At 39.3% G+C, this 144,179-nt stretch overlaps 1 protein-coding gene, 2 non-coding genes and 1 pseudogene across 10 annotated transcripts; 3 read left to right on the forward strand and 1 right to left on the reverse strand.

Moving 5' to 3' along the window:
* The first annotated feature begins 17,319 nt into the window (after window positions 1–17,319).
* Window positions 17,320–17,426, forward strand: LOC132620586 (small nucleolar RNA R71). Its single transcript, XR_009575030.1, has one exon. It is a non-coding gene; the product is annotated as a small nucleolar RNA R71 (small nucleolar RNA).
* Window positions 17,427–37,990: 20,564 nt separating this feature from the next.
* Window positions 37,991–102,563, forward strand: LOC132618594 (uncharacterized). 8 transcript variants are annotated; one of them, XM_060333626.1, is made up of 33 exons: window positions 38,000–38,222; window positions 38,308–38,391; window positions 42,496–42,583; window positions 46,739–46,847; window positions 53,930–54,028; window positions 54,908–54,950; window positions 68,418–68,489; window positions 68,619–68,714; window positions 68,884–69,129; window positions 75,406–75,589; window positions 77,327–77,438; window positions 77,513–77,599; window positions 77,725–77,863; window positions 79,466–79,562; window positions 79,648–79,710; window positions 79,896–80,005; window positions 80,747–80,851; window positions 81,418–81,491; window positions 84,541–84,616; window positions 86,385–86,603; window positions 88,510–88,581; window positions 89,058–89,129; window positions 96,298–96,362; window positions 96,471–96,573; window positions 96,644–96,775; window positions 97,578–97,721; window positions 100,650–100,757; window positions 100,851–100,901; window positions 101,011–101,088; window positions 101,172–101,282; window positions 101,506–101,702; window positions 101,888–101,957; window positions 102,064–102,563. In XM_060333626.1, exons 2-33 carry the CDS (start codon window positions 38,308–38,310, stop codon window positions 102,250–102,252), a joined length of 3,495 nt encoding a protein of 1,164 aa, XP_060189609.1. In that variant the 5' UTR covers window positions 38,000–38,222; the 3' UTR covers window positions 102,253–102,563. The 8 variants fall into 8 exon arrangements, 3 of the variants coding, with proteins under 3 accessions (XP_060189611.1, XP_060189609.1, XP_060189610.1); XM_060333627.1 differs by having other exon boundaries at window positions 68,884–69,078; XR_009574200.1 differs by lacking the exons at window positions 100,650–100,757; window positions 100,851–100,901; window positions 101,011–101,088; ... (2 more) ...; window positions 101,888–101,957; window positions 102,064–102,563 and having other exon boundaries at window positions 37,997–38,222; window positions 96,649–96,775; window positions 97,578–97,717.
* LOC132617352 (uncharacterized) lies at window positions 60,424–61,163 on the reverse strand (annotated as a pseudogene).
* A 29,424-nt stretch (window positions 102,564–131,987) lies between the features above and the next one.
* On the forward strand, window positions 131,988–132,094 carry LOC132620555 (small nucleolar RNA R71). The gene has a single exon (XR_009574998.1). It is a non-coding gene; the product is annotated as a small nucleolar RNA R71 (small nucleolar RNA).
* The last annotated feature ends 12,085 nt before the right edge of the window (window positions 132,095–144,179 follow it).

The raw sequence follows: 144,179 nt of genomic DNA on the forward strand, positions 1-144,179 counted from the left end.
GTGTGGCACGCAACACACCCATAACCAAGACTCTACTAGACACGGCTCGTAGACACACCCTAGGACTGAACTACTCTGATACCACTTTTGTCACGACCCGTCTAGAGGGCCGCGACGAGCGCCCGGTGCTAGCCCACCCGGGCACCCCTTATTATACATTAACTCTTAAGTCTAGGTGAGCCACATGATTAACATACATTTCTATTCATCAACCATCCTAGTCCCATCGGACGATAATGCCTTTATATCATCATTGGCGTTTATGCCACATCAATGTACACGAGCCGACAAGGCTATTAAAAATGATATACAAAAATGTAGGCCGACAAGGCCAGACATAGCTAACCGTATACACGTGACTACGAGCCTCTAAGGAGAGTATGACATATCACATAAGCGGGACAGGACCCCGCTATGCCCATAATTATGTACACAAAAGAATTAATACCCAAAAGCTATGGCTCCGGATGAAATGGAGATCTGCTGTGTAATCTCTGAGAAAGCAGCTATGGATCAAGTCTGTCTCCCTAAGCACTTGCGGGCATGACGCAGCGTCCACAAACAAAAGGACATCAGTACGGAGAATGTACTGAGTATGTAAAGCATGATCAATATCGATATAGAAGCATAATGAACAATCATGGGAATTAGCACAAGATGGGAAACAGTAATATCATCGTCACAGGCACTTACTAACCTTACATAGGAACTTTTCATTTCTAATGCGTGTTTGTGTACATAGCTCCATATCCATACCCGAAACCATTTACATATCCTTACTCACATTCGCATCGTTTACATCTCATATAAATAACATATTCGTACTCATATAGATGTCGTATACATAGCATATATATATATATATATATATATATATACAAATATAGCATGCCCGACCACGAGGGTTTGGTGTTTCATACATACTTGGCCAACCAAGGCTCAAGGTCATACAGACCTAGCCCTACCAAGGCATCAAGGTTATCCGTACCTTCTGCAGAATTGCGCGCGTGTTTCGTAATCATATACATACTCTGTACATGTTCATATACATATATTCTACCCGGCATCATAAGCTCGGGGTCTTATTATAGCCCTTCATAGGCACACGTACATACAACAGCCCGTGGGCACCTTTAACATCATATTATTCTCATCATCATTACTATCATTGTCACTATCTTCGTTATTATCATTACATCTATCTTATAGGCCTACTCGTCATATGAGGAACTTGGTACAATCGTAACATATCAAGCATCGTGAGCTTACTAGCTCGGAAGATCAAATCATTTGAAGAATATCATAGTCTCATAGAAGATTTAGACGTTTGGCCAAAGAACCATGCCTTATGAAAGAAGGGTTAGCCTTACATACCTTTTCCGTTCAATTATTCTACACTTGCGCGCTCTCCTCCAATGCTAGCGTTTCTACCTTCATTGAAGTCATACTATTATTAGAATCAATAGCTGGCATATACCAGTAAATCTAGAGAAAATCGGACAGCATCTCCTTTATTTATACAACATTCCTCCATATCGTAATTCAACTCCCAAACGTTAACAATACATTCACAATACCATAACCATGGCCATTAATCATTTACATTAACCACATTATCTAAATTTCTCAATTCGCTCACAATTCACCCATATTCATGGTCATATCACCCGACTTCATCCATTCCTATAAAATGCCCATTTTCATGATCTTAACATCATTTATAACACATTCATATCACAACACAACAAGAATCATGGTTCAATTCAAACTATCCCTCAAAATGTCACTATTCATCATTCATGACCCATTTTTCTATACTCATCTAATGTCCAAGCATTTTAACTCTCAAATACCTTAAACAACATATAAATACCATAAATCTTACCTTAGATGTTGTAGGAACGAGCCTTGCTCGAAATACTCCACTTGAGCAAAAACCCTAGTTTTCCTTCAATGAGATTTCTTGCCTTGAATGATCTTAATGGGTTTCCTTACACTTGATTCACTTGGTTTGTGTTGTTGATGACTAATAATCCTTGAGATCTTGTGTAATAAATGTAGAGAGATGTTTTAGAAAGAAGGGGGTGTCATGTGGAAATGAAATAATAAACTTGGTCCCTTATTTAATAACCCAAAATCGTATCTTAAGTGAACAGCACAGTGGTCGTAAACTTGGTTTACGGTCCGTATTCCAGTTTACGGACCGTACTTCGTGGTCGTATTTAATCATAACAGAACCAGAAACTCAGGCTGAGACATGGTGATTTACGATCACGGTTTACGGGCCGTAAACCACTTTACGGTCCGTATTTCAGGTCGTATTTAACCATTTGATCATTTGGCTGAAAGTTGAAGTTTTGGAAGCCAAAATACGACATGGCAGTTTACGGCTGCCGTATACCACTTTACGGTCCGTATTTCATTTTACGTGCAACTGGCCAAAATGTAGATCTGCAGCTTTCCACATTTTCAGAACCTATAATTATTCATTATGAAGCATAACCTATCTCTTATTGCACTTACCTTAGGAATCTTACTTAGGGTCGTCAAATGTTATTTCTTACTCATGAAAATATCGGATACTCGTACTCCTCGCGGGTCCATTCACTTGGGCTACAATGGAGGATTTTTCCGAGGTGTAACATTCTCCCCCCCTTAAGAACATTCGTCCTCGAATGTTAAGGTCTTCGGGAATTCTATAAAAATTTTGCCAGAGTCTCCCCTATAATATGGCACTACCATCCTGTCACAACAACCCACAATAACAATGCCTCACAGGGCCACAACATAATAGCAATAAAATTTGGCCACACACGACCAAAAAGCATAAAAGGAAACATACATACCTTGTGGTCTTGATGTCTCATCTTGGATCTCTTCCAAGGGCTGAAATAACTGTGGGTATTTGGATCGCATACTTTCTTCCTCTTCCCATGTCATTTCCTCTCGTTTACTGCTTCTCCATAGAACCTTAACTGAGGCCACCTCTTTGTTTCTAAGCCTCCGTACTTGCCTATCTAGTATGGCAATGGGTACCCTTTCATAAGTCAACTTTTCCGTCACTTGCACATCATTTACTGGAACGATCCTAGTAGGATCTCCAACGCATTTTCGAAGCATCGAGACATGGAAAACTGGATAGACTGACTCCAAATCCGAAGGTAAATCTAATTCATTGGCCACTTTTCCCACTTTGCGCACAATCTCATAAGGCCCAATATACCGGGGACTAAGCTTCCCCTTTTTTCCAAACCGCATAACGCCCTTCACTGGTGACACATTTAAGAATACCCAATCCTTAACTTGAAACTCTAAGTCCCTTCGATGGTTATCCGCATAGGACTTCTGACGACTTTGAGCCGCTAATAACCGATCTTGTATGAGCTTAACCTTCTCTATGGCTTGCTGGACCAAGTCTGGTCCTATCAATTTAGTCTCGCCTACCTCAAACCACCCAATTGGGGATCTACACTTTCGCCCATATAAAGCCTCATACGGTGCCATTTGAATGCTAGAATGGTAACTATTATTGTAAGCAAATTCAATGTGTGGCAAATGATCATCCCAATTACCTCCAAAATCTATCATACATGCCCGTAACATATCTTCAAGAGTCTGAATAGTATGTTCAGCTTGTCCATCGGTCTGTGGATGAAATGCCGTGCTAAGGCCCACTTGGGTCCCTAAACCCTCTTGGAAAGACTCCCAAAATTTAGCTGTAAACTGAGTTCCTCTGTCTGAGATAATAGATACTGGAACACCATGGAGTCTCACTATCTCTTTAACATAGAGCCTTGCATAATCTTCTGCCACATAGGTCGTTCTGACCGGTAAGAAATGAGCTGACTTAGTGAGTCTATCCACAATCACCCATATGGAATCATACTTACGTCGAGAACGGGGTAAGCCTGAAATGAAAACCATGTTAATCACTTCCCATTTCCAAGTTGGAATTTCTATAGCTTGCAAGAGTCCACCCGGCTTTTGGTGCTCGATTTTCACTTATTGACAGTTGGGACATTGAGCTACAAATTCTGCTATATCTTTCTTCATTCCATTCCACCAATATATAGACTTAAGATCATGATACATTTTCGTCGCTCCGGGGTGGATAGAATAACGGGAACAATGAGCTTCTCTCAAAATCTGGTGGCGTAGACCTGCCACATCGGGAACACATAATCTGCCTCGACATTGGAGAACTCCGTCTGCTGAAATATCAAATGATGACTCCCCTTTCTGTGGGAGTGAATCTCTGTACTGCATTAGCATGGAATCTTCGTATTGCCGCTCTTTCACTTCTGCTACTAGAGACGAGGTCGCTGTATTCTGAATAGTAGTTCCCCTGCTACCTGAGTCCACTACTCGAACTCCTAGGCTAGCTAACTGCTGGATCTCACGAGCCATTTCTTTCTTCTCTGGTCGTACATCACATAAACTTCCCATAGATCTGCGGCTAAGAGCATCAGCTACAACATTTTCCTTTCCAGGGTGATACAAGATATCAACATCATAATCTTTTAGCAATTCTAGCCATCGTCGTTGCCGCAAATTCAACTCTTTCTGCTTGAAGATGTACTGAACACTCTTATGATCTGTATAAATATCCACATGGACACCATATAAACAATGTCTCCATATCTTTAACGCATGAATTACTGCGGCCAATTCTAGATCGTGGGTTGGATAATTCTGCTCATGTTTCCGTAATTGCCTTAAAGAATATGCAATCACTTTACCATGTTGCATCAATACACAGCCTAGCCCAACACCTGAAGCATCACAATAGACAACATATCCTTCCAATCCCTCTTGAAGTGTCAAAACTGGGGCAGAAGTCAATCTACCTTTCAACTATTGGAAGCTACGTTCACAAGCATCTGTCCATTGAAACCTTACCGATTTCTGGGTCAACTTTGTGAGTAGTGCAGAAATAGAGGAAAAAACCTCAACAAATCTCCAGTAATACCCTGCTAAGCCCAGAAAGCTACGGACCTCCGTAGGAGTCGTGGGCCTTGGCCAAGTCTTCACGGCCTCAATCTTTTGACTATCCACTCGAATACCATCGGCTGCAACAATATGCCCGAGGAATGCCACTGAGTCAGTCAAAACTCACATTTGGAGAATTTTGCAAACAACTCTCGAGTCCGAAGAACTCCAAGGATACTGCGTAAATAATCCGCATGTTCTGCCTCGGATCTAGAATATACCAAGATATCATCGATAAATACAATCACAAATAAATCCAGGAAGGTCCTGAACACATCGTTCATCAAATCCATAAACACCGCTGGTGCATTAGTTAGCCCAAATGACATTACCCGGAACTCAAAATGACCATATCTTGTCCTGAAGGTTGTCTTAGGGATGTCTTTCTCCCTAACTCTCACTTGGTGATACCCGAACCTAAAATCTATCTTTGAAAACCATTTGGCACCTTGTAATTGATCAAATAAGTCATCAATCCTCGGAAGAGGATATTTGTTCTTAATCGTCACCTTATTCAATTGCCGATAGTCAATGCACATTCTCAAGGAGCCATCTTTCTTTCAGACGAACAATACGGGTGCTCCCCACGGGGATGAACTAGGCCTAATAAAGCCTTTTTCAAGCAAGTCTTTCAATTGCTCCTTCAACTATTTCAATTCTGCGGGTGCCATTCTATAAGGAGGGATAGATATAGGCTTAGTGTCTGGCAACACATCAATAGCAAAATCAATCTCCCGCTCGGGAGGAAGGCCTGGAAGTTCCTCCGGGAACACATCCGGAAATTCATTTACTACGGGAACTGACTGAAGAGTTGGCGATTCAGCTTCTCCATCTTGAACTCGCACTAGGTGATAAATACATCCTTTTGTGATCATCTTCCTTGCCTTTAGATAGGAAATAAACCTACCTTTTGGTGACGCCGTATTTCCTTTCCATTCTAAAACTGGTTCTCCCGGAATTTAGAAACGAACCATTTTCATTCTACAATCAACATTGGCATAACAAGAAGCCAACCAATTCATGCCCATAATGACATCAAAATCTACCATCTTTAGTTCATGCAAGTCAACTATAGTACGGCGGTCCCATATCACAACTACACAATCTCTATATATTCGGCTAGCTATTACCGATTCACCCACGGGTGTAGACACCTCAAAAGGTTTGATCGACTCCGGCTCGACTCTAAATCGACCCGCAATCTATGCAGTAACATATGACAACGTGGAGCCCGGATCAATCAAAGCATATACATCATGAGAGAATACCGATAATATACCTGTGACCACGTCAGGAGAAGACTCAAGATCTTGGCGTCCAGCCAAAGCATAAATACGATGCTGAGGACCGCTAGAAGTGGGAGCTCTCCCTCTACCTCTACCATGGCCGACTGGCGCCTGTGAACCTGGCCCCATAGGGTGCATAGAAGATGAATATTCAGCTACTGACCATAAAGGCTGGGTCCTACCTCTACCATGTACTGAGGGGTAGTCACGCATGATATGGCTTGGTCGACCACATGAATAGCAAACATCTGAACCTGATCGGCATTGACCCCAATGCAACTTCCCACACTAGGAAAATTGGGGTACGGGCGGCCTCGCCTGACCCGAATCACCTCTAAACTGGGGCCCTGAAAAGCTCGGACTCGGCCCTGAACGAGCAGATCTATCGAATCTCTGGCCTGACAACCGTGGAGGTGCACTGGTCATAGAATAGCCTGAATGCCTGGGAAACTACTGCCTATGCCCACCTCTAAACTCGCCCATCGGACCCGAAGAGCTAGCTCTCTTGCTATGTCCCCTATCTTGCTCACGTTCACTTCTTTGCTGTTACAAGCTTTCTTCTAAGTTCTGAGCATGGGCCTGAATGTGTGCAATACCCATATTGTCCTGAAGGGACGCAGTCAAAGATCTATCCATCAAATGTGGCCCTAGGCCCTTCACAAATCGGTGTACCCGGTCACCCATATCCGCTACCATGGATGAAGCATACCTAGCCAAGGAATTAAACCGGAGACTATACTCTAGAGCACCCATACTACCTTGCTTCAAATTTAAGAACTTATCGGCTCTAGATCGCCGAACTTCCGGAGGAATATAGTGTCGGAGAAAAGCATCAACAAACTTTTGCCATACCGGGGGAGGTGCATTAGCTCCCCGTGAAGCCATCCAAACCGTATACCACAGGATCGAGGCATCTCTCAATCTATATGACGCTAGTTCCACCGACTCGGTGTCTGAAGCATGTATCAATCGAAGCGTCCTCAACATACCATCAATGAAATCCTAAGGGTCCTCCTCCGGCTTTGACCCAAAGAATTCCGGAGGGTTCAAAGTAATGATGTCACGGGCCCTTGCACTAACAGCCCTGTCACCTTGCCCTGTACTTTGCCGCTGAGTCTAAGCAGCAACTAACTGAGTAAGGAAATGTATGGCCTTTTTTACATCTTGGCCTGAGGCATCCGGTGGAGGAGCTGGAGGTGCTGGAGCTAGGGCTGAGGCTCCTTCACGCTCCTCAGTAATAGGCACTTCTGGGAGGACTGAGATTGATCCGCACTCTGGGACTCACTTTCCTCTACTACCAGTGGCGGTGCTCTTTCAGCCCGCTTTTCTGCCACCGTCTTGCCCTTTTGGGCTTCTGTAGCCTTTCTCTTTATAGGCATTTCTGAAATACACAACACACGATTAAGGAAAAAGAATTTCTTACATCATAGCTCTATCGCACGATTCTTATGAAGAAAGAAGGTCATTCATTCCTAAAATGTCCGCAGCTTCTTGTTTATAAGTGTGGCGCGCAACACACCCATAACCAAGACTCTACTAGACACAGCTCGTAGACACACCGTAGGACTGAACTGCTCTGATACCACTTTTGTCACGACCCGTCTAGAGGGCCGCGATGAGCGCCCGGTGCTAGCCCACTCGGGCACCCCTTATTATACATTAACTCTTATGTCTAGGTGAGCCACATTATTAACATACATTTCTATTCATCAACCACACTAGTCCCATCGGACGATAATGCCTTTATATCATCATTGGCGTTTATGCCACATCAATGTACACGAGCCGACAAGGCTATCAAAACTGATATACAAAAATATAGGCCGACAAGGCCAGACATAGCTAACCGTATACACGTGACTACGAGCCTCTAAGGAGAGTATGACATATCACATAAGTGGGACAGGACCTCGCTATGCCCATAATTATGTACACAAAAGAATTAATACCCAAAAGCTATGGCTCCGGATGAAATGGAGCTCTGCTGTGTAATCTCTGAGAAAGCAGCTACGGATCAAGTATGTCTCCCTATGCACCTGCGGGCATGACGCAGCGTCCACAAACAAAAGGACATCAGTACGGAGAATGTACTGAGTATGTAAAGCATGATCAATATCGATATAGAAGCATAATGAACAATCATGAGAATTAGCACAAGATGGGAAACAGTAATATCATCGTCACAGGCACTTACTTACCTTACATAGGAACTTTTCATTTCTAATGCGTGTTTGTGTACATTGCTCCATATCCATACTCGTAACCATATACATATCCTTACTCACATTCGCATCGTTTACATCTCATATACATAACATATTCGTACTCATATAGATGTCGTATACATAGCATATATATATATATATACAAATATAGCATGCCCGACCACGAGGGTTAGGTGTTTCATACATACTTGGCCAACCAAGGCTCAAGGTCATACATACCTGGCCCTACCAAGGCATCAGGGTTATCCGTACCTTCTGCAAAATTGCGCGCGTGTTTCGTAATCATATACATACTCTGTACATATTCATATACATATATTCTACCCGGCATCATAAGCTCGGGGTCTTATAATAGCCCTTCATAGGCACACGTACATACAACAGCCCGTGGGCACCTTTAACATCATATTATTCTCATCATCATTACTATCATTGTCACTATCTTCGTTATTATCATTACATCTATCTTATAGGCCTACTCGTCATATGAGGACTTGGTACAATCGTAACATATCAAGCATCGTGAGCTTACTAGCTCGGAAGATCAAATCATTTGAAGAATATCATAGTCTCATAGAAGATTTAGACGTTTGGCCAACGAACCATGCCTTATGAAAGAAGGGTTAGCCTTACATACCTTTTCCATTCAATTATTCTACACTTGCGCGCTCTCCTCCAATGCTAGCGTTTCTACCTTCATTGAAGTCACACTATTATTAGAATCGATAGCTGGCATGTACTATTAAAGCTAGAGAAAATCGGACAGCATCTCCTTTATTTATACAACATTCCTCCATATCGTAATTCAACTCCCAAACGTCAACAATACATTCACAATACCATAACCATGGCCATTAATCATTTACATTAACCACATTATCTAGATTTCTCAATTCGCTCACAATTCACCCATATTCATGGTCATATCACCCGACTTCGTCCATTCCTATAAAATGCCCATTTTCATGATCTTAACATCATTTATAACACATTTATATCACAACACAACAAGAATCATGGTTCAATTCAAACTATCCCTCAAAATGTCACTATTCATCATTCATGACCCATTTTTCTATACTCATCTAATGTCCAAGCATTTTAACTCTCAAATACCATAAATCTTACCTTAGATGTTGTAGGAATGAGCCTTTCCTTACACTTGATTCACTTGGTTTGTGTTGTTGATGACTAATAATCCTTGAGATCTTGTGGAATAAATGTAGAGAGATGTTTTAGAGAGAAGGGGGTGTCATGTGGAAATGAAATAATAAACTTGGTCCCTTATTTAATAACCCAAAATCTTATCTTAAGTGAACAGAACAGTGGTCGTAAACTTGGTTTACGGTCCGTATTCCAGTTTACGGACCGTCCTTCGTGGTCGTATTTAATCATAACAGAACCAGAAACTCAGGCTGAGACATGGTGATTTACGATCACGGTTTACGGGCCGTAAACCACTTTACGGTCCGTATTTCAGGTCGTATTTAACCATTTGATCATTTGGCAGAAAGTTGAAGTTTTGGAAGCCAAAATACGACATGGCAGTTTACGGGCCATATACCACTTTACGGTCCGTATTTCATTTTACGTGCAACTGGCCAAAATGCAAATCTGCAACTTTCCACATTTTCAGAACCTATAATTATTCATTATGGAGCATAACCTATCTCTTATTGCAATTACCTTCAGAATCTTACTTAGGGTCGTCAAATGTTATTTTTTACTCATGAAAATATCGGATATTCGTACACCTCGTGGGTCCATTCACTTGGGCTACAATGGAGGATTTTTCCAAGGTGTAACAGTGAGGGATGAAAGTAGAAGATGGAACTCAAATATAGATTTAATGATATTTTGAGTAGTAAATTAACTTGAGTTATGATTCTTAGAATGCTATGAGTATAATATTGTTGTGGGTGGTACTAATGATGTTGCGGAAGTATTGTATGTAAGTGAATATGGTGTTGTGTGTAGCTATTGTTATGGATGACCTTGAAAAGGAGTTTTGAGGATTGGATGATGCTTAACTTGAATGAAGCCTCTTGATTATGGTAATGTTGATAATGTCATTGTTGTTTGGGAGTTGTTTTGGAATTGGTAGGAGTGGATGAAATAGGAGAAATGCTGCCAAATTTTCGCTAGCTCATGAATTATTCTAGTTTGAACTTAAGAGTGTCTTTAAGACTTAACCTTGGCATGAATCCTTTTAAATGTAGATTTCTCAAGCTTTGGAGGTGAACGTTAAGTAGTTAAGAAGACATAAAGGTATGTAAGGCTAACCTTTCTTTCTTAAGGCATGATTCTATTATCGTATACACATATGTAAAATCCATAATGTCTTCCATGACGCCTCCATTTCTAGAAATGCTAAAGCTCACAAGTCTTGACACTCTCATGATATCGTTGATCTCATCCTACGATAGTTGACCCTCTAAAGAAGGATATATTGATGATGATGATGTTAACGCTACTTATGTACTCCTATGTGTATAAGTATGTATATATGTATGGCCATCATGTAACACCGAGCTTGTATGCCCGGGTATGATATTCATTGCGCGCACACCACTGCAGTTGGGTATGGAAAACACCGAGCCTTATAATGGCTAGGTATGTGTGACACCGAACCTCTATGGTCGGGTATGGTACTACTATATATGCATGTGTATGTAATGGAAGGTTTCCATTAGAAAAAGGGTAAGTAAGTATAATGAACGTCGCTAGAAGTATATATGGCTCTACTATCTCATGACTCTTCCATCTCATGTTATCCTTCATGCTATTATTATGTAATTGCTTATGTCTTACATACTCAGTACATTGTTCGTACTGACGTCTTTTTGGTTGTGGATGCTATGTCATGCCCGCAGGTGGATAGGGAGATAGACATGATCCTTAGGCTGCTTATTCAGAGACTGCTTAGAGGAGCTCCAGTTGATTCGGAGTTGCCACTGTTGGTATTATTCTTTTGTGCATATACATATGGGCATGGCGGGGCCCTGTCCTGTCTTTATGATGTTGCATACTCTTTTTTTTTAGGCTCGTAGACAGTTGTGTATAGCTAGATGTCTCTTAGTCTTGTCGGCTCATATTTTGTACATCATTTTGTTAGCCTCGTCAGCTTGTGTATATGTATATGGGCATGATTGATGATGTTGATATAAAAGTGAACTTGCCGATAAGATTTGTATTATTGACGCACAAGAATTACGAGTAGGCCATGTGGCTCATATAGTTATGATTGTGGAAGTATGATGAGAGGTGCCCGGTGATTTAGCTCCGGGTACCCGTCATGGCCCTCTGATTGGGTCGTGACAGGCCCGTACATAAATGTACAGTCCGTATCACTAAATACGTACCTGGGGTCATTAATGACGTGGCAATTGGAAAGTACGGGTCGTATAACTCACCATACAATTAAGTATGGCCCATACATACCTGGCATATCTGGATGCCAAAACCAGCGATCAAATTTTCTTCACTTCTTGGTACGGTGCAAACAACAGTCCGAACAATTAAGTACGGCCCGTATTTTCCCTAGCGTATCTGGATGTCAAAATCCAATGAGCAGCTTTTTCTTTCCCTCTTGATACGGTACAAAGTACGGTTCGTACATCATTTGTGTGGTGGGCATACATCCCGTACTTTTACCGTTGAACTGTGCAGTTTACCTATTTCGCTCCCTGTCACTCTCTTTTCCTAGAATATTGGAGTCCAAACACACAAACAAACATCAAAACACAAAAACAAATAAAACAACTAAAATTACACAACGAAGAAAAATATAAAACCTCAGGTTGGCTCCCAAGCAGCGCTTGATTAACGTCGTAGCACGACGGCATTACCACTTTACTCAGGTTCAAGAGTGTAACCGTGCATCAAACAGTGCCTATCAACAATTATGTCACCATCGATACAGCCAAGACAATGCTTCACCCTTTGGCCATTCACTTTAAAAGTTCGAGTCCCATCTTCGGACTCAATTCAATTGTGCCATTGGGTGAAATACTTACCAGTTGGAAAATCCCAGACCATTTGGATTTCAGTTTTCCTGGTAAAAGCTTCAATTTTCTCGGTAAAAGCTTCAATCGTGAGTTGTACAGCAGGACATCATAATGAGCCTGGAAGTCCCGCTTTAGGATCTTCTTATGTTGGTAATGCTTCATCCTTTCCTTATATAGGGTTGCACTCTCATATGCTTGGCACCAGAATTCATCCATTTCATTAAGTTGAAACAACCGAAGCTTGGTTGCCTCCTCCAAGTGCATAATAAGCTTCTTCAATGCCTACATGGCCTTGTGTTCAAGTTTAACTGGAAAATGGCACGCCTTTCCAAACACCATCCTGTAAGGGGAAGTTCCAATAAGAGATTTGAATGTCGTTCTGTAAGCCCAAAGAGCATCATCAAGCTTCTGGGACCAGTCAGTCCTATTCACATTAACCGTCTTGGCCAAAATGCTATTCATCTCCGGATTAGAGACTTCCACCTGGCTACTTGTTTGAGGGTGATATGGGGTAGCCACCCTATGCTTGAAACCATATTTTTTTAGCAGTCCCACGAAGGCCTTGTTACAAAAATGAGAACCACTGTCACTAATGATTGCCCTCGGGGTGCCAAAACGGGTGAAAATGTTCTTCTTCTGAAAGCTTGTGACACTTTTCGCCTCATTCTTAGGTAAAGCCACTGCTTCAACCCATTTGGAGATGTAGTCAATGACCACCATGATGTACCTCATTCCAGATGAACTCACAAAGAGCCCCATGAAATCAATGCCCCAAACATCAAATAGCTTCACCTCCAACACAAAGTTCATAGGCATCCCGTGCCTTTTAGCAATTGATCCTTAGCGTTGGAATTGGTCGCAAGACCTTGCCATCATGTTTTCATCATGATAGAGAGTTGTCCAATAATACCAGCACTCGAGCACCTTAGCTGTTGTTTGATTTCCACCATGATGACTGCTAAGCGGAGAGTCATGACACGCCTTTAAGATATCCATAACTTCAGATTCGGGAACACAACGCCGAATGATATTGTCAGCGCATGTTCGAAACAAGTAGGGTTCATCCCAATAGCATTGCCAACAATCCCTCAAGAACTTATTTTTCTAGTAAGCCTTGATCACATCGAGTATGAGGCCGGTAACCAAGAAATTTGCTATATCGGCATACCATAGTACTATATCACATGACACGACTAGAAGCCTCTCCTCCAGGAGAGCATTATTGATTTCAAGTTTTCCCATTGGTCTGCCAGCTTTCTCAAACCTTGATAGATGATCTGCAACATGGTTCTCTGACCCTTTACGATCTCTGACTTCAAAATCGAATTCCTGCTATAAGAGAACCTAGCGTGTCAGTCTCAGCTTGGCATCTTTCTTCGCCATCAAGTACCTCAGTGCAGCATGGTCTGTATACACCACCACTTGGGACCCCAACAAATAGGCCCTGAACTTCTCAAAAGCATATACAATAGCAAGTAATTCTTGATCGGTCACTGTGTAATTCATCTGAGCACCACTCAATGTTTTGCTAGCATAATATATCGGGTGCATAATCTTGTTGTGCCTTTGACCAAGCACTATTCCAATAGCAAATCCACTAGCATCACATATAAGTTCAAAGGGAAGAGACCTATCAGGTGATACAATAACGGGGGCTGAAGTAAGTCGCTCCTTCAATTCCTCAAATGCCTTGCGGCACTTTTCATCGAACTCGAACTTAGCCTCTTCTTCAAGAAGCTTGCACATAGGATTGGCTATCTTCGAGAAGTCCCTAATGAAACGCTAATAGAATCTAGCATGTCCTAAGAAGCTACGAACTCCTTTGACAGAGATGAGTGGAGGAAGCTTTGCAATAACATCATCTTGGCTTGATTAACCTCAATTCCCTTTTCAGAGATTTTGTGACCAAGAACAATCCCTTCCTTTACCATGAAGTGGCATTTTTCCTAGTTTAGACAAGGTTCCTCTTCAACAATCGACCTAAATGGTCATAACAATCATCGAATGAGTCACCGACCATAAAGAAGTCATCCATGAAGACCTCCAAGAAATCCTCAACCATATCAGTCCCAGAAGGACAAGTGAATGCGGTCTTCTCTTGATCCTCTAAGGTAATATTTATCTAGTTGTAGCCGGAATATCTATCCAAAAAGTAATAATATGACCTTTACTCTAGCCGATCAAGCATTTGATCAATAAAAGGCATAGGGAAATGGTCCTTGCATGTAGCATAGTTGAGTTTTCGATAATCCATGCACACTCTCCACCCGGTAACTGTTCTTGCTGAAATAGGCTCATTCTTTGAATTTGACACAACTGCGATGCCACCCTTCTTTGGAACACATTGCACCGAGCTAACCCATATGCTATCCGCAATAGGGTACACAACTCCGGTGTCCAACCACTTAATAATCTCCTTCTTGACCATCTTTTGCATAGGTAGGTTCGGTCTTCTCTGATGTTCAACACTTGGCGAACTATCTTCCTCAAGTTGAACTTTATGCTCACAGATGTGGAGGGAATCCCCCGATTATCTGCAATAGTGCACACTATAACTCACTGATATTCTCGAAAGCTTTCAAGTAACCTCTTCGTCTGCTCATCATCCAGCAATGCAGACACAATAACTGACAATGTATTATCTGGACTGAGAAACTCATACCTGAGATGTGATGGGAGCTGCATGAGCTCAAGCTTTAGCGGCTCAACAATAGATGTCTTAATAACTGGCAATGTATTATTTGGACCGAGAAACTCATACCTCAGATGTGATAGAAGCTACTTGAACTCAAGCTTTAGCGGCTCAATAATAGATGTCTTGGCTGGAGAAGTAAGCCGATTCTCGAGATCAAGAGATAATTTCTTCGGTTGATAAGAATAATACCCTAATTCTTCAAGCAAATTCACCGTCTCCACATATCCCTCTATATCATCAGCATCAAAATTAACCAAGATAGCCGCTAAGGTTTCCCCAAGGTAATCTTCCTCTATCTTGAATTCAGCGGCCTCATCTACCAAATTTATTGTGTCAATCACCGAAATTCTTTCATAAGTACTTGGTAATTTCATCCTTTTGCTGTCCTGAAAGGTTACCTCTTTATCGTTCACTCAAAACTTGATTTCATTCCTCTCCTAATTCATGAGAGCCCTTCCGGTAGCAAGGAAAGATCATCCCAAGATGATAGGAATATCTTTATCTACTACACAATCAATAATCACAAAATCTGCCGGGAGAAGAAATTTACCAACTCGAACAAGCACATCGTCAACAACCCCAACTGGCCTCTTTATCGATCTATCAGCCATCTGCAACCGCATGCTAGTTGGTCTAGGCATTTCCAACCTGATTGCTTGTAGATAGCAAGAGACATTAGGTTAATGCTAGCCCCATTATCATAAGGAGCACATGCAAAATCATGATGACCAATAGTTCAAGGAATAGTAAAGGCCCCTGGATCCTCTTTCTTCTGAACTTTGGTTGTGAAGATGACAGAGCTGACACGTTGAGTGACATTCATTGTATCATGTTTGATTGGCCGCTTTTTCGTCAATAAATCTTTCAAATACTTAGCAAAACCCAGAATCTCTTGGAAAGCATCAAGGAATGGAATATTCATCGATAGCTGCTTCAGTTGATCGTAAAATCGTTGGCACTTAGCATCCTCAGTCTTCTTCACCAACCTTTGAGGAAAGGGAGATGAAGATTTTATCAATTGAGTTAAAGGCCTGAGTGCCCCCGTCACCTTACCTTTTCCCTTGTCATTGCTCATATCTTGAGCCTTTGGAATCTCCGGCACATGATCAACTTCAACCATACTAGTAGTTTCATCTTGCAATTCCTCAATCGCACTTGGCACCTCAAATGGCGCCTATGCACCTTCTTCTTCTATAGGACCCTTCTCAACTGCTTTCACTCCCACACTTTGAAGTAGTTTCCCACTCCGTGTAGTGATGGTATGGCATTTGGCAATTGTATCACCACTACCACCTTTTGGATTTGGAATTGTAACACTCGGGAGTGCTCCTCTTTGTGGAGGGTATTGCTCTCTCGAAATATCTATCATCTGTGACTCAAGCTTTTGGATGGAAGTAGTGTGAGAGGCCACAACTTTGGTCAACCCCTTTAAGGTCTTATCGTACTTCTCTTGGTTGGCTATCACCCTTTCGAGTATACTCTCCAGCTTAGAACTCCCTTGATCATTTGATTGACCCTTTGGCGGAACACAGGGATTGGAACTCCTATTCTCGAAGTTGTTGTTGTAGTTCCCTTGGTTCGAACCACCATAATCATTTCGCCCATATTGATAATCTTGCCCTTGTTGTTAAGGTTTCCACTGATTCTGATTCTGATATTCGGATCCTTGATAATTCTGCCTTTGATAACCCCCTTGAGAGTTGTTAACACAATTGGCATCTTCATATTGCATTGGTGGTCCCTCTTGATATGGAATCTCTGGATCTTGGTACATCCCTTTTGGCAAAGTCTGCACATCTTCAACGACATTCACTTTCTTTGTCTCTTTTTCATTAAACCTCTTGGTCAGCAAAGTAATATTGGTTGCAAGTTGAGCCAGAGTTTGATCCCTCTCTTGGTTTTCTTTCACAATGTTATTGATTAATAGAACTCCATATGCTACACCATCAGTACCACCCAAGTGTCATGCTTGATTATGTGTAGTCAATCTGCCAAGCAATTGAGTGATTAGAGCATAAGTATTGTCCATGAAACACCCACCGGCTGCATTATCGGCCACTGACTGCGTCATCGGATCTAACCTTGTGTAGAACTTCTCCCTTAATATATGCTCTGGAAAACCATGATTCAGAGACCGCATCAAGTACTGCTTGAACCTCTCCCAAGCTTCATATAATTGTTCCCCTGGGAGTTGCTTGAACTCAAAAAATTTGTCTCGGAGTTCGGCCTTCTTGCTTGGAGAAAACCCCTTCTTGAGAAAGACACTTACCAGCTCACCCTAAGTATGAATAGAATTGTGGGACAACATCTCCAACTAATCTCTTGCTTCGCCGACAAAAGAGTATTTGAAAACTCCCAACCGGATTGCATCAGGAGTAACAACATTCTGGGTATGTGTCTGGAACACACCAATGAAATTCTTCAAGTGTTGATGAGGGTCATTATCGATAGAGTTCCGAATACCCGTCGAGCTTGAGCAATTGGTAGATAGAACTATCAATTTTGCAACTTGCGGCACCGACCCTTGGTGGAACAATAACAAATGCATATTCCACCTGTTGCATGTAATGCGCAAACACATTCTCCACCTCATCAACTTCCTGTGGTGGGGGTACTACATTCACACCCCTACCACCATTTAGTCCACGTCCTCTTCCTCTTCCGGCCATAATCACCTGGTTCACAGAAAACAGCAAACAAGGTGTGATGGAATAGAAAAAGAGTTGAAGTAAAGCACACACTATTTAGAAACTTCAAACCGTATTCCCCAGCAACGGCGCCAAAATTTGATACGCTTAAATTACACCTAATAAACGCGTAAAGAGAACGTTGTCAAATATAGTAACCCAACTAGGTTGGGGTCGAATCCTACAGGGAATAGAGAGTGAAAAGTTTACTATTGCAGTGTGGTACTTAACTTTCGTATTCCGGTAAGTGTGTATGCCAACTAGGTTGGGGTCGAATCCCACAGGGAATAACTTTCTCTCTTTCAGGCATCTTCAATTATCTTGCCTTCAATGTACGGTGCGAAGTACGGCCCGTACATCATAAATGTACAATCCATACAAAGTCACCGTATCAAGTATCTTCAAAAGTTGAGCATTCTGTTTCTTCCCATCCAGATCCGGTTGAAATTTACGGCCCGTACAAATATGTACGTTCCGTACTTCTCAGAATTTGTGGACTTTTGGTGAAATTTCCTTATTTTTGCCTTTTGGTCATCAATTACCTGAAACACAACAAAAACATATCAAAACGACACAAACTTGCTCAAAAACAAGTAAAACTTGTCGTCTAAAGGCATCAAAAGTGTCGTAATTTTACAACACATCAGTTTACATAATTATCATTGAATTAGGGAGTTAATTCCTTAAAAGGTCACCCATATTTTTAGAAATGCCTCCTAATATCACTTTATTTTTTTATTTTAGTACTATAATATCACTCAACTATCACTATTTTTCCTCAAAAAATACTAAAAACATAAAACATTCCTTCTCTCCTGCTGTCACATTAAAATTATATGTTTTTAAGAATTAATTTATTTAACTCATCCAACTCATTTAATCCAACCTAACGCAACCCATGTCTTACACCCATTTAGATTCGGTTAAAAAATATCAAAGAAGTTAAAATACACTTTTGATGATATTGCAAGTTAAAATATACCAATATCTTTTTAAAATTTAATAATTATCACATATATATTTATATTCGGTTGTCAAAAATATCTTGCGTAAATGCTCCATCCGCCACGAAAAGCACCTGAAAATGAAGTGAAAAATGAATAACTCATACATGCAAAACAGTCCCGTCCCACTCGGCACCTTAGGGGTCACATTTATTACACAGAATCAATCATATAATCATAAACCTTGTTCCATACTATAGAGTCTATCATAAAGTTTTGGTAACCTCTGAATAATTTGTGGAAAACAAACTAGGTTCATACCCACAAATGATCAATAGTGACGTGATTCATTTTCTTTCTTCCAAAGTTGTTGATATACATAACTGATGACTCCAATTGCTTCGATTATTTTACCTATATAATGTTAAGAGTTTAAATTCTCTACGCGGACATATATGTGTGATACGAATTAATTAGATAACCTAATAAAAAAGGATAATGGGTTGATTTGGTTTTGGGTTGAGTTAAATGGATTTGATGAGTTAAATAAATTTATCCTTAAAAACTAGAATTCTTATGTGACATGGCATGTCAATGGAGAGAAGGAGGATTTTGTTTATTTAGTATTTTTTGAGAAAAATAATGACAATTAAGTGATATTGTAGTCCTAAAAGAAACAAAAGTGATATTAGAAGATAATTCTTAAAACATGAGTGACCTTTTAAGGAATTAACTCTTCAATTAGGAATGTGCCAAGGGAAAATTGTTTTGGATCGGAGGGAGCAGTATTTCATCCAAACAAATGACGCAACAACCAGCAAGATAACCACCATTGACCATGGTCACTTGCGAAGAGTGTATATTTTTCAAATCAACACAGTCATTTCAAGTGAGTATATCTATTGCCTACAATACAAATTATGGACTAATAAACTGCATAGTCAACGACAAAGATATTATACATATTGGTAATAGATTCTACATATAGATGAAGATATGATGTGGAAAACAATAGTATGGATAGATAAACTCACAGTCGCAGCACTCCAAAAGGCATAAACCAGATCAATTGTAATCAATTAATTAGTCGGTCATATTTTAAGGATAAAAAGTTGGAGAATGTGAGAATCAAAAGACAGAATAAGGGGGCTTGGTAAATATGCTCTGCTATTGTTGTGAAACATCATTGTTTGTCCTTATTTACCCTCTGAAAATCATCTTTGATTTAGATATGTGTGTGATAGTATATGTTTTCTTTTCCCAAATTGTGTAAAGTTATTCATAAACGTGGTGTCAGTTCGTTTTGGTGTTGCTATCCGTTGGTTTTTTATTTTTTGAAGTAGGATATTTAAATTTTAGAAGGTAATTTACGTAATTTAACTTTTAAGTTTAGGAGTTCCTGCTTTTAATAAATATAGATATAGATGTTCAGACTCATAGAGCAGGGTTTGCTCGGTCAAGTTAAGGCACCGAGTGCCGGTCTGCCTCACTAAGATTTTGGGGCGTGACATATACTCATGTCTCATTTGTTTGCAATTAATGTTACGGCACTAAGTGCATTTATTTACAGTAAGAATTAAGCACTTATTGGTTTAAACATGTTTTAATCATTAAGATCTTGAATAGAGTCTTAATATCATTAAGAGGTATTTTGTGTTGATTATTTTTTACCACCACTATGTCCACCTCCACAAGCCACTACCGCAAACCGTCTCTGTCATCACAACAATTATCACCACTATCAACCACCATAACCGTTGCCAACCACCAACCACCTCTGCCATCACAACTAACACAGACAACCACCACCGCTGACTATTACTGTCAATCGCTACTACACCTGTCACCTCCACCGTTCTAATTATATTCACTCCCACAATCTCCACCACCCCCGTCACTGGCCCCGCCACCTCTGCCACCACTACAACAAATCCCTACGAACCACCACCAAAATCACAACTAGCACTGCTGCCAACTGCCACCAACACCATCGTCAACCACTACACATTTTTCAACAACCACCGCCACCACCGCTAACTACTAGGGTCAACCACCCCACCATTACAACTACCACCAACTCTGCCAACTACTAACATCAACCAACTCCCCCATCACAACCACCACCGCCACTACCAACCGCCACCATCTCTCCAGTCACTACAACCCAACCACGTCCACCATCACAACTATCACCACCACCATATTTAGCCACTAGCACCAACCATCACCACCACATCATTGCAAACCATCTCCGCTCTCACTAGTGAACATAAATATATTTTTTTAATTAAATAATAAATTTTTATTGAACTTATATTATAATATATTTAATTACTTTTTTATTTGAATTATATATTCATTATATTTAAAAATAAATAAATTATGCACATTCACACGTTGAAAAACAAACAGTCTTAGAGTCTTTTTGGTATGATGGAAAATGTTTTCCTATTTTCCCTTGTTTGGTTGTACTAAATATCTTGGAAAATATTTTCCTCAAAATAGGAGAAAATGGAAGAAAACGTTTTCCTTTAAAATTTGTGGGAAAACATTTTTCATATCAATAAACACACCAACGCGTCCCCAACACCCACCTACCACCCACCTACCCCCTCCACCACCTACTCCACCGTGCCAACCCTCCTCCCCCTCCCCTCTTACTCCCTACTCCCCACCATCAGCAGAAGTTGCACTCCGAATGCAAAACCTTATGGTGTTTTGCTTTGAATATATGCAAATCCTTTTCAAATGACATTTTTTAATTTGCATACCACATACCAAACATAAGAAAATCAGTGGAAATATCACTTATTTTTCGAGAAAATATTTTTGTCCGTGAAAAATATTTTTCGTTATACCAAGCACATCCTTAATCATTCAGTATTCAGATCTAGAGACAATCTATCTATATAGAATACAACAACAACAACAACAACCCAGTGAAATCCCACAACGTGGGGTCTGGGGAGGGTAGAGTGTACGCAGACCTTACTCCTACCAAGGTAGGACGGCTGTTTCCGAAAGACCCTTGGCTCAATAAAAAACATAAAAAGAGGTCAGATAAGGCTAAGAGATTCAAAGCGATATGGAAATGAAGTAACGCAAGCGACACAGATAACATAGAATAATCAAAGCACAGGAAATAACAGATAAAAGCATAAATCAGAGCACAAGAAATTATACTACGATAATGCGACTACTAATAAGACAGGATAATGAGACTATCTACTAGCCTTCTACCCTAATGTGGGTCCTCCAAACCGTCCTATCTAAGGTCATGTCCTCGGTAAGCTGTAACTGCGTCATGTCGTGTCTAATTACCTCTCCCCAATACTTCTTCGGCCTATCCCTACCTCGTCTGAAACCATCCATGGCCAACCTCTCACACCTCCGCACTGAGGCATCTGTGTCTCTCCTCTTCACATGCCCAAACCATCTCAATCTCGCTTCTCGCTTCTCGCATCTTGTCTTCCACCGAGGCCACTCCCACTTTGTCCCGAATATCCTCATTCCTAATCCTGTCACTCCTGGTGTGGCCACACATCCATCTCAACATTCTCATCTCGGCAACTTTCATCTTTTTGAACGTGAGAGGTCTTAACTGGCCAACACTTCACCCTATACAACATAGTCGGTCTAACCACCACTTTGTAGAACTTGCCCTTAAGTTGTGGTGGCACCTTCTTGTCACATAGCACTCCGGAAGCAAGCCTCCATTTCATCCACCCTGCCCCAATACGATGTGTGACATCATCGTCAATCTCCCCGCTGCCTTGCATAATAGAGACAAAAGCATGATGTGATGTAAGTGTCTTCACCAGAAAATTCGTATTTAATAAATAAAATAAAATCATAAAGACAACAAAAAATGATAAGAAAAACAAAAACATAAAAAAAAAAAAAAAAAAAAAAACTGCAAACTTACCGATACTACTAAAAATTAAATCACGTTTTTTTAACTCCTTTGTAGAAACTACTCCTTTTTTATAGCAATTTTCGGTTAACTTTTGTCAACTACGGTGGTTCAAATTTTTCTTAAAAATTTAAACATTCCAATTTAAAATACTAAATAAGAAAATAAAATTTCAAACTTACGTGTACTACTAAAAAATGAATCATGTTTTTTTTTTTTAATTTCCTTCTTTATAGCAACTACTCCTTATGTATAGCAATTTTTGGGACATTAAAAAAAATAGAAAAATGGGACAGTTTTAACTAAACGCTCCCGGACAGTTTTTTTTTTTTTTTTTTTGAATCTATATATAATATAAAGCTAGGCATAGACAATCCTATGTGGCACCTCTCTATGGCCACTATTCCTATTTATCTTTTATTTCCTTTTTTTGGCTTTTTATCCCTTTTATTTGAATTTATGTGATAATTTAAGTACTCCAAAAATCACCTCATTAATTCACTACATAGTGGCAATGGCAAATTTATGTTTTCTATTATTGTGATAAAAGGAAACCTCAACAGTTGCTCACTCAAGGGATGTATCCGGTGTATAAATAATGAGTAATGGCTGATATCCATACTAATAATGACACCTTAAAGAGATTAGACATTGAATAAAAATGAATAACGAAATATCAAGTTTCAGTTTCAAAGACCCCTCATTTTCAATACCTTTTCATTTTCAGTTTAGGATACTATATATATATATATATATATTATGAAAATGTGAAGAATTTTGTAATGTCGATGGAGAAACAAATGGTTTGTATTGTGAAGACGAAGTTGCAGTGTTGACGGACCGCTTGCCACCACCGGCATCACCAATATAATAGGCAATAAATATGATATAACATCTATGTTTCTTTCAAGAACATTTGATCCTCTGTAATATTTGGCTCGTGATTGCTTCCATCATACTTCGTTGTAACACTCACAATATATTAGACACGAGAATACAATGGTCCACAACTGTACAACTCTAGGTAGTGTTTAAGGAGAAAACTATTTAGTTTTTTGGTAGATTTACTTTTTTTTTCCCCCTGCTGTAGTGATTAACTGTGGTAGAATTAATTATGTGGTTATATACTGACAATTGTGAGACATGGTTTTTATTTTGCTTGCTGCAAGAACTATAATTGCTTTGTTTTCTAAAGTTACTTTGTTAATGTTTTCCTAACAACGATAAAATATGCTTTGTTGTTCTGGTCTGGGTTTAATTTAGTTGGCGAAGGATGCATAATATATCTAAAAGTCAGGAAGTCGGTTTGATGGACAAAAAGCTCTTATTATGAGTTAGTATTAGTACTCAATTTTCTTCCAACACAAAATAGTGGTGTCAGAATAACCTCGTACTGGTTCCCGGTGAGTTTGTTGGTCCTCTTTAGTTTTTAAAGATGAAAACAAACATATAGGAGTACAAAATATTGAAGACATTACGCTCCTCCTTACCTAACTACTTTGAGACGAATAACATACAAGAAAATCAAATAATTATCCTGCATTAAATGTCACTAAAAAAATATAAAAGCAGCAACTTATATGTTAAAATCTACATATTTTTAATTTTCTCTTGAAAATAAAAATAAACTTCATTTTAAATTGTGGTCCTTTTTAATTTTCAATTTTCACAAGTAAAACCTATTACAAATGAAATTAAGAGTAAATGTAATATTTAATAATAAAATTAAATAACGAGGATAAAAAAGATGTTTACACCTTTGATATATAGTAAAATGGTGAAAGATTAGATTAGTTTAAATTCGAACCGATAACATTAATCGTCTCTTCGGATATTCTCTTTAATTATCTCCAACTCAAGAACAAATTGCTTAAGAATAATATATCAATTGTCAAAAATATATGTTCGGGACATGGAATAAGAGGGTGGCAAAATGTGTTGTTCTACCGTAAAATTCTTTATTAAAGGGAGAGTTTTGAATTTCACTCGACGAGGGATATTCCATGACTCCGACCGATTATTGAAAAAAGTCTAAATGACTCAATTGTTACTGGAGGTTAGTCTTCTAGGATCACCTTGCTTCAAAGTGCCCATTAATTATTTGTTAATTTCAGGAATGATCCTATCAGTGATTATGTACTAGGCTTATCTAAAGAATTGAGTCTTCCAAGAAAGGTTTCTAATGAATCTACTAATTGAGGTTCTAGATTCGTTCAAAAGGCAGAAAGGAATAGGCTAAGGGCGGACTTCTCCTGCTCTTTATTAAGAGTTTAAGACGGAAAAAAAAAAAAACATTTTCTAAGATCTCTGATCTAGGGACTTTTAAATATCTCTTATAACTTCATATTCTTTTTAGTTGTTCTTCACCTTTTTCCATATGATGCCATTTAAAATAAATTAATATCTTTTAGCCTTTACAATAATTTATTTTTCATTATTTTAATATTTAGGTATTTATTTATAAAAATTATTTCGTAAAGTTAATAGTCTCTTTTATAATCGCGCGAAGCGCGATCAAGTTATCTAGTGTGTATTAAATCAAAAACAGAGAAGAAGACTTCTCCTACTTCCAGTTTTAAATACACGCTCTTGGAAGCTTTGTGGTATGTTTAAAATATTAAATCTGTATAATTTGAATTTTAAAAACTAGTACCAACCACTCCCACTTCCTCCATTCCCCCTCCTCACGATTTATTTTATTTGCAGATAGTTTATTGTTTTATTTACGGACAATTAATTTCACTTTCTACCAACATAGGAGTTGGTTTAAATTGTGAACGTGTATTTCAATCATTATTTTCCTTCCTCATTATCTATATTTTTCGTCTTTCATAATACAATTTCAAATGTCTTGTTTCAATATCTTTCTATGCCTTCTCAACAATCTCAACAGATACAAGAAAACGTTCCATTTTTATCTCTAACTTCTTCAATTGTTAAGCCTAAAATTTACATTGTCACTTCTTCTTCAATTATTTTTATACGTTTCATAGCGTAAATGGTAATAATATATTGTATATAGCTGTTGTACTTTTAATCTCTTTTCACTGTGAATCACAAGATGATTCTACACATAGTATAAATGGTAATAATATATTGTATTTAGTTGTCGTACTTTTAATCTCTTTTCACTGTGAATCACAAGATGATTATACATAGATAATCATCTAGAGAATCAAGTTGAGCAGAAGATGTATTATATACAAATGGATTACATTATGGATATCAAGTTTATCTTTTTAACCTATTATTCTACCCTTTTCTACGGTTATTTTCTAAAAATGTCTTTATGTACCATGTTAATCAATTATTTTTTTACTTTAACGAAGCGTATTTCGTTACATAGTCAATCTTCTTAGCTTTCGTTTGCAATCAGGGTAAATTTATTCTTGAGTTTCCATGCATCTCTTTTGAAGTAAAACGTCATGGTTAAAGTGCTTATCATTACTGACTTTTAACTTGAATTATAGATAGTTTGTAATATATTGAAGACATATTCATTTTTTGAAGCCTTAAAACTTAAAATAGGAGAGCCTATTTTCTTCATAAAGATGGAACATAAAATACCATGGTAGATGTCTCTAATTGTTGGTTTTATTGAATTTGACCTTTGTAATTATTGATTTTATCGAGTTTGACCAATATAGTATTGGTTTAATTGGTAAAATTTCTAGGTTTTGAATGTTGATAACATAGTAAACCCAATCTTTTGGATCCATGTTGAGATAGGTAAGATGCTAGGATCGTGGAAGGAAATGTTGGCGAGGAATTTGCAAGGAAGCAGAAAGTTTAAAGCTTAGCCGTGGTTATGGGAACCAAGGTATGTAGCTATTCAAAGCTCTCTCTTTCTCTATAATGCTAGGGAAGTATATGTAATTTCACTGAACTTACTAAGTTTGATGAATTTACTCTGAAGTAGTGTTCATCCAAAGAGTGCTAATTGGTGTTTAACAGCGGTATAAACTGTATTAGGTTCTTCCTTCATAGCGTTGTTCTTATAAACAGGTTCTAATATTATCAATGTAAATGCTTTCTTGATTTTATTTTGTGTTGTTTCATATATTCAGCGTTTAAGTATATTGACTGCACTACAAGCATAAATAAGATCTTTATGCCTAAGCTCATTTAGGAGGAGAAAAAAATACTTTGAATGAAGTATAGCATTTTAATCCTTTGTTATAAACAAATACATGTTCTTCAATTGTCTGGGGAATCTAGAGGTCTTTGTACGAAGTTGAGAGCTGGAAAGGACCTAGACAAAAAAATGATAAGTATTTTTGTTGGATCGCCGTTAATGTACTGCACACCGCAAGAACTTATTATTTTATTGTAGGACTCGGCGATGCTCAAATTTTGATGGTGTTTAGGATTTTTAAGAAATTGGTTGTAATCTTTGTGTCAAGTGATAACAACACGATTCACACTATGATTACAGTCAAGTGATAAAAAGATGCTGCTCTTACAAGATTTCTTTTTATGTGTTTATAATATATTTATCCATGTTCATGTATTTACTTTCAAAATTATAATGTTAATAAGATGTTGCTTCTACTGCTTAGTGGTTACGAAAAAAACTTTTATAATTACAAAGTTGAATGTTATGAGATTTTCTTAGGAGAACAGACTATTGTATAGAGCAAGTCCATTCAACTATATACATCAACTTTAATGTTGAGAATCATTAATTAAGGACGGCTTGGTAGCTCTTTCTTCTAATACAATTTAATGCTTTGAAAATATGCCAATCCTTTGGCTGGGAAAAATACCATTGGATAATATAATCTTAATAGTGTTAATTATCCTATTGTCACAATTTCACCAGGAGTGAAACTTGGCAAGGAATTTGTAACTGGACAAGAATGTTACCCCCCATGCAAAAATGAACTAATTTATATTATGATCTTACAGGCTATCCTAAAAATATCATGAGGATATGTAAAATTAAGTTGTTCAATAACGGATCATGTAAAGTTCTACAATGAGTAGTGTACCAGGAGTCCATATTTTGATGAAAAAGAACATTTACAGTAACACACTTGTAGATAGTTCTATTATATCAAAGTCAACATTGAATGCTAATGTATGCTTCAATGAGTACATTGGACACGGAGAGAGAGGAATCACATGTTTTCCAGTCTCCAACAACATATAGTTGTGACAATATTATTGGTCAATGTGGTGCTTATGGCAATTGCAAGATAGTGCTTTCTCTTGTTCGTAGTTTCTTAGACAAGTTTTGGTCTAAAGACCCAACAAATTAAACAATGACAAATTGAATAAACAGGGTGTTACGCCTCGGAAAATTTTTCGTTGATGCACAGTGAATAGACTAACCAAGGGCACGAAGTATACGATGTTTCAATGAGTAAGAAATAGCATTTGATGATCCTAATTGAGATTTCAAAGACATTCGAGGCAAGAGGAGAAAGTTTGCCAAGAAAGGAAACGTATACGTTATGTATCGGAAAAGATTTACGAGTAACAAGTTAATGATGACTTAATAATGTCTTGGAGAAGAGTTATAACATCCCTTAGATTGTTAATGAGGTGTTAAACAAGTGTTAAGAAGGTTCCATAAGGATTGGAGATCAAACGAGTCGACGAGAACGAATTTCGGAAAGCTAGGCATTATACGGTCCAACATACGGACCATATAAAGTATGTTAGGCCGTATGTTCTGCCCAGAATGGGGACTTCCACTGGACCAAAGATACGGTCAGACATACGGTCCATATAAAAGATACGGACCGTATGTTGGTCCGTAGAACCGAGTCGGGACAGGTTTTAAAATTAATATAAGGACCCAACCTCATTAAATTCATTTCATTTTTTCACTCCACACTTCAAGAACTCTCTAGAAAGCTCTCCACACTTCTTCCACAAGAACTCAAGAGAAATTTGTGATCAACTTCATCAAACCAAGAGAATCAAGTGTAAGAAAATCATTAGGGTTCATCCAAGGCAAGAAATCCCATTGGAAGAGAACTAGGGTTTTGGCTCAAGTGAAGTATTTCCACTCAAAGCTCATTCCCACATCATCTAAGGTAAGTTTTATGATCATTCCATGTTGTTTAAGGTATTGGGGGGTTGAAAGACTTGGATTATGAAAGGAGATAGAAAATGGGTTACAAAGATGAGAATAATGAGATTTTGAATAGTAGCTTTGAATGAGTCATGGTTCTTGATATGTTGTGATTATAAAAATGTTATAAATGACATTAAGAACATGGAAAAAACATTATATGTGAGTAAACGTAGTAGTGTACTATGACCATGATTATGGATGAATTGAAGTGAAATTGGGAAATATGGATAATGTAGGTGAATGAAGATTGATGGTTATAATATTGTGAATGTTATTATAGACGTTTGGGAGTTGATATATGATATGAGGAAAGTTGTATAAACAAAGGTAATGTTGTCCAATTTTCTCTAGCTTTAGTTGAGCATGTTCATGTGATCGATTAGCTAATGTTAATACGAACTCTTTTGAAGGTAGAAGCGTGAGCATTGAAGGAGAACAATCAAGCGATAGAATAGATAAACGAAAAGGTATGTAAGGCTAGTCCCCTCCTTCTAAGGCATGACTCCCATGGCATGAATTCCCCTATTTTCCCATGACTTTCTTACATTCCGGCAATTATGAGCCTATGATTATAAGGAGCTTAACATCAGATATAGAAACGAGATATGTCATGAGCATAATAGTGATGATGATGAGTTAAGTCTAAAGATCCTAAAGCCAATGATCCTAAATATGATCCGTTGATGTTGTTTATTGTATACACTCACCTTATGTGTCAATTCCTTCAAGGTGGGGCAGAATGCTTATGAACATTCCATAATGGAATCGGGGGTTCACGACCTTATGTCACCCCGATAAAGTATAGTTGTCTTTGATTTTCTATGCATGCATTATGATGAGTACATGATGATGATATTATACCGCGCCTATATGGTCGGGCAGACACCGCTAAGGTGGGCAGCGTATACACCATGTCTAGATGGCATGGGCAGACACCACTAATGGGCGGCATGAGATGGTGACCCCGGACGCGAGAGGCCTGGACGCGGGCTAATGATGATCACACCATACCTATATGGTCGGGAAACTTATATAGATATACGTACATGATATGATGATGTTTATGAAGTGAGTTAGCATGCTTTATTTCTATCAAATTGACAGTCAGTTACAGGTTGTCCTTCACTTGATGACTCTTTATTTCATTGATGTATTGTTGTTTTTTTATGCCTTACATACTAAGTACAATGCTCGTACTGAAGTCCTTTTCTTTGGACGTTGTGTTCATGCCCACAGGTAGATAGGGAGGTGATCCAGATTCGTAGGAGCTATCAGCAGACTTTGAGAGCACTCCATTGTTCCGGAGGTGCCATTGCTTACTATTTTGTGTATATATATTTTGGGCACGACGGGATCCTGTCCCGTCCATATGTCTAGTACTCTAGTAGAGGCTCGTAGATACGCATGTGTGGGTAGTATGGTCTCACGATATCCCTATTGTATGAATACTATTTTGATAGCCGAAGGGCTTATATATATGAAGGTAAATATGTTTCAAGTGAAAATGGTTCTCCTATGATTATAAGCATGAGAATAATGAATGAATGCAGGATGAGTACGATGAGTAATAGAATGAGTGGTGCTCGGCGGTTAGCCCCGGGTACCCGTCATGGCCCCTAGTCGGGTCGTGACAAAAGTGGTATCAGAGCAGTTCAGTCCTAGGAAGTGTCTACGAGCCGTGTCCAGTGGAGTCTTATTTATGGTGTGTTGCGCGCCACACTTATAAACAGGAGGCTACAGGACATTTAGGAAAAATGACCGTTCTTCTTCTTATGAAATCGTGCGATAGAGCCGTGTTATAAGATTTTCTCCTCCCTAATTGTGCGTTGTGATTTCAGAGATGCCGCCAAAGAGAAAGGCTACAGCCGCCCAGAAGGGCAAGACTACGATAGAAAGGTGGGTAGAAAGGGAGCTGCCAATGAATATAGAAGAGGGTGAATCATATAACGAGGCTCCATCTAATACTTCTCCCACTCCGCCTGTTTTAGAGGAGCAAGAGGGGGCTTCGGTTACAGCTCATATGCCTACAGTTCCTCTATCGGCTGCTTCGGGTCAACAAATGACCGAAGCTATCCATTTATTGACACAGTTGGTTGCCGCCCAGGCACAACGGCAGAGTTCGGGTCCAAGCGACAGGGCAGTTAGTACTAGAGCCCGTGATTTTATGAGTTTAAATCCTCCGGAGTTCTTCGGGTCAAAGCCGGATGAAGACCCGCAAGGTTTTATTGATGAAATGTTGAGAACATTGAAGATTATTCATGCCTCCGAGACTAAATCTGTGGAGTTGGCATCTTATAGACTCCGAGGTGTGGCGGTACTTTGGTATAATAATTGGATATCTTCAAGAAAAGAGAATGCGCCTCCTTCAGTTTGGCAAGAATTTGGAGATGCCTTCATCCGCCACTATTTGCCACCCGAGGTTCGTCGAGCTAGAGCGGATAGATTCTTAAAGCTGAAGCAAGGAAATATGAGTGCCCGGTAGTATAGCCTCCAGTTTAATTCATTGGCTAGATATGCTCCGCCTATGGTGGCCGACATGGGAGATAGAGTGCATAGATCTGTGAGTGGCTGATACGCTCAAATTACACCTATGAGTGGCGTAAAGCGGTCGTTGTCAAATATAATAACCCAAACAAGGTTGGGGTCGAGAGTGAAGTTGGTGCTTTAAATGTTAATACAATGTGGAATGAGAGTGAAGTTGGTGCTTTAAATGCTCCAACCACTTCACAAATATCCAAGGCTTAAAGTTAATGCTCCCAAAAGATCAGAATAAATGTTAAAAACCTAAGTTTAAGTATTTATAGGGCCAAAAATCGGGCCAAAGTTCTGGACAAAAACACCCTTTCGCGGCATCGTTATGGATCGTAACACAGGTTACGGTCCGTCCTTCGGTTCCGTCCTTTGTCAGCTTGATATAGGTCAACCGTTATGGCTTCTTGCGACGGACCGTAACACAGGTTACGGTCCGTATCTTCCAGCGGATCATGGCTTCAGTGTTCAGTGGCCAATGCGTTACGCCATGATGTTACGCCCCGTAACCTGCGTTACGGACCGTCCTTCTGGGCGTAACATGTGACACTACTTAGGCTTCTTACTGGAATTTTTTTTCAGATTACGGTCACGTTACGGCCCGTAACATGAGTTACGGACCGTCCTTTATAGCGGCACGTATCTGGATCTTCCTCTCTGGGTACGGATCACGTTACGGTCCGTAACTCGAGTTACGGACAGTCCTTTTGCTCCAAGTTGTCCGTTTTTCAGCATTTCTTATCATTTCCGTTCCTTAGTCAACCGACCCTAAAAAACACCAAAATAACATAAGAAACGATGTAAAAACACTTAAAAACAAGCAACACTTCTAGTGAAAAAGACATAAAATGTGCCGAAATTCACGGCACATCAGTGGCTTAGGGCCACATTTGTTCAAGGCTGCTTGACAACTTCATTGCAAGATGGGATGGATATTTCCCGCATTCAGGCCCATTCCCAGAACTTAGAAGAGCAACAACATCCACAAAGGGGTGAGCGTGATATTGATAGAGGGCAAAGCAAGAGGGCTAGATCTATGGGTGCAGGTAGCGACTATAGAGGGGGATCGAGGCAGTCATTTCCTAGACACTTAGGCTAGTCGGTGACTAGTGCACCTCCACGATTTGCAGGTAGGAGATTTGACCGCTCAATTCATTCAGGGCAGGGTCAGAGCTCGAGAGCTTCAGGTTCCCAGTTTGGGGGTGATTATAGCCAGAGGAGACCACCAGTCCCACGATGTAGTCAGTGCGGTAGATTACATTTCGGACAGTGTCTTTGAGGTTCAGATGCTTGCTATGACTATATGGTCAGGCAGCTTATATAGATAAGCATACATGATATGATGATGTTTATAAAGTGAGTTAGCATGCTTTATTTCTATCAAATTGACAGTCAGTTACAGGTTGTCCTTCACTTGATGTCTCCTTATTTCATTGATGTATTGTTGTTTTTTTATGCCTTACATACTCAGTACAATGCTCGTACTGACGTCCTTTTCTTTGGACGCTGTGTTCATGCCCACAGGTAGACAGGGAGGTGATCCAGATTCGTAGGAGCTATCAACAGACTTTGAGAGCACCCCATTGTTCCGGAGGTGCCATTGCTTACCATTTTGTGTATATATATTATGGGCACGATGGGGTCCTGTCCCGTCCATATGTCTAGTACTCTAGTAGAGGCTCGTAGATTCGCATGTGTGGGTAGTATGGTCTCACGATGTCCCTATTGTATTGTTACGTCCGACATTTTTGCTTATTTGAAAAATGCAAGATAAATTGGCTTGTAATGAATAAGGCCATATTTGGACCTTGCTTGATATGAATGGGTAGGTTATGAGTACGTTGGTGTGAAATTACGAAAGGAGGCCAAGGGCAAAAATCAAAATTTTGGAAACTTGTCCCATGAATTACAATAAATAGCCAAATTGGGCTCAACAAAAAAAAAAAAAAAATGAGGCCCAAATGGGAAGGCCCAACCGGCCAAGCAAGGGTCCAAGCCCTTGGATTAATTAATTTTCATGTGGAATTATATAATCATATTTATCCTAAGAAGGTTCAAGAGAAACCAAGAACAAAACACAAGCAAAAAAGAGAGAGAGAGTTTCGGGTGGAAGACGAAAGAAAAGAAAAAGAAAGAATTTTTTTTTGGAGCCAAATCCTTAATTCAAAAATCCAATTCTTGTGAAATTATTACCAAGCGCAAGACCCTCTACAAGATGGTGTAAGTATTTTGGCAAGAAAGTGATTTTGTAGCAAGTGGAAAACTTGAAGAAAAGGTGAGAAACAATTCATTTTCTTATGTTATTAAGTTTGGTTTATGTTGTAATATGTAGAATTGAGTAGAGTGTATGGAAATATGGAAGTTTGTAAAGTGGGTATGTTGTTTGAAAGTTGGTCGTGTGTATGCATGAATTGCATGTCCATAATGACTTGAATTTTTGTTGAAATCTAGTGTAGTTATGGTAGAAATTGTATTAGAAATGAAAGTGGAATGAATCAGTGAAAGTTGGAGAATATAGTATGTGGCCGTGTGGTGTGTGTGGATGATGGAGTGTGAATTTAATCTTGTTAGTATGTTAAGTGTGTTATGGTGAAATGAATGGAAAGATAATAATCTTTATTGTCATGGAAAAATGGTTATTAAGTTGTTGTAGGAAAACATGCAACTTTGTTATGGTTTATGTAAAAATGGAAATGAAAGTATCAAGAGGCAAATTATGATTAATGTTGATGAATTTGGAAGATGGAAATGTAATATGAACTTGTAAGTTGAAGGTTAGGAGAATTGGATAAATTGTGGCTTTGATGGAAAGTTTGTATGTTTGTATATCTTATGTATATCTTGTGAGAATGGTATGGTATGCCTCTGCATCGTGTTATAATGACCTTGATGGGTGATGAATATCAAAATAATAAGTTTGGTTTGGAAATGTAAGGTTGAAACGAAAGATGTTTCGTTATGCCTGAAAGATGGTTAGTGATGCCATATTGTGTGTTGTAATGCATGTTGTTGTTATTGATGTGGTTTCTGGGTTGTTGTGTTAATGAATTGAGCCGAGCTAAGTCTTGGGGTCGTCATATATACAGAGGAAATGCTGCCGAAATTTCGGTAGGGAAGTATGTGTTAAGTTGGGCTATTGAAAAAGTTTGAAACTAACAATTGGTAAACTTGACCATTTCTAGATTTTGGACGAAATTGGAGTGGAAGCCAAGCGAGTGTAAGGCGCAATCGAGGTATGTAAAGCCTTCCCCTTTATCCTTAGGCATGTTCTGGATGTGATAGGCTCGGCCGCGAGCCTTAATTACGACTCCGTTCCTCGGAATTCGAGACGGAAAACCGCTCCAATTCCTTTAGTACAATTGAAACCATTTCCTTACAAATTTCCTTTAAAGTGAACTTTTGTACGAAACTTCCCTAAACGGAGTCGGAACACTTCCAAATGATTATGGATGACCTCATAAGGTCTATTATCAGTAATTCACTTATGTCGCCTCGAGTTGGTCCGAGGCGGGCCCACAAGGCCCGATATCTTCTGCATAACCTTAATGACTCCGGTTTTGTCCGATTTTTTTTCCAGAAAACCTCTGGATTATTATTTTGATCATGATATGACTATTTTTATGCAAATCTTACAAAATGACCTCTGGACATCGAAGAATCTGATTCTGATAATAATCGGTCATGCCTTCCCAAGTAGGATATAGACGCGTATTATGCATACCATCTGGATACTCTGATTTGGCTCGCCGTTTGGCACCCTTCAGTCTGATTGAGTCTGTATGTATGTGGTTTCTCATTAATCTGTTCGTGGCTGTCTCAATGCATTCCTTCACTGCGTCCCGGGCCAGGTTCTGTTATCGTGCACATTCCTCTGCATTGTTCACCGCGTCCCTCGACGTGCAGGCCAGGATCTGTTATATCTGTATGATTATGATATTATGATCTGTGTATGGGGATGGCGGCCAGGATGGCATATGATCTGATCTGATTCTGTCTGTCCACCGCGTCCCGTACAAAGAGGGTCGGGTTCTGTTACCGCGCCCCCAGACAGGGCCGGGATCTGTATGTATGTATGTATGTATGTGCCATCAGTATTTATATAAGCACATGCCTCGGTATGATTCTGTATGACTCTGTACTACTCGGCATGCATAAATCTGTCTGGCATACTTCTGTCTGTCCGTCTGAATTACGACTATGTCTGTATGTCCGTATGGATTCTGATTCTGTACGTCCGTATGGATTCTGATTCTGTATGTCCGTATGGATTCTGATTCTGTCCGTCTGTCTGGACCATGATTCTGTCCGTCTGTCTGGACCATGAATTCTGTCTGTCTGTCTGGATTATGACTCTGACCGGTACACTTCCGTCTGTCCGTTCGGCTTATGATTCTGCCTATCATATTTCTGTGTTGTTGGTCCAGATTATGATTATGTCTGTTATGTTTCTGCTTTACATACTCGGTACATTCTTCGTACTGACCCCCGTTCTTCGGGGGCTGCGCTACATGCCCGCAGGTACAGACGCACCAGGTGATACGCCGCCAGTGTAGGGTTCTGATTCTGCTGTTTTGAAGAGCTCCCTTGATCCGGAGCGTATACTTTTGGTATATATCTTCTGTCTTCTGTATACTCTGTATGTATGGAAATTCTGGGTACGGCGGGGCCCTGTCCCGTCATATGATTCTGTATGTCTGTTAGAGGCCTGTAGATAGATATGTGGGTTACAGGTTTCATCTGTTTAGGTAAGTACGAACGATTTTGTGACTCCGTCTGTATGTTAACCTCATCGGCTTGTCTGTAAATTTCTGTATGTTCAGGTATGTATATGTTCGCGCGCGCCGCATCTGTATCGGCCTGATTCTGTACACATCTGTTTGGAAAAAAAAATCTGTATGGTACGAAATTCTGTTAAGTAGGTACGTATGGGTATCCAGTTAGGATACCAGTCGCGGCCCACGGGGTTGGGTCGTGACATGTATGTATACTATTTTGATAGCCGAAGGGCTTATGTATATGAAGGTAAATATGTTTCAAGTGAAAATGGTTTTCCTATGATTATAAGCATGAGAATAATGAATGCACGCAGGATGAGTACGATGAGAAATAGAATGAGTGTTGCTCGGTGGTTAGCCCCGGGTACCCGTCATGGCCCTTAGTTGGGTCGTGACACAGGGGGTGTAGTAGAAACGACAATATTGAAATATAGCGTTGATTCAATATTTGATTGAAGTTGAATTAAATATATCTGAAATCGAAATTGAAAAAATATGTATTCGACATTTAAATTATCAACAAGCATAAAAAATATGTATTCGAAAGTTAAATTATCAACAAGCATAGAAACTAAGTAGTTTTTGAAGGAAAAACAAAGCATGAAGTTTGAAGGAAGGATCACAAACTAGGGAACTTTAAGCTTACTCGATATGATATGAATGAGGGATGAATATGTTGTAAGAAGAGATTACACATCAATGAGTAAAATGGTAGTAAAAGGATGACCATTTTTATAATAAGAAATCTCATATGTATGATTAAAAATATCAGTCGAGTCATATGTTTTTAAAGAAATATCAATCTTTAACTAGAAACAAAATGAAAAACAAAATGAAATTAGAATACAAGTTTTTCTTAAAAAGTCCTTTGAGAGTAGGGGACAAGAATATTATGGCAAGTGACAAGCTATGGCAAGTCATATTAACTATGACTCTATGTTTCCTTTAACTTTTATAGAGATTTTATTATTAGGTATATTGCATTAACAAACAAGATTAAAGTTGAAATATTGTTCAACTAAATATTATCTAATAAGCTCAAACAAGAAAATTATATTTGACATGGTTAACATTCTTTAATATTACGCCAAACACAATTTATATTGCTCATTTTACGTAACTATATAATACTAAATGATATAATGTAATAAAGACAAAAAATATCATAAAAGTTATTATCCCAAACTACAAGTTACTAAGAAGTGATGTTAGAAATGTAACTATATATAACTATATGAGGCAAAGTGTAATAATGAAAAACAAGGATCATAAAAGGTATTTAGTGATTATATGATTCGTTTCCTCTAATCTAATAAAGATTTGTTATTTGGTTGCATTGCATTGAGAATCAAGATGCTAATTGAAATTTTGTCAAAAAATATAATCTAACCATGTGCTCAAACATGTTGTAATTTGACCATTCACATGATAAATACTTTTTGAATATTCTCCGCGCATAGCCCGGGTAAAAATACTAGTATTATAATAATTCAGATGTGTATTCAAATTTAAATATCTTAATCTTAATAAAAATAAATGTGGCATTAGTTGTAGTCTCGTAGATATACCTGGGTGTAACTTTTAAAGTGTAAGACTTATTTATATAATAAAATAATGTAAAAAGTTTACCTATTTGATGTTAAGGGTACTTAAGTAAGTATAATTAATTGAAGATTGCAATAAGGAAGTCTTTTTTTTTTTATTAAGCACCGGGTGTCGGGGTCTCTTTGACCCCGATTAATCCCGGGATGCACAGGCCCTAGGCAAAGAGTTTCTCGCAAGTGCACCACAAATAATTTAAAATTTTACCCCAATTCAATGGCCCTAAAAAATTATTTGCACCCATTAAATTTCAAACTTACGCCTTGAAAGGGAGCACCGAAGGCTGAAGCCAATTACCAAATTTTCTCTGCTGAGGGTTATAAGGAAGTCATCTTTTGTATCGCCCGTTTCCAAAATCTTCCTTCCTTTGTAGAATTTTGTAAATCATCAGGATTTGTTAAAGTGCGCCTCCAAAACCCCCACTGACCCTTCTCACTCTTTCCAGCGGTTTCCCATCTCTCTCTCTTTTGCAGACATTCATCACGGTATGCCCAAGTTTCGCATCTATGTTGTACTGTTTTCTATGTATATCGACACACTCATTTCTATATTAGTGTTGTTTGATTTCAGATGCATCAAGGCTATCAGAATGCCGATTTGGCTCAGCTTCAAGCAACCATGCAAGCAATCGAATTCGCCTGTAGTTCTATTCAGGTCTAATTCCATCTCATTTGATTGATTGCCTAGATAAAACTATAATTAACTAGTTTTTGTTCATCTGCTCCACTTCTCCTTTTGTTTTGCTTTGTGAGAATTGAGAAATAGAAAATACTAATAGTATTAAACAAGTGGATACTACTTCCTCTGTCCATTTTTACTTGTCCACGGGCAGAGCCAAAAGGGTGCAAGCGGGTTCAATTGAACCCCTTTCGCTGTAAAATTATACTACATGGATACAGTAAAAATGATTTTTTTTGTTTTTATACATAAGTTGTTGAATCCCCTTTGGCATAAGAACTATTTTTTGAATTCCTGGCTGTGCCATTGGACTTGGCATACCCCTTAAGGAGCCATAACTAGAATGACAATTTTACTATATCACCCCTAATTATTACTAAGTCATCTACTAGCTGAAATCAATCAAACATACTTTAAAAGCTGTGCAACTAATAACAATTCCTTGAAGTATCCAACCCAATAATTAATAATAAGGGTAAAATAAGTATGAAATGGTAATTATCTCTTGGTTTTCCAAACTAGACAAGTAAAAGTGGACATCTATTTTTAGTATACTGGACAAGTAAAAACGGACGGAGGGAGTAATAGGTTCTAATGTGCTTGCAAAAGAAAGAAAAATACCCAAAAAGAAAAGTATTGATGTGCAAGTATATATATTGGTATTGCAAAAAGATTAGTAGCTTCCAGATTCTTGCAAGCTAAGAGAATGGTGGTATTCCCATATCTGAAATCAATTCAACTGCTATGGCATTTTTCATGCTTACATTTTGATATGCTCAAATTACACCCTTTAGGAAATGTAGTGACTCGCAAGTGGCAGTTTGAGCATTAGACTTTATTGTGTGTGGAACTAGCAAACTTAGTTTATCCCCTTAAATATGTTCAAATGTATTAAAACTACTAACTTAAGACTAATGACAATTAATCAAATACTTAAGAGTGCGGAAAATTAAAGCATGTTGTATTCGAATGATGAGAAAACCTAGGATTATATACCTAACCTAGATGTAAATCTAGTGGATATTTTTGGCCAAGCTTGCTTAGTTGATGTGGATGCTATGACTACCAATTCTCAATTACCCACTCAATATTGAGTGGCCTAGTCCAAGTTTTAACTCTCTTGAGTCAAGAGGATTGCTTTAAGATCAACTGGTTAAATTGCCCAAGTGGGATAGTCCTGTCTCTAGTTCAATCCCTTTCATTAGAACTAATTGACCTTTCAATTAGCCTAATTCCTTGTTAGTTAATATAATCAATCCTAATTTCTCTTCGTCAAGTGAGAATCAAGACATTTAGGGCATAATTTAATGTTTGCAACCACTATTATATAATATAAGCAAAAAATTAGCTAGATGATATTGAACACAATCATAAACGAGCTTGTATATATTAATGCATCAAGTTCACAACCTAGAGGTGGTTTACAACCCCAGTTTTAAAATGCTTAGCTACCCGTAATAGAAAGAGAAATTACAAAAAATAAAATAATAATAATAATAATAATAATAATAAAGCTTAAGAAGGTAAGAAAAGTCAAACACAATAATATTGATCCTCCAAATCCTTCCAAAGTATGCAAAGCCGCTTTATTCTACTCCCGAGGTTTCTAGATAATAATAAAAAATGACCTACATTACTATTTATAGGAGCTGAAACTATTGGACAAAATTACCCCTGCTGAGCTTAAACGTGGAGACGATTGGACACTGGCTCCACGTTTGGTCCTTGGTCTTCAGGTTCAGGTAGAAATCCTGGAGTGAAACTGCTCCACTATTGTAATTCATGGAGCTGGGCAGACTCTAACAGACTTTGGCCATCACCTGGGTTCTTCCAATCGTGGAGACAATTCCCAATCTCTTCACGTTTTGCTTTATTAGTTTAGTTGTCATGCTTCAGCATTTAGCCAATTTTCAGCATTTTTGAGTTCCCAGAATCAGCTCCACAATTCATTCCCAATCGTCTGTACGATTGGTCTGCAATCCTCAACCTTCTGCCACTTCACATCTTTGCTCCAGATTTCATCTCTTCTCAGCTATTTTGATTCATTTCTTCCTTTGAGCTCAAACACAGAAAACAACCAAATTAAGTTAGTTTTGGGCTATTAAATTGTACTTAAAGAAGCTTAAAATTGAACAAAAAATATGAATAAGTTGAAAAAGTGCGAACTTATCACCATGTTCTACTGCAACTGTAAAGTCAAGATGTATAGGCACGTACTGTTGTAGGTATGTACTGCTTTTAGCAACCAGGAGTTGATCCTGAGGAACAAAGTGATTTTCCGAACAATATCCGAGTAACTTCTTTTTACCAAATCAAATGCTCCAATACACATGCTGCAAGGTTCAACTTCTAGAAAAGGGACTTCTGGATGGCATGTTCTGAGTGAGTGCTAAAAATTTGGTTTGTGCCACCTTTAGTTGAGAACTATTAAATTTAGTTTAGTTGTATTTATCTGAAGAATTTATAGTTGTGGTATGGATGATGTATAATTCTGATGCCTAATAAAATTGAATTTAGAGCTTAGTTCAACACACTATAACCTGCAATGGAAGCAGTTTTACTTGTTCATTATGATTTGGAAGGGTTTCACTGCAATAGCCATTTAATTTAATCCCAATTTGATGGTATGGATGACCTGGAAGATCTTTGTTGTTGCTCCTGCTGCCTCTGTTGAGTGGTTCAATTGTTAACTATTTGGCCTTCTGCTGATAATCCATAGGGCTCCCGTCCCATTCTATTCGCTTTTGTTGCTGATAGGTTCCAGAAATGATTCTTGGTGCCATGTAATTTACCTGATAATTGTTCTGATAATCATATTTATATTTAGATCAAATCACAATTGCGGACATCTGGAATTTGTTTCAGCATTGGCAAGTATTTTAACCTCAATGCATCACAAGTTGAAAAACACTAATTTCATGCTATCTGTGGTTGGAACTTGCAAAGTCCATACTGCAGTTTTCTAGTTATAAATTTTATTAGATGGTAGTCTTTATTGGATATGTATGTAGAATGTGGCAGAGCTAGCAGCTGAATTCTCTCATAAGCAGGCTTTTTAATAAACTGGCTTTCTTTAGTGTCTTTATTTCTGCTTCAGTTTTTCCTGTCTTGCAAGCACATCAGATCAGATTTTTTCTACTGCTAATCTGGTTCTGTTAAGTCTTTCCCCTGTTCTTTGCGTGCTAGTGGCTATTAAGATTTGTTACATTTTGTTGTACGAAGGAGCATTGAGCTTATTCTGCAGTATCTTGCATAAAGAAGCACTTTCTTCCTCCTTTTAGCATATAATTTTGTTCGTGTTAATACTTTTAAGGATCTTAGAAGTGAAGTGAGACTTAACTGAAAAATTGGTTTACCTTCTTACTCATCATGTGGTGTTGAGCTTTTGTTCTAACAAGTGTCCTGGACAGTTATGTAAATAATACTCTCCTTCTCCCTGTTTATATGGCACTCTTTCCATTTTTGGGACGTCCAGAACATCATCCTGTTAATAATATTATTCTATATATATGACTTTCACAGCTTTCTAGAATTCAGATTCATTTGAGTATTCAGGTATCAAACTACAACATTGATGTGATATTTTCTATATTGATTAACTTTCAACCATTACTTTAATATTTCTTCCACTACTACTACTTTGATATAAGTCAAGTTAATATCTTAAAGTCCGTGTCAAGTCAAACAACAATTTATAAAGTAGGACGGATGGAATAACTCTTTTTGTCCCTTTTTTTTTTAATCGTAGTGGTTATATTCCATATACTACATTAAAGGTATCCCTTTACATATGCACAGAATTATGTGTCGGCACGTGGGTATCTTGAAACCCTTGTGTTAAAAGTATTAATTATCAGAAATATTTATGTGTGGACCATATAGAGAGTTTGGTTCCTCAAAACATTATGGAACTGTAGGGGTTATTTATCTAGCTCATAACAATTACTGTAGGACTTGACTGTACGATTTTCCTGTGGATACATGCCTTCTACATTTTTTCTGTAACTTCTTTTTTAGTGGCCATTTTGCTTGGATTTTAAGTTTTAAAGAACAACTTAGAACTCTATTTCCTTTTGGCAGATGCATATGAATCCAGCAGCAGCTGAGCAAACCATTTTGTCACTTAACCAGTCTCCTCGGCCATACCAGGCATGCAAATATATTCTGGGTAGGTCTTTGTAATCACCCTCTTCATAGCTGTCTACAAGTTTCAAAGTTCAGGCTCACTCTATCACCGTTGCATTGTTTCAAGAAACATTAAAAGGCAAGCATATGAAATGATAACCATTTTTCTAGAGGAGTAAAATTTCCTATCTTGTATAGTCATGTTTTTGCCTTGATGGATGAGGAAGTTCGCTTTCCTTGTGTCTATCAGAAACAAAGTTGCTAAATTCGATGAGCTTCCATATCTATAGAGCAAGCTATATGATTTCTTAATGTCAGTTACGTCTTCGTTGTAGAGTGGTTGAGTGACTTGTTTACTAGTTAATGGCTTGTCACCAATAACAGGGATACTGAGAGATATTTTGTCATTTAGATGCATCTTGATGGAATGAACGTCAAACTTTTTTGGCTTAGTGAGTATAGTAAATTTCCATAACTAACGATAATGTTATTCGAAGCTTCCTTGGCTAAGGTGGAAACGTAATGTGACGCAAAACAACTGTGCTCTTGTTTCCTCCTAACAATTCGTTGGGCTGCAATCACGTGCAATGCTGTAAAGTCACGAGGAAGTTGCGAAATAAGGGGTTAAGGACTTGAAGGCTTTTTTTTTTTTTTTTTTTTGAACAGTTAACATTTCTATTTTCTATTGTGAACAGAGATACACCAATAGTGTCCTTCAGTAGTAATTACAAGTAGTCACAAAAGCAAAACCTACCACTTATTCCTTCATAAGCTATCTAAAATCTTAGCTATGTCCTCTCTCTCCTGAGGGAGTTCATGAATACACCAAAAATAGAAAAACACTAGACAGTTCATTTTTAACTTCTGGAAAGTGATACTTTTATTTTCAAAACATCTCTGATTCCTCTCCTTCCATATTGTCCACCAGATGCAGGCCGGGACAATCTTCCATCTCTCCCTGTGTCCTGACAGATTCACATCTCTGTTCCAGCAAGCTAGAACTTCAATTCAACTGTACTCCTTGGCATTGTCCATTTTAGACCCTTCAAATTAAGAAAAATCTGCCAAAGTTGTTCTGCCACTTTACAGTGTAAGAAAAGGTGATTAATAGTCTCTGCTTCAGTTTCACAAAAAAAAAACACCTGGAACATAGTTGACGACCCCTCTTCTGGAAAGGACTTGAAGGCTTTTAACAAAGCACTTTTGGGTAAATGGTTGTGGAGATTTGGGGTAGATGGAGATTCTTTATGGAGAGGGGTGATTGTAGATAAATATGGCGTAATGGAAGGGGGATAGAGAACAAATGTGATCACAATGCGTTTCGGGTGTGGTGTGTGGAGGAATATAATGAAGGGGTGGAATGATTTTATGGATACCATTTATTTTTAAGGTTTGGGATGGGAGTACAGTTAGATTTTTGGGGCAAAAGTGGTGTTGAGATTTGTGCTCAAGGATGAGTTCCCAGTTTTACATAGGGTTTCTTGCCAAAGGGAGTTGTTCGTTCAACAAGTTAGGGGGACACAAAGGGACGGGTCTTATTGAGATTTGAGGTTTAGGAGGAATTTTCAGGATTGGGAGGTGACCGAGCTTCAAAGATTGCTAGATTTACCTCCAAAAGCATTGTGTGCCAAGTGACGGACCTGATGCTTTGAGCTGGGTAATAATAATTCGTTCTCAGTTAAGTCATTCTATGAGAAGCTCTTGGTTAGGACAGAGGTTAGTTCCCACATGCCTCGGTCTGGATCGCTGAGGTGCCAAGGAAGGTGTGCTTCTTTGCGTGGCTAGCTACTAGAGAGGTGATTTTGACGGCAGAGAACCTTAGGAAATGCAAGGTTGTTTGCATGAGCTGGTCTTTCCTTTGTAAGGAGACAAATGAGATGTGGACCATATTCTATTACATTGCAAATTAGCCAGACGAATACGAATTAGTAGGGCTGCCCCCAATAGCTTTTTTGAATGGACATCTGAGAGAGCATCAAGCCGAGCACAAAAGAGAGAGGTTATGGAAGGATATCTTTTGGTGGTTTGGCGTCTTTTGGGTAATGCCTAGCTTGAAAGAGTCGATGTTTGGCTGGAAGAGTGAAGCTTGGAGAAGAAGGCACAAGACTTGGAATGTCACTCTTCTTGCTTTAATGTGGGTCATTTGGAAAGAAAGAAATAAGAGAGCTTTTGAAAGGGTGGAGATGAGCTTTGCTCAATTGAGGAGTAGCCTCTGATCCCTTATTTTCTTTTGGTGCACCCATGTAGTTCCTGTTTATATAGAGGATTGGGTGTCTTTTTGAGAGAGCTATATTTTGTAGGTTTCTCCTTTTTTTGGTATACCATTTGTACACGGCCATGCTGGCCTTGTTATTATAAATGAAAAATTTACCTGATAAAAAAAACCGAGAAGTGAATGTAGATCGATTGAGTGAAATCTTACAATACAAAAGTAGGCATGTGGTGTTAGGGGGATTGCCGATAAAAGAGATTCTTGTTTGCTTGATGACTTCGACTACTTTTATGTTTGGGAAAAAAAACCAAACAGAAGCTGTAGCAGTAAATTAAAAAGATGGCTAAAGACGCTCAATAGGAAAAAAAAGCTATTTACAATGAAATGACCCTAAGACCCAGGGCAAGTACTTCGAGTAACTTGTAGTGGCAAGGTGGAACAATTCGGATTAAGTGGCTCTTAGTAAGGTTGTGGCCTTATTATGGGGCATCTGAGGACTCATGTGGCATTGGCTACGTTGACGCTGTTTGCGTGTGGGCACTATGGGCCTTGTTTGCTTGCGACGGGTATTGGCACCTAAGTTGCTCGGATTCGTGCGTGTATCTGATACGAGTGGGATCTAAAGGTCAGATTCTTCATCACATAAATTTTAGGATTTGAGAGTATGGATCCGAGTGCTAGTATGATGTATATTACGATATATAAAGGATATATCTCTGATTAATTAAAGCTATTGAACTAAAACTAATAAAATATAATTTTTATAAGCACCTAATATTTTATTCATAAGATATCTTGTGTAATTACAAAACATTCTCATACTATATATATACCCAAAAATCAAACCAATAGCCAATCAATATATAATTCTCGGTCATAGATGTAGTCAAAGCATCCAACATAAGTTATGAAATCTGATCAGTGTTGTCAAAGGTGCGCTTAAAGCACGCTTAAGCCCTGAAGTGAGGCGCAAAACATGTTGAGCGCTTTGCCTCATTCAATGTGCGCTTCACTGTCGTCATCAAGGCTCGGAGACGTACTTTCTCTTGCAAAATGCAAATGAGCCTCTCCTGAAGAGGCGACACTAAACAATATTTCACTTTATCATATTTGTTTTTACAATTTCTTTGTCCCATATACATGTTATTCCTGCTTATTCTAATTAGTCTTGGATTATATATATATATATATATATATGTGTGTGTGTGTGCGTGTGTGTGTGTGTGTGTTTTCTCAATTTGCGCCTTTTTCCATCAAAGCCCGCTTTATTTGCACTTTGCGTTTAAAGCCCTAAAGGACCTTAAAGCTTTTTTGTGCTTTTGATAACATTGAATCTGGTATGGTCCCATACCTACACCCAAACCCATGTTGTGTTGACACGGGTGCGGCAAGGATTTTGAAGAGTCTGAGCAACATAGATTGACACAAGGCACTAAGAGAGAGACCAACAAATTAAGGGGCTTGGGTGGAAAGTAGCTCATGACGTAAATCTTGACAACCAAAAAGAGAATACAAAAGGAGAACATTGGGATAAATTTTAGCTTGCCAATGATTTGTTAAATATGTATAGTCACCCATTCACACATTATATTCTTGAGCTAAATGATTTGTTAAATATGTATAGTCACCCATTCACACATTATATTCGTTCTCTTTGTTGACTAGCAAAGATAGTCTAAATGTTCAAAAATATTCTGTGGAGCTACTTATAAAAATTTCTAAAATTCCTTGGGGGCTATATCTATGTTGCTTTTGTCTATTTTTGTATTTCTGTTTTGCTGTTATAGAAATACCAGAGTTTGCGACTTTTCTAACCACATACACTACAATATATTTTCTTTATTAAGAATGAAAAATCACCATATAGAATATACATGATTTTCAGAAGTTAATTAGAAACTTTGGCCTCCCGATAGCTAAAAATACAGAATAATGTCTTGTAATTATTCTTCTATTTATTGATTAATGCTACTTTTATTTTACCAGAAAATTCTCAGTTGGCAAATGCTAGGTTCCAGGCTGCTGGAGCAATTCGAGATGCAGCTTTAAGGGAATGGGTATTCCTTGAGGTTGCTGACAAGAGAGGGTTGATAAGGTATGCTGTTGTTTAGATAAAGTGTGTTGAGAGTATTGTGTATATTAGCTAGAATCAATTAGGGAGATATTGCAATTACGTATTCTTGATTTCTTTCCTAGTTTAGAATAGTTTTATGTGCTCTTTAATCACCCAATAGCTTGAGAGAATAACCAAGACATTCATTCTTCACTTTTTTCTTCCGTGTTTATTTTTTCACATGGTATTAGAGTTAGGTTAGGGAAGTTGCTGGACAATTACTAACGATTTTTGGGAGAAAGAAAGATCACTGCCTTGCAATTTTCCGGTGATTGTGAGTCTATTTCGATAATCTTCTATTTTTGTGAGTGTTATGCATAAACCCCAATCATCCCCACTGAAAAAGGAGCTGTCATGCTTGATAGAAGAAAAAATCTCCAGCGAGATCTGTCTCACTCGTCGGGCACATGGCTGTGTTCCGGCCAACTTCTTACAAAGAACTTTGGTCGTTGAGCCCATCTTAATTTTGATGATTCTGATCACCTGCTAGGGTTTCAGTGAGCTTCACTCTACTTCGTCCAACCATCTCTCACTTTCTAGAAATTTCCCAAAGCTGATCACTATCCTGTGTTGGTCACCTAACCTTTCCGACACGAGATCAATGTTTTGTGTGATTGCAGTCGCTGGAACAGTGTTTCCAGCAATAATTATTACTTTCTGGTATGTTTTTCACTATTTCTAGTCTAGTAGCAGTTCTACTCCTTCAGAGTTATTCTAGACCAAATTTGGGACTTCAAGACAGTGAAGATGCCAGAAGAATGGAGGTGGAGTATAATGATTCCCGTGTACAAGAACAAGGGAGACATTCAAAGCTGCAACAACTATAGAGGTATCAAGCTGCTAAGTCACACTATGAAAGTGTGGGAAAGGGTGGTGGAAATGAGGGTGAGGAGAGGTGTGTCTATTTCAGAGAACCAGTTTGGATTCATGCCGGGGCGCTCGACTACAGATGCCGTTCATATTGTAAGGAGGTTGGTGGAACAGTATAGGGAGCGAAAGAGGGACTTGCACATGGTATTCATTGACCTAGAAAAAGCCTACGACAAAGTGCCAAGAGAGGTTCTATGGAGATGCTTGGAGGCTAAGGCGTACCTGTGGTGTACATTAGAGCGATAAAAGACATGTATGATGGAGCTAAGACCAGGGTAAGGACGGTAGGAGGAGACTCGGAGCACTTCCCTGTTATGATGGGGTTGCATCAGGGATCAGCTCTTAGCCCGTTTCTATTCGCCCTGGTGATGGATGAATTGACGCGACAAATACAAGGTGAGGTGCCTTGGTGTATGTTGTTCGCGGATGACATAGTCCTGATTGACGAGACTCGCAACAGAGTTAACGACAAGCTGGAGGGCCGGAGACAGACGTTGGAGTCTAAAGGATTTAAATTGAGTAGGACTAAGACAGAATACTTGGAGTGCAAGTTCAGTGGCCTACCGAGTGAGGCTGATGAGGAAGTGAGGCTTGGTACCCAGGCCATTCAAAAGAAAGGAAGTTTCAAGTATTTTGGGTGTATTATACAGGGAGATGGGGATATCGACGACGATGTTTCACATCATATTGGTGCAGGGTGGATGAAATGGAGGCTCGCCTCCGGAGTGCTGTGTGATAAGAAAGTGCCACCAAAACTTAAAGGCGAGTTCTACAAAGTGGTGGTTAGACCGACCTTATTGTACGGGGCGGAGTGTTGGCCAGTCAAGAAATTCACGTTCGGAAGATGGAAGTCGCGGAAATGCGAATGCTGCGGTGGATGTGTGGGCACACTAGGAGGGATAGAATTAGGAATGAAGATATCCGAGACAAGGTGGGAGTGGCATCGGTGGACGACAAGATGCGGGAAGCGAGGCTGAGATGTTTTGGGCATGTGAAGAGGAGAGACACAGATGCTCCAGTGCGGAGGTGTGAGAGGTTGGCTATGGACGGTTTCAGGAAAGGCAAAGGGAGGCCAAAGAAGTATTGGGGAGAGGTGATTAGACAGGATATGGCACAGTTTCAGCTCACCGAGGACATGACCTTAGATAGGAGGTTGTGGAGGACTCAGATTAGGATAGAAGGCTAGGTGGCTAATCCTTTCACCATAGTAGTTGTAGTTTTGCTCATTTGTTTATTGCTATTTGATTTCTGCATTTGATTGCTGCTTATATTTGTTGGGCCGTTGTACTTTGGTTATCTTAGTTATCTATAATAGTTAATGCTCCTTTCTTTCCGGGCTGTTCTACCATGACTTTCTCGCTTTTGTTATTCCTTGCTTTCATATTGTTTTCGATATGCTTGGTCCTATCTAACCTTTTGTCTTGTTTTTCCTCTCTTGTTTCTCCTCTCTTGCTCTCTTCTTGAGCCGAGGGTCTTTCGGAAACAGCCGCCCTACCTTTCAAGGTGGGGGTTAGGTCTGCGTACACTCTACCCTCCCCAGACCCCACATGGTGGGATTATACTGGGTTTGTTGTTGTTGGTTTTTTGGCAAATTTATTTCCGACATCAACAATATATTTTGAAAATTGGTTTGGGTGATGCAAGAATCGGATGATTTCCTTGTCTGATTATACTTAAGTACAAAGAGGCACCTTTTGATCAGGTAAAATTATTTTATTCATAAAAAAAGTCAAATAACTGATCGTATACAAGGTGCATACCAAAAGGTAAATAATCTACAAAAGGACATGATTCTCTACAAACTCCACCCATTCTTCTATACAATAAGGAACTTAATGGGTGCACCAAAAGAAAATAAGTGACCGGAGACTACTCCTAAGCTTAGTGAAACTCGACTCTATCCCTTCAAAAGCTCTTCTATTTGTCTCTCTCCAAACAACCCCCATCAACGCAAGAGGGACCACGTTCCATGCTATATGGCTTCTCTTCCTTCTCCCGCTCCTCCAACAAAACATCAAATCTTTCACCATTTTTGGCATTACCCAAGAAGTTTTGAACCACCTAAACATATCCCACCATAAACTCATAGTAAAATCACAACGTAGAAGTAGATGATCGACGTCCTCTAGTGCAAAGAGGCACTTAGAGCCCGTTTGGATTGGCTTATAAGTTGCTTATAAGTTGCTTATAAGCTGTTTTCAGCTTTTTTGAGTGTTTGGCTGGCCAGCTTAAAGTCATTTTGTGCTTAAAATAAGCTCAAAAAAATAATTGGGCCCATTTGACTTAGTTTATCTAAAGCAGCTTATAAGCTGAAAACAGCTTATAAGCCAAAAAACATAAGTTAGACTACCCTAACTTATTTTTTTTAGCTTATAAGCTGCAAACAGCTTATAGGCATAAGCCCATCCAAACAGGCTCTTAGTAGACATCTTCACAAATTCTAGCTGCACCTCTCCTGCTCAAACAATATGCACCTCCCCTGCTCCTCAATATTCTTGCCAATACTACCTTCTGGATCCTATTAGAACCCCTTTGTCAACACCACCACCTTTTAGTTCTTCCCCTTCATCTTCTACACCAGCTCCTCCAGTTACACCTTTTTTTGACTTATCATCATCGCAAGCTCTCTACATCAGGTCCAGATGATTCACGCCCTACATCAGATCCTTCATCTGCTGCAGGCTTGTCTCTTCCTAGTCCTTCGCTTGCTCTTCGAAAAGGTATTCACTCCACTCTTAACCCTTGTCCCAATTATGTTGGTCTTAGTTATCATCTCCTATCATTACACCATTATGCGTTCGTGTCATTTGTGTCTTTTGTTAGTATCCCTAAGTCTACAAGTAAAACCCTCTCTTATTCAGGATGGCGACATGCTATGATTGGGATGTTTGCTTTACACTACGGTGGTACTTGGGAACTTGCTCTCTTCCCCAGGGTAAATCTACTGTGGGTTTTTGGTAGGTTTATATAGTCAAAGTTGTCCCGAATAGTAAAGTTGTTCGACTTAAGGCACGTCTAGTGGCCAAAGGTTATACTCAAATTGTTGGGCTTGATTGTAATGATACATTTTCTCCGGTGGATAAACATTCATGTTAGTTTTTTCTGTCCATGGCTGTTGTTCGCTGTAGGCCTCTTTATCTGATAGACATCAAGAATGCTTTTCTCCGCGGTGATCTTGAAGATGAAGTTTATATAGAGCAACCACCTGATTTTACAACCACCTGATTTTATTACTAAGGGGGAGTTTAGTGGTCTTGTATACCTGTTGCACCAATCCTTATATGGTCTGAAACAATCTCCTCGAGCATGTTTGGCTATGTTGCTCGGATTTTCAAAAATATCGACGGGTGCGTGTCGGACACTCCAAAAGTAGTGCATTTTTGGAGAATCCAACACGGGTGTGGCAACAAAAGTGAAGAGTCCGCGCAACTTAGATGTTTGGTAAGTTTAGCACAAGAGTCCGGGATGACTCGCAGTCAGGCTGGTTGTTCTTTATTCTATCGACATGTTGCTCCAAATCTGTGCATTTATTTGGTAGTTTATGTTGATATAGTCATCATAGCAATGATCAAGATGGTATATCTAAACCTAAGCAACATCTCTTTCAGCACTTTCAAACTAAGACCTCTTGGCAGATTGAAGTATTTCCTAGGCATTGAGGTCACTCAGTCCAAATTAGAAATTGTTTCACAGTAAGTATGCTTAGACACTCTTGAGGAGATAAGAATGAAAGATTGTAGGCCTATTGATAGTCTCGTGGATTTGAATGCTAAGCTTCTCTCAGGTCTTGGGAACCCTTAAATAATACCTGAAGGTATAGACGGTTGGTTGGTAAGTGGAACCACCTCACAGTGACTATATTGCCTTTCTGGTTCAGTTTGTGGACTCCTTGTGTGACAGTAATTGAAATGGAATTATCTGTATTCTTCGATACATAAAATTATCCCTGGGAAAGGATGAGTCGTCGAGGATTTCGCCATGATCAGTTTGTTGGAATACACATGTACATTAGGCATGATCACTTTCTGATAGGCCTACTTCTAGACATTGTATTCTCGTTTGAGGTAATTTAGTGTTTGTTGAGGTGTATGACCATCCCATCTAAAAGCATACTTATTAGAAAGAGCACACTTTTAATATTTAATTATATCTCAACACGCTCCCTCATGTGTGGGCATGATTCTTTTTTCATGGATCAAGCAACAACAACAACATATCCAGTATAATCCCACAAGTGAGGTCTGGTGAGGCTAGAGTGTACGCACCTGACCCCTACTTCGTGGAGATAGAGAGGTTGTTTCCGATAGACGCTCGGCACAAGTAAAGCATTTCAAAATAGTTTGAAAGGAAATATGGCAGTGAAGAAGACATGACAACTAATAGGAAAACATTACATTGCATTCAGAAAACAAAAGGAACAGTAACAACAACGAAATATTGCCATAACCGAAGCACAAGAAACAACAGGTGGTAACAAGAAATCAAAAAAACAAGAAGCTACAAGAATAATGTTAAAACAACTGTTATGAAAGGAGAAACAGAAACGACAGCTACGGTGCACCAAATCAGGAAAGCAAGACAACATGCAACTACCTACTAACCTTCTACCCTAATCCGAGACCTCATTCCCTCATAGCTAAGGTCATATCCTCGATAAGTTGAAGATGCACATGTCTAGACACCTCTCCCTAATACTTCTTTGGCTTGCCTCTACCTCTCCTTAAACCCACCATGGCCAACCTCTCACATCCTCACTGGGCATCTGTGCATCTCCCCTTCACATGCCTAACACATAGAAAGCGATTGTCACTTTGTCGTGGAAAAGATACTCTCAGGGGACATGGGACATTGTAACAAAGTCTGAAGTCAGATTATCAACTTGCAGATATCTTACTGGTCTCAAATTTGTTACATTTGTAACAAGCTTGGTACACACTTGTATGGACCAGCTTGAGGGGGAGTATTGAGAATATTGTGTATACTAGTTAGAATCGATATATAGGGAAAGTTTTACAAAGTGGTGGTTAAACCGACTATGTTGTATGGGGCGGAGTGTTGGCCAGTTAAGATTTCTCACGTTCAAAAGATGAAAGTTGCTGAGATGAGAATGTTGAGATGGATGTGTGGCCACACCAGGAGTGACATGATTAGGAATGAGGATATTCGGGACAAGGTGGGAGTGGCCTCGGTGGAAGACAAGATGCGAGAAGCGAGATTGAGATGGTTTGGGCATGTGAAGAGGAGAGACACGGATGCCCAGTGCGGAGGTGTGAGAGGTTGGCCATGGATGGTTTCAGACGAGGTAGGGGTAGGCCAAAGAAGTATTGGGGAGAGGTAATTAGACACGACATGGCGCAGTTACAGCTTACCGAGGACATGACCTTAGATAGGAGGGTTTGGAGGACCCACATTAGGGTAGAAGGCTAGTAGATAGTCTCATTACCCTGCCTTATTAGTAGTCGCATTATCGTAGTATAATTTCTTGTGCTCTAATTTATGCTATTATGCTATTATCTGTTATTTCCTGTGCTTTGATTATTCTATGTTATCTGTGTCGCTTGCGTTACTTCATTTCCATATCGCTTTGAATCTCTTAGCCGTATCTGACCTCTTTTTATGTTTTTATTGAGCCGAGGGTCTCTCGGAAACAGCTGTCCTACCTTGGTAGGAGTAAGGTCTGCGTACACTCTACCCTCCCCAGACCCCACGTTGTGGGATTTCACTGGGTTGTTGTTGTTGTTAGTTAGAATCGATATAGGAGATATTGTAATTTTGCATTCCTGATTTTTTCCCTAGTTTTGAATAGGTGTATGTACTATTTAAACGCCCAATAGCTTGCTAGAATAATCAAGACATTCATTCTTCATTTCTTTCTTGCGTGTTAGATTTCTCAGAAAGTGAAACATTGTAGCTGCATTGACACTAAATAAATTACTTTCTTCTATTATTCTGAGATGTGTATAAATGAGAAAAAGTTTGAAATATTATCTCCTTAAATACAGAATCGTTGTGCTTATAGCTTAGGCGTTCTTTTATTTCTATAGGTCTTTCTCATCAACACCAAATCTATAAGATATAACTTCCCCACCCTTGTCAAGAATTGCCCACCACCGCTCCCCCCCAAAAAGGGAAAAGAATGATACGATACATCTTTCTACTCTGGTGTTCTTCTAATATTTAGTCTTTTACTGCAGCTTTTGTTTTCACTCTGCTATACAACATGCTAGTTCACCTGAGGGCTATGTTCAAGCAAAAGTTGCATCTGTAGCTGCCCAGTTGATAAAAAGGGGCTGGTAAGTGGCTCTATATTGGAATTTTGCAGTCAAGCAGATCGTAATTCACAAGTCATATATATGTACTGCTAATGCGACAGTCGTGTGATCCCAAAAGTAGATTTTTTATGCTCTTGAACTTGCTGAATTCTGTATACACATATCTGCGAACACACAAACACATGTATGTATTATATTTATTTGATGCACTGTGATTTTTGTGATTAAATATATTTGATGTACTGCGGTTTTCTGATTAAATATTTAATGAGGAGATTGCCACTTGAGGCTTGGTCTAGTGGTAAGAGCATAGCGCCCCGTGATGTGTGTGTTGGGTGCACGCGGGTTCGAACCCGACCGCTGCTAAAAGGCTGGTATTTAAGTAGGAGAAGGTAGAGGGGTGGGCCCATTATCCACCGAGTTTTGAACCATGCGCCACTGGCCCTCGCGGATTTTTCGGTTGCAAAAACTGCATACGGATGATAGTGGAATACCTCAGCAAGGGAAATGAATATGTTCTTGTGGTTGTGATTGCTGACTTAGAATTATAAAATATACGTAAACAGGGAAATAACTGGGGGAATCTTTGTAACTTGGAGACTTTGCAAGATAAGTTAAAACATACGAGGACACCTTGTTTTCAGATTTAATGGGTGCAAGGGACTTTTCAATTGCTTCAAGATGATAAAGTTTATTTTATGGCATCTTTAATCTTCTAATTCTAGCGTGTGCTAGCGTGCTATTATTATCACTTCCTTTGGTTAGCATTCATGTGCTTAGCCAACACAAGTATTATCTTTGATATGTGCAGTTCTTCAATTTAGCTTTTGTGTACATGATATCATAAATATCCAAGCAATAGGTACTTGTTCATGTCTGGTTCTTGTGTCCCATGTGTAGGATAGAATTCAGTGCTGCTCAGAAGGAGGCATTTTTCCTCGAGGTCTGTCACATTCTTTTTTCAAATTTATAATTTCAGCATTTAATGGATATTTCTGATCCAGGTACATGCTTTTCTTGCATTATCCATCACTGTTGTCTGAATACTCTTTTTCTTTGGTAATATGTCAATATTCCCCAGTGTTGTCAAAAGCGAAAAGTGCAAAAAAGCGCTAAAGCCCTGTTGGAGCTTTAAGCGCAAAGCGCACTTAAACCGTGGGCTTCACTGAAAAAAAGTGCACTATGAAGATTTAAAAAATAAAATAAAATATATATATATATATATATATATATATGTAATATTTAGAGAACATAATAGACATAAATGATAAATATATATTGATTATAATTAAGTATAAGTTCATCAAATCATCAACTTAAGTCGTAATATGGAAAAATAAACCCATTCTTGATTCTACTTCTAATCACTAAAATAATCTTCCTCCATATAATCTTCCTCAATAGGGTGATCCTCATTGGTATCACCAGAACTATAGCCTCCAATCTCTTCTTACCCTGACTCATCAGAAATAATCTCATCTTCTCTGTCAAGAGACTCAACACGTGGAGCTCGGGAGCTTGAGGCATTAGTTGTCGTAACTCCTGAATCTCTTTTGTCGCCTTGTGTATGTCAAGACGTCCTGACTACCCTACGCTCTTGCAACATCACCACAAGTCAAGCTATCATCACCAAACATCAACTCATCTTCTGCTTCCACGTTAACGCCCATCTTCCCAACCAACCACTCATTACTATGATAAATGTTATCCAATGATATAGGATCAATAACAATCCGCAAGTCATAACGGGCTTTTAAAGCTCGATTGTACTTAACGTACGCTAGATCATTCAATGATGCTCCAGTCTGTTTCTTTTTTTGGTATGGATCTGTTGCATGGATTATTTTAATGTTATTAATTTAGTCTAATTGATTTACTATGCAAAGAAAATGAATAAATAAGAAGTATACCACGAGTACTTACATGCTCAAATACGCTCCAATTACGCTCGCACCCAGCAGCACTAACCGTTAAACCCAAAATTCTAATGGCTAATTTTTGGAGATGCGGAGCTGAATTACCATATAAAGTCCACCATTCAACTGTAAAAAGTGGTATGTTTACAATCATTATTTCTAAGTTAATGTAAGTATGTAACTATTAAGTAAAATTTTAAACATAAACTAATACAACAACAACAACAAGCCCAGTATAATCCCACCATATGGGGTCTGGGGAGGGTAGAGTGTACGCAGACCTAACCCCCACCTTGAAAGGTAGGGCGGCTGTTTCCGAAAGACCCTCGGCTCAAGAGAGGAGAACAAGATAGGAAAAATAATACAAAAGGTTAGATAGGACCAAGCATATCGAAAACAATAAGAAAGCAAGGAATAACAAAAGCGAGAAAGTCATGGTAGAACAGTTCGGAAAGAAAGGAGCATTAACTACTATAGATAACTAAGATAACCAAAGTACAATAGCCCAACAAATATAAGCAGCAATCCAATGCAGAAATCAAATGACAATAAACAAATGAGCAAAACTACAACTACTATGGTGAAAGGATTAGCCACCTAGCCTTCTATCCTAATCTGAGTCTCCACAACCTCCTATCTAAGGTCATGTCCTCGGTGAGCTAAAACTGTGCCATATCCTGTCTAATCACCTCTCCTCAATACTTCTTCGGCCTCCCTTTGCCTCTCCTGAAACCGTCCATAGCCAACCTCTCACACCTCCGCACTGGGGCATCTGTGTCTCTCCTCTTCACATGCCCAAACCATCTCAGCCTCGCTTCCCGCATCTTGTCTTCCACCGATGCCACTCCCACGTTGTCTCGGATATCTTCATTCCTAATTCTATCCCTCCTAGTGTGCCTACACATCCACCGCAGCATTCACATTTCCGCGACTTTCATCTTCTGAACGTGAGATTTCTTGACTGGCCAGCACTCCGTCCCGTACAGTAAGGTCGGTCTAACCACCACTTTGTAGAACTTGCCTTTAAGTTTTGGTGGCACTTTCTTATCACACAGCACTCCGGAGGCGAGCCTCCATTTCATCCACCCTGCACCAATACGATGTGAAACATCGTCGTCGATATCCCCATCTCCCTATATAATAGACCCAAGATACTTGAAACTTCCTTTCTTTTGAATGGCCTGGGTACCAAGCCTCACTACCTCGTCAGCCTCACGCTGTAGGCCACTAAACTTGCACTCCAAGTATTCTGTCTTGGTCCTACTCAATCTAAATCCTTTAGACTCCAACGTCTGTCTCCAGCCCTCCAGCTTATCGTTAACTCCGTTGCGAGTCTCGTCAATCAGGACTATGTCATCCGCGAACAACATACACCAAGGCACCTCACCTTGTATTTGTCGCGTCAATTCATCCATCACCAGGGCGAATAGAAACGGGCTAAGAGCTGATCCCTGATGCAACCCCATCATAACAGGGAAGTGCTCCGAGTCTCCTCCTACCGTCCTTACCCTGGTCTTAGCTCCATCATACATGTCCTTTATCGCTCTAATGTACACCACAGGTACACCTTTAGCCTCCAAGCATCTCCATAGGACCTCTCTTGGCACTTTGTCGTAGGCCTTTTCTAGGTCAATGAATACCATGTGCAAGTCCCTCTTCCGCTCCCTATACTGCTCCACCAATCTCCTTACAATATGAATGGCTTCTGTAGTCGAGCGCCCCGGCATGAATCCAAACTGGTTCTCTGAAATAGACACACCTCTCCTCACCCTCATTTCCACCACCCTTTCCCACACTTTCATAGTGTGACTTAGCAGCTTGATACCTCTATAGTTGTTGCAGCTTTGAATGTCACCCTTGTTCTTGTACACGGGAATCATTGTACTCCACCTCCATTCTTCCGGCATCTTCGCTGTCTTGAAAATGACATTAAACAACCCAGTCAGCCACTCCAAGCCTACCCTGCCTGCATTCTTCCAAAATTCCCCAGGAATCTCGTCAGGTCCGGTCGCTCTTCCCCTGCGCATCCTACGAACAGGTCCCTTAACCTCCTCAACCTTTATATTCCTACAATATCCAAAATTGCGACGCCTATCCGAGTGCTCCAAGTCTCCCAACCCAATGTCTCTGTCCCCTCCTTCGTTCAAGAGTTCATGAAAGTATGACTGCCATCTCTGTCTAATGCGAGATTCCTGTACCAACACTTGGCCATCCTCGTCCTTGATGCACTTCACTTGATCCAAGTCGCGTGCCTTTCTCTCTCGCCTTGGCGAGCTTGAATAGCTTCTTATCCCCACCTCTGTCCTCTAGTTCTGCATAAAGGCGTTCAAAGGCAGCCGTTTTAGCCGCCGAAACTGCCAACTTCGCCTCCTTTCTCGCCATCTTATACTTTTCCCTGTTCTTCCGCTTCTCTTCATCATCCTTGCTATCCACCAACTTCACATATGCCTGCTTCTTTGCTTCTACCTTCCCTTGGACTTCTCCATTCCACCACCAATCCCCTCGGTGCCCACCACGGCGGCCTCCTGAGACCCCCAATACCTCTCTAGCTGCTTCCCTAATGCAACTGGCCGTCCTATCCCACATACTGCTCGCATCCCCCCTGCTATCCCACGTTCCCATAGCCATCAACTTCTCCCCCATCTCTAGGGCACTAGACGGAGTCAAACTTCCCCACATAATCCTTGGTCGGTCATCCACGACCCTCTTCTTCTTCTTCCTTCTTATCTCCAAATCCATCACCAATAGCTTATGTTGGGTCGTAAGATTCTCACTCGGTATGACCTTGCAGTCCTTACAGAGGCCTTTATCATCTTTTCTAAGAAGCAGAAAGTCTATTTGCGTCGCAGCCACCGAGCTACGGAAGGTTACCAAGTGCTCCTCCTTCTTCGGAAAACTCGAGTTGGCTACCACCAATCCAAAAGCTTTTGCGAAATCTAGGAGTGAGACTCCTCCACCATTCCTGTCCCCGAAGCCGAATGTGCCCATTGAAATCTCCTCCTATGAATAACTTCTCAGTAGGCGGTATACTTACCACCACTTCGTCCAAGTCCTCCCAAAAGCGCCTTTTTACCTCCTCGTCCAAACCCACTTGTGGCGCGTAGGCACTAATAATGTTCAAGGTGAACCCTCCAACGACTAACTTAATCGCCATCATCCTGTCATTGATCCTCCTAACCTCTACCACCTGATCTCTAAGCTCACTATCTACTAAGATCCCTACCCCATTCCTATACCTCGACTTGCCCGAGAACCAAAGCTTGTACCCGTCCACCTCCTTAGCTTTAGGTCCTACCCATTTAGTCTCTTGGACGCAAGCTATATTAATCCTCCTCTTCTTAAGAATCTTAACTAACTCTATGGACTTTCCCGATAAAGTCCCTATATTCCAAGACCCTACTCTCAACCTAGAAGCTCCCTCAACCCCCTTAGCCCCCCCAACCCTGGCCACCGATCCCAACCAAGAACATGACCCTAGTCAACCATCCCTCACCAAAGCCAGTAAAACAAATATATGCTAGTGAAAGGTTAATCTAAGACAAACGAAGGGTCAATACTAAAGCACAAGTTAGCAATAGTCTATAAGTAGTGAAATATGCGGAGCAGGCAAAATTTATACGACTAAAAGACCGGAAATGGGCTATTGGAGGTACCAACTCCAAGTAAATAAAACCTGTTCACCATCGAGAAACCTCTGTTCTCCGCCGGAAAACACTGTTCACTGGCCGGAATCACTGTTCACCTACCTGTGCAGAAACTGCCCGGAAACCTACTGGTGGAGGTTTTCCGGTCGCAGGGTAGAAGAGAGAGGAAAAGAGGAAAGAAAAAAAAAAAGGAGAAGGAAAGAGAAGAGAGAGAGCTGGCCGGCCGGTGGTCGTCGTCACCGGTCGCCGGTGACCGCTTGGGGTGGCTGGTTTGGGGGTGGGTGGGGTGGGGGTTGGGGGGGAAGGGGGGAGGAGGAGGAACTTACCGTTGTTGAGGAGAGGAGAGAGAAGAGAGAAAATGCCGCTTGGGGTGGCTGCCAAACATGACCACTAAATATTCAATCTGAAATGTTAATATTTAAACATAAACTAATACTTAGGAATTTAAAAGTTAATATTTTCACTTACCAGGAGATCTTGTTGTTCTAGATCTTTTTTGCAATCGGAAGGCCAAATTGTTGTTCAGCTTTAGTGTACTGTACAGTGGTATCTCTGACATAATCTTGTCTTGTACTTCAGTGCTTGGAACCAATTTTTCAATACAAGCATACAACCCATCTGTTACTTCTCTACAATTTTCAGTAGCTGGATTTTGATAGAAGAACTCTGGATTTAGATAATGTCCAGCTGCATGTAATGGATGATGCAATTGGCATTGCCATATTTCATCAATAATCTTAAAGATATCTTTGTACTCTGCAATATTCCCTTCAAATTCCTTTGCAATAGCCTCCTTAGCTCGATCCATGGCTTCATAATTGTACCCCATTGCGGGTTTTTTCTCATTATCAGCTAATCACAACACTTTAACTAGAGGCCCCATTATTTTCAAAATATACAGAACCTGGTTCCAGAATGTTGTCATCAAGACGGTATGAGTTACACTTTTTCCCTTTGGTAACTTAGACCATCTACTAATCACCCATTTGTCTGATGTAAACATTGCTAGCAAATTAGTTTTTTGACAATGCAACCGTTGCAAAGTCAGAAAACTTGTCGCAAATCGAGTAATCCAACATTTGACCAACTCTTTATTTTTTGTGAAATCTCTCATCATATTTAAGACTCCTGAGTGCCCGTAAATGAAACCGACAAGGGCGATTGCTCTTTGAAGGGTCTTCTTAATGTTTAGAATCTTCCCTATGTCTTCCAACATAAGATCTATACAATGGGCTGCACACGGCGTCCATTATATGTGTCTTCTTTTTCTCTGTAAGAGCTGACCTATAGAAATAAAAGTAAATTGAATGTTAAAAATTAGAAATCAGAACTTTGATCGATATTAGAAAGTAAAACATAAAACTTAAACATTTAAAGCAATAAATTCTTACCAGCCAACACAAAGTTGCTACCATTATCACTTATAACCTGAACCACATTCTGCTCTCCAACGTGCTCCCCGTATCTATCAAGCAATTCACATAATTTCTCTCCGGTCTTAACAAATGAGGAAGCATCTATCGACTCCATAAACACTGTTCCATACAGAGAATTCACCAAAAAGTTTATCAAAGTTCTTTGTTTTCTATCTGACATTCTGACCATCCATCCGCCATAATGGAACATCCATACTTCAGCTATTCTTCTCTATGTTTGTTTATAATCTCATTGGTCAACTCAACCTCCTTCCTAAGTAACGAAACCCTTAATTCGTGGTAACTTGGAGGCTTCAAGTTTGGACCATACCTTTCTACAGCCTCAATTGCTTCCTTTAAACTTTTTGAGCGAGCAACATTGAATGGGATCCCATTATCGTAAAAGAAGCGAGCAACTTTTCGAATTGTCATTGCTCTTGCTTCTTTATCACATGAATCTTTGATATTTGTTTGCCTAAGTGTTCCTTGCTTGTGTAGAAACACATCCATGGGTCCCTTTCCTTTGGCCAATTTCTTACTAGAGCTACTGGGAAAGCTTTCTCCACCTCTTTTCTTATGAAGGATCTCTTGGACTTCATCTTCTCCACCAAGATCGTCTTGATAATCAAACTCATTAAGTCCAGAAAATTCATTAGAATAGACTTCCTTTCTTAATTGTTTCTCCTCCATGTAATTTCTCAATTCATCTCTAACCTCCTGTGGGCATTTTAAACACTTTGCTGCATTCCTAAAGTTCCCAATCAAATGTTGTTTTGCCCTATTAATTCCACCCTTGGTTGTTTTGCCACCACAATTGCATGTGACTCTTGTAGTGTCATTAGGATCCTTCAAATGACTATATTTCCAGCCAGGATCCCTTCGATCGCCTTTGGACAAGTCCTCTGCCATCTCTAATTTTGAAAAAAATAATAATATATATAATGCATCTTGCAATTAATTATAATTTGTAAATAATAATACATAACAAGAACATAAAGCAGGACAGTCCTTTGTCATTTTTAATTCTGAAATAAAATTTACAAGTCACATGCAATGCATTTTGCATGCAATTATAATTTTTAAATAATAATATACAACAAAAATGTAAGGTAGACAGATCCTCTAACATTTGAATTTTGAAATAAAATAAAAAATAATATATGACATTTTGCATGTAATTATAATTGTTAAATAATTATATGCAACAAGAATATAAAGTGAACACCACTGGGGTCCACCATTATGACATGACTTCTAAGAAAATGCTGTATCTTTATCCTCTCTTAAGTCTCTTTACTGGTGGTGTTACATATATAGCATGAATCATCAAACAAGGACAAGTGTCCCATTTAATTCTACAAATTTTCTACAAAGGCAAAAAGATTAAATAAAGAAATTAAGCACCAAATCCATTTCTTTCCACCATACCAGTGATCCACCTTACCCGAAAAAAAATAGCAAAAAACCAAATAAAAAAGGTCAACTCAGTAAAATACACATATTTTAATGGAGATTTTTTTTGTCTATATATCTCTTATTAGTAAGAACGAATAAAAAGAATAAAAGAATGAGTAGAATAGAGAGAGGCATACATAAAGGAGAAGAGACAAAGAAACAGAGAAGAGTAGAACCTGTGATGGAGGCTTGTACCGTTTTAGTTGTCCAAGGGTTGATCGATTTTGTCTTATCCTGTTGTGCTTCAACTCCTCTGCCTTCTTATAATTCCATCCTTTTTTTTTTTGGGAACTCTAATTTACTGCCTCTCTACCCGTAAAGGTTGAGGTAAGGTTTGCGTACACTCTACCCTGCCCAGACCCCATCCGGTGGGATTATATTGGGCATGTTGTTGTCTAATTTAATCCCTTAGGGAACTTATTATAATTTAAAAAAAGAAATTTTAAAGGGCCTCTCACATGCGCCTCGCTTGAGGTCACGCGGAGAGCCAAAATGTTTGTGCGCCTCGCTTTTGCGCTTAGGTAAAGTCAATCAATCATAGCAAGTATAAGTCAAATATGGCTATCATAGCCCACATAAGCAACAACAATACCAACCTAAGTGAATTTATCACCATAACCAATGCCCGAAGGCTCAACATACTTTCATCGCAGTCACTAAGGTGGGACCCCATCACGCCCAATACCCCTTCAGAATTTATAAACTATATGCGTCCTCCAATCGGAGTCTAAAGAGTAAACCGTAACCTACCTCAAAGCCGAACAGGAGGCACAGATCCTCAAGCAGGAGCCTTTCCGTAGATACACTTCCGAACGATCAAAGTCCATCCAATGAAGATTCTACGTTAAAACACAAATTCGTAGATACACTGCTATCCTTCTAATCGGAACCCAAAAGGAACCCAAAATAGTCAAACCCGAGTCCCAAGGGCAAAACTGGAACTTTTGTTTAGAAATAGATTACCCATAGCCTAATTAGTCTAAATCCAAAAAGTCGTGCAAAACTAATCATGGATTCACCACCACTACCACCACCACCACCAACAACAACCCAGTGAAATCCCACAACGTGGGATCTGGGGAGGGTAGAGTGTACGCAGACCTTACTCGTACCAAGGTAGGACGGCTGTTTCCGAAAGACCCTCGGCTCAATAAAAAGCATAAAAAGAGGTCAGATAAGGCTAAGAGATTCAAAGCGATATGGAAATGAAATAACGCAAGCGACACACATAACATAGGATAATCAAAGCACAGGAAGTAACAGATAATAGCAGAAATCAGAGCACAAGAAATTACACTGCGATAATGCGACTACTAATAAGAAAGGATAACGAGACTATCTACTAGCCTTCTACCTTAATCTGGGTCCTCCAAACCCTCCTATCTAAGGTCATGTCCTCGGTAAGCTGTAACTGCGCCATGTCGTGTCTAATTACCTCTCCCCAATACTTCTTCGGCCTACCCCTACCTCGTCTGAAACCATCCATGGCCAACCTCTCACACCTCCGCACTGGGGCATCTGTGTCTCTCCTCTTCACATGCCCAAACCATCTCAATCTCGCTTCTTGCATCTTGTCTTCCACCGAGGCCACTCCCACCTTGTCCCGAATATCCTCATTCCTAATTCTGTCACTCCTGGTGTGGCCACACATCCATCTCAACATTCTCATCTCGACAACTTTCATCTTTTGAACGTGAGAGATCTTAACTGGCCAACACTCCGCCCCATACAACATAGTCGGTCTAACTACCACTTTGTAGAACTTGCCCTTAAGTTGTGGTGGCACCTTCTTGTCACATAGCACTCCGGAAGCAAGCCTCCATTTCATCCACCCTGTCCCAATACGATGTGTGACATCATCGTCAATCTCCCCGCTGCCTTGCATAATAGACCCAAGATACTTGAAACTACTTTTCTTCTGGATGCCTGGGTACCAAGCCTCACTTCCAAGCCAGCCTCCTGAGGTGCCTCACTGAACTTACACTCTAAGTACTCTGTCTTGGTCCTACTCAGCGTAAACCCTTTAGACTTTAGAGTATGTCTCCAACCCTCCAGCTTAGTGTTAACTCCGCTATGAGTCTCGTCGATCAGGACCATGTCATCCGCGGAAAGCATACACCATGGCACCTCACTTTGAATTTGCCGCGTCAATCCATCCATTACCAAGGCAAATAAAAACGGACTAAGATCTGATCCTTGATGCAACCCCATCACAACTGGAAAGTGCTCTGAGTCTCCTCTTACTGTCCTTACCCTGGTTTTGGCTCTCTCATACATGTCCTGATCACCCTAATGTACGCCACAGGTACACCTTGAGCCTCCGGGCATCTCCATAGGATCTCTCTTGGAACTTTGTCATAAGCCTTTTCTAGGTCGATGAATACCATGTGTAAGTCCCTCTTTCTCTCCCTATACTGCTCCACCAGTCTCCTCACAAGATGGATGGCTTCTGTAGTTGAGCGTCCCGGCATGAATCCGAACTGGTTCTCTGAAATAGACACGCTTCTCCTCACCCTCATCTCCACCACCCTTTCCCACACTTTCATAGTATGGCTTAGCAGCTTGATACCTCTATAGTTGTTGCAACTCGGGATATCTCCCTTGTTCTTATATAGAGGGATCATTACACTCGACCTCCATTCTTCGGGCATCATTGCCGTCTTAAAGATGACATTAAACAACCTAGTCAGCCACTCCAAAACTGCCGGGCTCGCGCTCTTCCAAAATTCCCCAGGAATCTCGTTAGGTCCTGTCGCTCTTCCCCTGCGCATCCTACGAACAACACCTTTAACCCCCTCAACCTTAATACTCCTTCAATACCCAAAATCGTGACGCCTTCCTGTATGTTCTAAATCTCCCAACGCAATGTCTCTGTCCCTTTCTTCATTCAAGAGTTTGTAGAAGTATGACTGTCATCTCCGTCTAATGAGATTCTCCTCTACCAATACTTTGCCATGCTCGTCCTTGATGCACTTCACTTGATTCACATCACGTGCTTTTCTCTCCCTCACCTTGGCTAGCCTGAACAATTTATGATCCCCTCCTTTCTCTTCTAGTTCAGCATAAAGGCGTTCAAAAGCTGCCGTTTTTGCCGTCGAAACTGCCAACTTCGCCTCCTTCCTCGCCATCTTATAAAGTTCGCTATTCGTCCACTTCTCCACCTCATCCTTGCTTTCTATCAACTTCGCATACGCCATCTTCTGTGCTTCCACCTTCCCTTGAACTTCTCCATTCCACCACCCGTCCCCTCGATGCTGACCACGACTACCTGTCGAGACCCCCAACACTTCCCTTGCTACCACCCTAATCCAACTAGCCGTCCTATCCCACATACTGGTCGCATCCCCACTACTATCCCAGGCCCTCATATCCTTCAATTTCTCTCTCATCTCCAGGGCACTAGTCGTGGACAAACTCCCCCATCTGATCCTAGGTCGGTCATCCATGACCCTCTTCTTCCTCGTCATCTTGATCCCTAAATCCATCATCAAGAGCTTATGTCGGGTTGTAAGATAGTCGCTCGGAATGACCTTATAGTCTTTGCACAGACCTTTATCATCCTTCCTAAGGAGTAAAAAGTCTATCTGAGTCTTAGCCACCGAACTATGGAAGGTTACCAAGTGCTCCTCCTTCTTTGTGAAACTCGAATTGGCTATCACCAACCCAAAAGCTCTTGCAAAATCCAAAAAGGAGACTCCTTCTCCATTCCTGTCCCCGAAGCCAAAGCCTCCATGCACATCATCATAACCTCTTGAAATAGGCCCGATGTGCCCATTGAAATCACCTCCCACGAATAGCTTCTCAGTAGGGGTATGCCTCCCACTGACAGGTCCAAATCCTCCCAAAAACGCCTCTTCTCCTCCTCGCCTAAGCTCGCTTGCGGCGCATATGCACTAATAATGTTCAAAGTGAGCCCTTCAACGACCACCTTAATCGACATCATCCTATCAGTGGCTCTCCTAACCTCTACCACCTGATCCCTAAATTCACTATCTACTAAAATGCCCACCCCATTTCTATACTTCGACCTACCAGAGAACCACAACTTATACCCGTCTACCTCCTTAGCTTTAGGACCTACCCATTTGGTCTCTTGGACACAAGCTATATTAATCTTCCTCTTCTTAAGAATCTTAACTAGCTCTATGGACTTCCCCGTTAACGTCCCAATGTTCCAAGAACCTACTCTCAACCTAGACGCTCCTTTAACCCACTTACCCCTCCTAACCCTCGCTCCCGTCCCCGAACGAGAACATGACCCTAGTCCACCATCACTAACCAAAGCCACGAAAACGAGTATGAACTAATAAATTATTCAAAGGTCTAAAGTCAGCAAAATGTAACTACAAGTGTATGGACAAATAATGGATATGGCAACCGGAGGTACCAACTCCAGTTGAACTGAACTTGGCCGCCGCCGGAAAACACTCTTCAACGTCCGAGTTACTGTTCACTGCCGGAATAATGTTCACAAAGACCTGAAAGGGAGAGGAGAAGAGAAGAGGGGGGAAAAAGAAAAAAAGAACAAGAAAAGAAAAAAGAAAAAAAAAGGAGAGAGAAAGAGAGGGCTGGCCGGAAAAAGTCGCCGGCGATGGCGCAGCGGTATTCTGGCAGCGCTAGAAGCAGATAAAAAAAAGGGGAAAAAAGGAGAAGAGAAGAAGAAGAGGAGAAGAAGAAAAGGGAAAAGAGAAAAAGGTAAATCTGGCCGGAAAAGTGGCCGGCATTACCTGGTTGCCGGCGTCACCTGAACAGTGATGAGGTATGGTCGCCGGACGGGGTGGCGGGTGGGGGGGGGGGAGGGAGGGAGCAGATCTTACCGTTGGGAGAGCAGAAGAGAGAGAAAGCAGAGGAGAGAACTTAAAAGTCCATGGATTGACCACCAATTTATCAAAAATTCCCAATCTCAAGCTGGGGCTAAAACCCCCAATTTTCCCATCTCAAATCATGGTTTAACTACTAATTAATGGTAGGAGCTAAGAGATATTATCAAAGTAATGATTACATTCTTACCCCAACCTTAGACGAGCAAATCCCACTTGAAATCTCTCCAAACCGAGCTCTAGGACTTGAAATATGGAAATGGGGAAATGTTTTCGAGGTTGGGGACTTAAATCACTTTTTGCCCGACCCTTCTTCGCGAACGCGAGCCAAGCCTTGCGATCACGGCCCTGACCCGGCCCAACCATCGCGAAATTGACAAGGGCATCAATGCCCTTGTCTCGACCCGACCCAGTCCCATTCCCCTTCGTGAACGTGACAGAGGGCTTGCGATCGCATTGACCACCCTGGTCAACTCCCGCGATCGCGGCCCCTCCTTTGCAAACGCAAAGAAGGAAACCAACAACTGAATTCTGGTGTTCCCCGATCTTGGTTTCGAAACCCGACCCCCCCCCCCCCCCCCCCCCCCCCGGGGGACACAAACCAAATATGCATTCCAGTCATAAAACATGGTACGAATCTGCTCGCGAACTCAAATTTCCCAACAGAGGTCGTCTAGACCCAGTGTTGACCGAGGTCAACTCTTAATCTTAACTAGTTTTCAAGTAGTGACCCAAATCTCACCCGAACACCTCGAGACTTGAACCAACTATTTGACTAAGTCAAAAATCACATTCTGGACCTAACGGAACTATTGGAATTTGATTCTGGATATGTTTACCCAAAAGTCATTGGTCAAAGTTTTTCACAAAACCGAAACCTAAGAACTCAAAACTAGGATTTCCTCCTCCGATACTAATCCGATCGCCTCGATCACCGCGCAACCCATCCCCGCAAGTCAAATACGCCAAAATAAAGCTAATGGAAGGGTCGTTTGGGCAAAAATGAGTAAAATCTTCAAAATGACCTAATGGGTCGTTACAACTTTTAGTCACAGCTGCGTCTTGTGATGCTACAGTAGAATGAGTAACAAAATTTTCTTAAGTTGAATGTGCTAAATCATCTTTTGATGCATGGGATCTTTATTATTGTTTTACTACAGGTGAGACAGGCGATAGTTGGAAGCCATGGTCTTGATGTGCAGTTCATTGGATTGAACTTTCTGGAATCTTTGGTACATTACACATGCGATATCTTATAACTTTCACAAGAAAGCCATTACTACAATTTTACATTTACTGTCAATTTATTGGGTAAAATCAAATTCAATGTTCAGTTGAAATTTGTTCTGCATCTCTTTCAGGTATCTGAATTTTCACCATCTACTTCAACTGCTATGGCTCTTCCTAGGGAGTTTCATGAGCAGTGCCGAGTGTCTTTTGAGTTAGAATATCTAAAGGTTAGTCAGTCGCCATCTGCACTGATGTTTTTTTCTTACTTCCATACAGCTTGGATCAGCCTCCCCTCCCTCCCACACCTCAGTTTGCAGTTTCTTCATTTTCACTAATTTAATATGGTTCAAAAGGGTTCTTTGTTCCTTGTTTTTCTTGGCTATTTCCAATGTGCAGTTGTTTTACTGCTGGGCACAAGATGCTGCTGTTAGTGTCTCCAATAAAATAGCTGAATCTGATTCTGCCATTCCTGAAGTTAAAGTTTGTACAACAGCATTGCGTCTGATGCTTCAGATCCTCAACTGGGACTTTAAATGTGTTGCAAATGTGCCCGACAATGCAAAACGAGCCATCGACATTTTCTCTGCTGGGGTAAGGGATGATCTAAGCTCTCCTAAGAGGACTGAGTGTAACCTAGTGCAGGTAATAAACTAACTTTGCACCAGTGACTTTTTTGTATGAATGAAATAGAAAGAACAAAGAGTCATTCATCTTCTTGTTGTTTCCACAAACTGCAGTTTTGTTGGTGTTGTAGCGGAGAGTGACTAAACACTTTCACAAGTGCAGCGTAAACAAAAGGACAAAAAATAGAAGTAGTCTAATGCAGGCAGCCTGGTTAACTTGGACCCCCAGACCTTCACATGTAAACTTCGATCTTATACCCAGTGCGTTCTCAGCCTAGAAAAAGCGTCTATCCGGCACCTTCTATTTGTCAAGCAAAATATCCATTGAAATTAATGTATTTTCTCGGTCCTTGTTACATGAGATGCTTCCTTTGAAAATTATGCATGTACTTGGAGTTGGTTGATCCTAATTACATGAGAGGCTTAGTACGACTACCAGCTTGGTTGAGAAAATGTTATATATCCATGTCCTTGATTCGTTACATTATATATAGGAAGAACAATGGAGCTGACTCATTTGTTTCTGCGCTGTCATTTGTATGATGAGTCTTGTGGCAGGGATGTTCAGAACATAGAATCTTTTGAGGAAACTTTCTTAGCTCCATCTTTGTTTGGTTAGACTAGTCATCAATTTGATGCAGAAACCTATGTTGCTCGGACTCTTCACTTTCGGTGCGGCACCCGTGTTGATACGACATGGATGTGGGTGTGGGATCCGTACTGGATTTGGTCAACCAATTTGGGTACTTTGACCAAAATCGAGGGAGAAACTCCGGACATATTCAATGATTTATGTAATCAAAACAAAAGCTATGGTGAGATTGAAGAAAATGGAATACCTTGTATATAGAAATTTCTATGTTGCTCCTTTTCCTTTTATCTCCTCCCGAGATTCTCCTCTTGATCAATATTTTCTCCTCAAGTTTTCCACATAATATCTCATAATTTAAGTTTTATAACTTATTTTTAGATATTTGAATTATTTTAGTCAAATCCCCGCACCCGTATCCATACCTGGATCTTTATCCCCGAATCTTAAAATTTAGATCGTGAAGGATCCGACCTCTAGATCCGCATCCGTATCGGACACCCGCACCCGAGTCTGAGTAACTTAGGCAGAAACACAAGATCAAGTCTTGAAACCCCCAAATTGAGTATAATCAGTTCAGGAACACAAGAACAAGAATCAAGAACTGGAACAATGAAGCAATAAAGGGTAGGAGTTGTACACATATCCAAGTAATTGAAACTTAGACCCTAGCCTAAACAGGAAAACGCATACTAAATCATTGGTTTGGAAAGAAACGAAGAACTAATCTGGCACAAAGAACAAAGATTAAACCTAAGTTTAAGGAAGATGTCATGAAGACCATGGAAAATTTTCATTCAAGGGAATATTTTGAAAAGAATTTCAATGCAACATACCGTATCTCTATTCTAATGAAGAATGGGGCAAAGGCGCTGTGGGACTTCAAACCTATCAAAGGTTTGGTAGGTAGTTTGTATATGATAATCTCCAAAGTGGAGATTATCATACACAAGCTACCTACCAATAAATATGGGGAAATGGACAACTAGAGATGTCACTGTGCCTTTTGGGTGCGGATTGTGGAGGAATATATTGAAGGAATGGGATGATTTTAGTGCAAATATCTCATTCAAGGTAGGAAATGGAAGGGGGGTAAATTTTTGGGGTCATAAGTGGTGCGGGGATAACTTACTGAATATTGATTTTTAGAGCTTGTTCAATATATCATGTCAAGGAGACTTGTTGGTCCAAAAAATTAGAGGGATACAAGGTGGAGAGAATTTTTGGGATTTGAGAGTTAGAAGGGACTTCCGCGATTGGGAGGTGACTGAGTTTCAAAGATTGTTGGCCCTTCTACATAGGCAAGTCAATCCATTTGATGAGCCTAATGCTTTGTGGTGGGGTTTGGGGAATAATGGTGTTTTCTCTGTTAAATCTTTCTAAGAGAAACTTTTGGTTAGGGAGGAGGATGTGTTTCCATGTGATGCAATATTGGATACCACAGGTGCTTGGGAAGGTGTGTTTTTTTCTCTTGGCTAGGTGCTGGAGAGGTGATCTTGATGGTGAAAAATCTTAGGAAGCGGAAGGTTCTGTGTTAGCTGGTGTTACATGTGCAAGGAGACAGGCGAGGACTTGAATCATCTTCCTCTACATTGTGGTTTTACCATGAGGTTATGGTGAGATATGCTTCGGTGGTTCGGAACTTGTTGGGCTATGCCAAGAACGGGGAAAGATTTGATGTTTTGTTGGAGCAGGAGGAGCAGGAGGAGCAGGAGAAGACGTAAGGCATGTAATGTGGTTCCTCTTGCAATGTGTGTGGTTTGGAGAGAGAGAAATAAGAGAGCTTTCAATGAAGTAGAGTCGAGTTTTAGTCAGTTGCGGAGTAGCCTTCGGTCTTATATTTTCTTTTGGTGCACCCATAAAGTTCCTAGTTGTATAGAAGAATGGGTGGATTTATTTAGAGAATCATATTTTGTAGATTCTTTACCTTTTGGTATAATCCTTGTATACAGTCTATTTTGTGGCCATGTAAATAAATAAATACCTTTACCTGATCAAAAAAAGATAAATCTCCAAAGTGCTAACAGAGAAATCTAAAATAGTGGTTCACCAGCTGGTGTATAGACATCAAATGGTATTCATCAAAGGAAGGCAGATAGTTGATGCCTCTTTGATTGCAAATGAATGTGTGGACTCCAGATTATAGGGAAAACATGGATTCTACGCAAGCTTGATAGGCCGGACTCATGATTAAAGGAAAAAATAGGGATTCTATGAAGCTTGATAGACCAGGAATTTCCTTATTAACATTCTGAAGGGCATGTGTTTTGGAGAGAGATGGGTTAACTAGATGAAATTTTGTATTAGCACAGTAAGATTCTCCTTCTTGATCAATGGGTCACCTGTAGGATTTTTTCTTTCACATAGAGGGCTGAGTCGACGAGATTCTTTGTCTCTCTCTCTTAAAATTATTGCAATGGAAAGCCAAACAAAAAGGTTGGTTGCCAGGTTTCAAGGTTGCAAAGAGGAGAGGGGAAGGGCTGAAAATCAGGCATCTGCTATATGCTAGGCATCTGCTATATGCTGATGATACTCTAGTTTTCTGTAATGCTCAACTTAGGAATTTAAGACTCATTTTGACACTTTTTGAAGCCATATCTAGTATCTGTGTAAGAGTTCTATCTGTTAGTAAGTGAAGTGTCTGATATGCATATCTAACAACACTTGGGGGCTCTGAAGTACCCTACCTACTAAGTTCCTGGGTATGCCACTGGGAGGAAAGAGCAAATTTCTGGAGATATGGAATAAGGTGTTGAAAAAATGTGAAAAAATTAGCAAGATGGAAAGTCATTCTTTGGGTGGTAGGATCGTCAGTGGCAATAGTATTCTTGATGCACTTCCTGCATATAGCCAAGTAGGCCTTGTTATTATCAATGAAACCTTTTACTTGATAAAAAAAGATATAGTACTGATTGATGAGCGAGTATCTGTTGGTTCATAATGGCTTATTTACCTTAATTGTTTTCATTTTCATAGTTATTTATAGCAGTTAATTCTCCTTTTACCATGACTTTCTTGCTTTGTTATTCCTTGCTTTCATATTGTTTTCGATACGCTTGATCATATCTAACCTTTTGTCTTGTCTTGTCTTTCTTTCTCTCCTCTCTTGAGCCGAGGGTCTTTCGGAAACAGCCGCCCTACCTTTCAAGGTGGGGGTTAGGTCTGCGTACACTCTACCCTCCCCAGACCGCACATAGTGGGATTATACTGGGCTTGTTGTTGTTGTTGTTGTACTGATTGATGAGATGAGACGCAAGGCTGGAGGTTTGGAGACAGACCCTAGAGGTAAAAGGTTTCAAGTTGAGCAGGACCAAAACTGAATACTAGGAGTGCAAGTTCAGTGACATGGCTCATGAGCCGGACGTGGAAGTGAGGCTTGACACACAGGTCATCTCGAAGAGATGGAGTTTCAACTATCTGGGGGCAGTAATCCAAGGGAATGGGGAGATTAACGAGGATGTCACACATCGTATTGGGGTGGGGTGGATGAAATGGAGGCTCGCATCCGGTGTTCTGTGTGATAAGAATATGCCACCAAGACTTAAAAGGTAAGTTCTACAGAGTGGTGGTTAGACCGACTATGTTATATGGGGTGGAGTATTGGCCAGTCAAGAACTCTTATGTCTAGAAGATGAGAGTGGCGGAGATGAGCATGTTGAGATGGATGTGTGGGAATACCAGGAGAGATAAGATTAGGAATGAAAATATTCGGGATAAGGTGGGAGTGGCTCTCGTGGAGGACAAGATGTGAAAAGCAAGACTGAGATGGTTCGGGCATGTGAGGAGGAGATGTGCAGATGCCCCGATAAGGAGATGTGAGAGGTTGGCCATAGTGGGCTTGAGGAGGGGTAGAGGTAGGTCGTAGAAGTATTGGTGTGAGGTGAATAGGCAGGACATGATTCTACTTCAGCTCACCGAGAACATGACCCTTGATATGATAGTGTGGAGGTCGAGGATTAGGGTAGAAGGTTAGTAGGTAGTCGAGCGTAGTTCTTTCCCATTCTCTGAGTACAAATTTTATTCTTGTGTTTTCTTATTTGTAGATTACTATTTTTGCCTTTTGTTTCTTTAGCCTCGGTTATCTCATTGTCTTGTTATTGTTTCTGCTTGTTGCAACTGCCTCTTTTGCACTGTTCTTTGAGTGGAGGGTCTATCGGAAACAGTCTCTCTTCCTTCGCAAGGTAGGGGTAAGGCCTGCGTACACACTACCCTTCCCAGACCCCACTTGTGGGATTACACTGGGTTTGTTGCTGTTGTTGTTGTAAATTGGTCATGCCTAAGACGTTTGGAGATTTACTAGCTTGTTGGAATTTCAGTGGAGGAGTTGTAAATAAGGATAGTTGGTGGGAAATCATACCTGGGTGCATATGATGCACTATTTGGAAGGAAAGAAACTCATATTTTGAAGGAGTTAACACCCCAATTCAGAAATTCAAGATGAACAACCTACTTTATTTTTCTTTTGGTGCCAAGGAATTTTGTAAGTGACATAGAAAATCTCTGGTAGGCATTATAGAATCTTTGTAAGTAGAACAAAGACATATTTTTGGGGTTTTGGCTGGCTTTTGTAAGTTGTAAAGATGACTCTTAACATAGTCTTTGTGCTAAATATTTGTATTAAATAAATTGTTACCTTTCTCAAAAATAAGTCTACATCAAGGAAGCATTAAAGGGCAAGAGTTGAATGCAAATCCAACTATCCGAAGCTTAGACCTTTGCCCATACAAGGAAAATGCCAATTAGAGCCAATGTTTGGGAAAAAACGAACTTAATCAATCACAAACAACGATTCAAAAAAAGAAAAAAAGAATGTTCTTAATCTATCAAATAGTAAACACGGCACACGACAAGGAAACACACCTTGATATTGCAAGTTCCAAGAGAACTCAAGGAATATAGTCTTCTCAATAATGAGTAGCAATCTATTGATAATGATGACAAGTGTAAAGGTTTTTTACACCTACACAAGAGTGTTTGTACTAGAAAAGAAACCCTAAGGCCCTTCTAAATCGGCCCACCTGCTAATAATGACCTCAAGATAAGCTAATAGAGAAAACTTAAACTTGTGACAAACATATCTCTTATAATTATAAATTCCTTTGGTTTAACTAATAGAACTTGTCCCAATTCTACTGAAGTTAGCAATTGATGAGTGTTTTTCCTCACAAGCCCAAACCGAATTGACCAATCGTGAGTCTTCTGGTCTCCTTGAAACCCATATTTGGTCCAAGGAGCTCCTCGACCAATCCATTCATGGCTTTAGCCCTTGTAATTGGGACCACTTGGCACTTGGATCTCTTTGCTTGCAACTTGATCTAGCTGGCTCGTATCAATCAAATAGTGGGGTTCTGGTCGTACAAGCACTGGGAGGTTTCTTTACAGAGGGCTTAGTTAGCTGTACCATTGTGTGTTTAGTTAGGGGTGCAATATAGCGAGATCAGTTTCTTTTAATACAATAAGAGGGATGGAAGGCTTACATATGGTGCTAACTCATTGAGCTACTTCATAATATCTGCTAGACTGATCTTCACCACCACTGGAAAGCTCTACATCCTTAATTATTTTGTTTTGCTCTAGGATAAAATGTCCATTCTTTTAAATACCTATTGATTCTATTTTTCCTGTCAGATGTTGGATTGTTCCCACTAGACATTCTAGCTACTAATCTTTTTAATGATTTATGTTTGCTCTCTTCATTATTTATAGCCTGGATCCTCCTGGCGGGGTATACTTGTGTCAAGTGGCCACATCCGGTGGCTGTTGAGCTTTTATGAGGCACTGAGGCAGAAGTTTTCATGTGAAGGATACTGGATTGATTGTCCTCTTGCAGTCTCTGCTCGAAAGCTTATAGTGCAATTCTACTCCTTGTCAGGAACAGTATTTCCATCTGGTACTCATACTAGTTTGCCATCAAGTTTGTGGTTACTTTTCTGTTTATTACATTATTCTTGACTCATGTGATAGATGTGATACATCTTTGATTGAAATTGAGGATGTTTGTTCTTCATGATTGTTAACTTGTTTATTAACGCTAATCGAGTATTGATCATGTTGATAGTACCCTAAAAGTGTGAATGCTATTGCGAATATGGAACTTTTCCAGCCTAATATATTATGTTATGCTGGATCTGCACTCCAACTCCCACTCTTATTTCATGCCTGATAAATCTCGGACTCACTCATTTTGGTACAAAGAATTATATCGTCAGCCTTTTGCCATTTGTTTCATCTTTTTGTTCGATTGCTGTGGCTTAACTTCATATAATTTGTTTCAGTAATCTCTTAGGTAAAGTTGGAAACTTTTAATAATTTCCTGAAGTTTGTAATTTTGAAACCCCAATCAAATTCTTTTCTTGTATTAAAAAGATGAGACTTCTCAAAGGTTTTTGTGAAAAGCTGTAGAACTTTAAACTATGCTTATAACTTTCTCCTACTCTACCTCTTATACTTATCACGAGTAGTGGCGGATCTATGTGGTGGGCATGGGTTCACGTGCACCCATGCTTTCTTTCTCCGACCATGTATAGTAATATTGTAGCTCTTCAAAGGTACTTAAATATAAATGTGTGCGCTCAAACTGAAACAGTATAATGTGTGCGCCCAAACTCAAACAGTCATATGGTGGCAAGGGTTATTGAGTGCACTTCTATAAGTGAGGCTTCTTATTGGTTTTTTTTCCCTTTCTTTGCTAGAATTTGGTCCACCAATGGGGATGGGTATGTCTGACGTCCCTTTTTGTGTTTTAATTAAGTATTCTTTTTCCTTTTTCTTTCTTTTTATTTGTTTGGCTTATTCTTTAAAATTCCCATGTCCGACACATTTAAATTCCTGTTCTCCCTTTGTCACTGTAAAGAAGGGGAGCATTGGCGTAACTAGTAAAGTTACTGCCATGTGACAATGAAATTACGGGTTCAAGCCGTGGAATAACCTCTTGTAGTAATGCAGGGTAAGGTTGTGTACAATAGATTCTTGTGGTCCGGCCCTTCCCCGGACCCTGCGCATAGCGGGAGCTTAGTGCACTGGGTTGCCCTTTTTTTTCCTTTGCCACTGTAAATTTTTTATAAAATTAAATGTCTATATTAAAACTAGTTGCAGTGGAATATGTAGCATATAGTCAATGGATTCAATTGATCCCATCATTTTCGACATTGAGTATAGATATATATGTTTAAAAGATACTAAAATTTCAATAAATAATAGTTTTGAACCTTTAATTTCAAACATGTAATGGATTCAATAGTAAGAACCTAAAGGTTGAACCCATCAAATTTAAATCCTGGATCCGCCTCTTTACAATAGTGCACCCATCATCTTCAAATCTTGTATCTCCCCTGATCACGAGGAAGGAAGTATCTCAGGAAGTAATCAATTATGAACCTATGATCTAGTTTAAGTGCCATTATTATCTTTTTAGTGCCTTTTCTTCTCATTTTTCACCTCTTACTGTACACTTATTTTGACACTTGGAGGATTGTGAGAACTTGATATATGAATTTCTGAAGAAAAAAAAAAATCATCTTACTGCTTTTATGTTAATAGTGAGTGGCAGCTATGTCTTGATTATTGCTTCTTTCCTTCTTTTCCTGTTTTCCCGCTCTTACGTTAATACCTCTTTACATGGATGCAGATGATGGTAATACTCAAAAACAGCACCTTCTGCATCTCTTATCTGGAATTATACCATGGATAGATCCGCCTGATGTCGTTTCAAAAGCAATAGAGAATGGCAAAAGTGAAAGGTTAGCATTGGCACCAATGCCCGCTTATTTTCTATTAATGTGCTACACTTGACCTAGTTTTCAATTTTGTCCAGTGAATTCCTTGACGGATGCCGAGCCCTACTATACATGGCAACTGTAACCACCCTGCCAGTATTTGATGAACTGCTGAAGTCTCTAAGGTCATTTATATATATTATATTGTAACCATCAACACTCATGCTTTGTTGCAGTTTATTGGTTATCCTTCTGTTTTTCTCTGGTGAGAATATTTGATTATGTTAATCACTTCTGCTTTAATGCTCAGGCCTTATGGCACTCTTAGTTTGTTGTCCGCCTTGATGTGTGAAGTCATTAAAGACCTTATGGCAAACCACACTGAAGAGGAGACGTGGAGCTGGGTAGCACGTGATATCTTGTTGGATATTTGGACTACACTTCTGATGGTATTTCTTTATACAGCTTCCACTGATGTTACTGGAAAAATTATGGGTTTATGATGTTATTCAGCATGCTTGATGTGCATTTAAGCACTGAAGTTAGTTGCAGTGTCGATTGGGTGCTTCGTCTCGCTATGCAACATTTCAGTGCTAGCACCAGAACACTACTGTGTGTGCACCCATGCGACCAAGGGCTCCCTCTTGAAGAGAGAGGCACTAAATGTTAATTGTTGCTCGTGAAGCGATTTTTTAATTGATAAGATGTATGGATGAATATGCTAGTTTTAGCAATAAGAATTTATAATTAAGTATAAGAAACTCATTGCTAAAAGTGAAAGTTGAAGCTGCATATTTACTTTTTAATTTAAATTTTTATATGGTCATTAAATTTCAATCACATATTACATTTCATTGTAGTTATTTCCCATTCTGTTGTCCATATAGTTGGTGTTTGTTTTATTGTGTGTTCTCTTATGCTCCCTCCGTTCCAGTTTATGTGGTAACATTTCCTTTCCTGCTGTTCCAAAAAGAATTGCACCTTTCTAAATTTTGAAAAGATTAACTTAACTTTTCGATTTTACCCTTAATGAGAAGCTTTATAGCTACAAAATGTTATGGAATGTTTAAGACCACAAGTTTCAAAAGTCTCTGTACCTATTTTATGACACCCTAGCTTAGGAGAAGAGGCCCACATTAGCAAACCATAGGAGAGATGCTGGGTATATAGGTAAGCAAGCCTCCCATCCTAGTGACACATTTAAAGGCGTGAGGGTCTAGACCTAGAGCGGACAATATCACTAGCGTGCTAGACTGTTACATATTCAAATGTTGCCGTATAAATTGGAACGGGCGGAGTATTATGTATGTACCTTTTTTAAGTTTGTGCTTTTCTTCACTAAAGCGTGTGCAGCACTTTAAGCCCCAACAAACATGACATTTTTCTAGGCTTTCTACATTTGTCTGCTAGGCTTATCCTAGTTCACCTATTTATTATAGCAGAAGAGCGAACATAATTCTGTGCAAACGAGGAATTAAGAAGTCTGCATAGGGGGCAATAAGTGTAAAGTATTTTTGAGCAGAGCCCTCTCTCTCTCTCTTTTTTTTTTTTTTTTTTTTTTTTTTGCATAAGGATACTAGCTTAGCTAGTAAGGAAGATTGAAAAATCAAAAGGTATTGCTTCAAGTGTTACAGACCCTGAGCCTATTTTAGAATTTATTTGCCACAGGATACAAAGATGTTGGTGGTGCACTGTCTCTCACTGATTTTATGTGGTTATGAGATTCTTTTTTGTTTCCTGAGTATATAAATGTCTTCCCTGTTTAAAAATGCCAACCTGGCTTCTACACTTTGAAGATTTAAGTGTGTATAGCATTAAATATCGCATAGGACATCACAGCCTACTAATGGTATGGTTTGTGTTGATGAAAGTTCGTAGTTAAAATATGTAAATGCAACTTTTCTGAATTCAGATGGAGATCATTATATATACGTACATATACTATAGGCACACACACATATTTGTATGTGATCCATACACACACACCTACACCAATAGTCTTAAAAATATCTGGACTCCTATGTTTATATATTTGTGTACAACATTTTCAGCCTTTGGATGGTTCTATGAGCCATGCGGTTATTCCTTCAGAAGGGATTAGTGCTGCATCTCATCTCTTTGCCCTGATTGTAGAGTCTGAGCTAAGAGGTAATTCTAGATCTAACACGAATATAAGTTCTTGATTTAAAGTTCTTACTGTCTTGGTCACTTTGTAACATGATCTCTTCTGTAGCTGCTTCTGCATCAGCCTTCAGTGATGAGAGTGAGACTGATTATCTTCAGGCTTCTATTGCTGGTAGTTGAATATACTTCATTCATTTATTCGTTTAAGCTTCTTTTTCGGTTCCTCTTTTTAATGTCTATAATGATGTTCCAATTGTCTTCGTACTTTGTTATCCTTTATATCGTCGTAGTTGTTTCCTTTCTTTCTTTTCTTTCGTTTTTTGCACTTATTTCTTATTGGCTTATTGTTGTTTTTAGCCATGGATGAAAGACTAAGTTCATATGCACTTATAGCTCGAGCAGCTATTAATGTTACTGTTCCCTTACTGACAAGACTCTTCTCTGAGAAATTTGCCCGTCTACAACAGGTACTTCGTCACCTTAACCTCTTCTGGTATTGAGCTTGGGGAGCGGTATGGTCACTCAGATGTACATTCACTTAGCAAAGTTATTCCCTTTCAGAATCTATCTTTTCAACTAATTATCTTTTTAGATTTCTGAACATCACTTAGCTTTCCTCAGTATTTTAGTTATTGGTACAGATCTTTGAGTTCCTGAAAATATTGGTATTTTCGAAATACTGTTACATGTCAAACTCAATCAACCTGCTGCCTTTGTCTTTCTTCTGGAAGTAATACCATCTAGGAGTTTAATTGTTGATCCACTATTATTGTCTATCTGCATTTCCAATTGCCAAACTCCTTCCTAGGAGATCTCTTCTCCATTTTCCCTTGGTGTTGTCTTTTCTTCTTTATCTACCTTTGAAGTCTCTTTTCATGTTAGAAGAGTCAACTTTTTGATCAAATGCATGTCCAGTATAATTATGTTTATGGATTTTGCTAGTTCAGTAAATTCTTTATACAGGTAATGCTGACTTGCTGAACTCTTTCCTTTTACGTAATTATTTGTTTACTTGTTGGCAACTTTTCCAGGACGTATTGAGCACCTCATTTTTCATATTTTCCCCCTTCTATGTAATCCATTTGTTTTATTAACATAGCACTTCTTGAAATCCCTTCCCCTGCACAGTCTTACATGTCTGCTAATTATATGTACACATGTGTATAAGTTTCTGGGTGTAAGCAACACTTCCTTCTTGTCATGTGTAGGGCAGAGGCTTTAGCGATCCAACTCAAACTTTGGAAGAGCTCTACTCACTTTTGTTAATAACTGGGCATGTTCTAGCTGATGAAGGACAGGGTGAAACACCATTGGTAATGAAAATCCTTTTTTATGCTGGTGATTTATTCTGAGAGATTTTTATGCTGGGATATGTTGATTCAGGAAATCCATTGAGACAGCATTACTTATTGCATTAATGGAATACAGGATTACTTCTTTACTTGCTTTATCATTCTTGTTCTAAATGTCATCAGTGTGCTAGCTAGCCTAAACTTTTTGCTTAATGATATCGGACAATAATTTACCTTTGAAACCATTTGATATGATTTTAAGATATTCTCCCTGTGCCTTAGAGTTCCCCTTCTTTAACACCTCCCTTTGGGATGGGAGCAGAGAGGCCAATGCAAGATTAGGCAAATAAAGGAACGGGATCATTGATTTGTGTGCATTTATTGCTTTATTTCTCTCTTTTCCAGTATAAATATAGACATGCTCAATTGTACACGGCCTGCATCTGCTTACACTGCATTAGTGGTTGCTATGAGTTTCTGGGTTGTCAACACTCGACACAATCTTTGATATATACTATTTTATTTTCCCTTGTGATTCCATTTCCTATGGTTCTGCACATGGGGTGAAGTTTGTTATTTCTCATTAGGTGCCTGATGCTATACAATCCCAATTTATGGATGTTATGGAGACGGACAAGCATCCAGTTGTCATACTTTGTGGGTAATTTTCTTACTTCCTTTTCCATGGATAGTTCAAAAAGTAGGATATGTAACCATTATCTATCACTATTGACATGTTGTCAATAGCATGATCTAGCTCTTATAATGGATATATCACTTCAATTTATGTGACTTGAAGGCTCCCTTGTTGCTTAACATGCAATGTATTGACTAATTCCACCCGGTATCTGGTATCTCCGAGCAACACAATTAGCGGGTAACTCTACCCACCAAGGCTTGAGTTGATAGGAAAAAATCACCTAGTATTTTTGTTTCCACTGAGAACTTCATTGGCCACTAGGCCACACCCTTGGGTGCCATGCGAAGTATCAATCCTTAGAGTTTCTTAGGGTACATTTGTTTTTATTAAGATTTAAGACATCGGAATACACATCTATATATTAAGATCCTGTCTCCAGATCTGAATTTTAACCGTCCTAGTTAGAGATCACTGTCCTAGTTGAGTTTTAACACATCTAGTTGGAGAATGTTTTTCCCTCCACAGCTACTATTTGTTTTAGGTCTTATTTTAACCGTCCTAGGTTGCCTCTTTCTTGCCTTCCATCATTTGGAACAAAAAGTTTTCCCTAACATGACAGTTAGATGGTCTTTTGTTCATTCTTCACTGAGCATTAAATACTCAACTATGTTGCTCGGACTCTTCAAAAATGTGGACGGGTGCATGTCGGATACTCCAAAAGTAGTGCATTTTTGGAAAATCTGACACGGGTGCTGCAACATTGTTGGAGAGTCCAAGCAACATAGATACTTTCCTCCTAACAGGTGTGTGGTTTTTGAGGCAAAGAGTCTTATTTCTCATTTGCTGCATTTCTCACAACCTGGAGAATGGAGATCACTGATGGTAATTTCTTTGCGTCAAGATGAACATCGTGTTATTCCATCATATTTAAGTGAATTCTAGTACTCCGTGAAAGTACAAGAGGGGGGGAGGGGTGAATTGTAAGCCTGTTAAAAATCTAGTCGACTACTCTTTGGTTCCAGTCGACTGATAACAAGACAGCCTGCATGAAATTGTTAGTCGTTCTATTTAGACAGGTATTAACCACAATAAATGTAAAGGTGCGGAATATAATATGAGAGCAATAAAATAAACGACACCAGGAATTTTTATACTCATTCTTAACCAATGTGGTATCCTAATCCTATCCCCTTGGGTTGCAAGGAAGTTATCTCTTTAAGCTCTTTGTAGTTTGAGTTGAGTACAACCTTTGTGGTTTTCCGCGTTCACCACCAACGTTTACAAGGTTGTTTTTCACTTGCTCAGCATCAACGAACAAGGGTTTGTTTTGACTAGCTCACCAACAACGTACAAGATTGTTTTCACTCACTCACCAACAAGCAGCAACGCCGGCTCATCAAAGAAACAAACAATGACACAACCTCTGAATACAATGCCTCACCAAACAATATTTTCTCTCCTCTTTTTTGAGTACACAGTAAATTACTAGAATTACAATGCTTGTTAAAAGTAGAACAAAGAACTCGAGGATGATTGAGACGAAAGTATGTGTGGCTGCGTGCTTTTCTCTTTGTCAACTTCTCGTATTTATAATCTTCAAGATTTCTGACCGTTGCACCTTTATGGAATGATTTAGAACTTCTATAGAAGATCTCATTCCATATATAGCTTCTTTCAGTTGTTATGCCTTGATCTTCGGCCTTAATCTTGATTCATCCGATTGCAAGTGCTTGTCCAAATTCACTTTGCTTCCCAATCTGTGCTTCTAATGTGGTGGGTCATTTGTGTTTATTCCTTGTAGTGTAAAAGACTTCTCCTATTGTAGTAAATCATTAATGCTCCATTAATATGGTAAGTGTTTACCATTTCTATTCTTCTCCACGTTAGATCCTTTTTACTAACCAAAAGTAGATCTTTTATGTTTGTTTCCTTGATAGCCTCATTGGTTAAATCTTCTTTTCCATTTAAATATTACTCCCTTGACATCTTCAATCAACAGTCTTCCTTCTAAAACTATAGTAACTCAATTGTTACTACTGTCTCAACTTCACTCATTGACTCCTTGCTTTTCATCTATTTTTATTCTTCGATTACGGCAAAGATTTTCTTCCGTGCTCTTCATGGTATCTTTTCAAAATTGTAGTACCTCACTCAATATTTCCTTTCAATAGTCAATAAATATTCACCCATAACTTTTAAAAGATTTGATACCATGATAGATATCTTTATTCGCGAAGAACTAATATTCTTCTCATTATTATTTTTTAACTCTTCTTCTGGCTTTTACAAGTATGAGCTCTTATTAAAGCAACCCCAGAGAATTTCAAGATCCTCTTCATTTCACCGTGGATCTTAATTTATATTAATTTGCATGTAGTCACATTCATCTTTTAGAATTTTGATCACTCGGAATGTGGACTCTTCTGTGAACTTGAGGCTTCTGGCACTCGATACTCCACAGATTTTGGACCTTCCTTAAGTGACAAAATGATCTTGATCTTTTCCTTTTGTAAAATATTTTCCTTCCGTGGGATCGTAGTAAATATTCTGTCCATGATTCTAGTACCTTGATTTGGGCAAGTCTTTTTCTTCCATATATTCTCCCATAATTCTATTTCATAATATCTTCTTTTCCATTTGTGACCATCTCAAAAAAATAATATCCTCTTTTCCATATTTGCTTGGATCTTCACCAGATCCTTCTTCATCAAACAAACCTGTACCAAAGACAAATTTACCACAAATGTTCTTTCATTAAAAATAGGTGAAACCTCAGACCTAACAGTCTGTATGTCCTGCAGCTTTAACACATATAAGTGGGGCTAAGCTCCGTAAAAATGTAACGCTAGTAGCTGTTTGCTGTATCTCATCAGGATTTAAAATTTTCAATTGTGGCATATGGCTCCAAATGATTGAGCAGGAAATTTAATAGTTCGTGTTTACTTACTGAGTTCATTATCAGCCATACAAGGCAGACTTGTGGTCCGCCAGTGTTCTACCTTCTCTTTATTTTTAAGATTGCCGTATTTGTATGCAACTTCCTACACTTGTTTTCTTTTGTCTGGTGCAGATCAATAATAAAATTTGCTGAGCAGAGTTTAAATTCAGAGAAGAGAGCGTCGTTCTTTAGTCCAAGGCTAATGGAGGTAGTTCGTCAAAATTTCTGCTCTATTAAGATCTTCAACATGAATAGTTCTGTCATCTGCCATGTATCCTTAATAGCTCAGCATTCTCCATCCTGTCATGTCCTTTGATAGACACTCCCTCAATCCTCAAATATGTGTGAAGTACTATTTCTATGTGAACCCAATAAGACTATTTTCATGAAATTATGCTAATATTTAAATCCCTTTCTCTCCATATTGATTATTAAGTTCCACGTTATCCACTCTGTCTTAACTAGGCAACAACTGGAAACCCTCAGGGATTGGCCTGGTGGCAATTGACTTGAGCCTTGGGGTGCTCCCTTTCAAGGTCTCAAGTTCGAAACCCGCTGGGTGCAAACAATTTCTGAGGGCCATCGGACTGGGGCAACCCTGAATTACCCGTGGTGCACTTGCGGGAAACTCCTTGCCGAGGGCCTGTGCACCCCCGGGATTAGTCGGGGCTCAAAGAGACTCGGACACCCGGCGCTAATCAAAAAAAAAAAAACTAGGCAACAACTGGAAAAAAAAGAGGAAAGAAAACAGGTGATTGGCATGATAAGTTCATGCATCAACCAAGTGCTGAGCAGGAGAGAGGATTTGTTTTTAAACTCACATGGCGGTCAACTCCCACACTAACTTCTGCACTGTTACCTTCTCTATATTCTACGTTTGACTTGAAAAGAAGAGACGAGAGAGGTTGTATGTTTCATTTTTGTTCCTTATTGTTTTAGTGAAAGTAGATAATCAGAAGAACCAGGAGAGTGTAAACAATTGACTTTTAGTATAATGTTTTCCATTTTATTCTTTTCCATATAGCTTTTAATTATTTTGAGGCGTAATTGGTTGACGTAATATAATATTTAAAAGTGCTTGTCACTCACTAGGTTGGTGAAATATTCTTCTTGATTGCAATAAAATAAATAAAACAAAGCCTTGGGACGTGATAGTAAGAACCACTTTTAAATTCCCATAATAATTCCTTTGAGGGGTTGTTTGGTTGATGATTTAGTTATACAGGAATTTTAATGCATGGATTCTTATACAGTGAATAATAATACGAGGATTGTTATGGGGAGAATAGATAATACGAGGATTGTTATATAGAGAATAAAAATGCATGAATGGTTATACGGTGAATGGGATCGTTATTTAGGGTTCTTATCCACGTATTGCTAATACACGTGTTACTTTTTCCATCTTCTATACCATATAAAATAGTACATATATTTTCACATAAGGTTTGGTTTTCGATATTAAAGTTCGCTTAACTTATGTGGATGTTTGTATTAGAAACCAGACATCGTATAAAGTTATATGGAGATTAACTAATGGCATAGGGTTTTGTCTGTTATACCAAACGTTTAATAAAATAATACGATTTTTATGCCTTGACTATTTTTGCTCATACTATGTTGGACTCTAACATTAATAAAATGAGACCTGAGTGTTTGATCGGGAAAGCCATTTTACTTAGCTCTGTAACTCTGTGCTGTCTCTCAAATTGGACTATAAAATTTGAGCCCAAATGATCCTTCTAACGAGGTTCATATGTCAATAACTTTTTTATCTATGCTTTTCAAGTTTTATAATTCCTGATCTGTTCTGATCCTCCAATGTGGTGGCCCTTTGAAGGGGATTCCTTTTAATACTTTAATTCTCAGCTATCAAATTTTTCAATATACTTCAATAGTTATATATTCTATCTTCAGTACTTGCTTATATTTTTTCATGTTACACACTCAGGGTTACATGTGTTCATTTTGTCCAGGCAATTGTATGGTTCCTTGCAAGATGGTCGGCTACTTATCTGATGCCACCTGATGAAAATAAGGAGAATGCATCTTCAGATAATCTCAAGGCAAAACATCACAAAAAAGTATTGCTTAATTTTTGTCAAGAGGACAACCAGGGGAAAGCTGTGCTTGACCTTATTATTCACATTTCAATGACATCACTCATTTCATATCCTGGAGAGAGGGATTTGCAGGTATTCAAAGTAGAACAGCCTTTTGGTTCTAGAATGACCTTACTGTATTCAGGCATCATTCAATGACCGCCATCATCCAAAATGTCCACATGTTCGCTTTGGCCAGTCCCAAAACTTTGCACTTTCTTGAGAAGGAAAATGCAATTTGTTGTCATAATTTTGTGATTATATCTCTTTTAACTGGTCCCTGTGTATTAATTGTTTAAGATTTTGTTTTTGAAAGTACTATTTGATTCTGTTTATTTTTCCAAAAGCAAAAACAAACAATTGCTATTTATCCTCAAACACAAAACTGCTCATTTTGTGCCAAAGGATGAAGGATTTTGAGGTATGAGGATCAACCTATATATTGATCTCATAATATTTGAAGAACAATTTACATATACAAAAACTACATAAAAAGTATTTATGAGAAATTTTTATAATTAAAATATTTAAAATTATTTAAAAAATTCTTAAAAGAAAAAATGTTCGATTCCTAAATAGTAATAGTATCATAAAGTGGGACAGAGGGACTGCTATCTTTTAAACAGGGTCTCTTTCAATGCACTCTTTCCTTTTTCTAAAAACAAGTGGGAGATTAAAAAATGGGTGTGAGCAGTTCTGGACAGTATATGTGAATTGTTTATTTTCTTGTGTATATTTCCCCATTAATCTCCTATCAGCTTAACAACAGCTGTCTCTTCTTGAAATTGTGTCAAATATATCATGTATGGCTAGAACAATTTTAAGGCCGCCAGTGGTTAAAAAGAAAGAGAAAAGTTGAAATCAATTTAAGCTAGAGGAAAAACAGATGGCAAGCAATAATACCAAATACCATGCACGAATTCTTAAGGTTCTCATGTTAGAGGTATTGTGTTGTAAAAGACAAGTTGTGTAGTATGGAGTTATGATAACCTTGAATTAAAAATAAAAAGGATGAAGTAAAAAATTACATCAATAAAGGAAAAGCTTGAAGTTGACCACAAAAAAAAGAAGGAAAAGCTTGAAATGACCTGTTAGCTGAGTCAATCATCAGAATGTGTAAGACATACCATAAGGGACCAGTATGTCAATAACACCTTTGACTAAAGCTTCAAAGTAAAAGCTAACGGCTGAATCATCCTTAACTTTGACTAATCATCTGTAAAATTTACAACTTTGCTATGTTACTAAAATGGTTGGTGAAAAGTTGTTCTTCTCGTTTAATATTATCTCATTATGAAGTTATTCATTAATAAGGGAGGTAAAGTTTTTCTAACCAAAATATTGCAAAAAGTATGGAAACAACCCATTTTGAGAGAATTCTCTAGTTTATCATCAATCAGTAAATCATGAATCGGTTTTGCTTCTCTTGGATGTTGTGATCCTAGAACATTTTACTTTCATGGAATTTATGATCAGTTCAAAACTGTTTTTAGCCTATGTAGTGGAACTTTCCTGTGGCTTTATTATCCACCAAGGTACTAATTCTCTATATCTTTTCTAGTTCTGCTTCTTATATCCAGATTATTTCTTCTCCCTCTCAATCATGTTAAACTAAAATTTCAATTTCTTAAATTTGGTGATATTTCTTAATTTTACATAAAACTGTGAAATTCAGGACCAGGTAATAATAATATAACAAACAACCACAGTATCTCCATTAATATATTGATAAAGTGGTTTACGATAAATATATGGCAACTGTCTGTGAATTTGGGTAAATGCCATCACCGTTCTTATTTTCTATTAGAGCATCCTGTCTCAAACAATAATCAGTTTTTGTCGGTATGATAAACAATATCAGCACATCAATGTTATCTAAGGAACTCGCTGCTATGATTGAACTTCTCTAGTGTTGTTTTCTGTAATCTGTTATTTTCTTGTTGTTTATTGAGGCAGTTCGTTACAGCAGCTCTGATACACTTTACTTTCATTCTTATAGGCACTAACTTGCCATGAGTTGCTTCATGGACTTGTTCGGCGGAAGAATGTTTGTGTGCACCTTGTTGAATTGGTAGGTCCTAAGATGAGTAGTACTATTTCCATATCATGTTTGAACCCTTGATGAGGTGGCCCTGTTTCTTTTAGGGTTTTAATTTTGCGTGAAGGGTTCCATATAAAATTGCATGGCATTGGGTATCTTCCACAAACCAATTATGTTTCCTCTTGTTATTGCTTATGTTTCTGCTGTCAATTGTGGATTGAGATTTTAGTTCTTAGTACTATCTCATCCGCCTTGTGAACTGAGCGTTGTTGTTTGTTGTTATTTAATCCTATCTCATCCGCAATAAATGGAGATGTTGATTAAAACAAACAGTATCTATGTTCTATATTGTTTGTTGCACTCCAAAAAGTTTAAATGGTTAGAGAGTGAATTTATGGCCGGCTTAATTTCCTTCTGCTGGAACTGGTGAAGTCATCCTGGATTCTTATTCAGCAGTAATGATTAGAATATCATGTTTATCCCAATCTGCATTATTTGTCTTGCAGGAGTCTTGGCGTGAATTGGCAAATACTTTTGCAAATGAACAAACTTTATTCTCGCTAAATGCTGCTCACCAGGTATCAAATCCATAGTTACGATTTTGTTTTGTGAAAATAGATCAACTTAATTGACAATGTACAAGAGGTGGTTTATATATGTTATGATTTTGTTTTGTGAAAATAGATCATTGACTTAATTGACAATTTACTAGAGGTTTACCTTATATAGGAGTCTTAGGCTACTATAATATGGTAGGTAATCAATCCCTATACTAATACGGTAATAAAATATTCTATAACTAAATTCTTAATAGCCTAAGGTATCTTGTTAAATATTCTATATGATTTTCCCTATTCATATTCACTTTATATTCTGACATGTTCCCCCAGGCTCCACGTGCGGAAACCAAATTGAGTTTGGTTATTTTGGAAACATGGAAAGTTCACGCCTAAATCTTGTTGGTATAGTGGACAATCACAAAAAATATAATTGGTGCTAGAATTCTTCCCCCCCCCCCCCTCCCCCCCACCCCCCCCCCCCCCCCCCTGGAAAGCAGTTGGTAACTGCAAAACGAAATAAAGTGTTTCTTGCAATAATTCACACTTAAAGGAATCTATTCTCAATCACCAAAAAGAGATATGGTGGTGGAAATCTCAAGGACATTATCCATGTAACTTGTATTAGCAGAATAATGACAGAGGGTGTTGCTCATGAATAAGTAACTGGGTTGCTTGTTGGAAGCAAAATGGTGCGTAGCAATCCTAGAGGGATGACCGGCACTTGAATAGTCATCTGGAAATAAAGGCAGCGGTTGTCAAAGAGAGGATCACTGTCGAGCACCCAAAGAGAGAACAAAAGAAGAAAGTATTGGTCTGACAAGCGCCATGTATTCCAGTATCGCCCATCGGTAGCGGAATCTATTTCTGTCTCTACCAAGATTGTAGAGGCTCTGATACCATGTGAAAATTGAAAAGAAGTTCATTGACTTGGAGCCCGTTTGGATAGCTGAATAAAAGTAGCTTTTAAGCACTTGGGCTTAAAAGCACCTTTGAAGTGCGGGAGCTGAATTTAAAATGTGTTACCAGTTTGGCTAGAAGTGCTAAAACTGAAAATAAGCAGTTGATGTGTTTGGTGGAAAAGTGCTTATCAGCTGAATTTCCGTTAAAATGACTAAACTGCCCTTAAAGCTATTAACACCAAAAATGAGCTTATTTTTTGCAGGATTTTAAAATTTAAATAATTCAAATATGAATTAAGTTGTGTCTCAACTCATTTTATGTTACAAATTGATTTAAAAAGTATTTTTTTTTATAAAATTAATTATCTTTTTAAAATAACATTTAATATCTTTAGTTATATAAAACTCACCACCCAAACGTGTTAGCTGTGGTAGCAGATTTTCATTCTTTAACCATGAAATTCAGCCAAAGTGGGAACGATTCTATATGTACCAATGGAAAACGACACTAAAGGTAATTCTGATACAAATTAGCTATACATATTGTTGGTAATGATTAGAGATGAATTTGCTTAAGGAAATCAAATTTATGGAGCATAGGAGCAAACGACAGTCTGAAATTGAAAACAACAAAATTCTTAGAAGCCGATGATGGCAACAACAGAAGAATCGACAAAAGAAGAAGAAAATAGTGGGGTTAGGTTTCTGGGAATTTGTTGTTAAGGTAATATCTTTCGGGAAATCTAATCGAAGAACCACAAAATCAAAAGAACCCCCAATTCAGGAACTACAGAAAAACAAGAACCAAAAAATGCCAAATAACAGAATCAATTTATCAGGAAAAAAATTAAAGACGATTCGACCCCAAAAAGACCACATTCTTTAGGCAAAGGAAAATACCAAAAGTTATACGTTACTGGTAACCCATCATCACAAATTTATTTGAAAACACCAAAAAAGAAAATGATGGAGGCAGAGCTGGATGATGAAAAAGGATATTTGAATTTGGGCTTTTGGTGTAATGGAGTTTTAGGTTTATAAGAAATATAAGGAGGATTAGAATGTAAAATATATGGTCAAACTAAGAGAGCTTTTAAGCCAGAAAGCATTAAGTTTGGTTTGCTCTACTTAGAGCTTGTGAAGCGGTAGAGAAAATAAGAGAGAACTCGGCTTGATTATTCCCTCAAGCTATTGGGGTTTAAATAGCCATGTACATGTCCTAAAAAGGAAAGAATATCAATACAAATCAATACTACTTATACAAGAAGTAAATTAAGCTACCTACTCTCTCTCTCTCTCTCTCTCTCTCTCTATATATATATATATATAGACACACTAACACTCCACCTCAAGATGGTGCATACAAATTATATGTACCAGCTTGCACATATAAAACTTGTTCTAAGGCCGACTAGGGACTTGATGGATATGTCTGGAAGCTAATCATTTGACCGCACAAACCTTGTGACAATGTCTTTTGAAGTACCTTCTCTTTGACAAAACGACAATCAATCTCTATGTTTTTGGTCCTTTCATGTATCACTGGATTCGATGCAATGTGAAGTGCAGCTTCATTATCGCACACAAGTTCCATTTTTTTTTTAATTTCTCCAAATTTCAACTCCTTCAGTAGTTGCTTGATCCATATGAGTTTAGATGGTGCCATTGCCATAGCCCGATATCTGCTTCTGCACTAAATCTAGTAACCACGTATTGTTTCTTACTTTTTTAAGACACCAAATTTCCCCAAGTAGAACACATGCAGAAGTGGATCGTCTGTCGGGGGTGACCCTACCCAGTCTGCATCTGAATATCCAACAATTTTCTGATGTCCTCGGCCTTCGTAAAGTAGTCCTTTCCTGAAGCAGCTTTTATGTGTCGAAGAATGTGATTAACTGCATTCTAATGACTGTCACATGGAGAATCCAAGAACTGGCTTATAACACTAACCGAGAAAGTAATGCCAAGTCTAGTCACGTTAAGATAATTCAACTTTTCTACTGGTCTTCCATATTTTCGAGGATCGCTAAGAGGCTTTCCTTGACCTGGTAGGAGCTTAACATTTGGATGCATTATAAAATCAATATGCCTACAATCTGTATCCCTATCTCCTCAAGAATATCAAGTGCATACTTCCTCTGTGCAACAAACATGGTGGTTGCTCCATATATACCTCATTTTCGGGATCCCCATGAAGAAAAACATTTTTAATATCCAACTGGTAGAGAGGCCAATGACGAACAACAGTCATAGATAAAAAGAGATGGACTGAAGCAATCTTAGCCACAGGAGAGCCGTATCACCATAGTCAAGACCAAAAATTTGTGTATAACCCTTGGCATCTACTTGAGCCTTTAGACGATCAATCTGCCTATCGGGGCCAACCTTCACAGTCTATACCCAACGACAACCAATTGTAGACTTACAAGGTAGGGGAACGAGCTCCCAAGTGCCCTTAATGATAGCTTGTTGTCAGCCTGGATGAGAAAGAGCAGCTTCACCTGTAGCTTCACCTGTAGTCGATGATAGTGGTGATACAAAGGCAGAATGGGCTGGTGCCAAACGATGATAGCTCAAACAAGTATAGATACGATGAGGGTTATGAGTAGAACGAAGACCTTTTCCAGTGGCAATGGAAGAACTCTGTGTAGACAAGTCTGCAGCAAGTAAGGACTCTGGCGGCGGATGTCAAATCATCTGGATCAGCTGAGGAGTGAGAACGACAATGATAAGTCAATAGTGGTGGAGGTGGAGCTGAGAACCATTAGCTAACATAATAGTGGGATGGGACCTAGAATAAGTAATATTAGACAATAAAGATTTGTTACCAGAAATGTGGTAGAAGCGCCTGAGTCCATGACCCAAGGACTAATTGTGGTGGATTGTGAAATACAAGCAATCTGAGCAACATAAGTTATAGATGGAGATGTCTACTTACTCGCCTGATACGGAAGGAAATCATTGTATTCTACCTCAATAATGAGTGCTAATTTGTTGGATTACTAGTTGATTCAGTTTGAGCAACATGAGCATTCTTTGGTTTACCATACCATGGAGAGAGTAGCACACATGACGGGTATGGCGCAATGTGTTACAATGGCTACACCATGATCGAGGTTTCCCATAGCGGCCTCCATGTCGATTTCCAGTCTGAAATGCAGTCTAAGATGCTAGAACAGAAGAATCTGCAGGTGTTACTAGATGACTAGACGACATAAGTGTTGCAGCCAGTCGTAATAATCGAGCGAACCGATCATCCACAATAGGAACAATAGGGCCAGCCCAAAAGTTGATCACGTGCCAAGTCAAGATCAGTTACAAGTCCAATAAGTGTAACAACTAAAAACATCTTCCTACATTGCTCCAACTATTTTTCAACGCTTGGAGCAGCGGGCATCAACTCATTAAATTTTTTCATAACCGGCTGAACTTGTTCAAGAAAGGTAGACAAATTCAAATCCTGCTTTTTAAGGTTAGTTAGTCGAGAAATCACGTTATAAAAATGGGAGATGTCATTTGTGTATAGCCACAAGCCTTTTCGTAAACGAAGAAGCAAGTTTGGAATGGTCGTAATAATGACATCAACTTCCAATCAATAGATTTTCACAACAGACTACCCGATTAAACATCAATCTTCTCTCATTCGCCCCTGTCTTTTTCATTAATATCCTTAGCCTGTTTAATTAAGTGATCATGAACACCTCGTCCCTTGCACCATAACTAAATTGGGGAAGACCAAGATAAGTAGTTCACACTACCTATCGTGGATTGCTGGAAATCATGAGTTTGGACTTTGGAGCTAAAAATATCCAATCCGAATGATATTATTCAAGTATTAGATGAAGTGATCCTCAAATCAAGAGCAAGGGACTATTACCAGAGAGTAATACATATCTGAAGAGCAGGAAGGACCAGATCTTGCCTGAAACAGTATAGAAAAAAGAAAAAAAAAAGTTCGCCGTAAATCTGACTGTCACCAGAAAGTGCACTGCCTCACCGGAGCTGGTCAAAATCTGATAAAACCAATGTGGATCTGGTCGAAATTTAGGGGCGAGGGCTTCTGGAAAATGAATCTCGCCAGAATCCGCTCAATAAGTGTCTCACGCGCCAGCACAACAACTCTCAATAGAATCTGACTGGTGTAGATGGCACGTGAGAGTTCCGATGGTGGCGAAGCTGACTGGGTCTTCCTCGTGCCGGTGGTCTGAGTCTCGTAATGGTGTTGGTTTGATCACAACACCTACGGAAGTAGAAAGCTAGTCAGGCAACCAAGAAAAATCGCTGGAAAAGCTTTTCGTGTTCAAAATTTTCTTCAGAGAAAATAAGAGGGAGAACTCGGCTTGGTTATTCCCTTGAGCTATTGAGGTTTAAATAGCTATGTTTACATGTCCTAAAAGGAAGGAAATAAATACCTAATTATAATAGGAGTATATTTAGCTACCTACTATATTTACATATATTCTAGAATATTGACAAGGATTCTAACAAAGCTTTTGGCTTGTTTTCGCTTAAAAGAACTTTTAGTGTTGTTGAACACCAAAATAAGCTAAAAAGTTCTTTTATCTTGGTGTGATTCTCTTTTAAGCCAATAGCCAATGCAAGCACCCTCTTGATTAGTAGTGTACAAGAAGCGTTCCTTATTATGTGTGAATATTCTAGATTAGTGTAATGATAGTAAATAGCTTGATTTACCCCTTGTAATTATATATTGTAATTATGTATTGATTCTCTTTCCTTTCTTAGGGCATGTAAACATACTTATTTAAGCGCTAATAGCTTGAGAGAATAATCAAACCTTATTCTCTCTCAATTTCTCTTTCCTTCTCTAATGGTATCAGGGAAAGAGTGTTTGAGATCACTTAATTGAACAGGTTAAGGATATTGATAAAAAAATTAGGGTATAATGGAAAAAGAGTATTGCTCAATTATGTAACCTGTTGTGGAAATCTATTGATTCGAAGTTGATGCTTCTTTTTCGTCCACTCTAGCCTTGTTCGTGAGAGCACGTGATTTGTCCATAACCTTTGTTTTTTAAAATTAAAACCACCACAATGTGATGGGGATTTATTAAAATAAAATAGTCTGTACAAAAGAGCTACTCCAAACTGGAGAGCAAGGAAAGTGGAAAAAAGAAAAACAATAAAAAACCAAAGGATGCTAATATCAGCAACTAAACATGATAATTGAACTACAAATCTTGATGCCTTGACTTTCTTCCGTCTATCACACCTCTAAGCTCTCACCAAGTAGTATGGAACAAAATCAGTTGAATAGATTTGTCCATAACCTCACTCTAGGAAGAGACAAATTAGCTCCTCGTGCTCTTAAATTTCTATTTTTCAGTTATTCGAGGGTACTAAAGGGATATTAGTGGTACCTTATGTCCGCATATGTTACCTTCTTTGAAAGTCAACCCTACTTTGCACGCTCATCTAATGAGCATTTCTGAGGTTTTACTAGTTCCGTCTTTTGGGATTCTGCCATTTTCTATCCATTTGATCGTCCCTTTACAAGTCAATCTCCCACAGCTCCACCTCCACTCTTGACTTATTATCGTCATCTCGGGGGGGAGTATTAAAATTCTGTGAATAGGCTAGAATAGTATAAATGTAGCAGATAGCTTGATTTGTAAATATAGTAGATAGCTTGATTTACTCCTTATAGATATATATTGTAATTATGTATTGGTATTCTTTCCTTTGTTAGGGCATGTAAACATAGTTATTTAAGCCCAAATAGCTTGAGGGAATAATCAAGCTGTGTTCTCTCAATTTCTCTTTTCCTCATAGTCTTCAGTTACATTTAATATGGTTGGTAATCTATCCCAATGCTGATAAGGTAAGTAAATGTTGTATTTAATACCTTAATGCATCTTATAATATATTCTAAATGATTTTCTTTATTTAAGCACGATTAATTTTGACGTGTATGAATCTAGAAACATGTTAAACTTTAATTTTGGTTGCGTTACAATACTGGTGCATCATTTTTCTTCTTCCGCTTTCTATTATTAGGCAGAGAACATGTTCAGAAAGGTGAGCTGGTATCATCTTTTGCCACCTCTTTAAATTGGAAGGGAAAGGAGGCCTGAAAGCCTTCTCTTTCCTTGGAGAGGGCTTTCTCCCTTTTATACTTTTTTCCCCTCAATACCATGGATTCAGGCATCTTCTGTTTTGTAGGTTCTCATAGCTTCATGTACCAACATGCCATTACACCAACATGGGTTTCCCTTAAATTGCTAATGTAATATTTCCAGCTAATTTGGACTGTTCTTTGTCTTATTACAGCGTTCGCTTGCTCAAACCCTTGTTCTTTCAGCTTCTGGCATGAAAACTCCAGAGGCCTCTGGCCAGTAAGTAGATATTCTAGGTTATTTCCTTTTTATTTCTCTTACATTTTATGTATTTTAATCTGGTGAACTTCTAAATATCGGATGATTTGCCATTGCAATTGTTCTTAGGTATGTGAGAAATCTGACAAACCATATGACAGCTAATCTGGTGGAACTCTCAAGCAGAAGTAATCTAAAATGTGTAGCTGAACAGCCAGATATTATTTTGTTGGTAAGAATGGTCCGGAAAAGAATTATATCTTTTAGTCATTGTTTTCGTAGTAAATCTGTGTAATGCATAGGTCAGTTGCTTGTTGGAGCGACTTCGTGGTGCTGCTAGTGCGACAGAACCTCAAACACAGAGAGCTATTTATGAGATGGGTTATGCAGCACTGAATCCACTCCTGATGTTTATGGAAGCTTACAAACACGAGGTATAAACTGTATGTGATATTAACCGCTGATTCAAGTGGGTGCTATGGAAGCTTGGTTTTGAGCTTCCTCTAAAGCTGTTATGTTGTCATTATACCAGAAATTTATGTGGTTGATATAGTTGCTTAAGTTGCCGTGCTGCTAAACTTGATAAAGATATACAGTGCTGCTTTATTGTCATCCCAAAATAGTATCCCCTTGATATCGAGATAAAACCTTGAGCGCTGCCTGTTATCATTTGGCTGTCCAGTATGCATCTCGTACACTGCTGACCCTTGGCAATCAAGGAAACCTTGTGTAGAACTGTAGATTAAATGTTACATGTGGGATCACCAACAGATATTCAGATTGGTATTCTTCAATTTCTCACTTTCTGATACGGGCAGCTAATAACCAGAGAACAACATTTCAATTTCAAAAGTGGTGCTTGAGAATTAAATTTGCAAGTTGGTTTGTAGTTTGTAGGGTTAAACAGCTGCCAAAATCATTAGGACCACTTGATCATTAATTTAATAGTTCGGAGTGTATGGCCAAAGAAAAAAATTATTTTTCTAAAGGTAAAAATAGAAGGGTTGGATATTCTGCCTACATGCTGGGTTCCAGTTCAATTAAGTGAACCAACTTTAGTTGATTACTGATATGATTGGCCTAAAATGTCAATGATTTTTTATCAATGGCAATACCTTATGAACTCTGATGCAATAAATAAGACCTGTCTTAATTTTTTAACAGCTTTAGCTAACCTAGTGTGACATTAGTATCCAAAAAGTGAAACTACATGATCTAATCTTCCAGTTTTTTCAGTCCACAGTTGTGTATCTGTTACTCAGATTCGTGGTTGATTGGGTGGATGTGCAAATCAATTACCTAGAAGCTCGTGAAACGGCTATCGTTGTTGGATTCTGTATGAGCCTACTTCAGCTTTACTCTTCCCACAATATAGGCAAGGTAATTTGATCATTTTAGCTCTTCTATTTTTTAGAACATGTTGCCCAATTCTTCTAGCAGAAGTTGGAAGAGATATTGACCTGGGATAAGTAGTATAATTATTGCATAACTATGATTGTTACAATGTTACACCTCCAATATAAACCATAAAGTTTGTATCCGAACTAAAAGGATTTATTCTTTAGCAATTAGTGTTTGGTTACTTAAATAAATCTAATCACAAATTTCTTTTCGAAGCTTACCAATTCTAGTGAGTCTAACCAATCACCACTTTCATCAATAGCTGATCAGCAGATATTATTCTTCTGAGTCAGGGATGCAGTCATTGCCTAAGGGAAATCGTTTTCTCTGATATATTTTTCCTTGCTCTTTTCTTCTTTGTATTAGTGTCTTTTTAGTATATTCTGTAGTTCTTGGAACTTGATTTTTGGACACACAGTACGAGTCTGAATATTGAAATATATGTTAAAAGCTTATGAAAAATAGATGTAAATTGAAGATAAAACAAGAATATGACGTACTCAGAATAGGAAGTGGAAGAGTGGAATTAAAATCTTTTATATTTGACCTGTTAACCTCTTCTATTTTCTTGCTAGTGGGTGGTTATTATGCTATTATGGGAAGAAGACGCGTCACAAAATTGTCTCACACTAAAACGGCCTTGTTGTCCTCAATTGTTAGAATTGTTGGATGAAACCACAAAACTTACTCCACTTTAAAAAAAAAAAAAAAAAAAAAAGGGAGCACAAAGCATCCCGTGATAGCAGGGTCCGGGGAAGGGCCGCACCCCAAGGGGTGTGATGTGGACGGCCTACCTTAATGCAAGCATTAGTGGCTGCTTTCACGGATCGAAGCTGGTGAGGTAAGCTGAAGTAGAAGCTAGAGAACTTTTGCATCTGAATCAGGATTATAAAATGGTCTCTTAACTTGATTGACACTACTTTTTCTCATATAATTTGCATCATTGTAAGATTTTAAATTCCTTTGTACATATAATTGATTATTTTATACTTATTTTACTTGCATTGATATGTATCTTTTCATTTGTGCCTTCTCCAATAAAGTTCGTGCTTTAACTTCACGGTTCCCTTATAGCAGCAATAGACCATGGTGCTTTCCTGCGTTTTCCGGTTTTGCCACGTAAGAGGAAAGATCCCTTTAAATATTTGGATTAGACTCTCAAGGAGGCATTTCCGTCACTACTTTTCCCTTTCTCTATCCCAACTTGCCCTTCCCCTCAGGCTACTCACTACACATTTTCTCCCTTGTTTTTTAGGAGTCTTCCTTGGGAGTTTGTTTCCATAATTTTCTTATTTCTCAAAAAACTAAAAGAATGGATAAAACGACAAGATAGGTACTTCATTATTTTAATTGGCAATAATATAAGGTAAAACACTTTTACTTGAATTCCTGTCCCTACTTAATTGTGCCATCTTTGTGCAGATAAATACGTTGTATTTATGTCCCCAATTTTCCTTCATTTTGTCCTGTAATAAATGTAAACAAAGAAAAACATCAATGTGCAAACATATTCTGTTTTCATTAATAACAAGCTTTACACTATATTGAGATCAGAAATTTAATTTTTATTGCCACAATCCCTGTGTTTAGAAATCCCAAAGATGATTCCCAGGAATCTTTAATCAGATGCATCTTGCTTTTTGTGATAAGTTCCATAAATCAGTTCCTTTTGTTTTCAATTTTCGGATTTAAAATATGCCACACCAGGAGTGACAGGATTAGGAATGAGGATATTCGGGACAAGGTGGGAGTGGCCTCGGTGGAAGACAAGATGCGAGAAGCGAGATTGAGATGGTTTGGGCATGTGAAGAGGAGAGACACAGATGCCCCAGTGCGGAGGTGTGAGAGGTTGGCCATGGATGGTTTCAGATGAGGTAGGGGTAGGCCAAAGAAGTATTGGGGAGAGGTAATTAGACACGACATGGCGCAGTTACAGCTTACCGAGGACATGACCTTAGATAGGAGGGTTTGGAGGACCCACATTAGGGTAGAAGGCTAGTAGATAGTCTCATTATCCTGTCTTATTAGTAGTCGCATTATCGTAGTATAATTTCTTGTGCTCTAATTTATGCTATTATCTGTTATTTCCTGTGCTTTGATTATTCTATGTTATCTGTGTCGCTTGCGTTACTTCATTTCCATATCGCTTTGAATCTCTTAGCCTTATCTGACCTCTTTTTATGTTTTTTATTGAGCCGAGGGTCTTTCGGAAACAGTCGTCCTACCTTGGTAGGAGTAAGGTCTGCGTACACTCTACCCTCCCCAGACCCCACGTTGTGGGATTTCACTGGGTTGTTGTTGTTGTTGTTGTAAAATATGCGACCAAAATTTAGAAATTAGTCTGATCTAGGAGAAAGATAGATTTGGTTCCTGTATCATTAGAATCACATAATTTGTCGATAGTCCACAAGTATCCCGCAGACCAACTGCATCATCTCCACCCTATAGGAACTATGAGATCATCCCAAGGATGCCTATGGCATCCACGAGTCATGGGTGCAGACCAACCATAGCGGTCACAATCCAAGTATAGAACCTTGTTCATAAGTGGGACACATTAGCTTTCCGTACTTCACCCGAGGATGACTCTTGTATCCAGTGATCACGGCAATCCCTGTTCGATATTCCTTATTTAGTTTTGTTTCTTCTACCTAACTGCGTACTCTCCTTCCACAGCTCCCTCCATCTGTTCCTTCATCCCAGCCCTGCTATTCCACTCCCCAATCCATCAGGGACATGGTCACTCTTTTACCACCCCGTCCCAGTGTGTCAATCATCATTGCTATCTTAATGAAGCAGCAGCAGAGTAAAACATCTGTTTTGTACAAATAACAATGTGTATGCAATTTTTTTTTGTTCTATGAAAAATGAGAAGATACTGTCCTGAATGACTCAATGTGCCTTCAGATATCTTTGAGCATTTCAAGCAGCTTGCGGAGCGAAGCTGATACCGAAAGATACAAGGATCTACGTGCTGTACTCCAATTACTTGCTAGTCTCTGTTCGAAAGATCTGGTGTTGTCTGCGCTCCTTTATCTGATCATGGTTATTTTTTCATTGTCACCTTTTGCTTTGGGTGTAAGTTCTACGTTTAAGTATTATTTGCAGGTTGACTTCTCATCAGAACCTATTAATGCTCAGGGGACAAATATTTGTCAGGTGGTGTTCATGCAGTTTCTTCCTTTACTTTTTGTTTCCTGCCAAGGTACATTCTCAACCTCATGATGCTGTAAAACACATCTCAAAGAAATTCTGTTGCAACTTGCAGGTGGTATATATGGGTCTTCACATAGTCACCCCTCTGATAAGTTTGGACCTGCTCAAGTACCCCAAGCTTTGTCTTGATGTAGGCTTTTCCCATTTTTGTTTTTCCTCTGCAGTGATAATAACGGTATGTAATAAAATTAGTAATTGATTTCATCTGTACAGTACTTCTCACTGCTATCACATATGCTGGAGGTGTACCCTGAAATGATTACACAGCTAAATGGAGAAGCTTTTGTTCATATCATTAAGACTCTTGATTTCGGTCTGAGTCAGGTAACCTTTCCACACAATAAGATATCTATGGTTCATGATTTTAGATATTATTTCATGTTGGGAAGTGCTTAAGAGAGTCTAGGCATCATTCAAGATGAAGTTGGTCTGATTGTCCACCATGCTACTTAAATGATGAACAAGAAAACAGTTCTGTAGTTGTGTTGTGCCTGATGATACTACTAGAGGTAGAAGCCAAGATCACTGTGCTCTGTTTGTGTCATAGGATGCAGAGGTCGTCGATTTATGTCTAAGAGCTATAAAAGGACTGGCTTCTTTCCACTACAAGCAAAAAAGTTCTGGAGAAGTGGGATTAGGTCACCATGCTTCAGGTTACAAGGATCATACAGGAAACTTTCAGGAAGGGATTCTGAGCCAATTTCTTCGATCATTGCTACAGTTTCTCCTCTTTCAGGATTACAGGTGAGTTGGGAAAAAAACATAACCAGACAGGCTGAAGGATTTAATGTTTGCAGGATTACTATATGATCCATAGTTAATGTATATGATGTCATTGGCACTACTGTTTCATTCACAAATTTTGCCTTGACGCTGTTACAATGGCCTAGTATTTTATTCTTTTTATTTTTTTTATTTTTAAATTTCAGCACCGATCTGGTTGGCTCAGCTGCAGATGCTCTTCTTCCATTAATCCTTTGTGAACAAAGTCTATACCAGGCATAACCCACATTCTTGAATAGCTCTATATGAAAAAAAAAAAATATTAAAATGATTTCTTGGAAAAATTTGATTACTCAGTAAAACAATTTCGCATTTCGTGCAGAAGTTAGGAAGTGAACTGATAGAGAGCCAGTCTGACCCAGCTTTCAGATCAAGGTTGACAAACGCACTCCAATCACTCACAAGCTCGAACAGTCTCTCTTCCACACTTGATCGGCCAAATTACCAGAAGTTCAGAAAGAATCTGCATAACTTTCTTACTGAAGTTCGTGGATTCCTCCGGAAAATATAATGTATTAGTTTGTAAATCTGTTATGTGGAGCATTGCCTTCACTTCAGGGCCATTCTATTAAGTTTTCTCCTTTGTATGTTCCTTTTTTCCAGTGTATGTTATCCCAAGTGGAAAGGTGGATTTCTATATGGTTTACAGAATCAGTTCTAAGCGTATATATCCTCTCTATCTGTCATTTAGCTGAAAGTTTTGCTAGTGTACGTTTCTTTTGTTGATGTACCTTACCCCAAGAGGAAAGGAGGATTCAATATGGTCTGTTTACCGAATCATTTCTAGGTCTATATATTAGTTGTACCCATTATTTGATTGAAGACTTTTTTGGATGTACGGCTAGGGGTGGCGAACGGCAGGTCAGGTTGGACATAGGTTAGGTGAAAACGGATCAAATATCTTACTCGCTCAAATTTGATACGGATAAAAAATGGGTTAACTAATGAATAAATATGGATTTGCATAAATAAGATGTGAGCTTTTTTTCTTCAATCTGCCTTCTTTTTGTTGAGATTTTCCATGGGGAATAATTATTTTCAATACCTATGAAAAAATATGTTTTTAAGTTGAATAACAATCTCATATGATAGTTCTTTTTTAAGCAGATTTGACGATGAGAATGGAATTAATAAATTTATTCAAAATATAAAAGAAATATAGCAAACTAAATATTAGTTTTATCAATCAAGAAAAAGGGGAACATTTGTGTAAGAGAAATAAGTAATCTCTCAGTTTACGGGCATTTCTTCTCCTTTTTCATTTTTTATTATGTGTACGAGTTTCTACACCCTTACATACTTTAATGGAAGTGAAATTGGTGGATACACATGTTGGTTTTTTCTTCAAAAATCCTATATTAATAAACACCAAATGGTGCAATTTACACGAATAAGAAAGAAATACACAAGATTTCATTCTTTGTTTGTGATTTAGTTATGCAATTGAGTTGTATCCGAAACAACCTGCATAACCTACAATTATAATTTGACAACATTTCTTCAAATGGGTTATCTATATTCTATGATGGAGAATATGAGTTGATTCATATTTGACCCACTTTTGAAATGATCGGATATCCCGCATTTATTAAATGCGGATGGATCTAGCATATAACCATAAATTTTAACCATTTCACCACTCCTAGGTGTGTCTTATCCCACTTGGAAAGGAGGATCAATAGAGAGCCTGTTTGGATTGATTTATTTTAGGTGTTTTTAAGCCAAAATAGCTTTTAAGCACTTTTGTATAAAATAAAAAAGTGTTTTTAAGTCAAAATAATAAAAAATATGATATGATCCTACATGGCACAAATGTCTCAAGGAAGCTAAGAAGAACGTTGGAGCCCTTTGTGGAGCCACATAAGAGAGCCTATGACATTTGGATGATAGCTTGGGAGAATATTGAAGAGGAAGCCACAAGAAAGGAGGCTACTACACAAAGTCGCTAGAAGTGCAATTTATCGCTAAGGAGTGCAACTCTTGGTTAGGAATGCAATTCAAGGTTAAGGGTGCAATTCGAGGCTATAATTGCAAAAGAACTGGGCGTATGGAATGAAAGACCCATGTGGGGTTATGTCACGCCCCGAACCTGGGCCTGGACGTAACACGGCACCCGGTGCCTGACTGCATGTGATCGAGCGAACCAACTGGCTGGCTGAATCAACATGTGATGTCAAAACATAACTGAATGTGGAAACAACTAAACACATGCTGATATACTAAAGGTCTAACTGAGATCATAATGCGGAAACACTTAGACAATCTGAAATATCTAAACGTAGCCAACATGGCTAAACCAAAACAACTGAACAACTGCCAACAAGGCTAACATAATAAATATCTGACTGTCTGGATTGTGTCTATGAAGGCTCTAATGAATACAAAAAGGTATCTGTCTAGAAAGCTGTAAGAACTGCATGACTAATATTGCCCCGAAGGAAACTAGGGCTCACCAAAGTAGCTGATACGAACACTCCTAAGTAGTTGGATCGTCAACCTGTATGTCGTTGCCTGCATCGCGAGATACAGGCCCCCAAGCAATAAAAGGGACATCAGCACATTTGAATTGTACTGCTATGTAAAGCAACTGAAGCTATAAATACTGGAACTGAAGCTATAAATACTGGAACTGAAACTAAAACTGAAATAAACAGGAAAGCAAGAAGCTGAAGTACTCCCTGTTCTGGATGAAGAATCACTTGTAAAACTGTAAATATAACTGTGGCCTAGGGCCCAAATAATGTGCACAAAAGCTGTGGCCTCAAGCCCAAGCAATACGTATGCATAAACTGTGGCCTAGGGCCCAAAAATACAGATACAAATGTTCAACATTAACAATTTACAAGATTGAGACTGGCTATAACTGATAGCATGATAACTGTTCCTGATGATAGAACTCATACAAATAACTAGTTATACACTGATTGAGACTCATGTGATAACAATGCATAAGTCTATAAAGATTACGTGCTGAGTTCATGATGTTCAAAGTGACAACCATGAATGAATTCTGTAACTGCAATCCTAGAAGATAACAGTTTTATATCATATCATGAAACTAGGGCTAAACTATATTCTGAGTCAAATTACTGACAAGTATGAAAAATGAGGCGTAGGGAGAATCATGAATATTCCGTAACGTAGATAGTTAGCCTCACATACCTGTAATCGCTCTAATCCAACGAATTAAACTGCTTTTCTGACGTAGAACACCAAACCTCTAGCTTTGAATCACTTGGGAAGGATTTATCTTGGAAATCCTATGTTTTGGTTGAAGAATCATGTTACTAATCATGAATAATTGTTGGAATTCCATAGGAATCGTTAGAGCGATCTTACCTTGACGTGGGCGAATGAGGAGAGGAGGAAACGACTGCTTAGGGCTTTAGAACTAAGTTGTAATGTCTAATAGCTGAAATTTCGTGTTAAGTGTTGAATTTATAGCATGGGTCATTTTGGACCCCCTGGCTCGCCGAGCGCGGTCTATGGCTTTCCCCTGCCTCGCTTTGGGCCTCGCTCGGCGAGCTCCCTTGTCCATTTTACACTTAGACAATTTTCTTGAACTTTTTCCACTTTTGGACCCCTACCTCGCTAAGCGCGGTCCAAGGCGAGCTCTTGCCTCACCTTGGGCTTCGCTCGGCGAGCTCCCCTGTCAATTTTACATCAAGTCAACAGCATTTAGTAAAATGGGCATAGCTCCTAGCACAGAGCTCCGTTCGGGATCCACAATATACCGTTGGAAAGCTATTTTAAGGGGATACAACTTTCATGTTTTACGTTTTCTCCAATTATTAACAAATTTTCACTAATTCTGGCTGGAAGGCAGACCTACGGAAAACTTAGCCAATTCTATCGAATCTGAGCACCCCTCTATTAGCCATTTCGAGACGATCATAACTCCTTGATCCAAACTCCGATTGGCCTGATCCTTATATGCCTAGAAATGTATTTCTATGTACTACAACTTTCATTTAGGAACCCTTTCCAAATTCCCAACGAATCAAGGTGTTATGGTTGCCCAAAGTAGGCCCCTCAACCACTTTCGCAAAACGTTCAAACCTTCAAATTTCCTTTGAAACTCTAACGATACGAGTCTAACCTTTATTTTAAGATACGGGGTGTTAAAATATCTCCCCCTTGGGATCATTCATCCTCGAATGATGGGTTCTGGTTCACTAGGCTGTGTTCACCACTGTAATGAACACCTGAATGCTAATAAACTGAAAGGGACTTCTAAACTGAGTCGCTTATTGAACTGAATAGCTATTGAACTGAATAGCTATTGAACTGGCTGAATGAGACTCACTGAGTGACTACTAAGCTAACTGAATATTGGAAACATAGAACTATAGAGTAAAATCTAAATGGGAAGATAAATTACCTTCAACATTTTCTACTGACTCTTTAAAGAGATGGGGATATCTGGACTTCATGTCCTCTTCGGCTTCCCACGTAGCCTCTTCAACTCTTTGACTTCTCCACAAAACCTTTACTGAGGCTACCTTCTTAGTTCTCAACTTGCGAACCTGGCGATCCAGCATTATATTGCTACCGGGACTTCCTCGAAAGTCAAACCATCTGTAACTGTTATGCTATCAGTTGGGATAACCAATGACGGGTCTCCTACACACTTTCTCAACATGGACACATGAAACACTGGGTGCACAGAAATCAAGTCCTGTGGCAACTCCAACTCATAAGCCACTAGACCAACCCTTCTCAGGGTTTTATATGGTCCAATATATCTAGGACTAAGCTTTCCTTTCTTCCCAAATCTCATTACACCCTTCATAGGTGAAACTTTGAGGAAAACCCAATCATTAACTTCAAATTCTAGATCTCTCTGCCTTACATCTGTGTAAGACTTCTGGCGACTCTGAGCCGTTTTCAAACGCTCTTGAATTAACTTGACCTTCTCCATAGCCTGATAGACCAAATCTGGTCCTAACAACTCTGCTTCACCGACTTCGAACCAACCAATCGGTGATCTATACCGTCGCCCATAAAGAGCTTCAAACGGTGCCATCCCTATGCTAGCATGATAACTGTTATTATAAGCAAACTCAATAAGGGGTAGGTGATCATCCCAACTACCTTTGAAATCAAGGACACAAGCTCTCAAGATGCCCTCAAGTGTCTGAATGGTACGCTTTGCCTAACCATCTGTCTGAGGATGAAAAATGGGTGCTGAGGTTCACCTTGGTAGAAGTTCGTTGTGAACTGAGCACCACGATCTGAATAATAGACACCGGGGTCCCATGCAATCTGACTATTTCATTAATATACAACCTGGCATAATCTTCTGCTGAATCTGGGGTCTTGACAGGCAAAAAGTGTGCCGACTTAGTAAGTCGGTCAACGATCACCCAAATAGAGTTATATTTCCTAGCTGAACGAGGTAGTCTTGATATAAAATCCATATTGATCATTTCCCATTTCCAGACAGGAATATCAATATTTTGAGCCAAGCCACCAGGTCTTTGGTGTTCGGCTTTCACTTGCTGGCAATTTGGACACTTAGCCACAAAATCTGCTACATTCTTCTTCATATCGTTCTACCAATAAATCTCCTTAAGATCGAGATACATCTTAGTGGAACCTGGATGAATAGAGTACCTGGAATGGTGAGCTTCTGACATAATCCGCTCCCTGAGTCCATCTATATTTGGAACGCATAACCTGCCTCGGCATCTCAATATACCAATAAATCTCCTTAAGATCGAGGTACAACTTAGTGGAACCTGGATGAATAGAGTACCTGGAATGGTGAGCTTCTGACATAATCTGCTCCCTGAGTCCATCTATATTTGGAACGCATAACCTGCCTTGGTATCTCAATGTACAGTCATCTCCCCCTTGTTCAAAAGCCGTAGTCTTATGCTTATGAATCCCTTCTTTCAGATGCAACAAGTAGGGATCCCCGTACTGCTTCTCTTTAACTTCAATGACTAAGGAGGAAAGGGCTCTATTTGAACAACTACACCGCCATCCTCAGAATCTACAAGTCGAACTCCAAGACTGGCTAGACGGTGTACTTCCTTGGTCATTCCTCTCTTGTCTGCATCAACATGAGCTAAACTTCCCATGGAACGCCGACTAAGTGCCTCGGCTACTACATTCGTCTTCCCTGGATGATAGAGAATATCCACATCATAGTCCTTAAGCAATTTGAGCCATCTTCTCTGCCTAAGATTCAATTCTCTTTGATTGAAGATATACTGCAGGCTTTATAGTCCGTGAAAATATCCACATGCACTCCATATAAGTAGTGACGCCAAATTTTGAGTGCAAAAACCACAGCTGCCAGTTCTAAATCATGAGTCGGATAATTCTTTTCATGAACCTTAAGCTGTCTAGATGCATAGGCTACAACTTTTCCATGCTGCATTAGAACACATCCGAGGCCAACTCCTGAAGCATCACAATAAACAACGAACCCTTCGGTTCCTTCTGGTAGCGTTAAAACTGGAGCAGAAGTCAAGATCTTCTTCAAATCTTCGAAACTCTGCTCACAAGAATCTGACCATTGGAATTTGACTTTCTTCTGAGTCAACTTCATCAACGGAGCTGAGATAGAGGAAAATCCCTCAACAAAACGCCTATAATAACCTGCCAGATCTAAGAAACTTATGATGTCTGACGCTGAGGTGGATCTAGGCCAGTTCTTAACAACGTCAATTTTCTGAAAGTCCACCTTAGCACCTTCACCTGAAATCACATGGCCTAAGAATGCCACTGACTTAAGCCAAAACTCACACTTTGAGAATTTTGCAAAAAGCTTACGATCCTTAAGTGTCTACAACATTATTCTGAGATGCTCTGCATGATCTGTCTCACTACGGGAATACACCAATATGTCATCAATAAGCACAATGACGAATAAATTAAGATAAGGCTTGAAGACTCTGTTCATAAGATCCATGAAAGCTGTTGGTGCATTCGTCAATCAAAACGACATGACTAAAAATTTGAAATGACCATAGCGGGTTCTGAAAGAGATTTTCGGAATATCGAGTTCCTTAAACTTCAACTGATGATAGCCTGGTCTGAGGTCGACCTTGGAATAACACTGAGCACCCTGAAGTTGATCAAATAAGTCTCGATTCTGGGAAGAGGGTACTTATTCTTAACGGTGACCTTATTCAACTGGCGGTAGTCTATACACATACGCAAGGATCCATCTTTATTTCGGACAAACAAGACCGGTGCGCCCCAAGTTGAGACACTTGGCCTTATAAATCCCTTATCAAGAAGATCCTTCAACTGAACTTTCAATTCTTTTAACTCTGCTGGGGCCATCCTATATGGAGGGATAGATATCGGTTTAGTGCCGGGAAGTAGATCAATCCCAAAGTCAATTTCCTTATCAGTAGGGACTCTGGGTAGATCATGTGGAAAGACTTCTGGAAACTCACTAGCGACTGGTACTGACTGAAGAGCTGGAGTCTGGGCATCTGCGTCCCTGACTCAAACTAAGTGGTAGATATACCCCTTGGAAATCATATTTCTGGCTCTAAGGTAGGAAATAAATCTACCGCTGGGTGCTACTGAATTACCCTTCCATTCTATAAGTTCATCGGGAAAATCAAAGGTTACTGTTTTGGTTGTACAACCCACTAAGGCATAACATGACTCTAACTAATCCATACCCATGATTACGTCAAAGTCTACCATCTCTAATTCTATTAAGTCTGCTATGGTGCTGCGGTAGTAGATTAACACTGGACAACCCCTGTAGATACGTCTAGCTATAACTGATTCCCTAACATGTGTGGATACTTCGAAAGGTTCATGCAACTTTTCGGGCTCTATCCCAAATTTCTTGGCAATATACGGAGTTACATAAGATAGAGTGGATCCTGGGTCCATAAGAGCAAATACATCGAAGGTGAAAACTGTTAGCATACCTGTGATAACATCTCCACGAGCCTCTGTATCCTGGCGACCTGACATTGCATAAAGATGGTTCTGACCACCGCCTGTATTACCGGACCTTGCTGCCCTGCGCCCCTACTGGGCTTGGGAATTTTGGGGAGCTGTTGAATTTGTGGACTGAGCTACATTACTGTTACCTCCGATATTTTGTCTTGCTGACGGACAATCCCGCAGAAAATGACCTGGCTGACCACACCCAAAACAGCCATCCATGCCCGAACGGCAAACTCCTGAATGTCTCTTACCACAAGTGTTGCAAGTAGGGTATTGAAAACCACGATCGGTCACGCAGGCCTGTGACTGTGAGCCTGCCGTTCTGAAGTTTCGGCCTTTCTGGTTAAACTTGGACCTCTGAGATGGAGCACTAGCTGTAGAGGGAGCAGGTCGTGATGACCTATTCTTAAAGAACTGACGGTTGCCACCTCCCTGAGATCCTACCTGACTGAAATTACCAGCAGACTTAGCCCTCTTGTTGAACTCGCTATTTTTTTGCTTCTGCAGGGCTTCTTCTTCCTTCAACCTTGTCTCGTTACCTTGCATAAATGTCAGTATCTTAGAAATTGTCATCTTGTCATTCTGAGCAGCAGTGTTGGCATCCCTGTGCAATTCGGTTTTAATTCCAAGTACAAACCTTCTACTATGGCCCTCATATCCGGAACCATGTGAGGAGCATGCCAGGATAATGACACAAACTTGAGATAATAGTCCTGAACAGTCATGTCATTCTGCCTTAGATTTTCAAACTCAATGGCCTTGGCTTCCCTGACCTCAATTGGCATGAAATGCTCAATGAAAGCATCAGCAAATTCGTCCTAAGTAGCAGAAGGTGCATCCTCCCCTCGGGACTGTTCCCATGTCTCATACCAAATATGGGCCACATCTTGTAGCTCGAAAGCTCCGAGTTCCGCTGCCTCTGTATCAGTAGCATGTATCACACGAAAAAACTTTCTGGAGTCCATCAATGAAATTCTGGGGGTCTTCCTCCTTCTTTGACCCTGTGAACACTGGTGGCTTTATCTGCATAAACTCCTGTGTCCTAGAAATGTTTGACCCACTACTAGCACCTGAGCTAGGGGCCGTTTCCTGTCACTGGGCCTGATTTGCCAAAATTTGAGTAAGTAGTTTAATAGCTCCTCTAACGTCCGCGTCTGAAGTATTAGGAGGCACAGCTGTAGCATTAGCTGGGGCGGCTGTCTGAGCCTGAGTATGCTCTTCTGTTGCTGCATTAACGGCAGCCCTCTGGCTAGTAGTCGTATTTCTCTTATTGTATTTTCATTTCGGAGCCATTTCTGAGATACAAGATTCGCACAAGTTAGAATGATTCCTAAAAGTACTGCTCTAACTGCACGAACTAGAGTATGAAAGAAGTGAAACAAATCCTGAATGTCTTAGTGGTCAACTATTTATATGTGTGGGGCTCTCACACATATAAAAGAGACCCCACTGGACACGGCTTCATAGACTCCCTAAGCCACTTGAACCTAGGGCTCTGATACCAAGCTTTGTCATGCCCCGAACCTGGGCCTGGACGTAACACGGCACCCGGTACCTGACTGCATGTGACCGAGCGAACCAACTGGTTGGCTGAATCAACATGTGATGTCAAAACATAACTGAATGTGGAAACAACTAAACACGTGCTGATATACTAAAGGTCTGACTGAAATCATAATGCGAAAATACTTAGATAATCTGAAATATCTTAACGTAGCCAACATAGCTAAACTAAAACAACTAAACAACTGCCAACAAGGCTAACATAATAAATATCTGACTGTTTGGACTGTGTCTCTGAAGCCTCTAATGAATACAAAAAGGTATCTGTCTAGAAAGTTGTAAGAACTGCATGACTGATATTGCCCCGAAGGAAACTGGGCTCACCAATGTAGCTGATACGAACACTCCTAAGTAGCTGGATCGTCAACCTGTAGTCGTCGCGATGCAGGCCCCCAAGCAATAAAAGGGACATCAACATATTTGAATTGTACTGAGCAACTGAAGCTATAAATACTGGAACTGAAACTGAAACTGAAATAAACAGGAAAGCAAGAAGCTGAAGTACTCCCTGTTCTGGATGAAGAATCACCTGTAAAACTGTAAATATAACTGTGGCCTAGGGCCCAAATAATGTGCACAAAAACTGTGGCCTCAGGCCCAAGCAATACGTATACATAAACTGTGGCCTAGGGCCCAAAAATACAGATACAAATGTTCAACATTAACAATTTACAAGATTGAGACTAGCTATAACTGATAGCATGATAACTGTTCCTGATGACAGAACTCATACAAATAACTAGTTATACACTGACTGATACTCATGTGATAACAATGCATAAGTCTATAAAGATTACGTGCTGAGTTCATGATGTTCAAAGTGACAACTATGAACGAATTCTGTAAGTGCAACCCTAGAAGATAACAGTTCTATATCATATCATGAAACTAAGGCTAAACTATATTCTGATTAAAATTACTGACAAGTATGAAGAATGAGGCGTAGGGAGAATCATGAATATTACCTAACGTAGATAGTTAGCCTCACATACCTGTAATCGCTCTAATCCAACGAACTAAACTGCTTTTCTGACGTAGAACAACAAACCTCTAGCTTTGAATCACTTGGGAAGGATTTATCTTGGAAATCCTATGTTTTGGTTGAAGAATCATGTTGCTAATCATGAATAATTGTTGGAATTACTTAGGAATCGTTAGAGCGATCTTACCTTGACGTGGGAGAATGAAGAGAGGAGGAAAACGGCTGCTTAGGCATTTAGAATGAAGTTGTAATGTCTAATAGCTGAAATTTCGTGTTAAGTGTTGAATTTATAGCATGGGTCATTTTGGACCCCCCGGCTTGCCGAGCGCGGTCTATAGCTTTCCCCTACCTCGCTTTGGGCCTCGCTCGGTGAGCTCCCTTGTACATTTTACACTTAGACAATTTTCTTAAACTTTTTCCACTTTTGGACCCCTACCTCGCTGAGCGCGGTCCAAGGCGAGCTCTTGCCTCACTTTGGGCTTCGCTCGGCGAGCTCCCCTGTCAATTTTACATCAAGTCGACACCATTTAGTAAAATGGGTATAGATCCTAGCACAGAGCTCCGTTCGGGCTCCACAATATACCGTTGGAAAGCTATTTTAAGGGGCTACAACTTTCATGTTTTACGTTGTCTCCAATTCTTAACAGAGCTTCACTAATTCTGGATGGAAGTCAGACCTACCGAAAACTTAGCCAATTCTATCGAATCTGAGCACCCCTCTATTAGCCATTTCGAGACTATCATAACTCCTTGAACCTAACTCCGATTGGCCTGATCCTTATATTCCTAGAAAGGTATTTCTATGTACTACAACTTTCATTTAGGAAACTTTTCCAAATTCCCAACGAATCAAGGTGTTATGGTTGCCCAAAGTAGGCCGCTCAACCACTTTCGCAAAACGTTCAAACCTTCAAATTTCCTCTGAAACTCTAACGATACGAGTCTAACCTTTATTTTAAGATACGGGGTATTACAGGCTATTTGCGCAAAGTGCCATTTATGGATCTTTGTTGTAATAAGATTTAGTATAAAAGGACCCCTTAGTCTTCATTTACGCCAACCTTGAATATTGATGAAAACTATATGTTTGAGAGATTGTCTAGCTTAGTGTTAATGATAGATTGTTTGGTTGACTAAGTGTGATTTCATAGTTTCTATTTGAATCATTTCCATTGAATTTTTACATAGGATTCCTCATTTGTGGAATCAATTAGAGTCTTCCTCTGAAATTCAAATCGCTTAGGTTCATTGCTTGAATTCCAATTAGGAGAGTTTGGGTTTAACATACCCAAGTTTGGCGATAGAGTTCATTATCGATTGGGTCTAATTTCTATCCTCTAATCCTTTCATCCCTAATTCTCTTTATTTTCAATTTCCGCTTTGTTTTTGTTTTTGATTTCTAGAGTTTCCAACTAGGATCTTATCATTTGGTATCAGAGCAAGGTAGAGGAATTGTTCCATCAATTCTTCATCTTTGATCTAAAAAAAAAGATTCGAAAATTCCAAAAAAAATCTAAAATCCAAAAATTTGTTGCTGTTTGTTGATTTTGATGTTAGATATGAGTTTGTTAATGTGGAAAATCCTTGAATACGAAATTTGAAGTTGTTTGGAAGAGTTTTGAGGTTTTCACCATTGCCTTCAAAACTTGAAAGTTCAGAAGTGGATTTGTTGATTGAGGGTTTAATTGGCCTTAATTAGTATTGGGCTTTGTTCGACTGCTCATTAGGAGTCTAGATCTACAACTTGGAGGAAAAACCAGTTGGTTTGGAGTTAATTTGAAAATTAGGTGTTCATAGTGAAGAAGAAGAAGACCCAAAAAGAAGTTTTGATCCAAAGTTTTTCCAAGAACAAGTGAAAAGGTGTTATACCAGCCCAAAAAAGGAAAATACTAAGTTTGGAGGGGCCCCACATCATCAAAAATCAAAATAATCAGCACAAAGTTTGAGAAAATCATCACAAGGACTCGTGCCCTACGAGTGCATCGCACGTCCAAAGCGCGGGGTGGTTTACGCGCTCCACGTGCGTGAGTGATTTTGCTGCATCATATTCAGGCCAATGACGCACATCTATTGTCACGACACAAACCGGAGAGCCGCGACTGACACCCAAGACCCTACTCGGCTGAGTGTCATACTACCATTCCATCCATGAGTCACAACTTTGTGTGAACCTTTAATCTAATGACGCTTCCGTCAGGTAAAAAAAAACTTTTCATCAAAACTCTTTCGTCAAATCAGGGACTTCTCCCTTATCGTTAATTCAAAGAAAACCTTTAATCATAATAAAAACTTTAAAAATAAAGCATAAAAACACATCGACCTATATGGTCGCTGTACAACTGTCGACATCTCGATGCACTATCCATAGGACACTGTATGCAAAAGTCTCTAACATACATGAGATACCATACATAAGTACTCTGACTTGGCAACACTCCGAATGAGATGGAGCTCACCAATCCAGTTGATAACCTGGGAACATCCTATAGCCAATGTCTTCTACTCATCTGTATACACCTGCGTGGCATGAAACGCAGCGCCCCCAGGCAAAGGGACGTCAGTACGAATAATGTACCGAGTATGTAAGGCATAACTGAAACAATATATCTTGACTCGGATGATAAAAGAGTAACAGACTCAATCTGTACCTATAACCAAGTCTGATAAACATGTATGCATATGAACTTTTGATGCAGCATGAGTATGTATGTATATATATATATATATATATATATATATATATAATAGCATAATGGCCCTTCTGGCATCATAATCATCGTATACCAACTGATCAGGTGGTTTGCGTATATAACGCCTTAGCCCTTTTTCCCTTCCCCATGAAATGATGTCGTGCATGTATGTAAATATGCAAATGCATGAAAATATTTGGAAACCATCAAAAGACTCCTTTCGAAGCAACTTTTAGTTCAAAACGAGAACTTCTTCCCTTTTCTTAAAAATGGGAACTTCTTCCCCTTTTTCTCAAAAATGGGAACTTCTTCCCCTTTTTCTCAAAAATGGGAACTTCTTCCCCTTTTTCATTTGTCTCCGTCGAGACTCAAAAATCAAATGTAAAATGCATAGGAAAGAGAAAATCTTATAAACGTACCCTTCGGGAATTAGACAACATAATGAAATCGTACAACTTATGGATGCCCCTTCGGGACTAAAGAGGTCAAGGATACGAATATCCCTACATTGTCTAGGAATAGAGTCATTGGAGTTCGTTTATTTGCTGGGTTCGTTCAGATAATAAGGATCTTCATCACTACCATAATCATCACCATTATCATGTCTCATCTTGAATGATCCATAACATAAGCTAAGGCCATATGTTATATAGCACACTCAGACATAAGCTGAGGCCATATGTTATTTAGCACACTCAGTCACGTCATGAAATCATCTAGAACCTTAGGCTTGGAAATCTCTAGGATTGGAGTCGTCATAAGAATCTTTAGAAATTATAGACTTCTGGCATTTCTAGGAGTAAAATATTATGGATGTCATGTATGGAATCAAAACATAGGAATCATGCCTTTGAAAGAAAGGGACGAGCCTTAACATACTTGGAAGCCCCCTTCTCGACTTTCCAACCTACCTCCTGTCTTGAAATCTACATATAAAACCATTCATGCTATTGTTAGGCTCACCATCATACACTTGTCTTAAGCCTTCAATTTAAATCCATTTAGAATCTGCCGAAATTCGGGCAGCATCTCCCTTGATTATATGCCTAGCCCGAAATCACAATTCAGCAACCAATCAACAACAACAACAACAATACCAACATCAAGAGCACTACTGTCCATACTAATATATTCCATAAACCTCTCACACGATGTTTTGTCCAATTTCTCAACCCATAAATTCATTATACGATTATTTAATAACCTTATCTCCGTAAATAAACTTAAATCAATCTCAATAAAGGAAGATTCATACCTTACCTCTGCTAGAACCGCAATATCTTCACTTTCCAACTTGCCTTCAAACCAAGACTCGCTGCAATACGATTTTATAATTGCAACTATACGCTGTCTGGACCAGAATTCGGGAATTAAACTTGATTTGGGATAAGATTTGGTGTTAGAGGTTTGGGGGAAATTTCCAGAGGTTTGGAGGGGTTTTTGGTATGTTTGGATGAAGAAAGAGGGGTTAAGCCCCCTTAAATAAAGTTCCAGAATCTGCCTGCACCGTCTCAAAAATCGTTCGTATAACTCGATCATATAATATTATGCGGGCCGTAACTTTGGCCTTGTATCTCGGATTTACAATCTGTTAGTTGCATTGGAAAGAGGACTCTCTGAACTTGAATTTATACAGGTTATGCATTTCGTAACTCCTCATATGTTAAGAGACATACCTCCCTCAAGTTGGATCAAAATTCTGCCAAGTTTTCCCAAAGTTTTGACAAACTTATTTTCTTCGATTCGCTTGATCCCGGAACCTTTAGATACTTGCTTAACAATTGTTAAAAATCTTCCTTAACCCTATAAAGGTTCCATGGCCTCTCCGACTTATGCTAGTTTGCCCCACAACCAATGCAAATATTTGTGAGGTGTAACATCATATATATGTACGGTCCGTATCCTTGGTCATATAACATTATACGACCAACATGTTGGCCGTATAAAATTATACGGTCCGTATAGTTGATCGTATAGTACCACCTCCAAAACTGCCTTCTCTGGAAATTTTTAAAATCTTTAAATACGGTCCATATCTTAAAATACGGACCAATCTCACTTATACGACCCTTATACCATATTTTCCAAAAACAACTTTTGACCAAACCTTCCCAATTCGATTCACTTATTCCCCAATCCTTTCATAACTCACCAAACATGAATTTAAGCACTTATAAACACAAGTTAAACATGTCCAACCTCATATATCCTTAAAACAAATCTCGGTGTCCAAAACTACGACACCAACGTACTACGAATCTTGATGCACAACAATTCATCCAGCCTTATAGCACACAAAATAACAAGAAAACAGTCCATAAAACTCAACAATCCCAAATAGCATCTCTATAAGCTAGTTTATGCTTCCTTCAATCATCCACATTAACCAATGCAAAAATAACCTTAAGCACAAGAAATAAGATGATGTAATACCTTGTATAACAACCACAAGTCTAAATACTTGTTCCTCTTTGCTCACAACCGCCTTCAACATAGCATCAACACCATAGAAGTTTGATTCCTTACCTAAGCTAACCTATGGTGTTAATCTTGGATGAAAACTCTTAGTTTCACCTTTAAACCTCCAAGAACTGTTAGAGAGGGTTTAGGAGAGTATAGGGACGAAGTTTGGATTGAAAAATTATCAAAAATGACCCCTAAATCACTTTTAAAACATAACAAGGTCGGCCACCGCCTAGAAGTACGGCCAGATGTACGGCTCGTACATCACATGTACAGTCCGTACATTTGGACTGTACCAAGCATAGGCCAAAATCAACATTCTGGATAGGAGATACGGTAGTACCTTAAAGAAGTACGGTCCGTACATCAATGTGCGGTCCGTACATCTTGTCCCATTTTTCAGTTTTCGACGAAACGTATTCTCTTCGACTCGTTCGATCCTAAAACATTAAGATACATGCTTAATGCTTGTTTAAAACTTTCTTTAACCTTATAGGGGTTCCGTAGCCTCTCCGGGTTATGTTAGTTTACTTACGAGGTGTAACATCCTTCCCCCTTAGAAACATTCGTCCTCGAATCAAAAAATTACAAGGTGTAACATCCTTCCCCCTTAGAAACATTCGTCCTCGAATGTAATGTGTATAGTGACAGAATTGATCCTTAGAGAATCTTAGGGATATTTTGATAGAGTTTTCCCTGGAATTACGATTATGCAAATCCCGACCATAAGCAGAAAAGTTTACAAAGCTATATAACGTAACTTATCAAATCATTTTATTTCATACAATGACGAACATAAGTACACTGCTAAGAAAGCTCACCTCAGGTGTATCATCATCTAATAGAGATCATTACATCAGTAAAATTTCAAACATATCAAAGGGAAGACATACTCCTATCATAATCATATAAAACCTTCGGTCTGGAAAAGATGCGGATACTTAGACTTCATTGCTTTCTCTGCCTCCATGTGACTTCATCAATGTTCTTATTGCACCATAGAACTTTCACGGAGGCCACTTCTTTTGTCCTTAACTTGCAGACTTGCGATCCAGTATAGCAACTCGAATCTCCTCATATGATAAATCTTTTGTCACCTGCACATCATCTATTGGTACTACCCGTGAAGGGTCTCCAATGCACTTTCTCAGCATAGAAATATGGAAGACTAAGTGAACAGATTCTAACTCCGGAGTTAACTCTAATTCATAAGCTACCTGGCCTACTCGTCGAATGATTCGATAGGGTCAGATGTATCTTGGGCTGAGCTTACCCTTCTTCCCAAATATCATCACGCCCGCAAAATTTTCAGGAACACTCAATCATCGACTTGGAATTCTAGGTTTCGTCGTCGTACATCTGCATATGACTTTTGATGACTCTAAGCAGCCAATAATCTATCCTTAATAACCTTGACTTTCTCTATTGCTTGGTGCACCAAATCAGGTCTGAATAGCTCTGACTCCCCAACCTCGAACCACCCTATGGGAGATCTACATTTCCTCCCATACAAGGCCTCATAAGGAGCCATCTTGATACTGGCATGGTTGTTATGGTTAGATGCAAACTCAATAAGCATTAAATGATCATCCCAACTTCCTTTAAAGTCTAGTAAACAAGCCTATAGCATATCTTCGAGCGTCTAAATAGCGCGGTCTACTTACCCATCCATTTGTGGATAAAAAGCAGTGCTAAGATTAACCTGCATACCTAAACTTCTCTGAAAGGACCTCTAGAAGTTAGCTGCGAACTGGACAACTCTAATAGATATAATAGAAATAGGAATGTCATGCAATCGTACAATCTCCTTAATGTATAAGCTTTGCATAATCCTCAGCCGTATATATGGTCTTGATGGGTAAGAAATGAGCTGACATCATCAATATGTCCATAATCACGCAGATAGAATCATACTTGCGATAAGAATGACGCAAACCTGTGACGAAATTCATATTAATCATCTCCCATTTCCACATCGAAATTTCTATAGTCTGCATTAATCCCCTAGGTTTCTAGTGGTCAATCTTTATTTGTTGACAATTAGGACATTGGGCTATGAACTCTACAATGTTTCTCTTCATATCATTCCAACAATACAGCTCCTTAATATCATGATACATTTTTGTTACCCTGGATGAATAGAATAGTGTGAATAGTGAACCTCTGTCATAATCTTGTCTCGCTACCCAGCTGTATTTGGAACACACAGTTGACCCTAGCATCATATGATCCCTCGTTCATCGAGCTCAAATTTTGTGGTGCTCTTCTTTTAGATACTTTTTTAGTTTTCCCTAAGATGGGATCCTTGTGCTGACGTCCTTTTACTACAGCTATAAGGGACGATTTTGCCTTATTCTGAACCACAACGCCCTCGTCGTCTGAGTCTATCAACTGGGCTCCCAAGATGGCTAACTGATGGAGTTCTTTAGTCAACTCCTTCTTCTCGGCATGCATATCTACTCTGCCACCCATAAACTTGTGACTAAGCGCATCTGCCACGACATTAGCTTTACCAGGATGATATAGAATATCCACATCATAGTCCTTCAATAATTCAAGTCACCTCCTCAGTCTCAAATTCTATTTCTTTTGTTTGAATATATATTGGAGACTCTTGTGGTCTATGAAGATGTCAACATGAACAACGTATAGATAATGCTGCCAAATCTTTAGTGCATAACCACAGCTGCTAACTTGTTACACCTCGGAAAATTTCGCGCTACAAAATCGTAGACCGCGTGGTACGAGCTCGAAAAAGAGTAAAGTCAAACAAGGATTAGGGATGAATATTAGGTGATCTAAGTCTAAGGATATATACACATATGACATTTGGAGACAATATGGTGTGAATTGGTTTATATGTTACGTGACGAAAAGCCCTCGTTACAGTAAGCTAAGTGGGGCCCGCACCCCGGGAGTTTTATAAAGGACATATGAAGAGACATATGAGTAGTATATGGAAAGTTGAGAAAGTCTTAAGAAGGACCCTTAAGCTAAATATGAGCACAATCCTTCCAAAAGGACGATTTAAGAGAACATTTTCGGATGATCTGACTTGGATGGGCCAAAACGATATTATAAGTTTCGAATTTGGAAAAATTCCAAGAATGAAAGTTGTATATAATTGAATTATATTTCCAACTATAGGTTGTGAGCCCTCATACGATATCGGGATCAAGCTTTATGACCTTTTTACTGAACAAAGGTACAGTCAGAAAAAATAAGGGGGCGCGAACGCGCTGAAGGAAAAGTAAGTCGGTCCAGGCAGAACCTGGACCGTTCTATAAAAGGGGGAGGCCCCCATATTTTCGTCCAAAACACACCCAAACATCCCCAAACCTTCCAGAATACTCTCCAACTTTCCACCACCAACTCTTTAGCCCGAAAACAGGTATAATTCCCAAATCTCGGGCAGTTATTACCACCGTGCTACGGCCGGTTGGGCAGATATATATATTTACCACTGGACTGCAGCCAGTTGGGCAGTTACCACCGTGTTGCGGCCGGTCGGGCAATTACCGCTGATCAGTCGGGCAGTTGCGCTCTACCGTCGGGCGATAATCGGACAGGCGATTACCACCGGACTGCAACCGGTCGGGCAGTTACCACTGATCAGTTGGGCAGTCAGTATAGGATGATTGGTAAGATAAAGGCACAGAACTGTACATAGATATGGTTAAGCATGCGAGAGTATAAAGAGAGACAGGTATCATATATGGATCGGGTTGCACGTCGCAACACATGTTGAGATAACGTTTGATGATAAGGTAACTAGGACTATGGTAGGGTATACAGACCTAGTAAAGATTATAAGAAGATGAAGAGGTATGTATACACATGCTAGGTTTCCATCGGTAGTTCAGAAATACCAGGTTGACTCTTATTCTTCTCACCTTTAATATATGGCTATTTTGTTGCATTTTCCACCTTACATACTCGATACAATATTCGTACTGACGTCCCTTCTTGTGGACGCTGCGTTTCATGCCACGCAGGTGTATACATATGAGTAGAGGATATTGCTAGGAGATGTTCCAGCTGGATTGGCGAGCTCCATTTCCTTCCAAAGTGTTGCCGAGTCAGAGTATCTATGTTATGGTATATTCATTTATGTTAGAGACTTTGCAGACAGAGTCACGTATATAGCATGTCAGTCTTGCAAGCGGCTCTGCAAGCCGATGTATCATTATGCATTATGTTACAAATTTCATATGATTACAGATTTTACTTGATTTGAGAAAGACGAAAAGAATGTTTTTGAAAAGCTTTCATTATGCATTTCATTTTGTGATTTAAGAGTCCAGAGAGATTACGAATATAATGAGAACCAGCGGGTTCGCTCGGCCCTAAGTAAAGGGTCGGGTACCCATCATGCCCTATCAGGACTGGGGTGTGACATAACTCCAGGTCATGTGTTGCATAGTTCTTTTCATGCTTCCTTAACTGCCTTGAAGCATAAGCAATAACCTTCTGATGTTGCATTAATACACATCCTAAGCATGTACCTGAAGCATCATAATAAACCACAGAATCTTCAGTACCCTCTGGGAGAGTAAGAACAAGTGTTGTTGTCAATCGATTCGATTCTTGGAAACTTCATTCACAAGCATCAAACCACTAAAACTTGGCCCTTTCTTAGTCAATTTTATCAATGGCGTTGATATTATAGAAAATCCCACAACGAAACATCTATAATAGCCTGCTAAGCCCAGAAAGCTACGAACTTTTTATGGAGTTGTGGATCTTAGCCAATTCTTTACAGCCTCTATCTTCTAAGTATCAACCTGAATACCCTCATCGGAAATTATATCACTAAGGAATGCCACTGAATTCAGCCAGAATCACATTTGGAGAACTTGGCGTATAACTTTTGGTCTTGGAGTATCTGTAATACCTTCGCAAATAATCCGCATGCTCTGCTTCCCAACGAGAATAAATCAGAATGCCATCAATAAATACAATCATGAGCACATCCGGAAGGGACAGAATACACTATTCATCAGGTCCATAAATGATGATGGAGCGTTTGTCAGACCAAAAGATATCACTAAGAACTCAAAGTGCCCGTATATCATCCTGAAGGCTGTCTTCGGAATGTCCTTTTTCTTAAACCTCAATTGATGATAACCTGAACTTAAATCAATCTTCGAAAAAAACTTAGCACCCTGTAACTGATCAAACAAGTCGTCAATTTGGAGGAGGGGGTATTTATGCTTAATAGTAACCTTATTCAGTTGCCAGTAATCAATACACATGCGTAATAATCCATCTTTCTTCAGTACGAATAATACGGGCGCACCCCAAGGCGAAGTGTTGGGTCTAATAAAACCGTTCTCCAATAAGTCTTTCAGTTGTTACTTCAATTCTGTCGGAGCCATTCTATAAGGAGGAATAAATATCCGTTGAGCACCCGGCAATACATCTATACTGAACTCAATCTCCCTCTCTGGAGAAAGGCCTGGAAGTTCATCTGGAAATATGTCACGAAACTCATTAACCACTGGAACTGATTGAAATGTTAGTGGATAAGCCTCAGCATATCTAACACGGACAATATGATAAATGCAGCCTTTAGAGATCATCTTCTTTGCCTTTAGGTAGGAAATAAACCTACCCTTCGGTGTTACAGCATTGCCCTTCCATTCAATAAATGGCATACCTGGACACTGAAATCGGACCATCTTTGTTCTAATATCACCATTATCATAACAAGAGGCTAACCAGTCCATGCCCATAATGACATCAAAATCAACCATGTCTAACTCGGTCATATTTTCTACGGTGTGGCGATTACAAATTATGACCGCACAATATCTATAAACTTGTCTAACTATCACCGTATCACCAACAGGTGTAGACACCTCAAATAGCTTAATCATCTTGGGTTCTACCCGAAATTTCCTAGCAATAGAGTGACATACGATAAAGTGGAGCCTAGGTCTATCAATGCATACACGTCATGAGAAGAAACTGATAATATAACTGTAACGATATCAGGTGATGACTCAAGATCCTGTTGACCAGTTAATGCATAGATGCGATTTTGAGGACCGCTCTAACTAGATGTTCCACCTCTGCCTCTACCACGGCCGGCTGTCATCTGAGAACCTTGCCCAAGAGGGTGTACTGATGATGAAGAGGCGGCTACAGACCCATTCGGCCGAGCCATAGCACCACCACCTCTGGTTGGACAATCTTTCATAATATGGCCTGGATACCCATAAGTGTAACATACGTCTGAACCCTTGCGACACTTCCTGGCATACATCATACTACACTTACTACATCATGGAAATGGCAGCCTTATCTATCTAGAATCACCCTATACTGAGAACCGGATGCTCTAGAACTCTAGCCTGGTTTGGAACAAGTTCAATTAAATCTCGGCCCTGGAAACTGTGAAGGTGCACTAGCCACTGAAGGGGCTGAGCGCGTAGGATACCGTAGTCTATGACCACCCCGAGACTCGCTATAACAACCTATCGACCTAGCCCTCTTACTCTGACCCCTACCATGATCTGGGTCGGCCCATTACGGCTGCTTACGCTCTTCTAGACCCTTCGCATATGCCTGAATACGGGAAATATCCATACCCTCCTGTAATGAGGCTATCATGCACTCATTAATCAAGTGAGGCCCAAGTCCGATCACAAACCAATGTGCCCGATCAGCCATATCAGCCACAATCACGGGAGCATACCTGGCTAGCGAATCAAATTGAAGACTTTATTCTCAAACACTCATATTTTCCTGCTGTAATGCAAGAAATCTATCAACTCGAGCCCACCGGTCTCTACTGGAATATAATGATGGAGAAAAGCCTTTGAGAAATCCTTCCATACTACTGGAGGTGCATTCGGCCCTCTGGACAGCTCCCAAGGCTCATACCAATGAACAGCAATATCCCGCAACCGATAAGAAGCCAACTCTACTGACTTTGTGTCAAAAGCATGCATCACCCTCAATGTCCTTTGCATCCCATCTATAATTTTGTGGGTCCGTATCTGTGTCAGAGCTGGTAAACAGTGGAGGATCCAAATTAATAAAATCTAGAACCCTCGCATTAACTGCCCTATTAGCATGACCAATACCTTTACCCTAACGCTGGGCTTGAGCGACCACTAATCGGGTCAACAATCATACTGCATCTCGCATGCCTTGTCGGGTGCATAATGTGGAGAAACTGGGGTGTTGCAGCCCCATTGAGCTTCTTTGGAGCGGGCAGAGTCTGAGAAGTCTGATATGAGGCCTCACTCTGGCCCACAGTAGCAGGTGGCATCCAATCGGTACCCTCATCAGCCATTGCCTTGCCCTTCTGACTAGCTGAGGCTTTCCTTCTCATAGGCATCATTGTAATCAAAACACGTTATTAGAAAACGAACTCTTACAACATAGCTCTATCGTACAATATAAGAAAAAAAGAAAAGACAACCATCCTAAATGTCCTACAGCCTACGGTTTATAAGTATGGTGCACAACACACCCATAAACAAGACTCTACTATACACGTCTTGTAAATAACCTAGAAAGACCTACTTTGATACCAAGTTCGTCACGACCCAAATCGGAGGCCCACAACGGGAACCCGATCCTTACTTGCCGAGTACCAATATGACATACATTCATAAACATAACAATATACTTCGGTGCACCAGAAGGACTGTCATACAACAACTTGCAAACTCATGAAGGATAGACTGAAAATGATCAAGCCAAAAGGGAATATTTATACATATATCCGGACAAGCTAGTACAGGCCGACAAGGCCATCACGGTCATTTGTACGATGAAACATAGGCCGACAAGGCCAATAACACATAGCTACGTGACTACTGTCTACAAGCCTCTAAAGGAGTGCATAAACATCATAAGGTCGGGCAACCCCCCCTCCCCATACCCATATATACATAAAAATCGTACCAAAATAAAATAGAAACTCTGGGACAAGTGGAGTGCTCCAATATCAATGCTGAGCGGGGAAACCTACCGATAGACTGTCACCCTATCTATTACAACATGCAGGCATGAAACACATCGTCCCCAGGCAAAAAGACATCAGTACGAATAAAGTACCGAGTATGTAAGGTAAAAAATGACATAAGTGATAAATGAAAATAACATGAGATAGGAAGAAAGAGGCATTATATGCATAAGTACAGTATATATGCATATATAACGCCATCGTACATATGTCTATGGCGTATACCCTGTAGGCATCATCATTATGGCCAAATGATCAATGCTTCGTATATAATGTCGTCGTACATGTATGTATGTATGTATATAACACTATCAAGCCTCTGTGGGCATCGTCATCATAGTATCAAATATATATAGATACATGAGTATGATAAAGATACATTTAGAGCCTATCGGAGTGACGTAAGGTCGTTGCACCTCCGATTACATTATGAACATCATTGCCATCATTATGTGCCTCAATAGGACTTAAGGAGCATACATATAGACATGCTTGAAACAACACTATAAGAAAATTAACAACATGGACATCCCTAGCTACTAAGAGTAGATTCATTATGGAATAGTATTTCGTTTACGTTTCGTTTCACTTTTGATCATGCCAGAAGAAGGACGGTTAGCCTTAACAAACCTATATCTCCTTGTATCCACAAAACTTACAACGCAACCCACAATACAACTTAATCTACATTAATATAATAAGGTCTATAGTTAATGCCATGAAGGGACTTGGCCAAGTTTCTAAGTTAGTAACTTGTCTACTTAAATTTGGGCAGCATCTCTCCTATAACCTTGACTTCCCCCAACTCCAACATTAACAACAACAACCAGAGCAACACAATAAGTATAACACCAACAACAAGGTACCATATATCAATAACAAGTCATCAATATCTCACGATAAGTGGTAAGCTCGAATTGGAACCCATATCACCTCTCATGAATAACTTAATGTAACTCAACAACATCTATAAAAAGATAACAAGTATATTCATCAAGTTTTCCAGCCTTATATCACTCAAAATAACAAGAAAACAGTCCATAAAACTAAACAATCCCAAATAGCATCTCTATAAGCTAGTTTATGCTTCCTTCAATCATCCACATTAACCAAAACAAATACAACCTTAATAACAAGCAAGAAGATGATGCACTTACCTTGTATAGCAACCAAAAGTTTAAATCCTATCTCCTTTTAGCTCACAACCACCCTCAATATCACATCCACACCATAGAAGCTTGATTCTTTACCTAAGCTAACCTTTAGTGTTAATCTTGGATGAAAACTCTTAGTTTCACCTTTAAACCTCCAAGAACAGTTAGAGAGGATTTAGGAGAGTTTAGACAAGAAGTTTGGGTTGAAAATGATCAAAAATGACCCCTAAATTACTTTTAACTCATAACAAAGTCATTAACCACCTAGAATTATAGCCAGATGTACGGCCTGTACATCACATGTACAGTCCGTACATTTGGACCGAACCAAGAATAGGCCAAAATCAAAATTTTGGATATGAGGTATGGTTGTACTTCAAACAATTACGGTTTGTACTTCACTGTACGGTCCGTACATCTTGTTCCATTTTTTAATTTTCAACGAAATGATTCTCTTCGACTCGTTCGACCCCAAAACCTTAAGATACATGCTTAATACTTGTTTGACACTTTCCTTAGCCTTATAGGGGTTCATGGCCTCACCGGTCTGACATACATTTACTTATGACTCAAAGACGCAAAAAATTAAGAGGTGTAACATGGGTTTTGAGAGATTTTGCAAGATTCAACAAGTGGGTAAGTTTCAAATACTCCTTTTACCTTCGTATCGTCAATTATTAAAGGATTCTATGCTAGAAATCATGGTTTTAGGATTGAAAAATTGGGGGTTTTAGCTGTACGTTTAAATTGGGGATTTTGACAAATTGAAAACCAATCCATGGTTAGTTTTGCTTGATTTTCTAATTTTAGACTAACTAGACTATGGGTAAGCTATATCTAAACTAAAATTTTAGTTTTTCACTTGGGGCTTGATTTTAACTACTTGGGATTCGTTTTTGGGTTTCGATTAAAGGTATAGCAATATGGGTGTTGTTAGTTTCGTGTGGACTCGTAGAACACTATTTTGATCTTGTTGAATTCAAATTCTTGATAAATTACTGTTTTAACCTTCAGGGTTTGGGGATGGGGTTTTAAGTTGACTTTTCGACTCGAATTTCTTCTATGGCAACATGGGTATCCTTAGAATCGTGCTTTATAATTTGTATCTTGATAGACTTTCCTCGTTCGAAAGAGGTTCGAAAAGGGAAGGCTCAAGTTTAGAGGGTTCGTGGCACCCGCTCGGCCTTGAGGTAGGTTACGGTTGCTCTTTTAGACTCCGAATGAAGGGCATATATAGCCTATAAATGTTGAACGAGTATTGGGCGTGTGAAGGGGGTCCCACCTTAGTGGCTGTGATGAACATTTAGGTGGGTACAGATGGGTACCAGTGTATCTATTTGGAAAATTGTTGCATGATTAGGATGTCGAGTCGGGAATGCACGTTAGGCCAATGGGCTTTGGTTGTTGTGATAGATCCCCTTAGGTTGGTATGGTTGTTGATTAATTGGGCTATAATATCCATATTTGATTGATTTGTGGGAGATTATCGACTCACTTTCCATTCATCACACCAAACATCGTTTATAGTATGAAAGTGGCATCAATCTTGACCTTGAGGTGATAATATGTGATCCATGATGTGTACATATTCATTCCTTACTTCTTCCCTCCGCTGACACTTTTTACTGTGCATTTTGTACTTATCCATACATGCATACATGTATACATTCATTGTGATGATGCATTTATGAGTTACGAGATGGTCCGTTGAGACCCAAAAAAAGGTAAGATTGATGTGTTTAATCCCAAAGGAAAATGATTCTGGGTATAATGATATGAGTTGCGTGGAGATGATATAACATCATATGATATGATTGATATGGTTCTCACCCAGTCTGAGGGTACATGTTGGATGGTGTTAAGAGGTATATGCACCTCGCGAGTCCCTCATGGGTCATGACTAGACAGAATGACCGCTAAAATGTGTGTGCCATGTATGAGAATTTGCCAGTGCATTTGCATACATACATTTATTCATTTGACTCATTGCATCTTCAGATGATTATTGGCTATCGTCTTATGGGTGGAACATGACAAAGGTTATAAGAGGTATGTAGATGTTAGTTGTGTTGTTCTACTTGCATGTTCTATTTTAATCTTTATATGTTGTGTGCATTATTCCTTCGTTGTCGGCCTATGATACAGGCACCAAGCCTTACGTGTCGAGCACCGCTAGACATCCTTTCATAACATAACCATAAACAAAGTTGGACCACGAGGGTCATCAGATGACAACCTGCTAATTCATATGACAAATATACCGAAAAGGGACGAGCCCGGAAGGACATACGTATATAACGATGCTGGACATAATTTTACAAGCCGATAAGGCAATCATAGACACATATACAACAAAATATAGGCTGATGGGGCCTTCCAACATCCAACTATACCATAAATCTCTACAAGCCTCTACTAGAGTACATGACGTAATAAGGTCAGGACAGGGCCCCGCCATACCTATATGTACAACATAAAATACCATACCAAGACACGACAGCAACTCCAAGACAAGTGGAGTGCCTAATATCAGCTGAACAGCAAACTACTGATGCGGACCGTCACCCTGCCTACCTGAACCTGCGGGCACAAAACGCAGCGTCCCCCAGGCAAGAGGGCTGTCAGTACGAACAAAGTACTGAGTATGTAAGGCATGAAGATAACACAAAGGAGACATGAGAGCAAGATAAGGTAAGGGTAAAACCTGTATATCTGAATTGCCTCTGAGGGCCATGATATGCATAAGTATTGTATATATGCGTATATACGCCTACTCTCTCTCTCTCTCTCTCTCTCTCTCTCTCTCTCTCACACACACACACACACACACACACACATATATATATATATATATATATATAACTCTTGTCAAGCCTCTGTCGGCATCATCATCCTAAATTTATCAATGGTGTGTATATAACGTCTTTCAAGCCTCTATGGGCAATCATCGTCATAATATCATATGTGTATATAATGCATAAGTATGATATGATACATCCTGAGTTTGTCGGAGTGACATAAGGTCGTTACACCTATGAACATCTTTATGAGATAGCATTTTCATCAACATGTCACTATGAAGCATACTAAATCTGGAGAAGGGCTTACTAAGAAACATATTACTAGAACCTGAACCAACATAAACATCTCCAGTTGCTAAGAATGGGACCGTTATGGAGTAGTGTTACGTTTACGTTTCGTTCATATGGATCATGCCAAAAGAAGGAAGTTAGCCTTAACATACCTAGAGTTACCAACACAATCCCACAATGAATTTGTCGAATTAGTACTCCTATCCTATAACAAAGGAAGGTATTTACAAACTTAGATGGTATTAGTATATCACGTATATCAAACGATAAATCGATTCTAAAGTGAAGCGGCCAGCATTTCCCCTATTTCTTAATCATCACAACACATCAAACAGCCCACAATCAACAAATCAACCTCATATGATCCTCTTTTAATCTCATATCAATAATATTTAGAAATATACAATAAAACAGCTCGATATACTCTTCGTATACGACACCTATACACCTCCTTCTTCCAAATACACCAAGTATAACAACCTCAACACAATATCAACATCAACTACTATCCACACAATAAGAATTTAACTCAAAAGCACATTAACAACATGGCTCAAAACAGATTACAACTCAACATAAACTCAAGTTCATATTTGAACTTTCCCTCCAACTTCTTTCCCTCCAAACCTAGTATAACCATCACATAAACTCATAATCATGGAAATAAGATGAATTTTTACCTCAAGGACTCAATAACACATCAATTCCAAGATTACTTCAACTTGAAGTATCCTCCAAAGCTACTACAAAAAGGAGAAACAAGCTTCAACAACACTTCGGAAACTTTTGGCACTTGATTCTCACTTTAATTCCTTAACTTCACTTGGGGGTTGATAATATATGTTGGAGAGGGTTTCTACGAGTGTTAGGGGTCTAGGAAAATGAAGAAAATGAGATAAAATGAGGAGAGTACGAATTATATACTAAAAAGGGTTGCCACCGACTTCAACTTACGGTCACATTGTACGGACCGTAAATAATATAAGGTCCGTATAATTGGACCGTAAATTGCCAACAGTGGCTCATCCCTACTGTTATCAAAAGACTATGGGGGTCAAACTAGATATACAGTCCGTATTCCATATACAGTCCGTAATCCAACCGTAAAAACCCAACGTTTGTCGAAACGCATTCTCGTCGATTCGTTTAACCTCTATACCTTCCAACACATACAAAGCATGAACTTAAACCCTCGTATACTCAAGATGAACATGTCTAATCTTATAAAACCTCGAAAATAATTTCTCTCTCCAAATCTAAGACAACCAACTCACGAAGAAACTCAATGTAAAAAAGTAAGAGGTGTAACATCCTTCCCCCCTTAGAAACATTCGTCCTCGAATGTTAAATTCTCAGGGGTCTACAAAAATTCTGGTAGAGTCTCCTCTGTAATCATACTACTACCAACCTGCCACACAGCCCAACAACATAGTGCAATGCCACACAGGGCGATAATAAACAATAACAACAATGGCTCGAAAATGATAGGTTCAACCACTTTCGGATTTACCGCGTCAAGGATCTTTCTGCTTCTAGTGGAAATAGCTTTGCATGAGGCAATTTGATCGCCTCCACTACCCCTTGGGTTAGGAACTGTGTCGCTAGGAAGGCCCCCTCTTTGTGGTGGATGTTGCTCACGAAAAAAATCTCTCATTTGTGACTCAAGTTTATGAATCGAAGCGGTGTGAGAGTCTACCACTTCGGTCAAATTTTCCATCTTCTTGTAACTCTTATGCTGGTGGTCCAATATCTATTCAAGCATAGATTCCATCCGAGATGTTCCTTGATCATTGGAAGGACCTTCTCGCCAATTTTGAGAATTAGAAGTATGGCCCTTTGGTGGAACATAGGCATTGGAATTTCGATTACCATAATTGTTGTTATTGTAATCCCTCCTGTCCGAACCACCATATTCATTTCGGCCATATTGATTGAATTGTTGTTGGGGTCTCCATTGCTTTGGATGACCCCCTTGAGAGTGATCAATATAATTAGCATCCTCACGTTGTGGTTGCCTCTCTAGATAAGCTTCTTCCGAGACTTGGTACATTCCTGGAGCATGCGATGGCATCTCTTCAACCACATTCACACTTTTAGCTTCTTTCTCCGTAAGCCTCTTTGACAACAAATCCACGGTGGTTTGCAATCGAGCAAAAGCATGATCTCGCTCATGATTTTCTTTGGCCACCGCGGCAGCAGAGGGACTACCATATGACAAGACTTCACTATCACTCGAGTGCCAAGCTTGATTGTGGGTGGTGAGCTTATCAAGCAAACGGGTGATACGATAAATGACTTTTCCATGAAGCATCCTCCTGCGGCAATATTGACAGCAATTTGATTCATTGTATCTAAGCCCTTGTAGAATTTCTCCGTGAGAATAGCATCCGGAAATCCATGAGTTGGAGATTGAGCTAGATAATACTTGAAACGCTCCCATGCTGAATATAATTGTTCCCCCGGAAGTTGTTTGAACTCAAAGATCTTATCCCTAAGCTCAGCCTTTTTGCTTGGCGGGAACCATTCTTCAAAAATGTATTGGCTAACTTGTTCCAGGTATGTATAGAATTGCTGGAGAGTTTTTCATACCATTCCCTTGCTTGGCCAGCCAAGGAATATTTAAAGACCCGTAATCGAAGTGCATCTACCGAAACAGCACCTTGGGATTGTTGAGAACACACATGCAAGAAGTTCTTCAAATGTCGAAGTGGACAATCCTCCGAAGAATTTCAGAAATAAGCTTCAAGTTTCAGCAGCTGATAGATAGAACTATCAATTTTGAAAGTATCATTTCCAGTTCTAGGAGGAACCACAGCAGAAGCATAATCAGCGACATTGATGAATTCCGCAAAGATATTTTCGTCCTCATCTTCTTCTGGTGCAGGTGGGTTCACTTGGAGTCCACCTTGGTTTTCTTGATTCCGATTCGGTCTTCCTGCCATGTTCACCTGGTTCACCACAACAGCAAACGAGGTGTGATGGAATAGAAAAAGTTTTAAAGAAGAGTACACAACAATCAGTAATTTCTAAACCGTATTCCCCGGCAACGGCGCCAAAATTTGACACGCTCAAATTACACCTATTACTGGCGTAAAGCGGACGTTGTCAAATATAGTAACCCAAAAAAGGTTGGGGTCGAATCCCACAGGGAATAAGGAGATAAAAGGGTACTAATTGTATGCGATACTAGTCTTTAAAGGCTTTAATCCTATTCCGAATATTTTAAAAAGGAGATTTGGTTTGTATTTGCTATTTTGAACTGTTTGAAATTTGTTTGGATTTGGAGAGCCAAAGTTGTGTCCCCGCAATGATTAGACGTTATGCTATGTATGTCAATATGATATATTTCTAATGGGTCGCGGTTATGTATGCACTTAATCTCAAACACACTTTCTAATATTTTCCAATAGTTAGAAAGTATTTCTTTTCATGATTTTCCCAAATGCAGAAAAGTTATAAATAAGGTTGATTAAATATGTCAAGTAGAACTCATTGTCACGACCCGACTAGGGGCCGTGACGAGTACCCGATACTTGTACCGAGCACCCCTTAGCTATCCTGTATAGACAGTGCCATATTTTTTTTTTCTAAACATTAACATTTGCAGTAAACTTTCTAATATCGCGTTACACCAGAACGCGAACCATTCGGAATACAATACATTAAACTGTACATAGCTGACGGTGTATATCTGTCTACGAGCCTCTAGACATAGTACATTTATACATAGGAAGGGCCGAGTACTGTCACGCCCGAAAATACATACACAAAATAGTACCGATGATATAAGGCTCCGGAACAACTGGAGCGCTGTCGAATGCTGCTGATAGGGCTCTAGGAATCTGGTCCGTATACCTGCTGACCTGCGCGGCATGAAACGCAGCGTCCACAAAAAGGGACGTCAGTACGAATAATGTACCGAGTATGTAAGGCATGGAAAATAATGCAAGCAGTAACATAGAGTGCGATCAATAATAATATCACGGAGCCATAGGCCGTATAATGGGGCCAGAAAGTAACCTGTACATAGGGAGGCCCCTTTTCAGGCGGGCTATCGTATAGGCTTGCCCTTTTCGTCTTTGGAACGTTTCTTTTCATAGGCATAGGAGTCAACATTTTTATATTGCTTATTCTCGTGCGCAGAAAACAGTACATTTTAATAACGGTAGCTTTTACTCACGTTTTCGGACGCCGAATACAATCGGCTCTCCCAACCCCCTCGGTGTCCCTTATTCATGTATACAGAAAACAGTACAATTCAGTAGACAGTATCTTTCATTTACATTTACAGATGCCGAATACAATCGGCTCTCCCAACCCCCTCCCCAACGATGACCCAACATATTACATCACATATGTATCACACATTATATATATATATATATACAGACGCCGCGTACTGCTCATCCCATATCCCGCGTCCGGGCATCCCGCGTCCAGGATGGAATCCAGCTGAATCAGGTGGTGATATAACAGTGGCCCTTCCCTTCTTCCCCACATACACGTACATTTACTCATCCTTTATGCATATACATGTCTTATATACAGTTACTTTGTCATATATATATACATACCCATACGCGTATACCCGTTTTATATATATACATATGTCATATAAGCGCACAAGAGAGCCAAGGAAAATCATGTATCCATCGGAGTGACATAAGGTCGGTGACCTCCGATTACATTACGGAATGCTAGTGATAGCTTTGTCTCACCTTGAAGGAACAAGTATTTTAAGGCGAAACTATCAACGGAAAATAGTGTTACAGTAACCGAAAATGAAATCTTAGGTATTTTAGAAAATAAGTTATAACTAGAAAATATAAATATGATTCCAAAAATTAGTTTATCGCTTTCATGTTTATATGAAGTACTTGGCTTAGTCGTAGAGTCGTTCCGGTCGTACTTATCATAGCTACATTCTCTTGTCCGACATTGTCATTATCATTATCATCATAGAAACACTCCCGCTGGAGTAGTCATAGTACTTATCACTTGGTGACGAAATCGGGATCAAAGGCCCCCTTTGGATTCACTTCAAGTACGTTAACCAAGATTATAGGAAGATCCGAGAGTAACGGGCCCACCTCGGGCCGGACGAGGTAGCGTATACAATTTACCCATATTACGTGTCATAGCGTTACTTGTATGAGTCATAGGGTAATCGGGTCCCACTTAGGCAAGTTATAGGGGTCTAGAAGGTCTTTTCATCATTTTGCACACTTTTTACTTCAATTCAATTGAACGAAAAGTTGAAAACTTTAGGTGCGGATTCCGGGGATTAGGGTTGTCCCCGAGACTCGTACCCGACTTCTTTTAGTTAAGACATGCCATAGAAAGAAGGATGATGCCTTACATACCTCTTTCCGCTCCTTTAGCTACTCCAAATTCGAGTCACAATCTCGTCAAAATCTGCGATTTGGTCATTTTTACCAAAACTCTCATTAGCATACTTAGAGTTAACACCTTAAGGAAACAATTGGCTACCGAAATTTCGGCAGCATTTCCTCTGTAAATACACCATCCTCGACATTCAATATAACCAAATTCTTGACAAACACAATCCGGGAATTCAAACCCGGCCAAACTATTAACATAATCAACAATCATCCTAGCAATTCACATTTTCGACTCACGATACATTATATCAATTTACTACTTTCTTCAACACTTTCCAACTCCCATAAAGTCAATAACAACCTTATATATATAGTCCAACAACATCATTCTAACATCATGACGTTTCATACATGCAAGAACATAACATTCAATTCACCTCACCTTCCGAAACAAACTTCCAATTACTAATATTTTACTAAGTTCATTATGCTTCTACTTGTAATATAAGCTCCACAACACGACGATCGGCATACTAATTAAGACTTGCTCACTATCCATTCATCAAACACACACAAACGGCCATTTGCAACTACACACTACACGGCCATACCATGCACACACACAACTTCAATTTTTCCATTTTCCACATCTCATCCACAACAATAGCAACCAAACACTTGACAACAATTGAAATACAATTCCTACACCTATATGTACATACACGGCCATATACTATATTCCTCTACTTCAAGAATTTCATCCATTTTTGCCTACTACAACACATATAATCTATGCATAACACATAAAACAAGGTTAGAATTTACCTTTCTTCTTCAACTTCTCACTTGCCTAACTCTTGGCAACTTGGATGATTTTGAACCTTTCTTGCTCCAACAACAACTCTACCTTGTTAAGCACCCTTTGCTTGGTAGGAAATGATTTTTGGAGGGATTTTATCAATTTTTCTTGGAAAATTTTTCTATGGTCGAAAGCCTCCAAGGCTTTTGCTCTCAATTCTTTTTCTTTCTTCTTTCTTGAAAGTTCTTGAATAATGTTAAGTGATAAGCCTCCCTTAATTTATTTATTCACTTGGATTAAATCAAGACATGGGCTTGGGCCAATTTTTGCTTGCCATGGCCGGTTGGGCCTCAATTTTGTCTTAAAAAAAATGTTTCAAGCCCACTTGAATTTTTAGCTAGTTTATGTAATTCATGAAGCATTTTTCCAACTTCCAAATTTGCCCTTCGCCTTTCTCCATATTTCCACTTCAAAATTTTTTATAAACAACTTGTACACCAAACAAGATCAAAATTATAATCTTGCTCTTAATCTCCCACAATTACCTTAAATTATCCGAATGCGAAAAATGCGGGATATAACACTCATCTTATTCCTAAGAGAGTTCATTAAACGAGGGTTAGCGCCCCGAGTCCTTGTTATATTATTTCAAATCACGCCCTAGTTCATCTTTCCAAATAAACTAGGGTTTGTGCATGAACAAGTGTTTGCAACCACTTATAGAACAATGAATATGAGAAATAATAAAATACAACACAACCCATTATATATATATATATATATATATATACAATGTTAGATACCCATTACATAGCACCCATCATTTGGGTCCACAACTTTGATTAAAGAGACTACTCACACATTATGGTCTCAAAAGTAGTAAGCAATAAATGAGACATAAAGCTTACAAATGCAATAAAGATGATGGAATATAGAATCTTGTGTCTTCACTAGGCTTCAAAAGGGGAGTATTCAATGCTCACCCATAAATGGGACTTTTTAGTTGAGTATATCAAAATCTGGATGGTCAAAATGACCTAAAATGTTCTTTAAATAGGCTCCAAAAACGCACAGCAAAAACTGACAAAATTGCCCCCCCCCCCCCGATAGCAAGATCAGCGGACCGTCGATCGTTCGAAGATCCGTCGATTTCTTCGTCTTTTGTAACTTCAGCACTGTGTACCGTTCGACGGTGCCGTCAACCAGTTCGACGCTCCGTCGAGTATTCCGTCTTTTTCTCCTCTGTTGAGAGCTCCTTCTTGACGACACAAACGACGAACCGTCGATCAGTTCGATGCTTCATCGATGCCTCCGTCCTTTGTCGTCTTCAACTTTGTCATCACTGGAAAATCAGGCAGTTCGATGATTCAAAGGCGGTTCGTCGACTGATCGATGGACCGTCGATTCTCATTTCTGGCAAATTTTTCTGTTGTTCTTTGCTTTTTGCTTTTGGGCCATTGTTTTCCTAAAACACAACAAAACATATTAAAGAGAACCAGACTTACTTGAAAACAACCAAAATTCATAGTAAAAAGGCGTCGAATGTGCCACAAATCCGCGGCACATCAACTGTACAATAAAATATAGGTCAAGGAGGCCACAGAACATCTAACTGTGCATATCTGTCTACAAGCCTCTACTAGATTACAAAACGTAATAAGTTTAGGACTGGGCCCCGCCATACCCATAAGTACACAAAAGTATCATATCAAGCTACACTGCAACTCCGAAACAAGTGGAGTGCTCCAGTACCAACGCTGAGAAGGCAGCCTAAGGGTGAGAACCGTCTCCCTACCTACCTTAACCTGCGAGCATGACACGTAGCGCCCCCCAGGCGAAAGGGACGTCAGTACGAATAATGTACCAAATATGTAAAGCAGGAATAGCATCATAATAAAGACATGAAAGCAACATGAGATAAAAGAGAGTCAATCTGTACATCTGAATGCCTCTAAGGGCGTATGACATCATGCTTTCTTTCAAAATATATACATATATATAAGCCACACTATGAAGCTATATTGTCATTATTAAGCCGCTCTCTGGGGCTATCATCATCATATCTAACCCAACTGCAGTGGTGTGCACAATAGGTGTCATACCTGGCCGACTATAGCGCGGCACGGTATCATATAATAGATATACAATGCATGAATATATATAAAATATATATATATATATATATTATATATAATGCATGAATGAGAGTACAAGAGAGTGTTACGACTCTATCAGAGTGACATGAGGTCGATATACCTCTGATTACCACTTATGGAACTTACATCATCAACATATCTTACCTTAAAGGATCAATAACCATAAGATCAACAACATCATAAGGAGGTCAAGGAACATAAGCTTCTAGCATATCTAAGAGTAGAGTCATTATGAATATCGTTCGTTTATGTTTTGTTTCATTCTGGTCATGCTAAAAGAAGAAAGAGAACAGCCTTACATACCTTAAGTCATCCAAGAAACTCAACCACGAACTTCCCATAACTTAAGGTGTCAATACTATAACAAAGGAATACATATTCAACTCAGTTGGTCGTATATCATGCATATCAATCGGTAATTCGATCTTAAAATGAAACGGGCAGCATCTCCCCTTATTCTTTAGCTAAAACAACATATAAAACAACCCACAACAACAACAAGAAGCTCAAGTGAGCTTCTTATACTTGTTTCCACAACTATACAAGGATATACATCAACCAACTCCCAAATATACTAATATACAAAATGATATACACTTCCCTTTTTTTCCATCCAAAAGTACAAACATGATCCATATGTATGAAAATCATCTCAATAACACCACAATAACATGATCAAAACAACCCATAACAATTACCAAACAACCCACACGATAACAATAACAATTTATCTGTTACATGAGAAAACAAGACATGATTTGTGGGAGATTATCCACTCATTTTCCATTCATCACACTAAAACTCGTTTATAGTATGAAAGTGGCATCAATCTTGACCTTGAGGTGATAATATGTGATCCATAATGTGTACATATTCATTTCTTACCTCATGCCTCTATTGGAACTGGTTACTGTGCATTTTGTACTTATCCATGCATGCATACATTTATAGATTCATTGTGATGAGGCATTTATGAGATATGAGATGGTCCGTCGAAACCCAAAGAAAGGTATGAGTGATGTGTTTAAGCCCGAAAGGAAATGATTCTAGTTATAATGATATGAGTTGCGCGGAGATGATATAACATGATATGGTTCTCACCCGGTCTGAGGGTACATACCGGATGGTGCTAAGATATATATGGACCTCGCGAGTCCCTTATAGGTCATGACTAGACAGAATGGCCGCTAACATGGGTGTACCAGGTATGAGATTTGGCCAATGCATTTGCATACATGAATTCATTCATTTGAATTATTGCATCTTTACATGATTATTGGCTATCGTCTTATAGGTGGAACATGACTAAGGTTATAAAAGGTATATAGACGTTGGTTACGTGGTTTCTACTTGTATGTTCTGTTTCAGTCTTTATATGTTGTATTACTTATTCCTTCGTTGTCAGCCTATGATACCTACGGAACACTAGTGGTGTTGTACTCATCTACACTTTTTGCACTATTTTCTGGTACAAATACAGACCCTTGCTCCAGTTCTATCTCACGTGGCAAATTTTGAGGCCATCATTTCCAGATTCTAGGGTGAGCGACAGCTGGACCTACAGCCCTGGATTCTCATCTTTATATTATTTTGTCCTTTCATTTTGAGATAGCTTTCTATTTTCTACTGCCTAAGACTTGTATTCTATTCAGCAGCTCTTGTACGAGTTCTATCAGGTTTTGGGGTTGTATTTGACTAAGTTATATTCTTCACTTACTTATATTTATGTTAAGAGTGTTTGGATAACGTCGATGGTGAAAATGATTCTCTCACTTTTCTTTCTAAATGATTTACTACTATAGACTGATACGCCCACCGGTGGAAGGGTGTAGGTGCCATCATGACCCTCAGATTTGGGTCGTCACACTGAGGATCAGGTGGACGAGTTGATAGACTTTGTTTACGGAATGTTTCAGACGTAGTCGCGCAACCGAATCTATTCATGCTTCTGCCGTTTACCCTGACCCACTTGCTCCTTAGGGTGCATTTTGGCAGTCCCCAGACCCCTTCTGTCTGTAATTCCTCTATATGTTCTATCTAGACCGGTGTTTGTCTCGTCTAAATCTAGCTGGGTCGTAGGTCCGGTAACCGGTATCCTGACTTCATTTCTCCGGGTTTCGTCCGTACCTACATTAGTTGTTCAGTCTTCTTCTACAGTGTGTTGGTTTCTTTCTTCCTCCGTTTCATCCACGTTCAGAAGACCTTTTCTCGTAGACTCTTTTTCGTCCAGGATCACTTCTATGTTGTCTACCAAGTTACTCGATCCTACAGCAAATCGGAACTTAGTATCGTAGAAGTCCACATCTCTGGAGACCAAATATTCATTATTCTCCAAGTTAAAAAATCTCCAAACCTTCTTTCCATAGGGGTATCCTAAGAAAACACACCTATGATTCCGACTCTCAAACTTGTCCCTTGTTCTTCCCTTTGTGTGCACGTAGCACAAAGACCATATCACCCTTAGGTGATCATATCGAGGCGCCTCCCCGTATAGGTTTTCCCATTCAAAATCGAAGATGTCTTGATCAAATATCTCGTAGTCAAAACACATTCTCCCCAAAATTTGATCGGAAGGTGACCCTGAAATCGCAGTGCTCGTGCTATATTGAGAATATGATGGTATTTTCTCTCAACTCTTCCATTTTGTTGGGGTCTTCATACAAGTGAAATCAGTTATATTATCACTACTAAATGTCTTCACCCGTTTACCAACTGCCTATCCACCAAGGCGAAGAAATTCTTCATGGTTTGGGACACTTCTTTCTTATCAACTAAAAGAAAGATCCACCCAACTCGTGATCAATCAGCTACAACAGTCAAAACATATGAGGCACCACAAGAGGAAGGAGTTCTGTACGGTCCCCATAAATCATAATGAATCATCACAAAAATATTCGATGCTACATTATCACCTAAAGGAAAAACACTCCTTGTTTGTTTTGACCTTAGGCATATATCGCATTCTTTATCCAATCTAATACTACTCTCTTTTTGGCCTAATGTCGTAATCGACTTCGTTGCTTGTGTTGAACGATAACCCAATCGTCAACCATCGAACCAATCAACTGTCTCTGCCTTCATAGCTCGTATCTGTGGCACATTCCGAAAATAGTAAAGTCCACCTCGACGCTCACCCGTTCCAATCAGCTTCCTCGTGGTGGGTCCTATATAGCACACAAAATTTTGTTAAATTTTACATCCCAATCTAAATGATCAACATGTTGTGACACAGAAATTATATTGCATGTTAAATCCGGAACGTAAAGAACATCCTTCAACCATATCCTATCATTTAACCTGATTGTTTCTTCTCTCGTGGCTATCGAGCTACTTCCATCCGGAAGTCCAACCGGACATTTAGGAATGTCCTGCTGATTGATCAGTTATTCTGGATTACATGTCACATAGTTGGTAGCACCAGAGTAATAATCCAGGATGACGTTTCATAAACCGGTTCAGTCTGCGCCTGAATTCCTTCTTTGGCTACCACGACGTTACCCCAGTGGTTGTTTCTTCCACGACCAGATCCCGATCCACCCCCTATTGTTGTTATTGTCCGCGCCCTCTACCTCCTGTTTTTTCATCGATTTTGTTACTTCCCGTCCACCAATCCGGATAACCAATGAGTCAAAAGCATCCATCCACAACATGTCTGAATTGTGGACGAGCATCTGCTCTTGGATGCTCGTCCACAATTCTTTTGCTTCCTCTTTATGTTAAATCGTTAAGAAAAATGTTAGTTCTATGGTGTAGCGAATCCACGACACCAACAGTGATTTTATAGTGAACCAATCTTCCAAGTCCGGTGGCTCTTCATCCGGCTTCTTGATCGTACGTCAACAAAACCGAACTTCTTTCTTGCTCTTAGGGCTGTCCTCATGGATCTAGCCTGTTCTTCATAATTCTCACCCTTCAATTGGACTTGTGTCACCACAATTCCAAGGTTATCATTCGACGTAATATCATAGGGAGAGATTGTTTTTCTTTAGGTTTTATTTTCTTCACCGGCGATTCTGTTATACCCCGTATTTTTATACGACGGATTATTCGTAAGTTAATCAACATAAATCCAAGGACAAGATTATTTTTGGATAGGAGACAAGGACTTTTAATTCCGATTTTAATAATTGCACGGTTTGCTAATTAATTATAATTAGTGGAAATATTAGTGGAGATTTGGGAATAATTTACCATGATTGGATTATTAAGTGGGGATTAGTGACTGATGGAGATTAATTAAGTTAATTAGACCACTAAGTAGGCCCCACAACATGTGGCTAAATTTGATTTGGTACATGGATGATAATGGGACACATGTCAATCCAAGGGAGGCATATAAATTCATGAAATATGAGTCATATATCTCATTTTTCAGATTTAGCAAAGTGTATTTTAGTGAGAGAAGCTCTCAACTTAAAGAGAGAGAAGTTCACGGCGGCGCACTGTTCACGGCTAGCCCCACCTTACACCATTAAATTGTTCAATTTTCAATCACAATTGGAGGAGAAAGAGCGAAGGAAGCTCACGGCCAAGGTATATTTTTTTAGCCAAATTTATTAAGGTAAGGTTTAATATTTTTCTACATGTTTTAGAAGATGATTAGTCTTTGTATGAATTGGTGGATGTGGAAGAAATTGCAAGAGTTGTGTATGTTGATATGGAAGTGGAGTTTGAGCCGTATGGGGCCAATTTAAACTAGCTATGGTAAATTAAGTTTAATTAGTAGTATGGTTGTTGTTATCATGGATTATATGACAAAAGGATTAGAAAGTTAAAGTTGTTGATATGAATATGTTGTTGTTTTCGTTGAATTGAAGATATGATTGTATCCATATGTTGTTGTTGGTATTTCTGTGTCAACAGGAGAGCAATTGGAAATTTGGGATAGGCGAATATATAGGGGAAGTGCTGCCGAATTTTCGCTAGATTTTTGGATAATAATAATAAAAAAAAAAAAACCCTAAATGAGGATATATAAACTAAAGTATAGGTTCAATAAGAAATGGGTTATAGAATTGTGGACTAGAAAATATAGTTACTAACGATAACGTTACTTTTATATAAATAGGCTAAAAGAGCGACGAGGCGAAAAGGATTCACGAATAGTCGCTGACAGGTATGTAAAGCCTAACCTTCCTTTCTTTTGGCATGGTCTTTATGAAATGAGCATTCGACATATATGTGTAATTTTACGAAAATCCTATTCTTAGAGCCACTAGGATGGCTAATGTCTTTGACTTCCATATACCATTCCATATGGTTTGATACGCATATATATGATGCCCGGAGATTCTAGTTGATATGTTTCTGAATGTTGTTCGGAAAATAATTGATATGACTAAAGTCGTGGATATATATTTTGATACGTACATATAGTTCTAAAGGCTCTATTTGATTTGATCCATAATGATACTTGAAAGTTACCTAATATGATTGTTACTTGAATTTCCAAATATGGCTTATGAAACGTTTTAGAAGGTTCGGTACTTCAAAAGCTCGTAACTTTCTTATACTAATTCCGATTGACCCGAAACTTGTTTCTGAGCCTTCAGGAGTCGGTAAGTATACGTATTCATCGAGTCTTGATTTACGTGCATACGATTTCTCACTACTCTGCTCGTGCATACTACTATGACATCATTCGCCGGGTCCCGGGCCGGTTTTGCTATCGTGCGCACTATGATATATTCGGCAGTATGATGTGTTACGGTTCCCGAGTCCCTCGCCATAGGGCCGGGTACCGCTTATATACGGAGTTATGATGTGTTATGACGTTGTGATATGTTATGATGATACGATATGTTCGGGATTGTACGGAGATTTGAAACCTTCTGGAGTATGATGTGTTGTGGCGCCAGCGTCGGAGTGGCGACCACGTTCCTGAGCCCTATGCATGATTCTTATTTGCCTTACTTATGTTTTCAGCGCAGGTTTTGATATACTAATTCTGTATCCATTTTTCGTACTTCTCACTTCATTTATGATTTGGATTACTGTATTTCATGCTTTACATACTCAGTACATATTTCGTACTGACCCCCTTTCTTGGGGGGCTGCATTTCATGCCCGCAGGTGCAGATGTTCGTTCTGGTGACCCGCCAGTGTAGGATACTTATTCTGCTATTTGGAGTACTCCTTTGATCCGGAGCCCATATTTTTTTGGTACATATCTTTTGTTGTATATGTTTCTGTATATACGACTATTTGGGGTACGGCGGGGCCCTGTCCCGTCATATGTTTCTGTTGTGGTTTGTAGAGGCCTGTAGACATATATGTGGGTCATGGGT

Source organism: Lycium barbarum, chromosome 11 (assembly GCF_019175385.1).
Source record: "Lycium barbarum isolate Lr01 chromosome 11, ASM1917538v2, whole genome shotgun sequence".
Taxonomy (NCBI): domain Eukaryota; kingdom Viridiplantae; phylum Streptophyta; class Magnoliopsida; order Solanales; family Solanaceae; genus Lycium; species Lycium barbarum.

What these genes read in the sequence shown, in the direction of transcription:
- LOC132618594 (XM_060333626.1), top strand. Translation starts at nt 38,308, where the DNA reads ATGCATCAAGGCTATCAGAATGCCGATTTGGCTCAGCTTCAAGCAACC. An exon ending in GGCATGCAAATATATTCTGG is followed by an intron (nt 42,584 to 46,738) that starts GTAGGTCTTTGT and finishes TTATTTTACCAG; the next exon opens with AAAATTCTCAGTTGGCAAAT. An exon ending in TTGAGTTAGAATATCTAAAG is followed by an intron (nt 68,715 to 68,883) that starts GTTAGTCAGTCG and finishes TCCAATGTGCAG; the next exon opens with TTGTTTTACTGCTGGGCACA.